This window comes from Camelus dromedarius, chromosome 14, assembly GCF_036321535.1.
Source record: "Camelus dromedarius isolate mCamDro1 chromosome 14, mCamDro1.pat, whole genome shotgun sequence".
Lineage (NCBI taxonomy): Eukaryota > Metazoa > Chordata > Mammalia > Artiodactyla > Camelidae > Camelus > Camelus dromedarius.
In genome coordinates, this window is record NC_087449.1 from 52169609 (window position 1) to 52312434 (window position 142826).

The window sequence follows — 142826 nt, forward strand, 5'->3', positions numbered from 1 at the left end:
GTGCTCTAAGTGAACTGGAGCAAGTTATTTAACAGCTCTGGGCCTCTGCTTCATGTGTAAAGTCAGGTAACAGCAGTATCCATCTCAGTGAGATGTGGGAAAGGTTCAGAGCAGGCGCATGTGCTCCGTCTGCTTCATTGCAGGGCACCCATCCACCCTTCCAGCTGCGCAGTGTGCGGGTCAGCCACCTGCCCCTCTTCCTCCGCAGGGCCTAGCCTTGCTGCAGGGTCTCTGGCTGCAACTAGAAGGGCTTTGAGGGCCCCTGGGGTCCACAGGTAGTTCCAGCTACTCTGGGGCCTCACAGAGGACTCACCTGCTTGCACATTGCACACCACAGACAATACCAAACACAGTCCACCGCCTCATCCCTCCCCCTCAGCTCTCACTTCCAGCGAAACCCCCCATAGACTCAGACATCAGTCCCCCTCCAGCCATCCGGATCTACTGCTTGTTACCCGGCCTGCCTTGCTCTCTCTCTTCTCCAAGCCTCTGCACCCGCAGTTTCTCCTGCCAGGTTCACCCTCCCCTGGCTTCTCCATGCAGCACTTAATCCTGGCAGGGATGATGCCCGTTTTCTCCGGGGCTGAGGGAGGAAATGCCCGCACCTCCTTCTGCCTTCCGCCTAGTTAAGGAAATTTCTTGATTGGATGTTTTCTTTTTCAAAAGTAGTAAATGCCTGTAAGGAACCAAAGGACTATATAGAAGTTTATATAAAGAAAGAGAATCACTCTCCCCTGGTCCCACTCCCCAGAAATAACTATGCTTAACAGGATGCGTCAGACCTTTTTCTATGAATTCACCTACAACATACACACCTACACACATTTAGCTTTTTTAAAATACAAAGTGAGAACATGCCTTACATATTGTTCTGCAACTTCGCCCGTTTTGTTATAGATCAGATTTGCCCTATGACTTGTCCCGATGGTGATAATTTATTTGCCTGCATCCTATCCATGTCCAAGTGGGTTATTTCCACTTTGGTTATTATAAACAGCATCATGATAAAAGAGCTTGTCCACAGATCCTTAAACACCTGTGAGAAAGTGTGGGGAGGAGAGATTCCTAGAGCTGGAATTGCAGTCTCAGTGTCCATCTCATGGACCCATCCTGCCTGGCAAACTCAGCCTCCATTTTCCCCAACACCCCCTCGACCTCAGCCTTCCCCACCCCCACAAGCACTGGACTTGGCACAAAGGAAGCCCTCAGGGAGGGCTTGATGAATGAATAAATGAGTGAATGAATGAATGAGACTTTCCTCCCTTTCCCTATTATTAGAGGCTCCTCTCCAGCTCAGACCTCACCCCTCACATCTGGACCAAGGCTACTACCTCCTCACTGGCCTCCCAGCCTCCACACCTGCCCTGCATGTTCTGCCCATGGCCCATGTTAGCAGATGTTTTCTAGGCACTCCTAGTGGCTCCTCAACAGACCTGAGGGTAGGCATGAAGTCACCTTGCAAGGGGTGCTTCTCCTTGGTGAGGGGAATGGATTGGGGCAAAATCTCTGTGGTTCTGGGCATATAAGTGCCAGAGAGAACACAAGTCATATCCTGTCTCCGGGCTTCAGTTTCTCCTTGTTCATTTGTTCATTTAACTAACATTTATTGAGCATCTGCTTTGTACCTGCCTCTAATCTGGGGCCAATAATAACAACCGTGAGCGGGGCTGTGTAAGGATGGGAGGTGATATTCAAACCGCACCCAGCAGGAGCCGTGGGGTGCAGTAGGTGCCCAACAGATGGTAGCGGTGGTCATCCCTGCTGCAGGTGACAAGGATTAAGGAACGATTCCTAGTGGAAATGGCATTAGCATTGGACCTTCACGGACAGGCGGAGCTTCGTAGGGAGAGGAGGAGGATTACAGGTGGAAGGTACTGAATAAGCTAAGGTTCAAAGGTGGAAAAATTCATGTGAATCCAGAGGTCTGGAGAGATAGCTGTGGAGCCCTGGTGGCCAGGATCAGAAGTTGGACTCCACTGTGGTTAGACCAGGCAGGGATATGTCCGTTCTCTCCAGGGCTGAGGGAGAAAATGCCCCCATCTCCTGCTGGTTCTAGCCTGCATGGGGTGTCCCTGGGGAGGCAAATTGGGAGGAAGTATTGCTTCATGGCCCCCCACCAGCCTGACCCCCATATAAACTGGCACCCTCCCTAAGGGGCCCCAGCAAGATGGGACCAGTGTGACCCTCACTCTCCCTTTTGTTCCTCTTGTTGGAGACCCTGCCTGTCTGAGGACCCAGGACCACTCCAGCTGCCCAGGAAGGGGCCTAGGATGCCCTCCCCACTAACCGACCCTCATTCCCTCCCTGGGTATCCTTCTCTCACCCAGGCTCACTAGCTTCAAGGAGCGGGGTGGGGTTTGATAATCTGAGTTCTGCACAAAAATGTATGCAAATAGATGCAAATGGTGAAAACCCTTGTCAGCTCTGGAGGCAAGTGTCCTGCCAGCTAGGATCTGGGAGAGGGAATGAGAAATGCAGCGGGGTCTGTGGGAGACATGCGTACTCCCCCCATGCCCACCCAGCCCATGTCTCCCTGCAGAACCCAGGGAACTGGAAGGCAGCCAGGTTGTCTTCCTGCTAAGTTACCTGGTGCCCTAGGAAGTTCTGGGGAATAGAGAGCTCCAGGTCCTCAAGGTGAGAAAAGCCAGCGGGTGGGGCAGGAACTTGGGGTAAACTGGGGAGGGTGGGGATGCAGCAATCACAGTCTGTGCTGAGAGGCCATGACGAAGGGGCAAGGAACCTACTGTGTGTCAGGCTCCAGGCTGGACACTCAGCATCCTAGGATTGACCCTGTGAGGTAAGTGGTACCATCCCCATTTTGCTGAGAGAGAAACTGAAGCTCAGAGAGGAGTCATTTGCCCTTATTCACAGAGCCAGTAAAGGGTGCAGCTGAGATTTGACTTCTGGCTCCAAATCCCTCATTGTTTTTTTGGCTCCAGACATGGGATGGGACTTAAGGCATCTCTGCCTCTGGGATTTCGGGGCAATCAGGACCACTGGGCAAGATGGGCCCCAAGGGTGAGCCTGGTGACTGTGTGGGACTGGAGTCTCCTCTCCTTTCTTTGCTCGGTCCCTGAACTAGAGAGAGGGATGTCTCTGCTTGGCTGCTGCTCAGGAGTTGGCTATGATTGCAGCGGGGGATGGAAGGCTGGGAGCAGTGGGGAGAATTAGAAGAAGGGCCAGCCGCTCTCCCCTCTGGTGGGTCATGGGTATTCCCTTGGGGGTACTCAGACCTCAGAGCCAGCATTCATCTTTGCCTGGGGCAGGAGACCCAGGGAAACTGCTCCAGTGCCACGAGGGTGAGGCTGCCTTTGGAGGAGCCAGGCACTTGGAATCAGATGGTGCTGGGGTGTTGGTGGACCACCAGGCGTGGCCCAGCCTGCCCCAAAACCCATCCTAAGGGGTCCAGAGGAGTCAAGAGGACTCCTGGGTTCCCACACTTGGCCTACTCCATTACCTGGGGTTTGTGTTGGGGAGTAACTGTAAATTGAGGGCCCCCCTGAGTCCCTCTCCCCTTCCCCAGGCCCCAGGAGCTGCCAGGATTGAGCAGCTGGTACCATCTACCTACCTACCATGTGCCTACCCAAGGATGGGACCATCCCTGTCTTTTGTCACATGGACAGCACAGAGGATGGCTGGCTGGTGAGTGCCAGAGAGAAGGGACTTGCAGGTCAGGCCCAGTGGGCATGCCTTCCCCTTGGCCCCTAGGGGGAGCCAGAGCCTACTGGAGCCAAGGCATTCTTTAACACAATTCACTAACAAATGATTACTGAGCTCCCAGAGGACCTGAAGAAGTTTGGGAAAGCTTCATAGAAGAGATGCCATTTGAAAGGGCTTTGAAGACTATGTAGAAGTTCTCAAGACATATGAGGTGCAGAAGGGCATTCCAGGCAGAGGGAAAGACAAATGCAGGGAGGCCGGAGAGTACAAGAAGGCGTGGGGAGACAGTGTGAATGAGCTGAGAGCAGGTGTGAGTGGTGGGCTGAGGTCTATCGGTGTGGGCCAAGCACTGAATGGCTGACTGAGGAGCATGGAGGGCAATAGGGAGCCATGGGAGAGTTTTGAGCAAGGGAGGGACCAGGTCAGACTTATGTTTTAGAAAGAAGACTCAGGCTGCACCAAGGGAGATGTATTGCAGTGGGGACCAGAATGGAGTTAGGGACACAAGTTAAGAAGGCTGTAGGGATCCGACCAGAACAAGCAGGTGGGCAGTGGCAGCAATGGAAGTAGAGGCTCTTAGACTGAAAGATATTTAGGAAAGAAACTCTACAGGGCCTGGGGACTGCTTGGCCTGAAGAGGAAAGTGGGGTTCAGAGGGAGCATCAGGGTAAGGCCTCTGGAGGTGACCTCTCTGCTCTAATATCTTGGTTTTATCATAAAAAATTAAAGCATGTTATTTTGAATGTGACCCCCCCCCCCAAAAAAAACTGACCATCTCCTAAGGGCAGGGATAATATTTCTACCATTTCAGTCCTCCCAGGGCTTTCGAGGCTGCGGCGTGAAGTTGAATGTCAGTAAGAGTTAATAAGGACATGCAGAGTTCATCAGTATAGTCACAGGCAAGGCTACCTGGACACACACTTTATCAACAAGCTCTCAATCCAAAGAGGGTGCACATGGTGGGTGGATATAGCTCAGTGGTACAGTGCATGCTTAGCATGGACCAGGTCCTAAGTTCAATCCCGAGTACCTTCATTAAAAATTTTTTTTAATTTAAAAAAAAGAGAGAGGGGCACATGTCCACCCACCCCTCACAGCACACCCACTTCTCAGCTGCCACTGCCCCTGCTTCTCCTCATCCCATGCTCAGCCTAGAGAAATGGCTGCTATGCTAGCCTTCTCTGCCTCCCTAGATGTTCCAGAGGTGACAGGATGGTTCCATGGATTTCTTCCACTCTTTGTCCTCCTACAAATCAGGTTTTGGGAGCCAGTATTCTGATTTCTGGCTGGGGAATGAGAGGTTGCACCAGCTTACTCTCCAGAGTAGGTTCTCGATGTCCAGGGAGCCTGATGGGCATCCCTCTGGCATTCTGACTCCCCACCCAGGACCTGAGGATTCTTCCCTGTCTGCCCAAGTACCTGGGAGCTGTGGGTGGAGCTGGAGGACTTTAAAGGCAACTGCACTTTTGCTCACTGTGGGGCCTTCCGTCTCCTCAGGGAGGCAGATCACTACCAGCTGGTTCTGGGCAAGTTCTCAGAGGGCACTGCAGGTGAGTGAGCTAAAGGTGTGGCCCTGAAGTAGAAAAAGAAGGTGAGGGAGGCTGGATCCTTTCCCATTGCTGCCACGGCCTCCAGGAATGACTCAGGGCACTTCCTTCCCCTCTGTGGGCCTCAGTTTCCTCATCTGCAAAACAGCAATCATCAGACAGGGATGTGAAGGAGTGAAGGAGTGAAGAAGCTGGGCTCTGGAGGCCAACAATCCTGAGTTTAAATCCAGCTCTGTCATTTACTAACTCTGTGACTTTGGGCAAGTCCCTCCAGGGTCAAAGCCTCAGTTTCCTCCCCTATAAAACCTGTAAGGAGGCAGGGAGGGAGGTTGTGGGAGCCGTTTGAGATTCTGGTGAGTGTTAACGCTATCTGCTTTGGAAGAGGAACCAGGAAAGACTTTTTTCAGAGAAACACCAACTGTTGAGAGACCTGAAAGAGGGAAGTGGTTATGAGGAGGTGCCCCAGGGGAGCCCCCTTTCCTGCCTAGCCATCTGAGAAGTCCTTCCCAGCTCTTCCTGGCAGCGTTGATCCAACTGCTGATGAGGGAAGAGACAGAGGAGCAAGAGGGAAGCTGGGGATTCTGGGAAGGGACGAGGCAGGGGAAAGAGCCAGTGGTTTTGGAGCCACAGTCCTGAGCCAAAGTCCCAGTACCCCTGTGACTAGTGAGTGAGCTTGAGCAAACATCCTTGCTCCTTGGCTCTGCTGTTTTCTCCTGGGGCCTGAAAATATCCACCTCACAGCTTCTCTGAGGCTCCTGTGAAATCATCTCTTCAAGGGTGCCAGGCATGGTGCTGGCACCTTGGTGCCTCTCATCCCCTTCCTGCCAGGGGACTCCCTGAGCTTCCATGGTGGGAGGCCCTTTACCACCTATGATGCCAGCCAGGATACAAGTAGGAGCAACCGCGAGGTGACTATCCATGGTGCCTGGTGGTGCGGATCCTGCTATCAGTTCAATCTACTGGATGTCCAAAGCCACCGCCCACAACTATGGTATCAACTGGGCCTCAGGCCAAGGAATAGGCCACCCTTACTGCAGGGTTCACATGATGCCTCCCCTAGGGCACCCGGGTAGCCAGCATCCTTATCTCTCCTCTACAGCTTCCGTACCCTTGGCTACCCCTCCCCATTGCTAACCACTGCTAGTCTCCTGTCCACATTTTAAAAATAAAATCATTTTAACCCTTTCCTAGCTTTCAAGCCTCTTTCAGTTACTGGGAGAAACTCAAGAGTGCAGAGCAGGGATACGGGTTTCAGCTTCTTTCAAGGAAGACCTTCCTTCTAGTCAGGAAGATGGGAGAGTCAGCCTCAAATGGTAGTGAGGCTCTAATTACCTCCCCTCACCCACCAAAATAAAATAAATAATACAGTAATAAATAAAATAAAAAAGAGATATTAAAAAATAAAATTTTTTAAAAAGGTAGTGAGGCTTTCGTCTCTAGAGGTGTGCAAGCTGAGGACACCAGAGAAGCATTTAGCGAAGGACTTGGAAGGATTAAAGCATCCACTGACAGTACTCTTGGGCCCTATGGGTCCTACCAGTAGATAGTTTTGTGGTGGGAATTGCACAGCTATCTCACTCTCTTTGTTGCTCCTGCCTGTCCCTTATAAGTTGTCAGTTTTCCAGGCTCTGTTGTAAGTCAAGTTCTCATTCTCTGCTACTTCTTGCCTGTCCCATTAGGGGCTGATGGGAACTCACAGTCAAACCAAGGAAGGTACATTTTTCTTCCATTGGGCAACAAGACAGTGAAACGGCAGTTACTGAACGACTATTTATTAAGCAGTTAGTTAATTTGCCAGAGTCACATTCTAGAAAGTGGCAGAGCAATAAATGGGTAAGAATCTGATCTCTGCAGTCTGACAAGTAGTCCTGGGCTTGCATCCTGCTCTGTTATGCAGCTGAGTGATCTTGGACAAGTTACTCAATCTCTCTAAGTTCCCAGTTCCTGATTTCAGAGTCCACTGAGGTTTACACCAGGCTGCTGCCTCACTAATTCACACTAGGTTAGGGATTCTTGGGGACTGGAGCTGGGAAGCTGCTGTACCCAAGAGCTGGAGTTCCTGGGATTCTCCTTCAGGTAGGTAAAGAAACATCTACATGGGGACTCTTCTCCCGTCCTATGGTCATGTTCTGGGTGGAGGTCAAAGGTCACCAGGGCTCCATAGCCGACTGGATTCTGGGGAAAACAGCCTCCTGGCAAAAGGGTGCAGGGTTCAGATGCAGAGTCCCATGCTCCTTGCAGGCCAAGAAGCAGACTTCTTCCATTCCAATTCCTCCCTGCCTGCACAACAGGGCCCTGGAGAACAGGCACTCTACACCATGTTCTACACACCCTGACGTCTCTGGAGATTCATTTGTTCAACAGAGAGGGCCTGCAATTCGCACTTCTGCTTTAGCCCTGGCCTGGGCACACATCCTATAAGCGCCTGCTGTGAGCAATCCATAATGGTTGCCGTGTACAGGGGCACAGGCTGTTCCGGAAGCAGCCTGCCTCAGAGATTCTGGCGGGAGAGGAGGGAGGGAAGAGGCCGAGTCCCAGGCCGCTAGGGAGCGGTGCTGCCCCAAGGCCGAGGGTGGAGCTTTCCCGGTCGGCCGGGAAAGGGCTGGGCCCGGCCTACATGTGAGGGCAGGAGACAGCAGCGGCCGGCGCTGGTGGGCACAGACGGACGGATTCCCAGGATCCCCCTATGTGACTCCAAGAGGCGGATCCCTGGATGCCCTAGATTCCCGGGACCTTCAATTTCAGATCCTCAGGACCTTGTAAATCGGAGCCTGGATTTCGTCCTGGACACCAAATTCCTGGTACGGGACCTTCGGCTGTACTCCGGATCTCCGGAACTTAAGATCCCGTAGGAGATTACCGATCCCGACCCGATTCCCGATCCTAAGATCCCTGGATCTGTCGCCTCTGGCTCCTGTCCCTCCACGGGTGCCCAAAGCCGGGCGCCCGCGCCAGAGCGCCCCCGCATGGCGGGGCCGTGCCCGCAGTCCGGAGCCCTGGAGCGCGCCGGCAGCTGTTGGCAGGATCCGCTGGCCGAGGCGCTGAGCCGGGGCCGGCCGCTCGCTGCATCCCCCGGCCGGGGCTGCGCGCGAAGCCGGCCGCTCAGCGTGGTCTACGTGCTGACCCGGGAGCCCCAGCCCGGGGTGGAGCCCGAGCCGGGAGCCGAAGCAGAGCCGCTGCCCCTGCGCTGCCTGCGTGAGGCCTGCGCGCAACTACCCGGACCGCGGCCGCGGCCTCAGCTGTGCAGCCTGCCTTTTGGGACCCTAGCGCTGGGAGACACCGCGGCTCTGGATTCCTTCTACAACGCGGGTGAGCATGTTTGGGGGCGGGGCAGGGGCGGGGCTTAGGGGGCTGGGGGGGGCTGGGGAGGGCCCGAAGGGGGCGTGTCTCGGCAACTCCTGGGAGACCCCGAGGTGGGTGCCCGGGCTATGGGACCATAAAGTGAGCTAAAGACGAGGGGCTCGAGGCGCGGCTGTGATAAAAGGGAAGTTTAGGGGATCTGGAGCGCGACCAGGCTTGGGCAGGGATTTAGCGGATCCAGGCCCGGCTCGGGATTCAGGGTTGGAGCTTAAGCTCTCGAGTCGGCACCGTGCCTAGGGAGCGAGGCTAGGACTGGGGAGAGGCTGGGAACGGGACAGGGTGTGGTATCTCAGGAGTGGAGTTTGAAGAACTCAGTCTCAGGATGATATCGCGCGGAGCTCATGAGGGAGGATCCTGGGAGTTGGAACTTGGACTAGGGAATGGCGCCGCACTTGCGGGGCTGTAGTTCAGGGTTCCTAGCACACTGCTTCCGAAGATTAGGCTAAAGAGGCAGAAAGAGAAACAGAGGGACCCAACTGCGCTGGATTCTAAGCGAGGGAGCTTAAGTTATGAGGCTCCCATAGTTCCGAGAGAATGCGTGGAGCTGGGTGGGACCGGAGGCTGAGGCTGATTCGGACGGTCAGGTACTGGGGCCAGAAGGCTGCTATTCCGAGCGGGTCACCCCGCCCTCCCACCAACCCGGATGCCCCGCCCCCGATATTTATTTTTTTCATCCAGGAGCCCAATAAACGTATTTGCATAAAATCTCAGCCCAAAAAATGAAGGCTGACTCGACCTTGAGGACACAAACACACACACACAGTCATAGACTCACAAATCGCATATATGTTGACTCACATAGGCTGTCACAGACACTATCACACAGATACAGACACACACACAGGCACAGCATTGTACACACATGGCATGTGTGTATACACGTGTATACGCACAGCACACTGCTGGTGCCAGCCCCTTTCAAGAGACTTGGGTTGAGCATCCAGAGAAGAGGACATCTGCACAACTCCTGCCTCTTGAATAGCTTGGAACAGGCTGTGGGCTGGTGCACAGCCTCTCCTTCTCCATGTCCAGTGTCCCCAGGCTCTAAACAGTGGGGTGTGAATGGTAGTCAGGTGAGTTCCCCTCCTCTTCTTGCAATACCACAGATGTAATTTCTGTATAAGAGCCAGAGGGACTCTAAAAGGGGAAACTGAGGCCCAGAGCAAAACTGGACCCTGATGGAGTCACATGGGAAGGCAGGCTGAGCCAGGATGGGTCCCCAGGCTCCTTCTCCCCCTGCTGGGCTTCAGGGCTCAGAGCCTCCTGCCGTGTGCCCTCAGATGTGGTGGTGCTGGAGGTGAGCAGCTCCCTGGCACAGCCCTCCCTCTTCTACCACCTGGGCGTGCGAGAGAGCTTCAGCATGACCAACAACGTGCTCCTCTGCTCCCAGGCAGACCTCCCTGACCTGCAGGCCCTGAGGGTAGGTGGCCGGGGGCTGGTAGTGGTGGGCCAAGGGCTGGGGCGGCCTTAACCAGAATACCAGTATCTGAATGTCTGTCCCCTGCAGGAGGACATTTTCCAGAAGAACTCGGTGAGCAGAATCCATCCCTCACTCCAGTGTGTCCTTTGACCTCCATTATGACCTCTGACCTCCACTACATTTCCTGGCCTCGTCTGTCCCCTCTGCCCTCCCTAATGCCCCCTGACATCCATAAGACCCTTTGTTCCCTATTGCTTCCCTTTATGAAGTGTGCCCCTTCCCTGCTATTCCAGTCCCTACTGTTGCTGACCACTGACCCCCTCACTGCCCCTTTCTAACCTAGTACTGATCTCTGACCTCTACTGATGCCTGCCTTCCTCCCACCAGGATTGCATTGGCAGCTACACGCTGATCCCCTATGTGGTTACAGCCACCGGTCGGGTGCTGTGTGGTGATGCAGGCCTCCTGAGGGGCCTGGCTGATGGACTAGTACCAGCTGGGGTGGGCACTGAGGCCCTGCTCACACCCCTGGTGGGCCGGCTTGCCCGCCTGCTGGAGGCCACGCCCACGGACTCTTGGTAATGGGGCCCCATATAAGGTGCACCAGGAGGAGGCTGGTGAGGGTACAGGGGGCTGGGGCTGAGAAACAGGCCCTTCCATTCTCTCTCTCCCTCCCCTGTTATGTGCATTAGTGGCTATTTCCGGGAGACCATTCGGCAGGACATCCGGCTGGCTAGGGAGCGGTTCAGCGGACAGCAGCTGCGGCAGGAGCTGGCTCGCCTGCAGCGGAGACTGGACAGTGTGGAGCTGCTGACCCCCGACATCATCATGAACCTGCTGCTCTCCTACCGTGATGTGCAGGTGTGTGGTGCTCAGAGAGGCTGGCAGTCGGGACAGTGGATTCAGTGTCAGACAAATGGGATTTCAGCTCCTGGCTGTACCACTGGCTCACTGGTGATTCTGAGCAAATAATCTGACATCTCTGAGCCTCGGTTTCCTTGTTTATATTCGGGGATGATCATGTCACTGTCTCCCAGGGTATTTGGGAGATTGGGGCACACAGCATGTTCTCTATGTAAGGTGTGGTTTCTACACTACATACTGGGCCTGAGGGAAGTGTGCAGAGGATGGTGCGTGGGAAAATGGGGTGTCAGGGGTGGGAAGGGGCCCCAGATCAGGATTTTCCTCAGGGTCTTGGGCCAATCGGACTCACCAGAGGCCATCAGGCCACTGTGTGCTCTTCCCTCATGCAGGACTACTCGGCCATCATTGAGCTGGTGGAGACACTGCAGGCCTTGCCCACCTGTGATGTGGCCGAGCAGCACAACGTCTGCTTCCACTACACATTTGCCCTCAACCGGTGGGTGGCAGAGCACGGCGCAGGTCATAGCCACATGCGGACATGGGTCTCTGCTGTGTGAGGTCATTGCCATCTGGGACCACTGCTGTACAGGGAATTTGCTGACCAGGGTCACATTGATGTCAAATGGTCCCTATCTTTCTGTTCCTGCTGCCTAGGGTGGGGTGGGGTAGTGGTACTGCCCTTGGAGGGGTCACAGCTTTCCACTGCTCCTCAGAGTCACTGCAGCTAGGAACCACTTCCATCTGGGGTCACTACCTCTAGGAAGGTCAGTGCTGACCAGAGTCACTGCTCTTCTGGGTTCATGACTGTCAGACCCTTGGAAGGGTCCCTGCTGTTCAGGGTCTGGGGGTTCCTGGACAGAGTAGGGCAGGGCCATCAGGCAGGTCCCCAGCCTATCTTCCCCTTCCCCTAGGAGGAACAGGCCTGGGGACCGTGAGAAGGCACTGGCCGTGCTACTGCCACTGGTACAGTTTGAGGGCTTGGTGGCACCTGACCTGTACTGCATGTGTGGCCGTGTCTACAAGGACATGTTCTTCAGCTCTGGCTTCCAGGATGCTGAGTACCGTGAGCAGGCATATCACTGGTAAGGGGCCCACGTGGGTTGTGCTAACGAGATGAGGGATGGGGCTGTGGGCATCAGTCCAGCCCTGTGTCCCCCAACCCTCACCCCAGGTATCGCAAGGCTTTTGATGTAGAGCCCAGCCTCCACTCGGGCATCAATGCAGCTGTGCTCCTCATTGCTGCCGGCCAGCGCTTTGAGGACTCCAAGGAGCTCAGGCTTATAGGTGAGCCACAATCCTGCACCCCTAACCCCCAACCCACGGGGGCTCAGAGGGGCCTTGGGAGAGGGCAGGGAGAGAGGACATTGGGTTGGAGCTGGGTCTGACCCTATCCATCCCCTTTTGGACCTGTTCTGCCTGAACCCACACCCGGGTCCTCATACCTGTCCAGTCCAGGGCCCTCATGAGCCATTGAGCCCACAACTGAGCCCACACCTCTGTTCCTTACACACTGAATTCCACATACACTTGTTTCCTAACCCTCACCTGTGCTTGAACTCCTACTCCCACCTGAGATCTGGCCATACCTAAGTTTTCACCCATTTCTATGTTCCTGCGCACATGAATTTTGTGGTCTACACCTGGGCTTTGCCCAAACTTGCAACAACATCCACTATGACCCAGGCTCCTCTCTCTCAGGCATGAAGCTGGGCTGTCTGCTGGCCCGAAAAGGCTGTGTGGAGAAGATGCAGTATTACTGGGATGTAGGCTTCTACCTGGGAGCTCAAATCCTCGCCAATGACCTCACCCAGGTGGCACTGGCTGCAGAGCAGCTGTACAAGCTCAATGCCCCGATATGGTAGGTGGCCCCTTCTGCAGTCTTGGCCTGGCCTAGGCTGTCAGCTTCTACACCCATGTCCACTGGCATCTAGCCTGAGCCTGTTCCAGACCAGCACCCATGACACCCAATGCCCACATTCTGGCTGCATCCAAGCCAGTCTACTCTCCCTGGCAGTGCTAGCTGGTGCCTGGGCTGAGCTGAGGATAAAGCTGTGTCTGCAGGTACCTGGTGTCCGTGATGGAAACCTTCCTGCTGTACCAGCACTTCAGACCCACGCTAGAGCCACCTGGAGAAACCCCACACTGTGCACACTTCTGGCTCCACTTCTTGCTACAGTCCTGCCAGCCACTCAAGACCACTTGTCCCCAAGGAGACCAGTGCTTGGTGAGGCCCGTAGGGCATGGGACCTGGGAGAGGGGCAGGCTGCTTCTGACCAACCCCTCTCCTCCATCATCTGCAGGTGCTGGTCCTAGAGATGAACAAGGTGCTTCTGCCAGCCAGGCTGGAGGTTCAGGGTACAAACCCCGTGAACGCAGTGACCCTGAGCCTGCTGGAGCCCAATTCACAGGTGAAGTTGCCGGTGAGTTGCCCCTACTGACATCTATGACCTTTTCTCTTGAACATTTCCCCCATCCCCAGACTCCTCTCCTTGTCCCCAGCACCCCCTCGGACCCCTTTCTTCTCACAGGACGTTCCATCCAGCTGGACCTTCCCAGTTGTCTCCATCAGTGGTGTCAGGTGAGCAGCAAGACCTGGGGAGGTCCGGGCTGGGTGGCATTGCTGGGCAGCCCCGACTTCACTGGGGTTCTTCATCCCTCCCAGCGTCTCCAAGCAGGATGAGCGCTGCTGCTTCCTCTACGCACTTCCCCCGGCCCAGGACGTCCAGCTGTGCTTCCCCAGCGGAGGGCACTGCCAGTGGTGCGCGCAGTCCCTCGGGTCGGGGTGCTCTGAGGGCCGGGATGCCGGGGTATTGAGGGAAAGGAAAGAACATGTTCCCTAGTTGCTCTCGGCTAAGAGTTGCCTCAACCACTAATCTGACCTTCTCCGCCCTCAGGTTCTGTGGCCTGATCCAGGCCTTGGTTACGAATCCGGACTCCACGGCGCCCGCGGAGGAGGCAGAGAGCGTGGGGGAGGTGCTGGAGGTGAGCAAGGGGGGTGCAGCTCCAGGAAGGGAAAGGGCAGAGCGCCCTGCTGAATCCCCTATCTCATCCGCCCCCGCAGTTTGATTATGAGTACACGGAGTCGGGAGAGCGGCTGGTGCTGGGCAAGGGCACGTACGGGGTGGTGTACGCGGGCCGCGATCGGCACACGCGGGTACGCATCGCCATCAAGGAGATCCCGGAGCGGGACAGCAGGTTTGGTGCCCAAGGTCGCGCGGGCGGGGCTCAGGGCTCTCGAGGGACCAGGTGGGCGGGGTCAAATGGGCGGGACCACGAGTTAAGAGTGTCCTGTGCGCGGGACTGTAGGCAAGGGCGACGCGGATGCCCAAGTGCCTCCGGGGTCGACCCGAGTGCAGGGGGTCATAGAAGCGAGAGTTCAAGCCCAGTGGGCCCAGGACAGTGCGCAGAACCGCAGGGACCAGGCGGGCGGGCTACCATCTGGAGAGGCCTGTGGGCTGGGTGATAAGGTGCGGAAGGTCTGGGAGCTTGTGGGCGGGGTAGATCCTGGGGGTTTGGCCTTGTGGGGGGCTGGAGTTGAGAAAGTATCTCTGCCTCCGTCTGACCTGTTCCTCTCCCCACCCCACCCCCAGGTTCTCTCAGCCCCTGCATGAGGAGATCGCTCTGCACAAACGCCTGCGCCACAAGAACATCGTGCGCTATCTGGGCTCAGCCAGTCAGGGCGGCTACCTCAAGATCTTCATGGAGGAAGTGCCTGGAGGTACCTGCCTTGCGTGGGATGGGAATGGAACTGGAGTTGTGGGGCATGGGGGTGGAGCCCCCTTTGGGAGAATGAACCCTAGCTTGTGTGGGTGGTGTAGCCCACAATTAGCTGACACCTGGAGGTTGGGTAATGGCGTCTAGGCCATAGCATTAGTATGCCTGGGCCTTGAGCAGAGAGCCGTCGGCTGGAGTAGGTGGGTGCCAACAATGACCTTGAACTACATCTGCCCAGGCAGTTTGTCCTCCTTGCTGCGTTCAGTGTGGGGACCCCTGCAGGACAACGAAAGCACTATCAGTTTCTACACCCGCCAGATCCTGCAGGGACTCAGCTACCTGCACGACAACCGTATTGTGCATAGAGACATCAAGGTCAGCCTGTAGCTGGCCCACTCTAGCTTGCTGGGGTGGGGGAGGACAGGAGGGGGAGGGAGAGATACAGCCCCAGACAGAGGCTGGCAGTTTAGACTAAGTGGGCAGACTCTTTGCAAAGGGTGGGAAATTCATCAGGGAGGTTCCCTAGAGAAGGGGAGATGTTTAGATCCGAAGCCAGCTCCCAGAGGGGCAGTAGTGGGATGGCAGGGGGAGGAGACTGTTAGAGGCAGTGTCAGGCTGGGGTTCCCAGGAGATGAGATCTCAGGATAGGGTCCAGGAGCCCAGTTTGATGTCCGCTGATCACAATGTCCACTCTCCTCAGGGGGACAATGTGCTGATCAACACCTTCAGTGGGCTGCTCAAGATTTCTGACTTTGGCACCTCCAAGCGGCTAGCAGGCATCACACCCTGCACTGAGACCTTCACAGGTAACAGGGTGTAGGGTGGTGAGTGGGGTTGCTGACATGGGACAGAGAACTCTTGGGGTGCTCCAGGGAGTGGTGTTTCTCCTGGGCATGGAGTTAGAGTCCTAATGAGGAGGGTGGTGTGGAATCCAGGGCAGGTGATTGAGCCAGGGGTGAGGTGATAGACTCCAGAACTGCAGCTTAGATAGCTGATGATGTTGAGTTTAGTGCCTGAAATGGAGCCCAGAAGTGTTGATGTGAGTCAGAGTTCAGAGTGGTTGATGCAGCCCAGGACAGATGGCGGCACCTACTCTGGGTGATGGAGCCCAGGAATGAGATGGAGCCTAAAATGAATGAGGAAACTCAGGATAGATGCTTAATGACCAGGGGTGGTAGCAGAAACTGTTTTGGATGATAGAGTTCAGGGTGGGAGCAGGTGACTGGAGGATGAGAGAGGCCCTGCCACTCCAACAGTGACAAAGCCTAGATGAGCATTATTGCTACTGCTCCTGTCCTAGGGACCCTACAGTATATGGCCCCAGAAATCATTGATCAGGGCCCACGAGGGTATGGGAAGGCGGCGGACATCTGGTCACTGGGCTGCACTGTAATCGAGATGGCCACAGGTCGCCCACCATTCCATGAGCTAGGGAGCCCACAGGCTGCCATGTTTCAGGTGAGAACCCTTAGGACCTGGCTCATGAGGTGGAGTGGGGACAGTCTGGGCCCTGAACACCTCTAAACTTGTCCCTTGTTTCCCCTCCCTGCCCCCCTCCCAGGTGGGCATGTACAAGGTGCATCCACCAATGCCCAGTTCTCTGTCAGCCGAGGCTCAAGCCTTCCTCCTCCAAACTTTTGAGCCAGACCCCCGCCTCCGAGCCAGTGCTCAAGCTCTGCTGGGGGACCCCTTCCTGCAGCCTGGGAAGCGGAGCCGCAGCCCCAGCTCCCCGCGACATGCTCTAAGGCCCTCAGGTACAAAGTGGGTGGAGGGAGTGAGCACACTGGGGTGAGGGCAGGGGAGCTGTAGTGGTGAAAATACTACATGAAGGCCCAGGCTGACAGCCTTCTCCCTCCCTCAGATGCCCCTTCAGCCAGCCCCACTCCTTCAGCTGACTCAGCCTCTCAGTCCCAGACGTTCCCTCGCCCTCAAGCACCCTCTCAGCATCCTCCCAGTCCCCCCAAGCGCTGCCTCAGTTATGGGGACACCAGCCACCTCCGGTGAGCACCCAGGGGCTCGGGCTGGGTTCATTTCATCTGGTTTTGTCTCGGTGTACTCCCTCCAGGGGACCTGGGCACTTTGACTACATGCAAGGATGACGTTTGGTGCCCCCCTCCCAAATGCTCTTCCTTGTATTTATCATGCTCTCTCAACACTGGGTTATTCTCTCTTATCCTTGTGAGGTGGGCATCAAAATAAAAGCCAGGATTCAAACTCGGGGGGTGGAGATGGCTGGACAGGGTTGCTGCCTGCCCTCCATCGTCTGCTCTTTACTGCACTCAGGGTGCCCGAGGAGTCTGCGGTCGAGGAGCCCGCGTCCCCTGAGGAGAGTTCAGGAGTGAGCCTTCTGAACCAAGAGAGCAAGCGCCGGGCCATGCTGGCCACGGTGCTGGAGCAGGAGCTGCCGGCGCTGGCGGAGAATCTGAGTCTGGAGCAGGAACAGGTGGGCGGCTCGCCCCAGCGCCCCCTGCTGGTCAAGCACCGACAGGACTCCTGCCGATGGCCTCCAGCCCACCTTTCCAACAGCATCTCTCTTGGCTCAGGTGGGTATATCTGCTGATGACCCTTCTCTTCCTTCTCAGGGTCCCCGTCTGGAGAGGAATTATGTGGAACAGCTACTGCGCTGCCTCGGGGCACACATCCACACTCCCAACCGCCGGCAGCTGGCCCAGGAGCTGCGGGCGCTGCAAGAGCAGCTTCAAGCCCAGGGCTTTGGGCCTGAGCTTCTGCAAGGACCACTCTTCGCCTTCCCGGATGCGGTGAGGGCGTTTTCTCACAGTTAGGGCTACTCAATAAGAGGTAGTGAACTCCCAGTGCTTGAGAATATGTAAGGACTTGATGTTGCATGATTCCATGTCTTCCCTATGAAGATAGAGCCATCGGAAAAGGGACATCTGCCCGGCCCTAACTTCCCAGCCCCTCTTTCCACTCCGGGTCTGCCCACCCCACTTGCCTCCGACAGAAGCCCTACCTCTATTTGAAGCTCAGCAGCCTCAGCTGCATTCTTTCTCCCACTCCAGGTGAAGCAGATCCTCCGCAGGCGCCAGATTCGCCCACACTGGATGTTCGTGCTGGACTCCCTGCTCAGTCGGGCTGTACGGACAGCCCTGGCTGTGCTGGCCCCAGGTAGGTGGAGGAGTGGAGCCTGCCTGCCTGCCCGAGAGCTAGGCTGTGTTCCTTGGGGGATGGTGAACACAAATAGGGGTGGACAGTGGGAGCCTAGCTTGACTCAGTGCCAAGGGAGGTGGGGTTGGCATGTGACCAAATGGATATCTCCTAAACTGATACTGCCTGGCCCATGCCCAGAGCCCCACGCCCTCTGCCAATGTCTGGGGGTCCTAAATGGGTGTTCTCGCCCTGCCTGAGCTCACCCCACTTGGATTGGCAGAGGCGGAGAAGGAGGCAGTCCCACTGAGGTCCGAGGAGTGCAGTAAAGAAGAGGAGTCCCAGCCGAAGCAGCAAGAGACCCCAGACCAGCAGAGCCCTGGGGAACCCAAGCAGGACACCCCACCTCTGATGGTGCAGCTGGGCCTCTTGCGAGCAGAGACCGATAGGTACAGCTCCTGGGACTCACCCACAGCCTCTGAATGAGCTTCACTCCTTCTCCCCCTGCATTCTACTGCCTTCCGCCTTCCAACAGGCTTCGAGATGTCCTGGCTGAGAAGGAACGGAAGTGCCAGGCCCTGGTGCAACAAGCCCTACAGCGGGTCAGTGGGGAGGCCAGGACCTGTGCTCTGACCTCAGAGCCCCCAGGTGAGTGGGACCTGGCTGGAGAATGCTAATGGTGGGTTGAGGCAGCTTCTGACAAAGGCACCCTGGGGTTCACCACCTGACTTCTCCTTGACAGCTGCTCTCACAGTGGACCAGGGCCTGGTACAGTGGCTACAAGAACTGAAGGTGGATTCAGGCACCATCCAGATGGTGAGGGGGAGAATGCTGGCTATACCTGACCCCCACCAACCAAGACTTCATCTCTGCCCATCTTTGAGCTGTTCTCACTTTCTCCCCTCTGACACAGAGCATCTCAGTACTGAATAAGCACTTACTATACCCCAGCCATTGTACAGATGAGAAAACTGAGGCCCAGAAAGGAGTGTGATCTGCCTTAGCATGTTGGTAGTAGAACAGAGCTAGTTCCTGAGTCTCTGGACCCATCTTTCTCTGATTTTACCTCTCCCTGTTTCTATGTACACAACCAGCTACTGAACCACAGCTTCACCCTCCATGCGCTACTGACCTGTGCCACTAGAGATGACCTCATCTACACACGCATCAGGTATGTCTTAGGCCCTCCAGGGATAACCTACACATATGGTCTCATGCTGGCCAGATCCTGACACCTTCCCCTACCCCTAGTTACAGGCCTGCCTGGGTTCCTCTCTGGAAACTACAGGGATACCAGGGTCCCTTGGGGATAGAGGGGTCATTAGGCAGACAGTGGGTACCAGAGAGAGCCCAGGGCCTTCTTCTGGCTGAGTCACATTGAGCCTGGTACCCCTCAGGGGAGGGATGGTATGCCGCATCTGGAGAGCCATCTTGGCACAGCGAGCAAGATCCACGCCAGTTCCCCCTAGCCCCTAGGAGGCTGAATGAGGACATCAGAGACAAGAGGCCAGACCCAAGGATGGATGAATGGAGAAAACACAAGAGGTTTCTGATATACCTGCCCCAGGACCCAGGGGCAACTGGAAGAGGCCAGGTGGGTGGGAGGCTGGGTAGTGCCCAGGCCTAACCTTAGTCGGAAGAACCAACAACAGAGACACCCCAAGCTCACTGAGTACCACCAGGCAAGACTATGAAACAGAACACTTTGGTACCCCTGGACCTTGGCAATTTCTGAAGTATGGGGAGGGGTCTTGGAATTAGTTCCTTAGGGTCTTTATGTCTGAGTCTAAAATTCCTTCATCTGGCACCCTTCACTTCCCTGGCTCTTTCCTGCCCCCAAGCAGACATCAGCCCCTTGTTTCTTAGAACAGAATTTATTGACTTTAGCCACGGGCAGGCTCTGAGATGGGGGTCCAGAAAGAGGGGTGTTGTAGGGCTTGTAGGGCAGCTATGTCCTGGGGGCCAGGTTGGTTCTGAGGGGCAGAAGGCCGTCCACCCACTCACATGGCCGCTCCAGGAGGGTCTCCCATAGCTGCTTCTCCTCAGATGTGGAGTCCATCCAGGGCACCTGGAGCCCATAGCTGCTGCCTAGATGTGGGCAGGCAGGGGTGGAAGGCAAGGTCACTCTGGCCACCCCCGGTCCCAGGGAACACCTGCCTGGTCCAGATTGTGCACTATCACCCCCAGTTCTCAGTGGACACCAAAGATTAGGAAAGGGCAGAGAAGTGCCCAAGGCCAAGAGTTAAGCCCCTGCCTCCTAGTGTCATCTTCCCCCAGGGATCTGCCCCACTCACCGGTGCCCAGGCTGAGGCGTATGCCCCCCAGCTGGTGACTGGCCAGGGCCCCATGGTCCCAGAGGGAGAGCTCAGCACAGGCCTGGCGCAGGTCAGCAGGCCCGAAGCCATCGTAAACCATGGTGTGATTGAATACAGGGCTGAGGTTGCGTCGCACAACCCTTGTCCGCTGGCGGCTGGCCCGGCTGTCATCAGGCAGCACTGAGCTGTGGGGCAGGTGGGCTGGCATCAAGTGGCCACCCTCTCACACTCCCCAGAACCAACCAGTAACCAACCAACCAATGAGTCCTACCCATAGGCCCTCACAATGTCCATGTCCTCTGGCTCCTGTCTGAGAACTGGCCTCAAACCCTTGCTACCCTGGGACATTTGTACCAGCCTCCTCTTAGATCTCCTGCCTTTGAAAGTTACAGCTCCTATTCACAGGGCCCCAGAGTGAAGTCTCTGAAATGCAATTCTGCTATTCCTTAGCTTAATAACTTCGTGGCCCCCCAGAAGTAGTTTTCAAACTTCTTAAAGCCTTGGAGCCCCTTCTGTAAGACAAAATATTGCTCAGAAATACAAAACCTAAAAGAAAAACAATGTCTCTGGTTGAATCAGGGCTGGGGACTCAGAATCTCATCAGCCTACCTCCATTTAACTCTGAGGGTGGGGCCGCACCTGAAGGCACCCCTTGAGTTCCCTGGAAGCTTACTTTGAAAACTACGGGGTGGGGGGTATAATTCAGCGGTAGAGTGTGTGGTACGCATGAGGTCCTGGGTTCAATCCCCAGTACCTCCAACAAAATAAATAAGTAAATAAATAAACCTATTTACCTCCCCCCCCCAAAACAAAAACAAACAAACAACAAAGAAAACCACTGAACTGCAAGTTTAGCGCCAAGCCCCACAGCCTGGCCTTCCAGGTCTTCCATTGAAGGGCCCCTGAGACCTCCCAGGTCTCAGCCTCAGCTCTCCAACAACTCCTCTAGGTGCCAGTCACTGAAATGCAGCTCTACAAAGTCGTCCTCAACTCTCCTGACTCAAGGCCTTTGCTCAGGCTGTCCCCAGACAAAGCTCAGGCTGTCCTCAGATTGCAGAATCAAAGTGGGTGACTAGAAGGAATCTGTTGGAGGCAGTGAGCTCCACTTTAGGAGAAAGGCAGGCAAAGGGGAGGTCCCGATGCTCCTCACCATTGGATGTAAGTATCCAGGGATCCTGAGCGCAGAGGCACGAGGTCCTGAGCTTCCTTCACCCAGAAGTGCAGCTCCCCAGTCGGGGGTAGTCCTGCGCCTGCGGAGAGGCTCGGCTGAGGTCCAGCCCCACGGACAGAGTTCCCCCTACCCTTGTGGGACAGGGATTCCCTGCCTCCCAGGGCCGGTTCAGCTTGGCTTCTCGCGGATGGTCACTCACCCTCGGAACCGGCGGGGACGTACTTGAGAGACAGAGAAAGCAACCCGCGGCTGGGAAGGTAGTCGGGAGAGGGCGAGACCTGCGGGAGGCGGGCTCGTCAAGGGGGCGAGGACAGGGTCCTAGGGAAAGGGGCCATAGAGGGAGGAGTCTCCAAACACCCACCGGCCCTGCTTATCCCCGCGGGGGTCTGTCGGGGCAGTTCCCGAGAGAACCGCCTGGGGAATCTGAGCACCCCGACAGAACCTGCCGTCCGGGCCCAGAGCTTCCCATGGGGCCGTAAGGTTTCGAGGCTGAAGGAGGCTTTGCAGAAGACAGGCTGAGAGGGAAAGCCCAGTGTAGTAAAGTCAGTTTTGTGCCGCGGGTACCCCCATGCGGGTCAGCTGCTCACCCGGGGCCGCAGGGGGAGCCAGGTGGGCTCGGAGTCCCAGTCCCACGTGTCCAGAGGCACTTCGACTTCGCCCAGGAAAATGTTGCGACCCAGGCTTTCGCGGTGCCACACCGACAGATTCAGCACGCGGTCCTGGAGCTCGGCCTGCGGGACAGAGTACTGGGGACAGGAGGGGCGCCTTAATGGAGCAGCGTCGATGGCCCTGGCTTCCAGTGCTGCGGGAGTGTTAGCTGGGGCTTCTCCTACCACACTCCTCTCAGGAAGGGATCCTGGGGAGCCCCAGAGGACATTAATGAGGTCTGGACTAGCGCCATGCCCATCTCTAGACTGATAACGCTGGAGAGCACGTTTATGCTAGGGCCTCCCTGCCGTTCCGTCCGCAGAAGGCAATGAAGATATCATGCTGTCCCTGCCACCCGTCCCCCTGCAGGAAGAGGTGCCCGGTTCATTAATGGGGGCCCTCTCGGTCGTCGCAGCCTCACCCGGAGAGTCTCGTTGAAGACCGGATTCAGGTTCCGTTTCTTCACCGATGTTTTGCGCTTGCTCTGCTTGTCCGGGAGGAGGTAGCTTTTGACATAGCTGGGGCGGGGGAGGTGAGGATTGGAGGTAAAGGAGGCCCTTCCAGCGCCTACTCCCCTGTCGCGGGGCTTCCCCAGCCACAGGCCGGAACACAGCTTCACGTGCCAGGCTTTGTGCAGCACTTTATAGGGAGTTATCTCACCCAACCCCCATGCCGCCCAAGAACGTCATTCCCATTTTGAAGATGAGGAAACTGAGGAGGAAAAGCAGTGAGGCTGGGCAGTGAGGGCCGCTCCCTCACGCCCCCGCCTCGCCCGGGTTGGGAACTCACGGGTCCAACCGGCGGCGACGGGCGGTTGCCAGGCCCTGGCACTGGATCACGTGCACGCGCAGCTCGGCGGCTCCCGCCTCGTAGCGCAGCGCAAAGTGCACGGAACCGCGCACCTGCACCGCGCCTGCCTCCGCCTCCCCGGACAGGCTCATTTGGCTGCCGCTCAGCTGCGGGCGGAGGGTGGAGAGGTCAGGGTGGGCTGCGGTGGCTCACGTCGGGGCTGGGGGCGGGGTAGCGCGGAGGGTTCAGATGGGGCGGGCATGGAGGGGTATAACTAGGAAGCTTGCCTGGGGCCTGGAGTGTCTGGTCCGGGAAAAGGGAGGGGGTGATGCAGGGGCTACGGGTCGGGATATGCGGAGGGAGGCATCCCCCACCTCATCTCAGGCCCTCTCCCTCACTCCCTCACCGTGGAGGAGTTGAGGCTGGACATGGAGGAGCTGCTGCTGAGCATGCGGTCGAGTGAAGGGTCGAGCCCCGGGGCCTCCTCCCCATTCTCCTGGATCTCGGACGTCGCCTGGGTCTGGGAAGACGGGGAGTGACGGCGGCGCCCCTTTCCCCCCCACCCCTCCCGCGACCGCTCTCAGTCTCGGAAGGCTCGGCGCCTTGGGTAGCGGCACTCCCCGCCCGAAATCCGGTCCGGGTCTTGAGAGCAGCTGCCGGCCGCTCCCGCCTACCTGGGCTGGCGGGGGCTGCGGCTCCACCTCTCCTCGCGACAGCCGCTCCGGCTCCGGGTCCGCCTCCTCCGCGGCGTGGACGAGAGCGCCCCTTGGGCCAGGGGCTGGGTGGGGCATAAACTGCTCAGCGAGCCCCTTACCCTGCCCGCCCCTGAGCAAATTTTCAGGGACTGGTTTATACCCCCACTCAGGCCCCAGTGCAGCTCTGGGGTTGCCCATGGAAACCACACCTACCCATCCCCAATGCGGGTCGGGGGAGGGGGAGGAGGAAGGTGAACATGGGTGGTTGGGGTCACTAAGAGCCACCTCTGATCACTGAAACCTCTTTATGCCAACACACACATTCCCGCTCACCTTCCTGGGCCTGGGGCTGCTCTTCATCTTCTGAAGCCTTTAGGGGGACATATGGTGAGGGGAAATCAGGTCCCTAAAAGAAACAGAGGGTAGAAGTAACAGTAGGGGCTAGTGGTAAAGGGGTCAAAGGTTATGGAGTCAGAGGTCAGAGGCTCCAGCTGGCTACTCCAGTTTCAGATTTTGCACAGCCCTCAGGGCAGGACTGGCAACCAGCTGCAGAACCAGTCTGGCCTGTACTTCACACCCCTTCACGCTTCAGGGCCTGCCCTGCCTGACTCCCAAGGTCCCACTGGTGGGGGACAGTAGCATCTGAGTCTTGGACCTCTGCCAGCTCAGTCCCCACTCTGCCCCTAATAGCTGGATTCAGAGTTTCCCTTTAAGGCTGGGTCCACACCCCCATTTGACAGGAGAATGATAGAGGCCCAGGCCAGGGTGTCCTGCTTCTCAGGCTGAGCTCTTTCCCCAGCATATCCCACCTTCACTCCAGGGACACTGTAGGTTCACTTATTAGCCTATTCGGTCACTTATTACTCACCTCAGCCTCACTGAGCTTCTCTTGGGTGGCCTCATCTCTGGGGAGACTGGGAGGAGGGAGAGGTGGTTGTCAGGGATGGGCCCCAGATGACTGGTAGGCACCCTCCACTCCCTGCCACTCCTCCTCACCTGGGCTCCAGTGCCTCTTCAGCCTCTTTCTCAGCAGCCTCAGCCTCGCCATTGCTGCCCTGAGCCTGGCCTCCTGCACCAGGTGAGAAGTTCTGTGAACCCCTGTTCTCAGGATGCCTGGCCCTTGGAGAGGCCCACTCACCTCCCATATCCCATGGAGGGGTGATGCCCACCCAAGAGTCACACAGTACCAGGGGCAGCTGGAACTGAAACCAGAGTCCCTCTCTCCCTGTCCACATACATCTAGTGCCCTGGGCTGTGCAAGGCCTGCCCCACTCTGGGGATCTCCTCTCACCCCTGGAGCCTTTCTTCCTGCGGATGGAGGCTCGGACAAGGTCAGAACCGAAGTGGACATGGTGGTGCCGCTGGGAGCGTGCTTCCTGGAACCAGTCCCCTGTTAGGGTCTTCAGCTGCCCAGGGTCTGCCAGCGAGGCCCGGAGCTTGCTAGAGGATGGGGAGCGTGTGGCTGTCACCATTCATGCAATCAACATTCTTGCCACCCACTCTGTGCCAGGCCCTGTACCTGGGGCCTGGTATATAACAGCAAATCAAGCTTGATCTCTGTTTTGGAGGAGCTCAGTTTGGTGGGGAGATTGAGTCCAGAATAAATAGGTACAATATAGTGAGGTAGGAGCCATGATAAATGTGAGAGGGCCAGCTTTGCCTGTAGGAATCCAGGAGGACTTCCGAGAAGAAGTACCATTTGAGTTGCTTCTTAAAGACAAATTGGTAAAGAAAATGAGTTATAATTCATTAAATGATTGTGAATAATCCTTCTTAATTCTGTGAGATAGGGCTTCTTAGCCCCATTTTACAGATGAGGAGAGTGGTGCCAAGATTACAAGGTAAGAGGTATCTGTCTGTCCCCAAACACTACTCCTAAGTCCCATGCTCCTCTGCCACTGTGCTCTTCCAGGCAGGAAGAACAGTATAGAAGTGAAGGGTGTGTTCAGGGACTGTGGAGTGCCTGGATGGCTGTAGTGGACACTTTGTGTATGTGTGTTGGCGGGTGGGGATAACTGGTGGAAGATGAGATCAGAGAGGCTGGCAGGCACCAACCAAGGAGGCCTTGTGGACCATGCTTAGGAGCCTGCCCCTGACAGGGGATGCTGAGGAGCCACAAGAGGTCTCAGGAGGAGATATGAAGGACCAGCCTGGAGAGCTCCAGCTGCAGCATGACGGGTGGGCTGGAAAGGGTGGGCCTGGAGGCAGGGAGGCTGGCAGAGGAGCTGGTGCAGCCACCCTGGGAGAGGTGATGAGCTGAGCTGGCCAAGGGTAGAGGGGACCAATGGGCAAATATAAGACCTACCCAAGTATCTGACATGGTGGAAGGGGACATGGTGGGGGGCCACCCAAGCCCCCCAGGGCCTGAGGCCCCTTCCTCCTGGGCTCCCCTGCTCTGCCTCACCTGACTCGTCCCTCCTCCAGCTGGCGCAGGTGGGCATCTCGCTTCAGGACCTCGGCAATGGCCTCCTGTTCCTCCTCTGTCAGGAAGCTGAGGTCCAATAGCCCGTCGGCCTCAGGATCTGACTCACGCTCCATGAAAGGGCCAGCCAGGGCCCAGAGGCCCTCTTGAGATGGGTGGCCCCTCTGGGGCATCAGCTGGGGCAGTGCCCCGGCTGGGCACGTGTGGCTCCCTGGGGGCAGACCAAGGGTCAGGTTAAGCCCTGCGTATGTACAGGGCACAGCCTGGGGCCGACTGCCCTTTTCTGCCCAAATATATGGCCAGGTGGTGGGCAGGGTACAAGCCCAGGAAGACTGAGATCAAGGTGGCATGAGATGCACTTGTGGACACACATATAGTGGCCCATGGACATAGTCAGGGCCACTCGCAAAGACGTGTACAGAGACATACATGCACGCACACTGACATATGTAGATAGTTACCCACAGTGAGATGCATACCGGGTCACACATGCACACTGACACCTGTACAAAGAGGCACATGGATGCACATTCCCCTGTACAGGCCCCTATGCAGTCGAAGGCCCAGACCCATATCCAGACCAAGAGATGGACCTAACATATTCTTAAACCTGCACACAGGCGTGTGTACACAAGGGAGACAAGGACCCACAGGTGGGTTCACCGGTACAAGAATAAGCCTGGGGACAAAGGCACGTCCCTAGGCATATACAAATCACACAGACTTTCGCACACACACACTACCTCTTCAAACTGGATTGTGGTCTCCTTAAAGGTAGGGACAGGGCCTCACCCCCAAAGCCAGAACTTTGCACAAAACAGATCGCTGGTAAAAGTTTGACAAGTTAAATGCAGAAATCCACCTGCACATACAGGAGGAACACACACCTACAAACACGCAGCCAGGTGCACAGGCGCACACGCATATCTGCTCGCCCCCTGCCCTGGGAATCTCCCAACCTGGGTCTTTCCTCCACCCTTCACCTCCACCCTGCCCCATTTGGCCTTCCTGTCTGAGGCAACCTCCTCCCCAGCCCACAGCCCAACTTCCTCCCCAGGAGGTAACCACTGTACCCACTCCCACTGAGGCCTGCAGCCCAGGGATGCCCCTGCTGCCAGCCCGGCCCTCTTGCTCGGAGACCCTGGGCTCCTCTGCTCTGGCCACATGGGTTCCCCACGCCCCGGCTCGGGACCTGGCTGGGGTCCTGGCGGTGGAGGCTGAGTGCTGCCAAGCAGCTCAGGTACTACGGTGACTCCGGAAGGAAAATATCTGTCCAGCCCTGAGGGGCGTGTGGACGTGGCAAGGGGCGCGTGCCTGGGATGTGGGCAGAGCCATGGCCTGAGCCCACTGGGCGGTCTCTCCTCCTCTCCCTCCCCTCCAGTCCCCTCCCACCTGGGGCACCAGGCAGGGCTGAGATGGGAAGAGGACGCTCAGCAGGCAAGTCCTGGCTTGTGGCCACCGCCCATGCTATGCGCTCCCAGCTGAGTCAGTGAGTCAGCTGAGGGAGCCCTCTCCCCGCTGCTGCCCCATCCTCACCCCAGAGGTGGGTGGGTGTCTCTACCAGGTGTCGTGTGTAGCGCTGTGTGAATGCCTGTGTGCCTGAAGTTAACAGTATTTCCTGAACATCTACTGTGTGCTGGTCCTGGGTGTAGCGGACGCACTGTTTGGGGCTCTTCTGTGGTATAGTGGGGAAGCCCATGTGGCTGTCCCTGTGTTACCTCGTGCCACTGTGAGTCTCAGTTCGGCAGGCATGTCTGCATCCTGTGGGATCTATGTACCTGTATACTTTGTGGGTGTGGATGTTGTATCACTGCATGTGTGTCTGTGTCATGTCACAGTGTGGTGCTGCATGGGTGACTGTTGGCCATGTGGTATGTTCAATGACTTGCTGTGTGGCAGCACTGTGTGGTGTGTGCGCATGTGTGTATCTCCTACACTGTCTGTTGTGTGACTGGGCTGTGTGTTGTGGTGTATGCTCTGGTGTCTCGGGGGCCACCAGGTCTTTATGTGTGACTATGGAGGTGGAGGTCCGCAGAACTGATCCTGTCCTTGTCCTGTAGGTCAACTTGGGCTGCGCTTTGGGGATCTGAGCCCAGGGTCCCCAGCAACACCCCTCTCCCTGCAGTACCCTCTCGTTCCAGGGGCAGAATCCAGTATCTGGTCCCCCCTACTCTGCTTCAACATGATGGGACAGACCCATTGGTTAGTATAAGGGTCTGTCCATCTATCTGGCTGTTCCAGCACTGGACATGCTCCACCTCCCCCACCCCAAAGTCCTAGAGGGTGCTCAGGATACCAGGTGGCTGTCCCTGCCCCTCAGGACACTCGCAGGGGACCCCCAGCCCTAAGGTGTATTACCTGTAGGGGTCCAGTATGGAGGGGACACCTTCGTAGGGTAACCCCGGCTCCCCTGGCAGCTGAGTTTCAGGGACCAGGAGAAGAGCAGTGAGGGATGAAGGCTGACTCAACCGGCAGCCCAGCAGACCTGCTGCCCCACTGAGGAGGAGGAAACACCTTCTCACAGGGCCTGATGCAAAACCGGGCCTGGACTCCTGGCTCCCCAGAGACGTGGCCCAGCCTGTGCTTTCAGCAAACCCAGAGCAGAACTGGCGGGCGGGAGATGACTGGGGCTTGGCCCCAGCTCCCCTGCAGACTTGCTCCGTGACTCCAGTAACCAGAGCTGGCAGCAGTCCCTCAGAGTTTCGGCTGCCCCATCTGCAGAGTAAGTAGCAGCCCCAACCGGCCCACTGAGGAGCTGACAGGAACTTACTTTGAAAGCAAAGTTAGAGAGCTTTCTAAGAACCAGGGTAGTGGAAGGATTGAAGGCTGTCTTCAGATACCCTGAGTAGTTCCTGCTCTACCACTGTGTGACCTTAAGCAGGTCTCTTAACTATTCTGAGCTGCAATTTCCTCCTATGCAAACTGCGGGCTGCAGAGTGCGAAGAGCCTCTAAGGGAAATGAAAGTGCTTGGCGCAAGCTGGCATATAGTAGGTGCCGGTGTCCCCTTGCCAACAGAGTCCATTTTGACCACCACTGCCCCTCCATATCCACCTATACCTCCCAGGAGGTGCTGGCCACAGCAGAGCTGCTCTGTCCCCTCTGCCACTCTGGGCCCCATCTGTTTGAGGAGGCCTGGACTCTTCCAGGGCCAAAGTGAGGCTCCTACAGTCTCCTCTGACAGACAGGGTTCTGCTCCCAGATTCTGCCCCATCCTGAGAAGGTTGGGCCCAGATTACATTTGCTTCAGGACCATGAGCCTGAGGCCCCATGAAAGCTTCCCCAAGCTTGAAACCCCTTAAGTCAGCTTCATTCCATCCTGCCTCTCCTGTCCAACCTGCTGCCATGGCTTGAAGGTCAGAGGGCATCTCACAGACCTGCAAGAGAGAAGGTGGGCAAGGTGTGGACTCTGAATGAAACCCACTCCTCCTCCCCCTCATTGGAACCGGGTCCTGAATGCTACCAACACTCTGAGCACCTGAGGGTCCCTCCTCCACCCCTAGCCCAAGGTCCAGGCTTCCCCACTTATTTTTTGCAAGTCAGTCTTATTTTCTGAGCCTTTTTCCTCATTTATTAGATGGGGATAATAATCCCTCCTCAGATCCTTCCCTGAAGTTCAATGAGATCCTTGCCGGTCCTTAATAAATACATATATGCATTTGTATATATAATATTCATTAAGTGTCCACCGGGGGAACATGGGAGTGGTTATTGTGATGCCCACTTCCTCCAGCAGGTCTCCCAGAATGGGAGGAGAGTGGCCAACAGCATCCTCACCCCTCCCCATCATTCTTTCCTGGCTCCTCCCAAGGATGCTTCTCTAACCATCCTCCACCACCCGCCCCCACCTCTCGGCTAGCACCCCTGGAAGGCATCAAACTTCACTGTTTATTCTTCTGGCTTCTAAATTCCCATCCTTTTTCTCATCGCCTATCCTTTTATCTGCAACTCTTCTGGAATCCGATGTTTCCACCCTCTCCTGCTGTCTTCTGTACTGGAACTCCGCTTAATCCTCCCCAACTGAAACTTTCTCCTATTTTCAAGTTTCCACTTCTGTGAACAGCCCCCATGTCCTGGCACCACGCTCCTGATGTTTACTGCCAATCACCGGACTGCCCCCTCTTCCCTCTGAGAGCTTCCCCATCTGTCCCCCATCTCTACTGCCCTCCCACTGCCCGGGTTTCAGTCCCTGCCCAGGATCTTCTGCAAGCCTCCTCTTCCCTGTCTCCTGCTCTCCACACTCAGCAACCCCCCTACCCAGCCCTTTACTGCACAGCTGTCAGAGAGCCCTTTCAACACCCTACTTTTAGCTGTCATTCCTCAGCTTTGGAAGGTGCCAGGGGGAACCCTCCGAGCCTTTAACGAATCTGTTCCAAACCAGCCCAGCTTAGACACTCACTGACAGGTGTCTCCTCACCTCCCAAGACAGTCCACCCTCCTTTGGGCTGCCTAACCCACAGAACCCCTATATGGCTTGGACTGGTCTTTGTCTCCTCCATCCTTACAGCTCTGCCTACAGGCTCTGCTTCCTGTCCCTTCAACACCCTAGTCCATCTGTGCTCCCTGCTTCTGGCTGCAGAATGCCTTCCCCACCCGCTGCCACCCCGCCAGGGGTTCAATGCCTCTGCACTGGCCAGTCTCCAGGTTAAGCCCCCATGGTTGAGGCCCCAGATCTGGGTTAAAATTCTGGTTCTGTCACACAGTCCCCTGTGGCCTTGGGTCAATGACAATCTCTGTAAGCCTCACTCACTCTGTCCCTTTGTAAAACAGGGACAGTGGCAGCCATCTCATAGGACTGTCATAAGGAGAGTTTCCTTTTTCTTGCCTCCAGCATCAGTTCTCCCTTTCTGTCGGTCACAGCCCTGTGTGCTCCAGTGGGGGCTCTGGAGCCCAGCTGCTGGGTTTGATCCTGGTTCCGCTCTTCCTACCTCTGTGATCTTGAGCAGATCACATCACTTCTCTGTGCTCTTTTTCTCATCTTAAAGTGGGGATGAGAGCACCTGGCTCATGCACTGTGGTGAGGATAAATGAGACACTTGATCAGCACACAGTAAGCGCTCAGTAACAGCTGGTGATTTGTACGGTACCTGTTTGTGTCCCGTTTCCCCAAGGCTGACTTAAAAGTCTGCTGAGGGGAAGCAGGCAGGCCTTAAAACTTTTCTATCCATTCTGCTGTTTGTCTTCCTCACTGGAACTCACCCACTCCTACCAACTCCCAGGTAGACTCCAATATGCAAATCAGATTTTTGAAAATGGAATTGTTCGGAAGAGGGGAGGGGGCACCTCTGCCTTGCCCTGCAGAAACCCCTGTGTGGAAACCACAGCACTGCAGGGTCTGCGATGAGCTGACAGACACCTGATCAGGGCCGTGAGGGCTGCAGCTAGAACTGTCCTCAGGCCATCCTCAGGGTGAACACAGGGCTCTCAGGACCCAGAGACCAAATCCTTTGCTAGTTTAACTAAAGTGATACCTGGCATAACCTGGCAAGTTTAGTAAAGACTTCAGCAAGGAAGTGGCTTTTAAGTTGGCCTGGAGAAGGAAGGGCATGATTTTGATTTCAACAGGTGGAGAGCAGGTGCTGCTCTGGCTGGTTGGAGAGTGGGATGCACTGAGAGTGAGAGACTGCAGGTCCAGAAGGCCATGGAGAAGCAGAGGCACCACGGAGGATGTCAGTGACCTGATCACCAGGGGTCACACAAGGAACTTGGCTACATGATCAATGGATGTGGTGGGGGCCGGGGCTGGAGCAACTCCCATGGCTTATGCTGAACTGTGTAGCCCTGGTTGAGGGGCCAGGTCCACGGCTCTGGTCTGTCCAGCCCTAAACTCCCAATCCTACTGCCAATTTCCTCCCAACAGGGAATATGGGAGGGGTTTTAGTACTCACCTGCCTCGAGGAGAAAACTCTGGTATGGTGGAGGAGGCGTGGGGAGGCACTCCCAGAGGTCAGGCTCAGAGTAGGATATCCCAAAGGGATGCTGACTTCCTGTAAGCTCCAGGCACTGGCTGAGGACTCAACCATGTCCCTGGTAAGCAGGCCCCTTGCCAGGGGCAGAGGAACCAAGTTCGCCAAGAAGATAGGAGCTGGCCGAAGGGAGCGCATGTCTTCAGTGGAAGCAGGGACCACCGAAGGGAGAAACAAGGACAAGGCACGGTCTGGAGTTAAAACTCTTTATTGTCCTGCCCAGGGAGCCCCGCACAAAGGAATCCTTGGAGTGGGGGTGAGGGGGGCAGCACAGGCCCTTTCCACAACTGGAAGAGAAGGGGGAGCCATGGTAGGTGGGAGGAAACGGCTTCACTTCAGCTCCCCGATGGCTCTCTGATGGCCTCCTGATGTCTCAGACCCAAGGGGTGCCATCACCAGTGCGAGGCCTATACCTGGGGCCAGGGCCAAGTTTCGTTTACATCACTCTGACCTGGGGGTCACTCTGGATACATCACTGTCACTCATCTCTCCAGCCTGGTTGGGGAGCCCAGGCCCTGAACTGCAAGGGGAGATGGGCCCAAGTGCTTGGAGGCCCTGGGAGAGTAGGAAGAGGGGGCAGCATGGGCAGGAGGACTCCAGGAGTGGGGCACAAACTACCCCTAGTGCAACTTCTGGCAAACATCTGAAGGGGGCCCATCAGTGCTACTGGACCATTCTAGAGGCCAGTGATGAAGGCCCCAGGGCAGCTGAGCTCCTGGAGACTTCTTGGTGTACCCTCCCCCACTGTGGGACCAGAGCCCTGGCAGGAGGAGGGGCTTCAAATCCAGCTCTGGCCCCTGTGCTGCCTTGTCCGGTGGGTCCAAACATCCTTCCCTCCCCAACCAGGCATGGGGCTGAGGCAGAGCGAGCCCAGCAGGCAGTGGCAGACACAGCTCTACAGAGGGGAGCTAAGGCTTTTCCAACGGATGAACAAAGGCTGCCTCAAGGGTGGGGGTCACGAGCCCGGGGAGACAGGGATAGGGAGCTTCCGAGCAACCAGTGAGACACAACATGTAAACGCCCTCACCCCATGCTTATCCTCTGCCTTAGTCCGTCCCGCCACCCAGACCCCTGGGTCAAACCAGCAGGCCCATCCCTGCCTTTTGGGGCAAGGAGAAAGAATCTGGAACCAAAAGGGATGGCAGCTGCCTCCTCAGAAGTCTGGTGGGCCCAGGGCCACGGGCAGCCATCACCGGAGGTTAAAGACCAGGCTGACAGTTAGGATGATGCCCAGGAGGAGGACGAAGGGTAGCCAAGTCTTCACAAAGGCGCCGACGCTGATGGAGAGAGAGGGGAGTATGGGAGGGAAGGGCCCAGGACACTGTCCACCCCCAAATCCACTAAGGAAGCTCCTGGAACCACTCCCTCACCCCCAAACTTGGCCAACTGTGGGACTGGGCCAGACCTGAAGCCCATTATGGAGGACCACCACCTATGGCCCTGGGCAGGGGCTGCTGCAGGTCCCTGGGGGAGATGTGACACCTGTCTGGGTGGGTACAGGAGACATGCCCACCTTCTGGGCCTTCCTGACTCCATCCACATCACCCCTGTGTCTGGGGAGAGGTCTCCAGTGAGAAGACCAGGAACTCTTCAGTCTGGGTGGAGAAGCCAGGAGTGCCCTCTGCCCACAGCCCACTGGGATGGGAGGGGTCAGAGAGAGTCAGCACAGCATTGTGGCTGGAGCCAAGGCGTGGGAGTCAGGGCCCTGGGTTCACCCGAGCTCTGCCTCAGTCTCTGTGGGACCACAGTTAAGGTCTTCTCAGGGGACCTCTAAAAAGCCTTTGGGCCAAAAAAGACCCCGAGACTCTCCTTTTCAGAAGCTCTTAATAATGACTGCAGCTAAAGGAAAGCCTGGAGAGGCAGCCAGGTTAGCCCAGGTGTGTGCTGGCTCCCAAGTGGACGGGTCACTCATCCTCTCTGAGCTCCCTTTACCTGTGGGCTGGAACTAAGAACTTTGACCTCACAGGTCGTGAGGCTGTGGCTTCAAATGTCCTCCCATGCCATCACTGGGGCCCACCTGCCCAGAAGCCTGCCTCTGACAAGAGATGCTGGGCAGGGACCTTGTGGGGTGGTCACCCACCCTCTTTTGTGGGTCTACCCGTTCACTTGACCTGAGTGTGGGGCTCTGTACGTTCAGCCTCCCAGATAATGGGAATCATTATCCCCATTTTACCATGGGCAGCTGCAGCTTAGAGAGGCCAAGGCAGCTACCCAAGATCTCAGTGAGCAAGGGACAGAGCTGGGTCTGGGACTCAGGTGGAGCTGGACTTCTGCACAGCTACCTCCTTCCCCACAAGGAACTCAGTTAGTTGTTTGAGATCCTTTGTGGCTCCAACCAGCACCTGCTTTGTCCCTGCTGGCTGAAGGACTCCAGAGATGGCCCTGTTGGGATCCTGGGGTAGGCAGCCCAGGGGAGGGTGGCGGAGGCAGGTGACGGGCCGCTCACCTGACGTACTTCCCATAGAGCAGGCAGAAGAAGCAGAGCGTCACCATGTTCCAGTTGGTGCTGTTGTTGTAGCGCATCAGGTTCAGGGCCAAGGCCACATGCGAGTGGCAGTTGTCACAGCAGAGACTGTGCTGGGGATGCAGGAAGGGCTGGGTCAGGCCAGGCTGTGGGGAGCCTCCCACCCTGGCTCCCGCCCTCGGGAGCAGCCCGCTTACCATGCGGTGCTTGTATTCCTCGGAGGCGTCATGCACAGCTGTGTCCCATGCATTGGGCCCACTGGCGTACACCTGAGCTGGGTCCAGCTTCCAGTACCTGAGGGGAGAGGGGGGTTCTGGGCACTGGCTCAGCTCCACGAATGTTCCCTGATGCCTGCTCTGTGCAGGGCTCTGAGCTGGGTGCTGAGGCTACAGGGGTGAGCCAGGTCCAGGGAAAGAGCCACGCAGAAGACGACTGTAACAGTGTGACATGCCCACTGCCACGTGGATCCTGGAAGGATATGAACCCACTCAGCGGCTTCCTGGGGTGACACCTGAGTCCAGTCTGAAGGAAGAAGGATTAATTAGCCAGGCACAGAATGGGGAGTAAATATTCTAGGCAAAGGAAGAGTTTGAACAGAAGGAGAGGCACAAAACTGTGCAGTGTGTATCAGAAGTTAAGTGACTGGGCCCTGCTGGAGGATTCAGAGGGAGGAAAAGGGGGATGCAGGTGGGGCCATGTCATGGAAGACTTGAGTGTCATCCTGAGGAATGTATCTGTCAGAAAGCATTCTCCCCTTCTCCCCACACGGGAGACTAGGGTGAGTGAGACAACAGCCAGTGGAGCTAAAGCTCATGAACCTCAAGCAGGGTGACACCCCAAAGGGCCTTGGGTCAGGGGGCGGGGATGTCAGAGCGCCCTCTGGCTGCTATGTGGGGAATGAATGGCTTGGTGGAGAAGTCTACAGACTAGACCAGTGAGAAACCACTGTGGCTGAGGCTTGGGCTGCTCAGGGGTTCCTGCCTGGAAAGCGGTGCCCTTTTAACTCTCGCTAAAGAGCAGTCTGGCAACAGACGCTCAGCCCAGAGGCCCTTGGCTCACATTCCACCTGCCTGAGGAAGTCAACAGGGGTCAGGGATTCCCGCTCCATGCTATCTCTGCTATGTGTGACACTGTCTCCTTGGGCCCTACCCTGCTGGGTGCTGCCTTGGGCAACAGAGCACCTGATGCTATTCTGAGCAGACTGATGACTGAGGCACTGTCACCAGGCCCACGGCTGAGGTGGCTCCCAAGACAGAAAAAATGAAGTCTAAAAACCCCATGCAAACCAGCAATAGCTCCCAGAGGGTCTGAACTGCTTTTACTCTCTCCATCCAGAGCTTTCCAGCAGAGTTCCAAACAATGCCTCCATTACACCTGAAAAGGCGTGTTTGCTCCTTGAGAGGCAGGAGAAAAAGTCAAGGTTTTGGAGTGAGACAGACCTGCACGTGAGTCCCAGCTCTGCCACTTCTTGTGTGATCCTGACCAAGTTCCTTCCTTTTCCTCACCTTTCCAATGGAGCTGAAAACACGACCTTGCAGAGCTGAGGCAAAGCCTAGATGGCCTGTGGGTAAAGGACCCAGCCAGGGAATGGAGCAGGAGGTGTGCAGTACAAGGCCAGACACTCTGACAGACCCTGGCTGTCCCTCCCCACCCCCCATCCTCAGGCTGCTGGCTCCTGCTGTGTCCCAGAAGGCCTGGCCTGCTGCTCCAGGCAGGAGGAACCTGGCTCTAGGGCCAGTCACATGGATGTTCATCACTTACTTGGCAGGCTTCCCAAAGGCCATGTTGTCTTCCTGTTGAGGGATAAGAGCAGAAGTCAGTGGGGAACCTGCATCCAGCCCAAAATACAGTGCTGGGCTGATGGTAGAAGTGTAGTGACTTAGAAGGAAGTATGTTGGGCAATGGGCAGAAGTGAGGCCAGGCCCTGCGCAGGGGCCGGCACAGTATCTGAAGGGCCATCAGCAGCTTTTCTGTGTGAAGAAGGCAGTGCGGCAGGAGCGCACAGATCAATCCACCTGGAGACCAGACTCTGGGTGCAGTAACGACCGGCCCTCTGTGTGGCTCCCAGCTAATTCTCTCACCCTCTCTGGGCCTCATTTTCTCCAAGTTCTCTGGACAACCTCTGATCTTTGCCCACAGGGAGGTAGTCTCCTTCGTGGTGTGAATGAGGACACCCTCTGACCTCCCGCCCCCACAGTGGTGGCCCACATGGGATCTGGCACTCTGAGAGCAGTCAGGGCAGGATCGAGGAGGGCAGCAGGGATGAGGGGAGAGACACAGTGGCTGGGCCTCGAGAGAACTCCTATGAGGAAGGTGTTTTAGCTAAGTCCCAGACCTGCCACATAAGATGTGAGGTACAGGAGTTATGCAGGGACAGATTCTGAGCTCAGAATCTGCTGACAGAGCTGGGCAAAGATGAGTGATCATTAAAGTATGTGACAGTGCAATAATGGATGTCAAATGCCTTTGCGGTGTTAGGATGATCATGACAACTATTAATATAAACAGGTTGGTGCCGCCACCCCATTCATCCCAGCCTCTGATGCAGATGAAGCTGCCGCTGCGAGATAGGCAGGATGCTGCCTGCTCATCTGGAGAAAGTCCACTGACCTTTCTCGAGCACATCCCCCGGGAACAGACCTGAGAACACAGCTGGTTGATTCTAGGAGGCCCACCCCCTCTTCTCCATGGCCACACCCAGGAAACCATGGCTGCCTCCCCTAAGACCCCACCTTGTGACTCCCACCTTCTGAAGGTCCAGAGCTCTGGTTCCTGGATGGTCTGACTCTCCACTCTTGCCTCTAACCCCTACCCATGTCTTGGTACCCCAGGGGTGGGCAAAGGGCTGGGTCAGTTACTTAAGAATCCTTCTGGCCACACTGCCCTCCCAGCCTGTCCTGGAGGCAAGAAAAGGGGAAAATGGGTCAAAAACTGGTGAGGAACAGAGGGCCAGGGCCAGGACTGCATGGTATCTGCATTATTCTGGGTATTGGGGAGACAGGAAGGCTGCCTGCAGGTAAGATAGGCCAGCCTTCCAATTAATACTTGAAACCCTCCAGAAGGGTGCAGAATGGGGACTCACCGACACAAAGTAGGGGCCAGCGAAGTCCCGAATGACTCCTGTGGATGTGCAGATGCCCATGTGGCCGATGATAGGGAAAAACCACCTGAAAGAAAAAAAGACACGGAAGGGTCAGAGCTGGCGGGGTGGGGGGTCTTTCAGCTGGTCAGACAGATGCAGGGGACACTCCATCCAGAGTGAGAGCATATGAATAAATGCTGTGTGAGGAGTGCCCATCAGGGTGGCTGGAGGGGCCAGGGAAGGACAGAGGGGCAAGGGCAAACAAACAGCAGAGTGGGGTACCAGAGCACCCCATGGAATGGTTAAACTCTAAGGACAGTAACACCAAGCGTGGTGATGCCGCAGAGGAAGTGGTGCTCTCCTTCACTGCTGCTGGGACCAAACATTCTTCCCACAACTCTGGAAAACTGGCAATATACCCTCTTCCTCAGCAATTCCACTTCAGAGTACACACCCAACAGAAACGAATGCCTGCATCCACCAAAATCATGGACAAGAACATTCACAGTACCTTTATTCAAAATACCTGGAAACATCATTTGTCAAAACTTGGTGAACTGCACACTTAAAAAGTATGCACTTTATTGTGTGTAAATTATAGCTCAATAAAGTTGATTAAAAAAGTGACTAGAAATAATCCACATACCCAACAATAGTGAAATGAGTAAGTAAACTGCAGTACAGTCATACAATGAAATAGTAGGTAACAATGAAAAAGCATAAACTTCTGCAACACACAATAGATTCTCACAGATGTAAGGCGGAACAAAAGAAACCTTACACAAGAGTGCATGCATATAATTCTGTTTATATGAAGTTCAAGAAAAGGCTAAACACTCATCTATTGAGCTGGAGGGCAAAAGAGGGGTTATTTCTGTGGCAGAACTGACTGGCACGAGGGAGCCCTCTGGATATTGGAAATCTTCTCCCTCTTGACCTGAGTGACATGAGTGTACATATAGGCAAAAATTCATGGAGCTGGATACTTAGATTAGTACACTTTATGGTATATCTTATACCTCAGTAGAAAAATTTAAAAATAATGTGGGGGATGGATTTAAAACAGTATGCGTGTGTGCGTGCGTGTGCATGTGTGTGTGTGTACTGGGGGAGGGGGGAGCTCAGAAGGCCTTTCTGAGGAAATGATGAAGAAACGGTATGTGCAAAGGCACAAATCAGGACAAGAGCATGGTGTGTTCCAGGAACTGAAAGTTCACATTTTTAAAAGCTACGGGCATTTAAAAAAATCCCAAATCTCAGTTGGACCCCACTGTGCAAAACACACAGGAACTCCAGATCTGTCTGCAGTCTGAGAACCATGGCTCTACAGGGCCTACGTGCTGGACAGACTGAACTAGTTTAAGAAGGACTCACAGGGGAAGAAGAAAAAAAGATTCAGAGGGCCAACAGCCAAGTGCTGACCTTAAGGCTGCACCTGCTAGGGAGGGGAAGGCAAAACCTACAGAGATGCGGCCCAAGGAAACGACTATGTGGGGCCAGGGAAGAGTCAGCAAAGACTTCACACAGGAGGTGACTTTTAACCTTGACCTGTGAAAGAATAGGCTGTCAACAGGCAGAAGGCAAAACTCCAAAGCAGCAAAGTGCTGCATGTGACTGGAGAATGGGAGGGGGGCCGGAGCAGAGGGAAGGAGGGTGGGCAGTTCAGAGGCTATTCTGGAATACTGGCAAGAGACGACGGTGACCCTGACTGGAACACTGGCAGTTGGTGGTGAGAAGCAGATGGCTTCGGAAGATCTTTAAAAAGAAGCCTGGGCAGTTTTATGACAGTCAGGATAGACAGAGCTCTTCCACATCTGCGGTCTGAGCACCTGAAAGGGTGGTGAGGCCAGAGTGTTCTTTTAAGAACATGATTCAGATTCCGTCATTCCCCTGCTTAACATTCACTAAGGGCTTCGTATTACACTCAAAATACACTTCAAACTCCTCCCTACAGCTTGGCCCTACTCACCCCTTGAAGTCACCTCACTCTATCTAGCTACACTGCCTACTTCTGGTTTGTCAAACACACCAAATCCTCCCATCTTCATGCTTTTTTTGGCATTTGTCTCCATCCAGGACCCTCTTCTCCTCGAGCTTCGCACAGCTGGCTGCTTCTTATCATTTAGGCCTCAGCTCAACCACTTCAGAGCTCTTCCTTGACAATGCCTCCTAGAGTGGCCACACACCCCAGGAAACCCCGGCCCCATTACTCTGCTTTAACTTCTTCAGAGTATCTACTACTATCTGAAATGATCTTGTTTACTTACATGATTACTGTCTTTCCCCACTAGTATGTAAGCTCCAAGGAAGCTGGGATTTTCCCTTACTTATGAATTAGAGTAGCCCCCAAGACAGTGCCTGGCACACACCTGGAGCTGAGTATTCCTTGACTAAATGAGGACAATGAATGAATGCCCTACATCTAAAAGTGGAGTGAGGCTCTGAAGTCAGACCTGGGATGAGTTTTGACTTTATTTTGGGCAGGTTCTCACTCATTTCCCATCTATGTCAGTGAGAGGTGAACAGGAATGATAATGATCTTGTGAGGGGCTATTGTGAAGACTGAATAGGATATGCTTGCAAAGTGCTTAGCACACAGCCTTGCACTTGGTAGCTGCTCAGTGTTATCAGGAGGTGTTCAATAAATATGTGCTATTTGACTGGCTGGATGGGTGTAGAATAGGTTGCTGAAGACCCGTTGTAGCCACAAGATAGACACTCAGAATAATGGGAAAGTAGCTCCTCCGGCTTCTCAGACCCTAATCTCAAGACCCATCTCCTCCTCCTACCCCTAGTTCCTTTCATCTGGTGGGGGAGAAGTCTGGCTTTGACTGGTACTCCACATAACCACAGCTGCACTGGAAATGAGAATAAAGGCTGGAGACAACGGCAGAGCCTGTGCCTGGGGAAGCCCCAGAGAAGAAACTCCAAGTACCTGTCAGTCTGGAGGCTCCAAAGCTGCTTTGCGGATACTATCTACTCAGACGTAGTATGTTATAGGTCCTTAGTAACTATTTATTGAATGAATGAGTTACTGACCCTGGAGCTCTACCTGGTAAGGTAGACTATCCAGTGGAAAAAGCCCTATGTTGGTTTCTAAGCCTTTGTTCCCTCATCTATAAAATGGGGATGACAGTACCCCCATAAGGACTGAATGAGATATAAGGTTGATATAAGGACTGAATGAGAGTGTATAATATAAAATGTTTAGAACAGAGCCTGGAACAGAGTAAGTATCCAATCTTAGCTCTGTTTGTATTAGTAGCAGTAGATGTTATATGACTTTTCTTGCAGAATTATCAACATCTCTGAGGGGACAAATAGGTAGCTCTCTGGATTCAGTTGCCTCCTCTCTGATCCCCCCTCTGAAATCAGGTGGCACTTTCTTGTGCCACATCTATTGCCAGCTCTGAACTTTAGGTCAGAAATCATTACAATGCACTACAATGGTTAGTTCACCGGTCCCTTCTCCCTCCTTCTGGAGGGCAAGTCCCCTGATGGGAACATAAGTCCTTTGACAGGTACACTGTGGGCTTACTCATCTTATGAACCCACCTGTACATAGATCTGAATAGAAATGGGGTATGAGCTGCTTCTGGCCCAGATGACTGGGAATCACAATGTCTTCACTGGACTTGGCTACCAGCTCTCTGAAGAGCAGAGGACTCCACAAATGTGTTTTTGAGAACAGGGAAAAACCAGAGATCTCTGGATAATAAGACAAGTTTTAGCAAAACCAATACATTCCCTCCTAGTTAATTTCACATTAACATTTTATTTTCTTCATGGTACTAATTACTATCAGTTCTTTTATTAGTTTACTTGTTATTGTCTATCTTCTTCCACCATGACTTAAACTCTGTGAGATCAAGGATCATACCTGCTCTATTCACTACTGTATAATCTTATCACCTAGAACTACTCTAAGCACATAGGAGTCACTCAGCAGGTGTGTTAAAAAGAACACTGAATGAATCAATGAAAACACTAATCTTAAAACTTTTATTTTTAAAGGATTCAGACTTGGATGTTCTTAAACAGATGCATAAGCATTGAAATCAAAACAGCAAGTATTTTAACATAACACAAGAATTTAGGATCAGCAATATATAAGGCCCAAAACCATCCCTTCTCCACTCCCTTGGCGGTTTTTGATAGAGGGAGCAAATCTATCCCATCAGGTGAGAGGGGATAGGAGGTAGTTAAAAGAGAGCAAGTAATAGAGTCAGAAAACTGAGTTTGGAATGCCTTTGCTTATTGTCCTGTGAACCTGATCAAGACATTTAATGGTATAGCTTCATCACCTGAAAACAGAATTCCTACCTTACAAAGTGGCTGTGAAACTCAGAAAATGGGTGTGAAAGACCTTGGCTAACTGTCTAGCACTGTGAGAAGTGGTTATTATCCGCTGTCGAGGCTGAAGCAGGAGGGCAGACCAGCTCCCCTCATCCAGGAGCTCCTTGCTAAAAAGGCGCCAGCAGTACCAGAGCACCTGCGTTCTCTTCTGACAAAGGCTGATGCCATAGAAAGAACCCTGGTCTGGGAGGCAGCCACCCTGAGGCCTAAGCCAGCTTGCAAATGAGACGTGTGTGAGTGATTTCCAACCTCTGGGGGGTCCTTCCACTGACATCTCAGGAGTCGGTGAGGTCCTAGCCAAACTCCCATTCTTGCCTCCAGACCCAGCCGGATGTCTTGCGTGTAAGTGATCAGCAAGCATTTCTTTAATGAATGAATAAACCAGTGAATGAATGAAGACGTCTCTCTCTGACCCGGTTAGGGAACACTATTCTGTACGGCCACAGGTCCTGAGCTTCCCAACCACTGAACCTTTCTCACAGTCTTTTTCCCTGATTAGACCAGGTGTAATGAGGGCGGGGAGCCTGTCCCATCTGTCAGCAGAACTGGCACCGCGCGGGTGGCGGGGTTCTGGTGAACCCCGGACTCGCAAGAAGGGTTCGCTGCGCGTCGGGGCCGGATTCTGGCCCGGGGCCGCCCGAAGATGCCGCGCGGGGCCCGGTTCTCCTGGTCCCGAGTGGACGCCAGAGGAGACTCACGTGAGCACTGGGATGGGCGTCCACACCACGCAGTAGGGGAACCGGCTCCGCTCCACGTCCATGGCGCCGCCGCCTGCGCCGCTAAAATGCTTCTGGTCCGTCTCGGCCGCCGTCGGCGCCTCCACTTCCGCCATCCCGGGCGGGGGTGGCGGCGGTGGCGGCAACAAGAGCGGCGAACTCCCTTCCGCTTCCGCCATGCTGCGCGCGCCCCGTTCAGGCCTGCTGCTTGCTCGGTGGCGTCACTTCCCGGAGGTGGAGTCCGCCTGGCTTGGCCTTCCCCCCGGGAATAGGAGCCGCGTCCCTCTGGGCCGGGCAGGCCTGGGCCCCCTCCTTCGGCACCAGCCAGCCCAGAGTGTTTGCGCCTGCGTTACTAAACTGAAGGGATGCCCTCAGGTGGCGCGCAGTCTAGGGCGGGAGGCTAACCGAGAACTCTATACTGAAGTACGCTGAGGGCTCCTAAGAGGTGTGATACAGTCTCTGTTGAGCGCTTGTTAGGTGCCAAACACTGTTTTAATCCCCATAAGCTGGTTAGACATGCGAATTTAGATATTTCCCCCAATTTACAAGTCAGAAACAGGCTTAAGAGGTAAGCGGCACGACACAAACCCCGGCTGCCTCCCTTATCTTTTTCATTCTATGATCTCTCACGAGGTGATGTTAGCATAAAGGAAAGATGGACTAAAATAATGCGTGGCGTGTGTGTAGAGGCAGGAAAGATTTGCCTGAAGATATCTGAGCTAAGTCTTGATGTTTGCCAGGTGGCTCGGGGATGAGGGTGGAGGGATGAGTGCAGTCGTGCAAAGAAAGGCCTTGCAGAGCACAGTGTGCAGGAGTGTGAATATCACCTTGGCTGGAGTAAATCACAAGCCTTAGATGTGATCCGATCCCTTCATTGTACAAATGGGAAAACAGGCTCAGGGAGGTTAAATAATTATCTGAGGTCACACACTGCCACGTAAAGAAGCTAGGCTCAAATCTTGGATTCTTTGGCTTCTTTACGGGTGCCAAGACAGACAAAATGGAATCTGCTGGGTTGGGAAGGGGTAATGGGAGAACAAAGAAAAAAGGCAGAAGCTACATATCAGGCTAGAGGGAGGCATGGACAAACCCAGTCAGGAAGGTGGGAGCTATACCTTTTGGGGAAGATTTTTCTTCCACTGAATTAACCTCCCTCAATGCTGAGCTATAGAAAGACTACTGTCCTGTTTTTAGCACCTAATATTTTAATGCATTTGGTGGGGCGGTGCAGCATGTCTGTCTCTGTTATGGAAGGTCTAAGATCTTTAATTTCAGTAGCTGGCACTGTTCCTAGTGCAGAGCAGATGCCCACTAGATGTTTGCTGATTTACTGAATGACCGATTGGATGTTTTATAAAGGCTTCACAGATATCACAGCTGAAAATGATTTTAACCCAGAATTCTTTGAGTATGTTTGTCCCTCTCCTGTAACCCATGTGTAGTGTATGATCATTGAAGGGCAACAACCAGCATCTGGCATAAGTATGAAATAGATTAGGTGCGCAGTATATGTTTGTTGAGTGAATAAATTACATTTTGATTCAATCACTATAGCTGTCTCATCTCTTCTGGATCACAGGCTCCATGGAAGGTCTATACCTTAGACATTCCTCTGCTGTCACTGTCAACCCATAATTCTAGCAAAGGGCTGGAGTGTGCCCTTTAAACATTTATTGCATGTATGAATGCATAAACAACCAAAGTCTTTTTTAGGGTCTGCCACAGATTTGGTAGTACTAACACAAGTACACATTTAATCTGGCAATCTTTGCAGGCTTCCCACTGCACTTGAATAAAACACAGATATACCACGGCTTACAAGTCCCTGCATTATACTCTTTTTCTTACTTGTTCACTGTACTACAGCCACCCTGGCCTTTTCTCATTTCCTCTCATGTGCCATGCTGTCATACCCCATGGACTTGGCACACACTCTTCTGCTTGAACCCCTTTCCCCACCATACTGGCTAGCTTTCATTCATCTTTCAAGTCTCAGATTAAATGTCACTTTCTCAGAGAGCTCTTCCTTGCCTCCTTATCTCAATTAGAAAGCCCCCAATCTCCCCTGGAATACCGTTTTTTCCCTTCATAGCACATCTGTGGCTCTGTATTGTTGGACTCCCTCATTAGGCTGGAAACTCCTAGAGAGCAGACACTGTATTTGTCTTGTTCACTTCTGTAAACCCAGTGCTTAGTAGTGTCTAGCACATAGCATCTGCTTAATAAATGTTTGCTAAATTGAATGAATGGCAAACATATAAGCTTGGTATCATATGCTAGCTACAGACAGTCTGAGGGCAGGAACCTAGCTTGTCACCTGCTACCTTGCAGTGCCCCCAAAGTTTTTTTAAGGGGCCCATGGATGTTGGCAGGCACAATGCTCAGGAGTAGGGTCTGACCAGAGAGCTCTAGCCCCCTTCCCTATGGCTTGCATCCTTCTATCCTTGGCCCAGGCAGCTGCAGAAGCAGGGGCATGAGGAGGGCCAGTACCTGGAGGGAGAAACCAGTTCCTTCTGACTCCTCTTGGAGCCTCTCTCCCAGGCTTGTCCCGATCACAGCCATGCACAGGACCCCTCTCACGTGTACATGTCACCTTGGTTCTCTTACCTGATGTAAAAGCCTCCTTGGCCTGTGTCCTTGCTTCCTCTGCTGCTGCCACCCCTGTCACCCACAGACAGATGGGAAATCGCCACCAAAGACTTAACGCTCCCTTCCAGGCTCAGAGGATCCCAGCAGGGTCCTGGAAGAAGCTCCTATGACAGAGAGCTCAGGAAAGGATTCATAGAGCTCATGGCTACCCCTCCCCCAACACACAACCCGACCTAAAATAGGAATGACCATCTGGATCCACTTATAGGACTGGTTGGGGGAGGGAAGGATGGCAGAGCTGTAACCATCAAGCTAGGAAAGCTTGGAGGGTAAGATGCTGCTTTTTGAAGGGTGAACTTGGGGCACGTCCTCTTTTGGTGGGAGGCAGGGCACCCCTTCAATCGGCTGCAGGTGTAAGTCCCCAGGGCTCACATATTCTTTCCACAAGCCTTCACTTCTCATCCTGGCATTCAAGGCTCCCATGGTCCGGCCCCAACCCCCAACCATCTTTTCCACCCTCATCTGTCTCCCTCAGGACTTAATTGGAGTTAACACCTCTGGGCTGTTTGCCCTTCAGAGAATGAGCCCTGCATTTCACACCTCATGTCTTTGCTCGCACTGTTCCTTCAGCAGAGTGCCCTTCCCCTGCTCTCCTACACCACTTTCAAGGTTTCCAGCAAATCCTCCCTCTTTGCTCCCAGAGCACGAAGGCTGTTTCTACCTACTGAATATTCATGTGTACTTGAATTAGCATTAGCTGTTTACATGTCTGTTTCCCCCAAGACCGTGAACTCCTTGAGAAGGGGACTGACTGGATCCACTGGATCCTGTAGTCAGCATGGCCCCTGGCAGATAGGAAGTGCTCAGGGTATGGCACCAGAGCTATTTGTTGACCATAGATGGTCTCCTTAAGGGCTCTGAGGAAGAATCACCTCAATCAATAATCCAGGGAAGCAGGGCTGAGCCTGGGGCAATCACAGCGCAAGTTGGAAGAGCTGCTGGGTGTGACGCAGTGTGTGTGTGTGTGTGTGTGAGTTCAGTGTCCTCTTTCTGCAGCCTTTCTGCTTCTGCTCCATTCATTACCTTCCCGGGCTCCTGGAGACTGCGATTCCGATTCCCCCCATTAAACCCTAAACTGTCTTCCTGGATGGCTCCAAACCTTTCCATGGTGGGGAGGGGACCAATGGGGCTGATACAAAGCAAGAAACCATTTGAGAACAGACCCTCTGACCCCTTTTAGACAGCAGAGTTTACAAAATGACTTCCTTCTCCATTCTATTTTGTAGATCAGCAGACTTACCCAGGATTATAGAAAGCACAGCTAGGACCAGAATCTAAGTGGGCTACACCCAGGAGGGCAGTAAAGCACGATGGTTAAGCATGTGACCTCAGGAGTCAGCCAGCAAGTCCAGGGTTGACCCTTGGCTCTGTCAGTGGTTGTCAGACCTTAGGAAAGTAACTGACCCTGTAGGGGGATCTGTTACCTTGGCCCTAAAATGGGAAATACTTGCAGGATAATTGTAAGGTCTATTTGATAGGCTATAGCTGAATAGCTCCTGGCCCAATATGAACACTCAATGTTGGCTATTACAGCAATTAAAACCACTCTTCCTCACAGCGAAAAAAAAATGTGACAATGAATATACATGTGTTCATGTATAACTGAAAAATTGTGCTCTAAACTGGAAGTTGACACAACATTGTAAAATGACTATAACTCAATAAAAAAATGTTAAAAAAAAAAAAAAACCCCACTCTTCACCATCATAGGACTCTTAACCACTTAAAAAGCACGTTGATGCACCATAATCTATGATTTGGAGCCTCCTTACAATGCAGTGAAGTAGTCAGAGCAGATACTGTGGCGCTTATTTTCTTGATGAGAAAAAAGAGCCCAGAAAGGTTTAGGAACTTTCCCAAAGTCTAAGCGTATATTAGACAGAGCTGGGATTTTGAACCTGGACCCTGGGCAATCTCTGTTGGTGAGCCCTTTTAGGGTCATTAAAGGGTGATAAGGCCAAGACCTGAGATTCTGTAAATCACCAAAAAAAAGGGTGCCAGCTATAGCCTCATTAGGACAGGACCTGTTTTATATATATAAAAAGAAATGGGTCACATGCAGGAGGCAGAACGTGGCCGAACAACAGTGCCTCAGGCCTGCAATCACATCCATCAGAATGCCTTCTTCCTGCCCACCTGCCCACCTGCCCTGCCAGTCCTGGAGCCTGGCCTGCAACCGGGGACTCCACAGCAGAATGTATGGGGAAGGACTCACAATTTCTAGTGAAATCCAATGTTCAGGGACCGTGTACGACCCCTGTATTTGCTATTCCACATTTTCCAGGTAATGTGGGGGGAGGGGCCCAGGACAGAGGGGACTAACCTGTTGTATGCATTTTTCATTAAGCCAGTGCCAGGCAAACAGGAGCTCAAGAAGCATCCTGACATTAAATGATTCTTAAGGACTTGGACTAGCAATCAAAGATTAGGGATCCAGTCCTGGTTTTGCATCTAATTCACTGGGGTCCTTAGGCAGCCCATTCCCTCTTCCTGCCCCTCTTTGGAACTCATTGTCCCTATTTGTACAATGTGGAGATAGGACTAAATCAGTGGTTCTCAGCTGTGGCCCTACATTAGAATGACTCTGGGATGCTTTAAAATAATGGATGGATGTTTGCCCCCTCCCCCATCCCCTCAGACCAGCTGAAACAGAATCTCTGGAGTGGGGCATTAGTAGTTTTTAAAGTAACCTGGGTGGTTTGGATGTGTAGCCAGGACCGAGAACCTCTGAGCTAGGTGATGTCTCATCTCAAGTTCTGCAACCACATTTCAGCATGCTCCTAAGCACAGAGACTGGCAGCAGGCCCCTGGGGCCACACCTACCCACCACAAACACAGGGGTTCCAATTCTAATGTCTGTTTTGCTCTACGTCCACCCTGTGGGCTTATCTGAGCCCCAGGCTCTCTCAGCAGGGCTGGGTCACACCTGCGGAAGCACATTAAAATTGGAGCACCTCAGACCTTTTCACTGTCTATAGTTTTGCCTTTTCCAGTTGGAATATTTGGAATCACAGGCTTTTCTTTCAGATTGGCTTCTTTCACTAAGCAATATGCATTTAAGCTTCCTTCATGTCTTTGTAGCTTGAGATTGCTCATTTCACTGAATAATATTCCATTGTATGGCTGTACCATGGTTTGTTTATCCATTCACCTTTTGAAGGACTTTTTGGTTGCTTCCAGTTTTTGGCAATTATTCATAAAGCTGTAAACATTCGTGTACAGGTTTTTGCATGGACGTAAGTTCAACTCATTTGGGTAAATACTAGGGAGAGCAATTGCTTGATCCCATGATAAAACTATATATATCTTTGTAAGAAACTGCCAAACTGTCTTCCAAATGGAAGAATTCTCACCAGCAATGAATGAGAGTTCCGGAGAGTGGTATCTCCGTTGATTTAATTTGCAATTCCCTAGTAATGTAACGCTGGGCATCTTTTCATGTGCTTATTAGTCACATGAATAGACTCCTTGGTGAGGTGTCTATTCAGATCTTTTGCTCATTTCTTAATTGGGCTGCTTGTTTTCATATTGTTGAGTTGTAAGAGTTTTGTATTTTCTCTCAGTCCTTGGCTTGTCTTTTCCATTCTCTTAACAGTGATTTCATAGAGCGTAAGTTTTTGAAGCCCAACTTACCAATTTTTTCTTTCATGGATTGTGCTTTTGATGTTGTATCTAAAACCTCATTGCTAAACCCAAGGTCACCTAGTTTTCTATGTTAGCTTCTAGAAATTTTATCAGTTTGTTTTTTACATTTAGTTCTATGATCCATTTTAATTTTTGTGACTGGTGTAGAGTCAGTGTTTAGATCCTTTTTTTTTTTGCATGTAGATGTCCAGTTGTTCCAGCACCTGGTACATCGTCCCTTCCTTGCCTGGTCTGGAAACGTCTTGAAGAAGCTTCTGCAGATTTCAATTTTGGAAGAATGACACCAGCCCACAGCACCTGCTTTATAGTATCACCTCTTGTGCTTCCGATAGGATCTCTTCCCTGTCTGTTCTTCTGTACTAACCTGAGTATGCCCTGCTGGCCTCAGCCTGGTTCTTTCCAAATGTGCAAACAGAATAATCACAAAATTTCACTGGTGAAACTACTGTTCCCATAGTACTGAACTACAGTTCCCAAACTGGGCATCAAGGCACCTTAGGGTGCCACAGCAAAGTTAGCACAGTAGGGTATTTTAAATTTGAGGGACACTCAGCATCTGTTGGCTACCGAGAGAACTTCTAGCTCAAGGTGGTTCACAGTTTCATCAATAGATTGCACTACATTCCTTTGATTATGTCATCTTTGAGAGGCTGTGTCTTTAGTGGTTCCTGTGATACAAAGCAAATGAAAGCCCATGTGGAAAAGGAAATGAGGATGGTGGTGTCCAATGTGATTAGAAAGTCTGACAAGTTTTACAGCACCCAACAAGCACTCAGAGTCGATTAGTTATTATAGTTATTTAAGAATGAAATAAAAATAGTTTCTTCTAACTTATATGTATTTTTTTTAAATGACTAACTTGGTAGGACATTAATTCTTAAAGTGATTTGGGCTTAACTAACAAGGTATTTCTTTTGGCTTAGGGGGTCCTTGAGAAAAACTACTGAGACACTAATGGTTCAGTGAGCTGAGAAAGTTTCGGAACCTCTGTTCTAAGAACTCCTCTAATCCAGGGCCCATCAAGAAACTGTAGGTTGTGAAATCAATTTCGTGGGTTATAATCAGCATTTTTCCTCCTTAATAAAATAGAATGGTAAATAGAACACATTGCATGTACCAAGGGTAAATGTTATTGTGTAAGATTCTTACATAATAAACTTAGGAGTATCTTGGGTCTCAATGTAAAATATATTATTTCCTGTTTGGGTTCTGATTTTAAAAGTCTGAAAAACCACTAAGACTCCAATCTCCTTATTTTACAGATGGGAAAACAACCCAGAGAGTGAAAGCTGATTATTGCAAATCACAGCCACCAGGCCTGGCTCTGCCCTTGGCCCTGCTAGGCTGAGTGGCTGCTGTCCACAGGGACCCTCCAAGGGAGGCCTCATTCTACCTGGTAGAGCTGTGGTTACACAAAGTCTCAGAGCCACAGAGGTGAGATACCCTCACTTTGATCCCAAGACCCATTTGCATCCCACAAACGCCACCAGCCACACCTAGAACAAAATGGTTTTAATCAATTGCGTCACCCTCACTCTCCTGGGAGCGGAGCAACAAAAAGGCTCGGCTCCTGCCCCCAGAGGACAGTAAGGCTTATGTGTCTCTCCACACTGCAGGGCCCAGGCTGGGCAGGCAGGGGCAGGAGGCAGGGAAGAGGGTGGGAGGCAGGGAGAGAGGAAATGGCGTGGCTCGAACACAGGAAAGCAAAGGGGCCCCTGCTGGTCCTTGGGCCCCAGGGCCCAGCCCCAGTGCTCCCGCTCTCCCCTCCCGGCTGGAGAAAGGTCTTGGAGAAGAGATGGGGAGCAAGTCCCAGCAGCAGGAGAAGCAGCAGCAGCTGTTTCCTTCACCAATAAATATACTTCATTACCAAGCTAGAAGAGAGGGGTGGATGGGGTGGAGAGGAAGGGGGAGGAGCTGCCACCTGTGTTGCTGGGATTAAAGCAATGACTAGATGGTGCCAGACCCCCCACCACTATCCTCACCACCCCTCATACCCCTCATCTTCTTAAAACTGTGAAAAAGCTTTTAACATGGTCCTCCGGTCTCCAGGGCTTCTCTGAAGCCTGACTGAGAGGAGGCACCTGGCAGAGACAGGGTGGAGGGAGGGAGGGAGGGAGGGAGGGAGGGAGGGAGGCCGCTTCTCTCCAGAGGCTGCAGCTGGAGGGCTGGAGCCAAGTGAGCGCTGAAAGGGGAGGGAGAGGGGAGGAAGGCTGAACCAACTACCGGGAGCAGCCCCTGAGCTGAGAGCCAAGGGGGTAAAGAGGGAGGCTTGGTGAGTGGTGGGGTGACTGCTGCATCCAGTGTAAAGCTCAGGCTGCTGAGGAGGGAGGGGGCTGAGTTAGGACTTTCCCATCTGAGTGGCTCAGGAGACCCACCCCTCCCCCCAGAGCAGCAGGGGACTAGAAAAGCCATCACTTCTTTGGTCTTTGTGGCGGCTCAGCATGTGGGGTGGGAGGGAGGGCAGAGAGGGCCTGGAAGGCCCTAGCAGGGAGTGCCACCTCAGCGAGAGTAGGCCTGGCTGGGAGCTCTGGCAGGAAGGTCACAGTGAGGCCAAAGAGCGCCCACCCCGAGGGAGGAGAGTGGCCCTTCCGAGTGCGAGTGCAGAAGGGCTGGCACAGATGGGTGGGGTATGATGCGGTGCCCCACCCTCTGCCAGGGCCCTTGGGAAAGGCTGAGCCCCTGAGAGCAGGCGCAGGACCCAGAGCCAGTGCCTGGGACGAGGGCAAGGATGCTGTACTGCAAGGAGGCAGTGGCCTGGCCATGCCTGCTCCAGGGCACACATCCTTACTTCTGTTTCCACCCTGACACAGTGGCTCTGGAGGAAGGGAGGGGACCCTATCCTGTTTCAAAACCTTCCCTGAAGACCACGAAGGAGCTAGCTTTGCCCGCCAGGAGCAAACGCAGCAAGTGGTCAAGGCTAGCCCTGACAGCCTGGGAATCCCACTCCTCGTCCTGCTGCCAACTGAAGGGTCGGGCAGTCCTTGAAGACAGCTTCAGCCCTTGCCTCCCCACCTGACACAGGCCAGTGCCCTCCAGGGACAGGGAAGTGGGAGGTGGGGGGCATATGGAGGAGCTTCCCCTCCTGCTCTGCTGCTCAGGGCTGGGGCCAGTCAAGGGCCAATCCGCCCAAAAGTCCGAAAGCCAGCAAGTTGTAGCAACCCCCACCCCAATGCCAAACTAACAAACAAAACAGGGAAAATGAAAAAATGGAGGGAAGGGGAAGACAAACTAAAACAGAACCCCCTGACCTCCTGCCCAGGCGAGGATCCAGCAACAGCAGGGGCTGGGCCAAGGCCGGGAGGCTCTAGCTGGGCCGGCACTGCACCTGGCCCTCGGAGCTGTCCTCGTCGTCCGAGGCCCCGGCGCCCCCACTGCTCAGGCCCGTGATCCGGTAGCCCATGTTGAGCAGCATCACCTCCAGCGGGTCCGCGTTCATGCGCCGCTGGTTGGCCTGGGACGCGCCCTCCATGTCCTCCACAACGCGGCCTGTGAGGTCTTCACTCTGGGCGGGGGGGACGACACCAGGACATACTGGAGGGGAAGGCACACATATTATGGGATATGTGTGCAGAGGCCACACACACAGAGCTGAGCGGTACATGTGGGGGGACACGTACACACCCGGGTGTACCCACATGTGTATAAGGCTGGAGGGGAACACATCCTGGGATGTATGCGGGACCCCCCCACCCCCCAGGACATGTGTGAGGGAGATGACACACCACACGGGTTATACATGCTGGGGAGGCCCACACAGTAATACACACCAGGAGGGGACACAACACCCTGGGATAGATACCTACTGGGGGGAGTACACACACCAGGGTGTACATCGGAGGCCCCACACTGGGAAAATGAGGACATACCACATGGAGACATATATGGGGGACACACTACACAGGGTTACATACATGGGGGCCCGTACATGGACGTAAATGAGGGAGGACTCACACCAGGATATGCTGGGCACACATACTAGACACCTGGGGTAAGGGTATGGACACAACTCCCCCCACCCTACTCTTCTGCTACCACTGCCAACTAGGATTCCTTTATCCTCCTTTTCCTCTCCCGTCAAGGGAGGGTCCTGTAGGGGTCTCCTTAAAATTTATAGAAAATTGCCTCTGGAATTAGATACACCTCTTGACTTCTGTTTGCCAGCTGGGAAGAGGGGGAGGCGGGGTAGAGGCCTGGGGAGGCCTCAGGCTGGTCCACCTGGCTACCCATGGGGGAAGTGGAGGGGACTACACTGTCCTAGGTGTCCCTGTGGGCTGGACACACCACAGGCATCACTTCTTTAATCCTCAAAGCAACCTTCTGAGGTGGTGCTGTCATTCCCGTTCCAATGTACAGATGATAAAACCCTGAGTCAGAGATGGTTAAGTCCCTCAGGCAGTGAGTGAGGGGACCAGGATTCAAACTTAGGCCCACCAGACTCCAAAGCCTACATCCTTCTCATGTGACTGAGGGACTGGCCTCTGCACAGCTTCTGGGGGACACGGCACAGTGGTTTATGAGGGGCAGAGCACCTAGGGAGCCTCTGAGGTACCGTTCTCATGAGGTGGTGTTCGAGCTGGTCCGTTCCCTCCCTGCCCTCCTGCACCCAGTCCGTGGTTAGTTCGCTGTACGTGAGTCTCATCTTTGCAGCTGGCTCAAGGACATGCCCCAGGAGTTGCCCACTTCATTTGGAGCTTTCAGAACTTGCTGACTCCCCACCTCGACACAGCCTTGGGCCCTGGGGTAAGAGCTCACTCATTCTAGCAGCCTCTGGCCTCTACGTAACTCAGGTGACCTCTCCAACCCTCACAGGCTCAGCTGCAGGGACCATCCCTACCCTCCTTCCTGTCTAGCTTCTGCCACCTGTCCACACCCTCACCTCTGGCCGGGGGTTCCACAGCCGCACAACAGGGTCAATGCCGCTGGTGGCCAGGAAGCAGTAGCTGGGGTGTGGCTGCAGGCAGTTGACGATGGACTCGTCCCCCTGGAGCACGCGGACCAGGTTGGTGGTCTCCTTTTCCCAGATGAAGAAGGAGCCATCGTCAGAGCCACTGACGATGTACTGAGCGTTGCTGGCGGGGAGCAAAGGGCAGGGAGGTCAGGTGGGGTACTGCCCTACAGCCTCAAGTAGAGGCTGTGCGGCTCAGGGAAAGGGGGAGCAGGAACGTTTGAAGCCCATCAGCCCTCCGAAATCTGAGGCCTTCCCCTGACTCAGAGCTCCCACGTACATGGCCATTCTCTCCACACTGCAGAGCCCTGTCACTGCTCAAGTGTTCCCTTAACCTCAGTGTCAGGGACTGCTTGGGTCCACCCAACTTACTCTCCCCCAAACTACATTATAAGGTCCTTGGGTACCAGGATCTTGCATCTCTTAGGTCTCTGGGAAAACTCTTGAGAACACTCTTGCCTGAGGCTTTCCTCAGAAGTCCTAGCTTTCCTGGATCCAGACCCCAAAATCCTACAGCACATCTGCCCCTCACACACCATTGACATTTAAAAGGGATCTTGAGGGAGATTCTTGATTCACAGTCATGTACCTAATCTATCCAAAGCAAGCACATCATCTGCAAAGGAGGATTGGGGGCAGTGGTGTCTGAGACATGGGCCATGACCCTCAGTACTGGGGGCACAGTTCTAGGAACATAAGATTGCCAGCCTCTCGGGGCTCTTGCCTCATGCCCCCAGCAGAGGAAGGCTCCAGGAATCCAGATAAAGAAACCAAGCTCCAGCACATGGAGATAAAGGGAGCAGGAGGTGGGGGGTAAGGGTGAGTCCAGGCGCTGCGCTGGATGCTTTCTGGATTACCTCTTAGTCCTTGTTATGGCCCCTTAGTAGGATGGGGTGGTTTCATTTTACAGACGAAGAAACTGAGGCCCACAGAAGTGAAGCCACTTGCCCAAGGGCTGGGGTTTGAGACTCTTTCCTGAAAGCATTATGTCCCCACACCTCCCCTCCCAACCTCCTGCTGCCAACTGGGCTGTGCCCCCCTCCTCTTCAGGGCCTCGGACCTGCCAAAGAAGTTGGCCTCCTTGATATCCGTGGTGGTGTTGCAGTGGCCACAGTAGCGGAACTGGTAGTCGTAGCTTCGCTCCCGCAGCACCATCTCATCCTCTGAGATGGAGTCCTTGCGGCTCGTGCTGCGGAGGCGGACGGGGCCGCCGCCGCCGCCGCCGCTGCCGCCGCCGCCGCCGCCACCGCCGCCGCCACCGCCACCACCACCAGCTCCCTTCTTCTCCTCTGCGGAAAGAGAACAGGAAAGGTGAGAGTCCTGTTCCTCCCTCCCCTCCCCCACCTCCCCTCCATCCCCACTCCACACTGTTTTCAGTCCAAGCAGTAAGAAATGGAGGGCTACCTGCCTCCACCCCTACCCTGGAAAACTGAGAACAACTATGGGGAAGAAGCATCTTTGGATTTGGCCCTTGAGGGTGTTCAAGAGGAGACCTCTGATGCCAGGTAGGCCCTGGCTCAGGTCCCTGAATAATGTCTGGAAGCCCCAAGGAGGCACAGGCCCAACGTCTGTTTCTGTGGAGGTGAGAGGTAGAGAGGGGAGGGTAAAGCACTGCTGAGAAAGCTTTGAGGGGGGGTGATTTTTCTAAAGAGATTCATAGCTCTGAAGGCAGTAAGGTCCAAGCCCCCTTCTCTAGAGGACAAGTTATCATGGATCCCAACTGAGGTACTGACTGGTTAAATGCCTTGGGTAAAATCATACCAGTTTTCTCAGTGCCTTGTTCCTGCCTGCTTCAGGGCCTTGGCACATGCTGGTCCCTATGCCAGGACTCTTTACTGCCCCAGCTACACTTTGTATCTACTTAATTCTTCCTCCTCATCCTCAAGACCTCAGCCTTAATGTCTCTTCCTCAAGAACCTGAGTCTGTCATCGAGCCCTCCCCCAACACCTACACCCTGTCAGGTCCCCAGGGCATTGTTTCTCCTTCATCGCTTGGTTCCTTCCCAAGGCTATAAACTCATGAGTACAGAAATTCCACCTGACTTATTCCCAGCTGTATTCCCAGGACCCAGCACAGTGCCTGGCACTATTTAGACAAATGAATCAATCCATGGTTAGCAAACTGCAAAGGAGAGTGGGAGAATCCATGCCTGTCCCCAGTGAGCTCCCCGCTCACGTTCACAGACCACAGTTACCCAGCTCACTCTCCAATGCTACCCTGGTGAGCCATGCAGGACCTCAAATGCTCTCTATGCAGGTAAGGCAGCAGGTTCCAGAGGCTGTGCTTTGCCCAAGGTCACATGGTTACCAAGTGGCAGAGCTGAACTTGGAAACTGAAGCTCCACATCTGTGCCCAAGGAATTTCTACTGTCCTGTGCTGCTGTCTCTTCTGCACCCATGCAAACAGAAGCAAGCTCACTCCAGCCACTACCCTGAACTTAGACCCCAATGGAGTGGCCAAGGACTGTCTGTGAGCAGGAGAGAATGACCTGCAAGGCACACTGGGTTCAGCTGACTTTTATCCTAAGTTGCGGGCACTATACCAGGTGCCTCAACATGTTACTGCTAATCCTGGTCTCAAAGAGACCAGGTAACTATCTCAAGGTCACATGGTTTCTCAATCAGTATCTCTAACCCCAGAACTACATCCTCTCCAGAACGTCATGCAGCACCTTAAATAGAAAGAGTGACAGCAACCCCCCCTCAGTACCCACTCACCACCATCATTTTTGGAGAAGAGGGCAGCCGTGATGTCACGTCCCAATGCATCACAAGCGCTGCTGTGTGCCTGCTCCGGGAACTTCCCTTTGAAATCATCCAAGCACTCCAGGGCCTCAGCCACGTACTTGAGCTCAAAGAGGCATCGGGCCAGGCGGAAGTGTGCCTTCAGGTGGCATGGATTTAGGGAGATGGCCTTGAGGCAGTCCCTCAGAGCATCGTAGTGGTCACCATCCCTAGAAAAGCAAGGGAACGTGGCTTGGAGGTGGGGCCATGTGGCATGCAGGAGTCTCCACTCAGTCTCCTTCACTTTCAGTGGCCACCCCACCCCACCTTTGAGAGATCTCAGGGCAAAGGTACTGGGGGGGTGGTGAAGAGAATCTTGGATCAGCCCAGGCCTTGCTCCCCAGAAGAAGGGGTTTGTTAAGGAGGCAAGCCAGGAACCTTGAGGTCTTGGGTAGGTAGGAAATGGGAGGTAGGTGGTGGCAAAAACCAGTATCCAGCTGCCCTCTGCTGGACACAGCGTGCAACTGCACATCCGCTCACCCCAGGCACCCGCAGCTCTGCAGCAGAAGGCCTGGCATCTTGCCCGCCTCAGGCTCCCCAAGCCCTCCTTCTCTCTTCCTCCATCCACCTCCTCAGATCCCCCCCCACCCCCGGCTGGCCTTCAAAGCCACGTCTGAGGCAGGGGGCCCTCAAGGACAGTTCTGTGGTCTGGTGAAGCCAGAAGTGCCAGGCTGGGGATTCAGGGTCTGACCAGCAGGCAGCAAGCCCTCAGCCAGACCCCCCTCCGTCCTGGCTGACTGATCCACAGCAGCTGTGGCCTCTACCTCCCGGGGCTGGAGGATGGGGCCTGACAGTCTGGCAGAGTCAGTTCTCTGGAACCTGATGGCTGTGTGTGTGTGTGGGGGGGTTGCTGCACGCCAGGAGCTCCAAATCGTCCACACTCACTTCTCCAAGCCCCCAAAGCAATAGATATGGGGAAGTGGGAATGGTTTTCTTTGGGGAGAGTAGTTGGGGGTTGGAGGCAAAGGAGAAGCCCCTCCTTCTCCCACTGTGGGCCAGAATGTAAGATACAGATTCCCCCAGCTCTGTAGACCAGTTCCCACCTCTCAACTGGAGAGCTGGATGGGTCCCTAGGAGCCACTTCTCCTTTGGGAGCTGGTTTTCTTTTTCTTTTTTTTTTTTTCCTGCTGGGTTGAGGTGGGCCCAGGACCCAGCTGTCCTAAGCAGCACTCCCCAGAGCTGGTGGTCCCTCCATGAAGGCATGGCTCACAATCCTCCTGAGTGGGGCCAGAGAAGGCCCAACATGGGAGATGTCCTCCTAACCCTCCTCCCCTACAGCACTCAGAGGGAGCATCTGGTCCTTGGAGCAGCCATGCTCAGATTAGGACACGCAACTCAGCCATTGTGGGGGCAGGCAGGAGACAGAGTGCTTCAATAGCATGGCCTGCGTCAGAACGAGTGGCTGTGACGAAGGAGCAGGCGCTGTTTGGAAACCCAATTACCGCCTGCAAGGTGCCCCTCAGAGCTCCTGGGGAGAGCCAGACCAGCGACCAGCCAGGAGCCGGAGGCTGACAGCTCCCACTGCATCCAGGAGCAGATGGCAGCCCTGGGGAGACTGGCCTGGGACAGAATGTGACATTCTAGGGGTCACTGGCAGGCAAGTGGGGATGGGGAGGCTCACCCATCCAGACATACTGCCAGATCGATCTCCCTGAAAAGACAGCCCTCAGCACATCCCTCTCCTGCTCAAAACTCTTCAGTAGCTGCCCATCATCCACTGAATTAAGGCCAAAACACCACCGCTCTGCATTCCAAGTCCTTCCCAGGCCAGCCCCAGGCTACCTCACAGACTCATCTCCTGCCAGTCCCTTCCCGAACCCTCTGCTCCAGCCAAATGGATTTGTTGTTCTGCAAACAAGCTCTCCAGTCAGTCCCCCACCCCCATGCCTTTGTTCACACCACTGCATCTCCCTGGGAATGTCCTTCCCCCACAGTCCCCTCCTCTTTTCATCTCCTTGTCTAAGCCTGCCCACACTGAAAGCCCATTTAGACATCACATCTTCCTGATGCTTTCCTGATCCTCAGTTAAAGTGACCTAACTTTCCTTGATGCCCAGAGCACTTCACCTGACCATTAAAGACTTACTGCTTCCTGCCTCTTTGGTGATGAACCATGTCCACATCTTTATCCTCCATCCAAAGGTTGGGCACTCTGGAGCACAGGAACTGAAAGTGACAGACCTTTGTGTCCCTAGGTCCTAGTGCATAGAACATGGCTTGGGAAATCATTAGTCTCCCTTAGCAAGAATGCAGGAGTGAGACAGCTCTCAGCATAGAGCCTGGATGAAGACCACTGCATTCTACCCACTTTCTGGGACAGGGAGGCAAAACATCTCAGGATGGCCCCCAAACTGTCATCTCCTGGATTTGGCTGCCATCTGAGCCCTTGGCAAACTCCTGACGCCTGAGCTAAGGTCTGTGGGGACAGCATCTTCCCAAACCCCCATCCACCATCCTGCTGACTTGGGTGGGTTTCTTAAGCTTCTCTCTCTGGTCTGCCTAGTTGCAGCCAGACGATGGCACACCAGCTGGCCTGTCTGTCTGGGCAGAGCTGACGGATGCCAGACGGAGCAGAAATGGCTGTGGGCCCAGCTCTATCCATCTCCCGTCCTGGCCCTGGCTGGGGTATGGGGTCTGCCTGCCTGCTTGCCTGCTGGTGCTGCAGGCAGAAGGGCTGGGGGCCCTTATGGTCTCCAAAGATAAAGGTTCTTCAGGATATGGACCTACTCCTTTACCACTAGCCACTACAACACAGCAAGACCCACAGCCAGCTTCAGATATCTGGGATCTCATTTGTGCTTGGTCTAAAGGGTCCAAGAGCACAGGAAAGCAAACCCCAGGGTTGAGCTGAAGAATCATTTCAAATAGATACAAACTGAATTCACCAAATGCCTCATTTCCATCTAGCAAGACTCTACTGCTCCTTTAAAGTCCAATTCAGGGCCGAATTCTCTAAGAGTTGGGATTAATCATTCTCTCAATTCCCACTTCCCCAGTGGTCATAGCACTTTATAACAAAGCACCATGTTGATGCCTCTCGTGAACATGTTCCACTTAACTGTGAGCTTTCCTGGTGCTTGAGACTTCCTGACTAACAGGTCAGGCGCCAACCCACCACCAACCTGGAGGTGGGATGGAGAAGCCTGGGCCTAAGAAGCCCTAAGAGGCAGCAGGATGTTACTGCTACTTTCCTGGATGCCTCAGCAACTTGGCTCCATCAGGCCCACTGCCTTCATCCTTCGTCCTGGCCCAGGCCCACTTACCACTTGCGCTTCATGTAGGCAGCAGCTCGGTTCCCGTAGAGCATGGCGTTGTGAGGGGCCCTCTGCACGGCCTTGCTGTAAAGCTGAATGGCCTGGGTCCACTGCTGGCAGGCAAAAGCCTCATTGGCTTGCTGTTTCACGCGCTCCAGGTATGGGGGCAGCTCTACCTGGGGGCTATGGGGGAAGCAGAGCCAAGTCAGGCCAACCAAGGAAAGTCAGAGAAGTCCCTCAGGAAGTCTGTAGCCCTGCCTGAAGGCCACTCAGGTTTTCTTGGACCTTGGGATCTGCACTGTCATCTAGAAGAGGGTTCCATTTGTATCCTTGGCCTGGGTTACTGTGAGAGGGAATGGTCACAATTCCAGATGCTCTGAGCCAGTGAAAAAACCAGACAGGCAGAAATGAAGCTATCCTGGACAGGTTTGGGGAATTCTTAATCAAATTCTTGGGCATGAAAGTAGCTGACACCACTTGCCTCCGTGCTGAGCTTCCACCCAGGTCCCTCCTGTGGATCTCTTTATAGATAATTCTGTTTTTCTCAAGGGCTAGAGGATCTGGGCACATTGAAACCAAAGCCCGCACAGGGCCTGGCAGTGAACAGAGGCCAGAAGATGCTATGGATAGAGAAAATAAAATGGGGGAGGCCCATTTGTGTGGGACCCCTTTAGGAGGGGGCCCAGTGCTAACAGGAGCTAACCCCTGGGTCCTGATCCCAGCTACTGGTATCAAGGGACCAGAGCTTCAGTTGAACATGACTGGAGTCCTACCAAGTAGAAGTGGCATTGGGACCACTAGCCACATTCCAGAAGCCTCTTTGCCCCAGTTCCCTGACTCTGGGGTATGTGCCTGGGAGGGGGTCAGGAGGAAGGTTTACAGGACATGCCCTTCCCTCCAGTCCGTAAGGTGTAACTGGGGCTGGGAGGGTTGGTAAGTCATGCTGGCCTCACCTGACATGTGCCCTACTCTCCGGGAGCCGGAAGCCATTGCTGTGAAGGTGCAGGCCATTGGACACGCCATTGGACACACCATTGGTAGACATCTTGCCATTCTGAACTTCTGGCAGGGCATGGGGAGAAAGGAACAGCAACAACTTAGAAGGAGGTCTCCATTTCCCCTCGGCAGCCCTCCAGCTTCCATCACAGGGTCTGACGGTTCCATTGTGGGGCTATCCTCCCAGGGTAAGATCCACTCCCAGAAAGCAAGTTCTGACAAGCAGGCAAGCAAGGACATAAAGAAAAGCCTGTGCGCCCTCTGCTGGCTGGAGAGGGACACAACTTCAACTTGGCATTACCCTTGGCTGGGGGTGGGGATGGGAATGGGTGGTGAGGAGGTGCCTAAATCAACCGTATGCCTCAGCAAGAAGTCAGTGAGGAGACTGATCCAGGGCGAGAAGGGAAGGGCAACTACTTCAGGTTCTCAAGAGCCGAGCCATGGAAAGAACCTGTTTTTTCAGAGGGAAGTGAGAAGGGCTGTAAAGCAAATCCCCTTGACAGACCTCTCCGACCCAGTGTTACCTTCCTTCTTACTGTACAGTGTTATTTCAGAGAACCTACTCCTTTTGGAGGATCACAGCCACAGCACACGGGAAGGGGCAGGCTTCTCAGCAGAGGCAGCGCGCACTCACGCTCCCCAGCAGAGCTGCCCTCAAGGACACCCGAAGAGAGAACTTACCCCCTGAGGAGTGGCATTTTCTAGGCAAGAGGAATGTGTATGGCCGCTGCTTGTAAGTCAGGTCAAACAAATAGACCTAGGGTGGAGGGGTCAAGAGAAGAATGGACACTGTGAGGCAGGAATGTGGCTGGACCACACCTAGGTGGCTCCAGGAACACAGCTGAGTGTTGAGCAGGGAACCCTCAACCGAGGCAGGAGGGGTTTCTCTTGAGCAAACCTCAGGCAGGAAAGCCATTCCAGTTCCTGGCTGTTAGAGTGGATGGCCTGAAATGTTGTCATTACTTAGAATCATGTGTTTAGGCTGACAAAGCCCTCAGAGGTCTCATTTTACAGCTGGGAAAACTGAAGCCTCAGAGAAGGGAAGCAAGTTGTCCAAAGTAACACTGCTAGTTACTTCCCTTGGTAAATATTATCTATTGTTACTTAACACTTATTGAATTCTTACTTTGCTCCAGGACCTCTGCTAAGTGTTTTGTATGACTTTTCTTATTTCATTCTAAAAACCACCCCACAAAAAGGTACTATTATCATCACCTCCTTTATAGATGAAGAAATGTAGGCTTGGAGTTTCATTGATTTATCCAGGGCCACAAAAGCAACAGTGTGGCACAGCCAGCACCCAAAACCAAGTCTGTCTGGCTCCAAACCACTCTGCTATCTTTACGCCAGGTGATAGCTCAGCAATCTGAAGCCAGAGTCTGATTTCTAACTCAGGTGCTCACCCATTCTCCATCCCATTTCTCTTCTACAAAATCACACTTTGCCTTTTAATGTCATCAACAGTTTCGCTTGCCACGGCTCTCCCATCAGCCTAGGAGGGGTCGTATTTCACATTTGTCTCCCTCATGTTTATGATAATGTTTCTCCCAGAGTAAGTACTCAGTGTTTGTAGAGTAAATGAACTCATGCAAGGCTTACTACATATCCTGACTGAGAGCATGTAAACAGAAGGTTAAGCAACCTCCTATTATCAAAAAATACTTCCCAAACTTGGCTTTAACTACAGCCTGGCTGCATGCTCTCAGCCCCAGGATTTCCTCCTAGGAAAATAGCAGATGAGGAAACCAATGTTCAGAAAAATGAAAAGACTTGTTTAATGTCACAATACACAGCTAGTGAACAGGAGGCCAGCATTTGGAGGTAAGTCTGTCAATTCTAAAGCTTACACTCAAGGTCAGGGCACTGTTCTGGGAATTCCAAGGATGTCATGTCACTTCCACATTTCACTGTAATGTCATTTACAACGAGGCTTCTTGTCTGTCTCATGATGGTGGATGTGGGGTACACAGCCCTGGCTGCTGGGTAATAGGAGCAGGGTCAGGCAGAGCCACCGTGGGCAGCCATCCATACCTGCTCTCCTCCCATGTTGACCAGCAGCTCTGTGCCATTGGGGCTGAAGGTTACATAAGTGGCAACCAGCACTCTCAGACGGTTGTTGTAGTCAGGCAGCTTCACTGGCAGGTGACCTGCAGGGAACAGCCCAGTCATCCTAGTGTGAGGCTCCCAGTCCCTCCCAGAAGGGGCAAGGGAGTTGTGTGAAGCCAGCCACATCAATGATGAAAGCAATCATCGTCAAAGCAGCTTCAAGTGTTGAGTCCTTACTATATGCACTGGGCCAACTGTTTCACATGCATTATCTCATCGAGTCATTACAACCCCATTTTACAGAAAAGAAATGAAGACTCATCATGGGTAAGTAATTTGCCAAAGGTCGCATGATGGCTGGTCAAAGGTCGGCAGGATTAAAGCCCAGGTCTGTCTGACTCTAAGCCCCTTGCTCCTGATCACTGCGCCATGCTGGCTCCTTGCACTGCCCCAGAGAGAGGCAGCACCCAGCCAAGGGTCTGGGGCCAGAGTTGGGCTGAGCCCTACCTGCTACGTAATACTGGGCTGCACCGTCTGGAAGGGGCTTCTGCCGGTCACAGAAGGTATGCACACCTGCTGAAGGGCTCTGCTTCATGCTTTTCCTGGTAGGAAAGCAAATCATATAGGTTATAATGCCTAACACTTCTCCTGGCTAGACCAGACCGCATTCCTTAGAGAAAACCCTAAGTCTCTATCCCTGGAGAGATGTGGGAGGAGGTACCTTTCTTCCTTACCCCAGCACCCCTAAAGGTCCAGCAGCTAGACAGCTGTGGACACATACACTACAGTGCTCTGTTAAGTATGTCCTGCCAACTGTCTTGGTCCTCATGGCCACCCTGTTAGCCTCATTTTACAGATGAGGAGGCTAAGGCTCAAGGTCCATGCTAAGTCATGTCGTGTGTGAGGAGTGACAACAGTGGCCCAAATCCACAAATGGAAGGAAAGCAGGCCAGAAGTCCCTGCACCTGCCCCAGGAGTCCACTGAACACCTAGGCTGGTGGAGCTGCTCAGGTCTGGGACATCTTTTGTTTAAAAAAAAAAAAGAGTAAAGTAAAATCACACGTACAAATAAAGGAATGACATGTACAAGATTATAACTCTGTACATACACTTATAGTAAAAGAACAAGCAGAAAATATTATACATCGTGATTTCTTTCAGGTGATGGATGATGGGTAATTTCTTCAATATACTTTTCGTATCTTAGAAAACAAGCATGGATTAAATTTTTTTTTCAAAAATCACAAAATTTTAAAAACCCGCTTTAAAAAGAAGAGGGCATGATGGTGAGGGGAAGGGGCTGCAGGCTCGCAGGGACTTGCCCACGGGAGGCCACGCTGTTCATACCTGTGGTTATGGATCATGCGAATGTCGTAGAGCCTCACAAAGGGCCCGCTGGCCCCTACTGCCAGGCAGTTGTTGTCCTGGGGGTTGACAGTGAGGCACTTGGCCTCCACCAGCTGGCCACAGTACTCTGTCAGGTCAATCAGCACCTCCGAGTGTTTGCTGTTCTCCCGAAGGTCATACTGGCTGTGAGAGAGGACACAGTTAGGGGATGGGGGGTCGTGTCCATAGGTGGAGGGCAGGGGAGAAGCCAAGGCCTCCTGTGTAAGGGAACTGGGAGGGGCTTTGGACCTGTTTGTAAATACTAAGAATGTCAAAACCACTCCCATTTCTTGAGTGCCCACTGTGTGCCAGGCACCTGTAGTAGGCTTCTCACACATTCTGTTTTATTCTAACATTACTCCTTAAGGTGGATACTATTGTGGCTTTTTTAAAAAACAAATTTCAATATTATTGTTACTGAGTACTATTACTAGTGACTACTAACACTTAGTGAGAAATTGCTTTGTGTCCAGTATTGCCCCTAAGTGTTGTACATGTATTATCTAATTAAATTCTCATACTATCCCTAGGTACCACTAGAACACTGAGGTTCAAAGAAGTTAAATAACTTGCCTGGATGACCCTGCAGACAGTGCAGAGCTGGGAAGACTGCACTTTAACCGCTCTGCTTTGCTCCTTGATTCTAATTCTTAATGCTATTCTTAATCTAGTTTCTTAGGGGAAACAAAAGAAGTATGGAGGTGACAGAAAAGAGAATCTGGTGATCTAAGAGCTACGTAGAAATACCCATTGCCAGGACAAGCACGAGTCCCATCTGGTGGTAAAGGTCATGCCACAATGTCCCGCGGGCCCCAGCACACTCCCACTGCCGGGACACAGGCACATTCAGGCACTGGTGAGGGCATCACCCACATGCTCACCCACCTCTGCAATAATCTCTTCATTGTTCACTTTACCTTTCTAAGCCATTCTCATCAGATTGCTCTTCCTAAAATATTTTGTTACATCACTCTCTTGCTCAAAAAATTACAGAGACTCCTCAACACTTTTAGCATGAGTTTACTTTTAGTTCACGTCTGTCAAACTCCTCAGTCTAGTCTTCAAGACATGATTTCACACACCTCTCCAACTTTGTTCCTCAGTTTTCTAAGTGTGGGTCAGTTACACCTACAGACTCTGTGCCTGTATGTGGCACGTCTACCCCTGCCTTCACACACTCTGCTCAGGCTGGGGGTCCACTCTGCTTTTCCTTGCCAACCCTAATCCTCCAAACCCCCTCTCTGGAAAGGCTCAGCTTCTGCTGGGGCGCCCTCCCTGGCTGCACCTGCTCCAAGTACTAGGCCCCCACTGAACGCCCTGGATGTTTAGCCTCTACCTGCTGCCCAGGCACAGCCCGGTCAGTCAAGGTCAGCAAGTGCAACACAGAGCTGGACCTACCACCAACTAAGTGCTTTCTGTCTTCTAAGTACGAAGCTAAAGTTTTACAGGTACTATCTCAATTTTAATGCTCAGGACAACAAAAGAGATACTATGATAATTCCCATTTTATAGATAAGGAAACTGTGGTCCAGGGGGGTCTACCCGAGTTATAGTTCATGCATAACTTACTTAGATACCCCTCCTCCTTTCTAACAAGGAAGAGGGTGCAAAGTCCCATAGTATCTCAAGGGAGGCAAGTAAGGCAGACTGGGGAGATAAGGAAGTTCTAAGGTCACATCTGAAGAAAGGAGTTAAAGGAGGGCAATGAGACCACTTTAAGATGAAGGGAGGTAGAGGCAGAGGTGTGACAATACAGGCCAATGCAAAGGGGGACAGTAACCATCTCTGGCTGGCTACCCCCCTTCCAGGTATGAGCCCACTGACCAACTGATCAAGGGGGATTTATCAAGTACCTCTATGTGCCAGGCATTGTGCTCAGCTCTAGGGACACAACCAAGGACAAGATAGACACAGACAAGATGGAGAAGACTGGCAAAACTCTGATAGAGTTTACTATTCAGTGAGGGATACAGACAAAAAAGTCAACCAACAAATAAATAAAATGAAAGAACTACAGATGGTGATGAGAGTTATAGAGGATACACTTAGGGTATGGAGACAGAGAATAATGGTGGGGGTCTGCTTTAGGTAGGATGGTCCAAGAAGGTGCATCTGAGGAGGTAACTGTTAAGCTGTTTCCTTAGGGTGACAAAGACTGAGAAAACCGGATAGAAGGAACAGAAGCGTGAAAGCCCAGAGGCAGCAGACTGTGTCTGAGGTGGTGAGAAGGCCAGTGGGCTTGGACGTGGTTCAGGACAGGGTAAGGAGTGGGGAAGGTGAAGAATAGTGTAAGTAAAGGTTCCCAGCTGAATCTGTCCACAGACAACCATCCTGGGCAGACAAATGAGGCTGGAACTCTGCTGGAGGGAAGGAGCCAGGTCTATGGAAAGAACTGGTAGGGCAGACGGGATGGGGGCACAGACACGCAGGGGAGCAGGGGAGGCACAGGCCCCACTCTGTGCCTCAGGCCCTTACCGGATAAGCCCATCCTCAGCGGCGCTCCAGAACGTGTTGGGCCACATGGGTGCCGTGGCGATGCGTTTCACCCGGTTGGTGTGGTCTCCAAACATGTGGATCGTCTCCTTTACTGTCAGGTCGTGGACATGCACCTTGGAGTCAGCTGCCCCTGTGATCAAGATTCGGTCCCCAGCGTGAGGAAGGAACTGCTCAAAAGAGATTGAAGAAGAGGTCAGCAGGTGGTGGGGGCAGGTCATGAAATGTTAGTAGCTTCTTTCCCTCTTCAAACCAGATAAGAAAAGAAGCCCAAGCAAGACAATCCACCAAGGAAACAGGATCTCGAGCATCAGCCCACAGGCCTAAAGGTCAAAATCGGGACATACACCTTTACTTTGCCAGAGTGGTCCTGACCTATGGAACCCTCTTCCTCTGATTCTTCCCAGGTAAGAGCTAAAAGGATAATAATCAGAGCTGTTACCATTTACTAATTATTTACCATGTGCTAGATATCCTGCAGGTAATTTACTGATACTTAGAATAACCCCATTAAGAACTGAAGTTCAGCAGGACTGTGTTCAAACTCAAGTCTGTCTGACTCCCATATGCCTCCCATAAATTATGACTATTTAATAACCTAAGGGTTAAGTAATAAATTAATCTTAAAATGAAAAGGATTTTCACTGTTTTAAGGGAGTGGGTGTTTTAAACTGGTTCAAATATTTCTGGAGAACAATACACCAAAAGGTAACAAAGATAAAAACAATTTCTATCTTTCAACCCAAAACTTTTACTTCTGAGAAATAATTCTAAAAGAAGAAAGGGACCAGTGTAGAAATGCTTCGAGTAGCACTCCTTACAAGGGCAAGGGCTGGAAATGGCTCAAATGTCAGACCTTGGGCAAGGGCTGAGCATCAAGAGAATACAACTTTATGCAGCTATTATACAGAATGAGAACCCAATCATTCTGATGAACTTGAGGACAAAATACTTTAGATCATATATGAAAAGGATAAAATAGCCACAAACACAACTCTGACTCACAGTTATGAAAGTATACAGTTCTTTCACCAAGCGTTGAGGAAGACAAATATTTGGGATGTTAGGTGAGTTCTTCTTTTCTTGAGTTCAAAAGATTGAATTATCTTTTTTTTTTTTTAATTAATTAAAGAGTTCCCTACAACCCACAGCAAGGCCAAATGGTGCTGGAGGGGTAGGGGGCATTATTTTGCATTTAAATAGCTGAAATCCCGCTTTACTTAAAAGTTCATGCAAGAGCAACAATTTACTCTTTCCACATACGCTTCTCTAATGGCTCACCAGGATGAGGGCTAGATTAAACAGACGGAATTTAACAATTTTTAGGGACAATGAGTAGTCTTTAATCCCATCTTGAGACAACAACAAAGATGAACAGGAGAGCCTTTAGGAAGAGTTTGTGGCTGCTGCCATACTTGTCCCACACTCCTGCCACCAGGGGGAGATCGTGGGTTAAACGAACATATCTGTGGTGGTTTATTACCAGGAGAGAGAGGAACCCTTTTCCACACTTTTTTTTTTTTTTTAAATAACAGAAGAGGAGGCTGAGGGTCTATGAATGCAAGTGCCTTATCCAAGGTCTTAATATTAGGGAGTATTGGAAATTTTAGACTCTGAACTCAACCTTTTATGCTCTACAATGCCAAACTGATGGCTTCGGTAGGTCCCTTCCCCAGATCTGACCCCACAGATTTAAACTGGATTAACACTTTTCAGGGGTAGAAAGCAATCGTTCACCACGCAAGAGGTGAATCAGCATTATTCTGTCTCTCAAATCACAGAAATTCATCTTGGATTGGTCCCTGGAGCAGAAGATAAGAATCAGAGCTTGGGAAAGAGGAGGGTTTAGGGAAGTAAGTTGAGATTGACTCTTCAATCTATCTTCTTTGTCAGGTACCTAGTAATTCTTCTTGATAGTAACTAGAAAAATATTTCTTACATTAGTGAGGCTTTCCAAAGGATAGTCTCACTCTCACATATATCCATTACAGAATTTCAGAGCTGGGAACAACACTTAAAAGGCCATTTCCTTCACCCTTAAACCTGGCAAATTAAATTCCTACTGAGGAGACTACCTCAGTGCTAAGACATTTACTACATCCTCAGAAGGCCCACTTTACTTTTTTCAAATAGCTCTGAGCAGTAGACAATTCTTTCTTTCATCAGGTCCACGTTTGCTTCTGTAGACTTATAGTCACTAGTCCTAGGTCTGTTCTGTGGGACCAAAAGTGACAAGTTCATATCACTTCCACATAACTGGGCTTCAGAGGTCTGAAGACACTTGTAAGTCCCCTCCCTCCCTCTCTTCAGCTCAACTCCCCCCCACTAACAAATCAGCAGACTCATTTCCTACGAAAAGTAGAACAGCTAAAAGTACCTGTGTCAGGTGCTTTTTTTAATCAATTATCTCATTGAAATGTAATGTCAACTCTGTGGATTGTTACTTCCTTTTTAAATTAAATTATTTCCTCATTTATTCATGAATGTGGGGAATTTTCTTTAGCTACTTCATTTTCACAGACAGGTAAACAGGCTCAGAGAGGTCAGGTGATTTGCCTAGTTCACACAGCTTCCAAGAGGCAGATAAAGGAGTCAAACACAGGTCTGCCTGCTTTTGAAGTTTATGCTCAGAATCATACCTCCCATCACATAAATACAAAATTCATCTGGAGCTGGCCTCTTGGCTCTAAAAGAGGAAGTAGAGCGTGGAAAAGAGATGGAGTTTGAGGAATCATCAGCAGATGCTCAGATCACAAAGATGTTTGTGACCCCAAGGGGAACATGGGACACACACATGCAAACATGATCGTGCGCACAGCCCGGTGACACCGTTCACTTTCTCTGTGGCTTAAACTGCTCACCTTGACAGAAAAGATATTTGCAGTGTGTCCTGTGTGCATGGAGAGCAGCTTCTTGTGGTGCAGCGGGTCCCACACAATCGTGTGCTGGTCATCAGAACCAGAGGCCAGCAAGCTGCAAGCAGAGCGAGGGAACAGTTCTGACCTCTCCTCAAGTTCCTGGGTCCCCTCTCCCTTCCCTGTGTTGATAAGGACGTAGGCCACACAGAATTTGGAGAACGGCAGATGTCACAGAATGTAAGGTTATCGTGTAAACGCTGATTGATTTTCTTCTATTTTGTCCTGAGAAATTTTCCATTGTTCCTTAAGTGTATTAGCTTATCAAAAACCAAACCAAACAAAACAGGGTTTGGATGGTCATCCAACCTTCCTTCTACCTGGGATTCACTGTTTAACTCTGTACTGATAATGATGAACTAAACTTCAGTATATAGTAGAGAGTAGCAGTCTCTCCTCACTTGGGTCCCCTTTTTTCCTTAGATCTACAAAGAGTTAGGAAAGTGCCCTTCTTCCAGCCTCCCCACACCCTTCTTCAGCGCCCCTCCAGGTGCTGGAGCTCGTACTTACTCTCCTTTCTCATTCCACTCCAGACAGTTGACACATCCTGAGTGACCCTGGGGGAGCAAATGGAGAGAGACAAGGAAAGAGCCAGTTAGAGGTTCTCCTGGAGAACTCAACACCAAGAAGGCGAACTGAACAGGTACAGCAGCCTTTCCATCGTCAATGTTTTCCAGGTGTATGTAAGTGACCAGAAGTGAATTTAACTGCCTGGCACCTTACAATATATAAAGTATGTTCATATTCATGATCTCACGTGGTACTGAACACCCCTGAGCCTTAAAGGGCAGATTTCATTGATCTTACTTTGCAGAAAAGTAAACTTAAGTTCAGATAACAGTAGTGGAAGTGATATCCAAACAAATCACTGCTCCTATCACTAGAGGGGACATGTCAACAGTCCGTTTGAGGGACATCCCCTCGGCCACAGAAAATTTGCTCAGAGGAGCCTCTGACTGAAGGCAGTCAATCATCTAGAAGGCAGATCTTTCATTCATTTGGCACATATTTAATTTAACCAGCACTACTGCATGCCTGTTCAGATGCTGGGGGTACAGCAGTTTACAAAACAAAGTCCTCAATCTTCTGGAGATTACTTCAAGTAGATGGAGCCCAGTGTAGTAAGGGAAATTGGGCCAGAGTCTTGAGCCTGGGGATCTGAACTGAGAAACATGGAGGAGTGAGGCAGTTAACAACAGATGCCTAAGTTGAAAGCATGCACAGAGAGTAATCACAGCAAAGCTACAATTACAAAGAAACAGAATCCATAAAAAGCAGAAGGTATAAAGTGGCAGAAATGAGTCTTACATGGGTGGAGGAGAGAACAAGTCTCTTCCATTTCTACATACTGTTCTTTCTGCTCCCCCACCATCCCTCATTCCTAAAGGCACCTTGATTTTCATTTCATTATCTGCCTGCCCCAGATCAGACCATATGTTTCAGGAAGTGTAAGTCCATGGTCCTTCCCACAGTGATAGGTTCGGGAACTCAGGCCTAAGCCAATCTGACACAGCATTCACTCGGGCACAGGGATTGGCTCAGAAATGAGCCTGTGACCTCAGCCAGATGCAAGGGGGACAGGTGCTGGGAGTGTGTGGAAAAGGAGCTTTCTCATTCTCAGGACAGAGTCTATGAGAGAGATGCCTTTTTTTCTCTGGATGCTGGGTGTCCTCTGTGACTCTTAGAATTGTCACCATGAGGGAAGCCAGCCTGAGAGTGAAATAAACATGAAGAGGAAAGCCCAGCCAAGGGAATCACAGAAAAATGGGGCCAGACTGACCAGAGTAACTGACGCTGATGCCCGTTCCACTCCTGGACTTTCAGTTCAGGAGCCAGTCTATTCATTGTTGTTTAAGGTCACTTGAATTGGGTTGTTACTTGTGGCCCAAAGCATCCTGAGTAACTCATTCTTCAGGTCTCAGTTTACAGGCATTTCCCTCAAGATGCCTTTCCTGTCCTATAAACTTGGGAGGGAGGCACGCCCTTCCTGTGGGCTCGTACTGTCACACTGTATTAGGGCTCTGTGTCGACATGGTTCCTTGCTTCACCAGACTGAGAAAGCGGGCTTTGTGTACTATGTTCATTGTATCCCCAAGGCCAGGTGCAGTGCCTGGCACGTACCTGCTGCATAATGAACAAATCAGTCCAGTGGGACTAGTGGGAAGAATCAAGAGATACAAACAAATCTAATTCCCCGACTCTCTAGTCAGAAGAGGCTTTTCTTTTGCCTTCTCCTTCCCTCTTACCCTATAAAGATTCTCATCTCGGTTGAACCTCATTTCTTTCCAGGTTCTGCACTTAAATACAGTAACTGACACATTCACTCTGTTCAAACTTGCAAGACCACTTGCTGACCTGAGGTCTCTCACTTTCTCACGGCACTTGGTTGAAGCCCCACATATGGCTCTCATCACTTTCTGGATCAGAATCATTTCTGTCCTCACCCTTCTTATTTTCCCACTAGTCTTTAAATTACTTGTGCCCAGAGGTCACATCTTCAGCTTGCAGTTTCCCAGAGTATTGAGGGCCTTGAATGACTGCCACTTACTGAGGGCTTACAAAGAGCTAGGCACAGTACCTAGCGCTTGCAATAGGCAGAACAGATGTCACATCCTGCTCCTCTGGAACCCATGAGTATGCTGTGGTAGGTGGCAAAAGGGACTTTGCCGACGTGATTAAGGTTAAAATCCTTGAAGTGGGGAGAGAATCCTGGATTACCCAGGTAAGCCCAATATAATCACACACGTCCTGAAAACCAGAGAACCTTGCCTGGCTGCAGAGAATAGAGAGATGTAGATTTGAAAGGGACTTGACCTGCTGTTGCTAGTTTTGAAGACGGAAGAAGGGGGTCATAAGCCAAGAAATGCAGCAGTCTCCTCAAACTGGGAAATGCAAGGAAATGGACTCACTCTACAGCCTCCAGAAGGAACACAGCCCTGTCAAGACTTTAGCCTGGTGAGACCCATGTCAGACTTCTGATCTACAGAACTGTAAGATTATAAATTTGTGTTGTTTTAAGCCACTAAGTTTGTGGTAACTTGTTGTGGCAGCAATAGGAAACTAATACAGCATTCTGCGTCCATTATGTTGTTTAAGAAACAGGTATCATTACTCATTTCACGAATAAGAAAAACAGTGCTTGGAGAGGTTATGTAATCTGTTGCTATATTGTGATATAGCACATTTTTATATTTATATATAAGAAATATATATTTAGTCTTCATCCTCATTTCTGGCACAGAGCTCCTAAAACCCTTGGAATTTTCTAAGTAATAAGAGTGGTAAAGGTGTCGTGATACTCATAACAAACTTCTTTCAACTACATCTGAGTTTATGTTAATGAGATGATTTCTAGAAAGTACCTAAGGATGGAGGCTGGTGGCTGGGCAACCAAACATGGTTGGAAGGTTAGAACTTTCAGTCCCACTTCTCTGACCTCCAGGGAAGGCTGAACCAATCACCAATGTACAATAACTTAATCACCCATGTTGATGTAATAGAAAACCCCAAAGCACACGGTTTGGACAGCTTCTGGGTTGGTAGACATGTGGAAATTTGGGGAGACTGGCACGCTTGGAAAGGGCACAGAAGATCTGCACCCCTTCCCACGTACTTTGCCCTATGCATTTCTTCCATCTGGCTGTTCCTGAGTTATATCGTTCTATAATAAATTGGCAATTTAGTAAGTAAAAAATGTTTCTTTGAGTTCTGTGAGCCACTTTAGTAAATTAATCGAACCCAAGAAGAAGGTGGTTGGAACCCCTAATCTATAGCCGATTGATCAGAATCACAGGTGACAACTTGGATTTGCAATTGGCATCTTAAGGAGGGGTGGGGAGCAGCAGGCTAGTCTTACAGGACCGACCCTTAAAGTGTGAGATTGGATGCTATCTTTAGGAAGATAGTATCAGAACTGAGTTAAATTGTAGGGAACCCAGCTGGTGTTGGAGAGTTGCTTGGTGGTGTAAAAGAAAAAATACCCACATAACTGGACACACCTAATGTGGCACAGGTAGCAGTGGTGCCAGGAGGTGGGGTTTTAACTCAAGAGCTCAGGCTCTCAAGAGCTGTCTGAAAACTGCATGAATGTTTCTACAATTACCCTATCTGTCCTCAAATCAGTAGCCCATCCAGTAGACAAATATAATACTTATGATACATTTTTACATAGTAAAAAATAGCTCAAGAGGCAGGTAAGTTGGAAAAGTATAGACAGAAGACTCAAACCTGATTCTACAAAAATACAAAGTAACTACCGAGAAAAAATATTAATAAAGGGCTTTATAAGTTACAATATGTGTTTGAACAGCTACTTTACAAGCCACAGAGTGTTGAAGAGGATTTATTTTGGCCTTGATAAATAAGGCTGGCTTAGATATAGGTACATGATCTGTAAGTACGTTGAAGAATACGATGGAACAAAATATGCCTATGACATAGAATTAAACAGTGGGTTTCAAAAAGAAGGGGAGAAAACCTCAAAATTTAAAGGAATTTAGAGGAGGGACTGTTTACAGATGGCTCCCAGAGAGAAGCAGACTTCCATGTGCCTCCCTGGAACCCTGGAAATGTTTCTACTTAAGGTGGGCCTTGCACACCAGGGACCTGGAGGAAACTGAAAGTGCACAGAGAATGAACCTGCAATAAAAGCTCCAAATCTCACTTAAGTTCCCAGTTACATCTAACTTCTAGTTCCTGCTTAACTTCATTGAATATTGATTATAATTTCTATTTACTATAAGACCCTATAATTTGCTAGGTAGCATGGTGTATGGGAGGAAAAGGAGGCAGGGAGAAGCATTTTATCACTGACTCTGCTTAGAACTGTAGGTTCATAATGATGATAAAAAGCAAAAGGACTTTTAGTTGGTTTTATTACTGCTTTTAAATTCTTTACAGACTTTGCATCCCCTTACAAGCCTGCACTGCTGCCCCCACCTTGATATGCCACTGCTAGGTAGAATATTAGATAATAATATACGTGATCTCATTGTCACTCCCTTTTTACAGGTAAGACCAAGTCTCAGATATTAAATAACTTATCCAGGGTCACACAAATTGTAAACACCAGACCCCAGATGGGAACCCAGATCTCTATGACTCCAAAGTATTTCTTTAATTGTGCTGGACTACCTCAAATGCCACTCTTATTAAAAAGAGACTTCACTGCTCCCATCACCTTAGAGAACTGTTTATCAGTTGCATATAAAGTTAAGCTTACATCTGTCTAGCAATTCCATTCCTTTAGGTATTTACTCAAGGGAAATGAAAACATTTGCCCACATAAAAACTGGCAGAAGAATATCCATAGATGCCTTATTTTTAAAAGCCCTAAACTTGGAAATAACCAAATGGTCATCCACAGGAGAATGGATACACAAAATGCAGTGACCTCTGTATACATACAGGGTGATACTACTCAGAAATGAAAAGGAACTAACCAGGGACACACGCAATCGCATGGATGAAAAAGCATATGCTAAGCAAAAGAAACCAAATACAAAAAATATATATATACTATATAATTCCACTTACATAAAGTACAAGAACAGGCAAAACTAACCTATGGAGACAGAAGCCAAAAAGTGGTTGCTCTGAGGTAGGAGGGATGACTGGAAAGGGCACCATGGGAACTTTTAGGGTAATGACTTTTTCTATCTTGTTGTGGGTGATAGTCACTCAAGTGTCAAAACTCATCTAACTTAATATTTGAGACCTATGTACTTTATTTTTATGTAAATCATACCTCAATAAAGAGAGGGGAAAAAGGTAATAATAATAATAGCAACAGTAGTAGCTAATATATACTAAGCACTATCTCCCCATGTACCACAGGCAATATTGTGCCCTTCATTTATGCTTTGAATTAAACTTTACAACTACCATGTTGTATATTGTAGGTGCTCAATATATGCTTGAACATATGAATGAATTATGAATGACTCCTAGCTCTGCCCTCTGGTGCTTCAGAACATTGAGTTTACTCTAGCATCAAAAGCAGAGGTTGGCACTTTTCCTGTAAAGAGTCAGATAGTAAATATTTTGGGCTCTGCAGACCACACCATCTTTGTTTCAACTACTCAATTCTGCTGTTGAATTACTAAGGCAGCCATAGACAATACATAAATGAATGAGTGTGGCTGTGTTCCAATAAAATTTTATTTATAAAAATAGATGACAATTGATTCAACCCAATCCCTATCAAAATCCCATCTGCCTTCTCTAAAAAAATTCACAAGCTGAACCTAAAGCTTGAATGTAAATTCAAGGGACCCCAAATAGCCAAAATGATCTAGAAGAAGAAAACAAAGTAGAAGACTCGCTTCCCCATTTCAAAACTTACTACAAAGCTACAGTAATCAAAACAGTGTGGTACTGATATAAAGGACAGGCATTTAGATCAATGGAATAGAGCTGAGAGGTCACAAATCAATCTTGACATTTATGTGATTAACTGGTTTCTGTCAAGAGTGCCAAGACAATTCAATGGGGAAAAGAATAGTCTTTTCAACAAATGGTGCTGAAATAACTAGATATCCATGTGCAAAAGAATGAAACTGGGCCCCTGCATGACACCAATATAAAAATTAACCTAAAATGAATCAAAGACATACATATAAAATCTAAAACTGTGAAACTCTTAGATGAAAACATAGGTGTAAATCTTTGAGACCTTGTATTAGACAGTGGTTTCTTAACTATAACACCAAAAACATAAATGACAAAAGAAAAAAACGAATTTGGACTTCATTAAAATTAAAAATGTTGTGTCAAAGGCACTATTAAGAAAGTGAAAAAACTGATACTACTATATACAAACTAGAAAAAAACCAAGGTCTTACTGTTTAGCATAGGGAACTATATTCAATATCTTATAATAACCTATGATGGTAAAAGAATATTAAAAAATTTATATGTATAACTGAATCACTATGCTATACACCAGAAACTAACATAACATTGTAAATCAACTATACTTCAATTAAAAAAAAAAAAGAAAGTGAAAAAATCAATAGAGGAGAAAAAATCAATGGGAGAAAAAAATTTCAAATCACATATCTGATAAGGGTCTATATTTCTTTGTATATCCTATCCTGGCTCTATACAACTCAACAATAGATAAATAAATTAATTAAATAATGGACAAAGGATCTGAACAGACATTTCTCCAAAGAAGATACACAAATGGCCAATAACCCCATGAAAAGAAGCTCATCATTAGTCACTACGGAAATGCAAATCAAAACCACAGTGAAATACTACTTCATACCCACTAGGATGACTATAATAAAAAAAGACAGATAATAACTATTGGTGAAGGTATGGATAAATTGGAACCCTCATACATTTCTGGTGGGAATGTAAAATGGTGGGGCTACTTTGAAAAATAGTTTGGCAGTTCCTCAAAAAATTAAACCTAGAGTTGCCATATGACACAGCAGTTCCACTCTTAGGTACATGCCTAAGAGAACTGAAAATATATGTCCATACAAAAACTTGAACACAAATGTTCACGGCAGCATTATTCATAATAACCAAAAAGTGTAAACAACTGAAATGTCCACCAACTGATGAGTGGATAAACAAAATGTGGTATATCCATATAATGGAATGTCATTTGGCCCTAAAAAGGAATGAAGTATGATTCATGCTACAGTATAGAAGAATCATGCTAAGTGAATACACAAAGCTAAGTCAGATACATAAAGCTACATATTGTATGATCCTATTTATATGAGATGTCCAGAATAGGAAAATCCATAGAGACAGAAAGTAGATTAGTGGCTGCCAGGGGTGGTATCAGGGGTAGGGGATGGGGAGTAACTGCTCATATGGGTAAAGGGTTTCTATTTTGGGGTTATGAAAATGTCTGGAATTAGATAATGGTGATGGCTGCACAACTTTGTGAATATATTTTTTAAAAACCCACTTACATAAAATAAAAAATAAACTTAAAAAACCAAATCGACAAAGAGGTGGCAGGTTGGATTTGGCCTGCAGGTCCTAATTTGCTGATCCCTGATCTAAAGGACAGTCATTGAAATCTCTCAGAAAATCAGATCTCTGCTCGATCTTTTCCTTTGAGGGTGACTATTTAATTAATTTGTTATCTAATTTACTTCTCTAAACTGATATTGTTAAAAAAAAAAAACAACTCTGACAAATCTTTGTTAGAATCAGGTTACCTATGAAACTGTCCTGGTCTACCATACCAACTGTATTCAAAAAGAAAACCAATGTAGTTTGACCTGACTTGTTTCCAATGTACTTATGCTCAAAGTATACAAGAAACAAAATAGAAACAAAAAAAAAAGCAATAAAGCCAGATTATGAAGGTAAGATACATAATGTTTGCAACTTGTTTAAGGAAAATATTAAGAAAACTAATAAGGCAAGAGAATAAATCCACCAAGCCAAGAACTATTTTTTGTTAAGTCCCTTAAAAAAGTGGACACGTGGTTGAGGTGGAAAGCATATGAACTCTGAAGCCAGACAGGCCTGATGTAAGTCTTATTAATCTTATTTCTACCACTTATGTGACCTTGGAAGTGCTCAGTTTTACTCTCCTTATTTGTAAAGTAAGGTTACTTTTCTCTTCCTCTACCTCTCAATGTTAATGCCTGACACTGTGCCAAGAAATCCCACAAGTTAGAGAAATAGGATGGATCAAAATGTGATCAGAACTTTAAGGTGGACTTAGAAGATCCTGGTGATGTTGAAAGCAAGTACCCCACTGCCCCCAAAGGACTGCAGGCCACAAACTGAAATCCCAGGATATTTGGCTTCTGTCTGGTTATGACAATAAAACTCACTGAGACAAGATGAACTAGCAGATATAACTAAAGGGAGACTAGGAACCTGCAGCTAAGATGTCCAAGGGATACAGAGAAATGGTTTGGTCTATATCCCCACCTTAGAATTTATCCTAATTAACATTAAACTTAAATCCTCTAATCTCAACCTCCTTTCTGGCTCTCTTACTCAGTTGCTGCCACTATAACACTTTGTTCTTTCTTAACATTTTCTATTTTGAAACAATTTCAAATGTATTAAAAAAGGCACAATAGTACAAAAATACCCATATATATACCTTTCCCCTAAATAACTGTCAACATTGCCACATTGCTTGCTTTCTCTCCCTCTCCTCGCTCTTTACGCATGCACGCACGCACGCACGTGTGCACACACACACACACACACACTTTTTCCTGAACAATTTGAGAGTAAATTGCAGACTTCAGGAACCTTTACATACTTAACTACTTCATGTATTTCAAAGAACAAGGTCATTCTTTTATTTAGCCAGAGCACATTTATCAAAATCAGGAAATCTGACACTGATATGATACTACCTTTCAATATATACTCCATATTCACATTTCACCAACTGCCCCAATAATATCCCTTTGATTTTGCTGACCCAGGATCCAATCCAGGATCCCACACTGCATTTAGTTGTCATTTTCTTTTTAGTCTCCTTTAATCTGGAAGAGTGCTTCAACCCTTCTTCATTTTTTTGTGACACTGACATTTCTGAAGAATATGTCAGCTGCTCTGGAAAAATGTCTCTCGGTTTGGATTCTTCAGATTACTCCCTCATGATTAGTTTTAGGTAACACATTTCGACAGAAATGCCACCTAAGTGATTTTGTGTCCTCCTCGGTGCACACTGTCAGCTGGCATCTGATGTTAAGGTGGTATCGATCAGGTTTCTCTACTCTAATGTTACTATTTTCCTCTCTGCTATCTGTGACTTTTACATTGTGCAAGTATACTGTCCTCCATCAAATTTCTACCCAGTGGTTTCAATCACTCATTGATTATACTTGCCTGAGTCAATTACTGGTATGACGTGGGATGATAAAATGGTGACTTTTCCAACTTTATCATTTCTTCATTTAGTGGTTGGCAGTCTACTAGAATGAAGTGCTTTTTGCTCTCTCTCTCCTCCTCCCCTTCTTTTTTCCTTCCTCTCTCTTATCAGTGCAAACTCAGACATTCAAATTGTCATGAATTTGGCCAGAAGCATGCCCTTCAAGCTTGCTTCTGTGTCCTTATGATATGTCCCTATCATTTTTATTTCTTTATTTTCTGTTGATCTTCTGCCACAAGGTACTGTAGGCTCATCTTGTATACTCGCTCTCCCAGACCTGAATTGGTTATTCCTCCAAGGACCCCTGGTTCTTTCTACTGGAGAATGGCATTTAGAAACCAGTAACTCATAGCTAATTGGGTATCATTCCTTCTGGACTCTTTGAGAAGACAGAGCTGGAAATAATATGTAAGAATATATTAAAATATATGTATTTTTTAAAACATGAGCTCATACTGATACTGCTAATGCCAATCCAATACCTGAGTCCTTCTTTGCCTTTCCCTGTTACACATTTGAATTTTCCTTCTCCCAGTGAAAAGGGAACAACATTGATATATCTATTATATCAATATTAAGTTATATTTATATTAACATTGATATATTTATACCAGCAACACGGACATATTTACTCATTTGCTCAATTCTACAATACACACAAAATAGTTACAGAATTACTGCAGCAATACTAGTACAAATGACAAATCTACTAACTAGAGTTCAGTCAAGATTTCTTTAGTTTATTTCGTCTTTTAAAATACATAAATTCAAAGAATATATATATCCAATTATGAGTCAGTTGGCATCCCCATCCCCATCGTTGCTGATTTAATTTTACTTTTTGAATGTGCAAAACCTCAATGTGGTTATAAAAGTAAAAACTCTACAAAAAGATCCAGAAGAGTTATTCCCTTTTCTCTACCCCTCCATTCTATGCCTTCTATCCCTCAGAAGTGACCAACTTCATTAGCCTTTGCTAATCCATTCTATGCTTGTGTTTGCAAGGATATGTAGGTACATATATAAATTCTTACTCTCTGTCACATAAAAATTGGCAAATAAAATAGCCCTTAAATATATGGAAAAGATATTCAATTTCATTCATAACACAAAGGTAACAAACTATATTGAGATACCATTTTTCATCTGTTAGAATAGTAAAAAATTCAAAAGCTTAACCACACAGTCTGTTGGTGAGTTATGGAGAAACAGGCACTCTTATGCATTGTTACCAGGAAGGCAAAATGGTGCAATTTCCTTGGAGGGAAATTTGGCAATATCTAACAAAACCACAGATACATTTACTCTTTGGCCAGCACTCCCACTTCTAGGTTTTTACCCTAAAGATACATCTCTAGCAATACTAAAATACATATGCATATGCATATGCATAAGGTTATTCATTATAGTACTATAATTACAAACTATTAGAAAGAACTCTTAAGAGTCTATACATGGGAAATTAATTGAATAAATCTTCGTTCATCTACATAATAGAGTACTATGCAGCTGTGAAAAAGAACTCTCATTAACTGATTTGAGTGATTCCAAGATATATTAAGAGAAAAAAGAGAATATATTTAATTCCTCAATGATTCTTTATCCTCAACAAGTCCTCCAAGTTCAGACAGTCTATTTTCTCCTTACATGCTACCTCATGCCTTCACTTCCTTCCCTAACCCCCTAATAATCCATGATTCATTATTAGAATCATTCTCTTGCAATATTCATCTGACAAAACCCCAACCACAGATGATCTTCTAGCTTTCCTGTATCATCAGCTTTCTCCTTCTCTACTGACTCTTTCTCCTTGGGATTAAACATGCTCAAGTTTCTCTAATCGAAAAAATCCTCCCTTGATGCAAATCCACATCCAGCTATGGCCTTCCATTTCTCTTCTCCTTCATAGCCACACTGAAAGAATAGTCCATACTCAATATTTTCACTTCATCACTTCCCAATAATTCTTCAACCCAATTCTATCTATAACACAAAAATGGCCCTTGACAAGGTTATTATTGTGACTTCCTTGCCGTAAGTCAATGGGAGACTTCACAGTCCTCATTTTACTTGGTCCCTGGTAGTATTTGATAATGCTGACCAATTCTTTCTCAACGAAACTTTCCTATTCTGGGTTCTGTGGCATCATCCTCTCTGTTTTCCTTTCTACTCTTCTAGTTGCTCTTTCTTGATACCCATTGCATACTCTTCTTTGTCTACCTGGCTCTTATATTGGTCTTTTTTTATGGCTCTATCCTAGGCTTTCTTCCTACTCTACACACTCCTCAAAGGCAATCACAACTCATTTTCATTGTTTCAATCTATATGCTGCTTACTGCTCCCAAATCAACATCTCCAGTGGGTACCCCTATCTTAAACTTAGACCTAAATATTCCAACTACTTATCTAGAAAGCTCCAGAACATCCATAACCAAGCTTTTCATCTTTTCCCTCTAACTTATTCCTTCTCCAGTGCACCCTAACTCAGTGAATGGCACTATCATTTACTCAGCCAACCAGAAACTTGACTTTCATCTTTGACTCCTCTCTCTTCATAACTTTCCACATTCAATCACCAAAAATTTTGTTAATTCTATCTCTTAAAGGCCTTTCAAATTCACTGACTTCTAGCAGTATCTAAATACATAAAACAAATACTAACACACATAAAGGAAGAAATTGATGGGAATACAATAGTAGCAGAGACTTTAACACCCCACTAACATCAATGGACAGATCTTCCAGACAGAAAAGAAACAAGGTAACAGAGATCCTAAATGACAAAATAGAACAGTTAGACTTAATTGATATTTTTAGGACATTATATCAAAAAAAAAAAAAAAAAAAAAAACAAAAAACAAAAAAACAACCCAAAAAACAAACCCGGAATATACATTGTTTTCAAGTGCACATGGAACATTCTGTAGGATAGACCACATACTAGGGCACAAAACAAGCCTCCACAAATTTAGGAGGATACAAATTATTTCACACATATTTTTCTGACCACAACAGTATGAAACTAGAAATCAACCACAGAAAGACAAATGAGAAAAAAACAATTGCATGGAGACTAAACAACATGCTGCTAAAAAACCAATGAGTCAATGATGAAATCAAAGAAGAAATTAAAAAACACCTTAAGACAAATGACACAATAACACAAAATCTGTGGGATGCAGCAAAAGCAGTCCTAAGACAGAAGTTCACAGTGATATAGGACATCCTCAAAAAACAAGAAAAATCTCAAATAAACAACCTAAACATACCACTTAAAAGAATTAGAAAAAGAAGAACAAACAAAAGTCAGCAGAAGGAAAAAATAATAAAGATCATAGAGGAAATAAATAAAATAGAGATTTTAAAACAATAGAAAAAAATCAGTAAAACCAAGAGCCGGTTGTTTTGAAAGAGTAGACAAAATCAACAAACTTCTGGCCAGGCTCACCAAGAAGAAAAGGGAGGACCCTAATAAACAAAATGAGAAATGAAACAGGATAAATAACAACCGATACCACTGATACACAAAGAATCATTAAGAGAATAGTATAAACAATCATATACCAACAAACTGGACAACCCAGAAAAATTGGACAAGTTTCTAGAAGCATACAGTCCACCAAAATCATATCAAGAAGAAATAGATAATTTGAACTGACTGATCACTAGAACTGAAATGAAATCTGTAAGAAAAAAAAACTCCCTGCAAACAAAAGTCCAGGACTGGATGGCTTCACTGGGGAATTCTACCAAACATACAAAGAATTGATACCAATCCTTCTCAAACTCTTCCAAAAGACTGAAGAGAAGGAAACACTCCCAAAGTCATTCTACAAAGCCACCATCACCCTGTTCCCCAAACCAGACAAAGCCACTATCAAAAAAGAAAATTACAGACTAATATCATTGATGAACATAGATGCAAAAATTCTCAGCAAAATATTAGCAAACTGAATCCAATAACACATAAAAAAGATTATACATCATGATCAAGTTGGCTTCATTCCAGGATCACAAGGATGGTTCAAAATCTGCAAATCAATGTGATACACCACATCAACAAAAGAAAAGACAAAAACCACATGATCATCTCAATAGATGCAGAAAAAGCATTTGATAAAATTCAACATCCATTCATGATAAAAACTCTTACCAAAGTGGGTATAGAGGGAACACATCTCAACATAATAAAAGCCATTTATGACAGACTTACAGTCAACATAATACTCAATGATGAAAAGCTGAAAGCCTTCTGCTAAAATCTGGAACAAGACAAGAATGCCTACTCTTACCACTTCTGTTCAAAATAGTATTGGAAGTCTTAGCCACAGCAATCAGACAAGAAAGGAAATATAAGGGATCCAAATTGGAAGAGGTAAAATTGTCACTATATGCAGATGACATGATGCTAAAGACTCCACACAAAAACTACTAGAACTGATAAATGAATTCAGCAAGGTAGTAGGACATGAGATTAACTTACAGAAGTCTGTTGCATTTCTTTACACTAATAATGAAATATCAGAAAAGAAAAGTTAAAAAAAATCCCTTTAAAAGTTGCGTCCAAAAAAATACTTAGGAATAAACCTGATCAAGGAGGTAAAAGACTTATTCACTGAGAACTATAAAACACTGACAAAGGAAATTAAAGATGATTTAAAGAAATAGACATCCATACTCTTGGATTTGAAGAATTAATATTGTTAAGATGGCCATACTACCCAAAGCAATCCACAGATTCAATGCGATCCCTGTCAAATTACCAAGGACATTTTCCACAAAATCAGAAAAAATAGTCCTAAAATTTATATGGAATCACAAAAGACCCAAAATTGCCAAAGCAATACTTAGGAAAAAGAATGAAGCTGGAGGCATAACCCTCCCACATTTCAGACAATACTACAAAGCTACAGTAATCAAAACAGCACGGTACTGGCACAAAAACAGATATAGGGGTCAATGGAACAGAATAGAGAGCCCAGAAATAAACCCACATACCTATGGTCCATTAATCTTCAACAAAAGAGGCAAGAATACACAATGGAGAAAAGATAGTCTCTTTGGCAAGTGGTGTTGGGAAAGCTGGACAGCCACATGTAAATCAATGAAGTTAGAACACTCCTCACACCATACACAAAAATAAACTCAAAATGGCTTAAAGACTTAAACATAAGACAGGACACCATAAATCTCTTAGAAGAGAACATAGGCAAAACACTCTCTGACATAAATCATAGCAATGTTATCTTAGGTAAGTCTCTCCAGTCAATATAAATAAAAGCAAAAATAAACAAATGGGACCTCATCAAATGTATAAGCTTTTTCACAGCAAAGGGAACTATAAACAAAACAAAAAGACAACTTACAGACTGGGAGAAAAGTACTTGCAAATGATGCAACTAACAAGGGCTTAATTTCCAGAATATACAGGCAGCTCATACAACTCAATAACAACAAAAAAGCTCAATCAAAAATTGGGCAGAAGACCTAAATAGACATTTCTCCAAAGACATACACATGGCCAATAGCCACATGAAAAGATGCTCAATATCACTAATTATCAGAGAAATGCAAATCAAAGCTATAATGACATATCACCTCACACTGGTCAGAATGGCCATCATTAAAAAGTCCACAAATGATAAATGCTGGAGAGGCTGCGGAGAAAAGGGAACTCGCCTACACTGTTGGTGGGAATGTAATTGGTGCAGCCACTATGGAAAGAAGTATGGAGATTCCTTAAAAAACTAAAAATAGACTTACCATATGATCCAGCAATCCCACTCCTGGGCATGTATCCAGAGGGAGCTTTAATTCAAAAAGATACATGCACCCCAATGTTTATAGCAGCACTATTTACAATAGTCAAGACATGGAAACAACCTAAATGTCCATCGACAGATGACTGGATAAAGAAGATGTGGTATATTTATGCAATGGAATGTTACTCAGCCATAAAGAAGAATGAAATAATGCCATTAGCAACAACATGGATGGATCTAGAGATTATCATACTAAGTGAAGTAAATCAGACAGAGAAAGGCAAGTATCATATGATATAACTTATATGTGGAATTTTAAAAAATGATACAAATGAATTTATTTACAAAACAGAAAGAGACTCACAGACATAGAAAACAATGGATGGTTACTAAAGGGGAAAGAGGGGGGAGGGATAAATAAGGAATTTGGGATTAGTGGATACAAACTACTATATGTAAAATGGATTAACAACAGGGTCCTAATGTATAATATGAGGAACTATATTCAATATTTTGTAATAACCTATAATGAAAAATATATGAAAAAAATATATGAATAACTGAATCACTATGCTGTCCACCAGAAACTAGCACAACACTATAAGTCAACTATACTTCAATTTAAAAAAAATTCAAAACAACAAAAACATTCACTGACTTCTCTCCATCCAGATTACCATTATCTAGGTTCAGGTAACACATCACCTCTCCCTGAATCATTGCCACTGCCTCTTAAGTGGTCTGGCTATCCCCAGTTCAAACCCTCTGCAATCTTCACTTTGAAGCCAAGATTAATTTTTTTTAAAAAAAAAAAAACCTTAACCCTGATCATATGCTCCCATGGTAAACACCACTCAGTGGCTCTCCACTGCCCTTAGAGTAAAATTGACAGTCTTCAACATAGCTTACAATATCCATCATTATGAACATCCCAAGCACATTCACCTCAGCAACCTCATCTGCCATCATTCTTCCACGAGTATTCCGTGACCATCTCATCTGTTTTCTTGAACTGAGTACCTGCTACTCTCTCTTGCATCACTCATATGCTGTTCCCCCAACCTAGAACCTTTTCTCTCCCTATCTCCCCCAAATCTAACTAGTTCCTCTCATCTATCTTTCAGGTATAGTCTAGAATACATTACTATTAAGAGCCAAGTTGAGATCTCTCAGGCCCATCATGTTTTACTCATTTGTGAAATTTCTTAGAATAATGATGACACATCAGGGAGAAGAGGTTGAGGCTGGGGAAAGAATAAACGTTTTTTTAGCACTATGTTTATTAGAATGAAGAAGTGTGATTAAGAGTATAAACTGGTACAAACTCCATGAAAGGCAGTTTTGTTACTATTTATCAAAATCACAGATGCATATATCATACCCTTTGACCTATATTAATTCTACTTGTAGGTATTTATTCTGTAACTATTCACCCACATACGCCAAATTATGTTGCAAGGAGTAACACTGTACCTTCAAAAGATTGTAAGTAACCCACATATCCATCAACAGGGATAGTTTAAATAAATTATGGTACATTCACACAACAGAATACTCTGAAGCCATGAAAGAATTAGACATTAGAAATATCTTTATGTACTGATATGGTAAAATCATGAAAGTATATTTTAAATTCAAAAAGTAAGGTACAAAGTAGTAAATATGTTGGGCTAATATTTGTAAAAAAAAAAAAAGGTAAGGATTTTATGCATAAAATTTCTCTGGATGAAACTGAATACATTAGTTGATTTCAGGTAAGTGAATTTGGTGGCTGGGAAAAAAAGTGAAAAGTAGACAATCTTTTAAACTTTTAAGCTAACTCTAATACAGAAAATTAAAAAAGCCAATCAAACCAACAGGCTTTTTAGTGAGCCTCTACTAAATGGTCACCACTAGGTCCCAAGAGTTCTCTTTAAGTTTCCTTTTGTATTTTTCAAAAGTACACAAAGTAATAAATTAGGAAATCCAGGGGAAAAATTCCCCCAGATAATAAAGAGGAAAACATTATAATCAATAACCACAAAAAGGTAAGAGCGTTTACTGCTGATTTTACCTATTTTATCCCACTCCCAACCCTTATTAAATCACTTCTTCTTAATGCCAAAAATCAGCTGTCGTTAACTGAAACGGGGTCCATGTGTGACAATGGGTGAGAAATAAAACAAGGGAAGAAAATGATTATAAAGCATTTTAAAAAGTTAGATCCCATTAAATCAGCATCTTAGGAACAGCATCTTAGTAAACCTTAAGAGCTTTCTATAAATAACCACAGTAATAGCAGCTAATATTTGAGTGCTATGCACCATGAATTTTATAATATACAGGGTGTTGTGCTAAGTACTTTACGTAAATTAACTTATTTATTCCACCTCTCAAACCTAAGAGACAAACAGGATTATTATACAGATGATGAAATGGGGCCTAGAAGTTAAAGGACTTATCCAAGGTCATATGGCTTATAATGGCATTTTTATTACTATTGTGGGGAGGGGCATGTCAAAAAAAGGTATCCCCTCCAATTTCAAACTAGGAAAAGAGGGAAATAAGAGAGCCTTTTGAAAGTTAGGATTGTAAAAATCAGTACAGTTGAATTTTCTCTCCTCCTTGGCTTCTATGATACCATGTGCTCCTTCCTCTATGTTATTCTGTCTCCTGTGGGTAGAGGAAGAGAAGAAACAGATAATCTCTAAATGCTGAAACACCTTGGTTCTTGGTCTTGAACACTCTCTCTCTTCCTACTTTCTTTCTCATTGATACTATCTAGTCATCTAGTTTCATGGCCCTATGGATCATTGGTTTGCAAACCTTTTAGCCTCCAGACCCCTTTACACTATTAAAAATTATTGAGGATCCCAAAGAGCTTTTGTTTATATGGGTTATCTATCAATATTCACCATATTAGAAGTTAAAACTGAAATATTAATCTCATTTAAAATTAAGATTATTAATTATAATTTTAATTTAATGAAATTAAAGTGATTAATTTCATTAAAAAATAACAATAAAATATGGTTAACACATTTTAAATAAAAAGTAACTATTTCCCAAGACAAATGAATTTAATGAGAAGAGTGGCATTGCTCTATACTTTTACAAAACTCTTTAATGTCTATCTTGATGGAAGACAAATGGGTTCTCATATCTACTTTTGTATTCAGTTTGTTGCAATGTTATTTTGGTTGAAGTATAAAAGAAAATGCAGCCTCATAAAGATAAGTAGAACAGGGAGGAGTATTTTAGTGGCCTTTTCAGATAATTGTAGATATCTTTGTTGGATTCTGCACCAAAACTGGACAAATAATGGTTTCTCAATTTTAAACAATGTGGAATCTGAAACCGTATCAGTCAGCTCTTGGTATCCTGCTACATTAAAATACATTAGTCAATTTGCATTATGCCTGGGTCTTTTACACATATATGACTTAGTTCTGAAAACAGTGACTCATTGAATTGGATCATCATCAAACATTAACATTTATTACATAATATTGTTGACATCTGTTAATATTACCACAGATTGCATCCAAGTCTTTTAAGAAGTATCAAGAAACTGAGAAGCTATCAAGCTCACGATGGCAGATACAAGTTTTCCTATATATTTTTTTTTCTTTAAAGTTCAAATTTTATCCTTGGCAACAAATACTGTCAGTTATTTTTCCTGAAGTGACAGCTTACTTCATTCATTTTTAAGAAAATGTCTGCCAAATACCCATGTCTGAATAACCACAGTTTTCTCTGCTAGCCATTCTTTCAGATGGTTCCATGACAAAAAATAACTAGTTGAGCTTGCAACTCAAACAACTGCACACGTACTTTTCCTCAAGACCATCATAGTTCAGTATGCAGCAATAGTAATTTTATGGATTCTTCCCATCCCATGGTACAGAATACTAAAAAGATGTGTATTTTTAAGATGTGTATTTAAAATTAATAACTTTTCCTTTTTTTTTAAACTGAAGTATAGTCAGTTACAATGTGGCAATTTCTAGTGTACAGCATAATGTTTCAGTCATACATATATTTGTATGTATATACATGTATTTGTTTTCATATTCTTTTTCATTATGTTACTACAAGATATTGAATATAGTTCCCTCTGCTATATGGAAGAAATTCTTTTTAATCTATTTTATATACAGTAGTTAATATTTGCAAATCCTGAACTCCTGATTTACCCATTCCCACTCTCGTTTCTCCTGGTAACCATAAATTTGTTTGCTATGTCTGAGTCTGTTTCTGTCTTGCAGGTAAGTTCATCAGTGTCTTCTTTTTTTTTAGATTCCACATATGAGTGATATCATGTGGTTCTTTTCTTTCTCCTTCTGGCTTACTTCACTTAGAATGATGACCTCCAGGTCTATCCATGTTGCTGCAAATGGCATTATTTTATTATTTTTTATGGCTGAGTAGTATTCCATTGTATGAATATACCACAGCTTCTTTATCCAGTCCTCTGCCAATGGACATTTAGGTTGTTTCCATGTCTCAGCTATTGTATCTAGTGCTGCTATGAACAATGGGGTGCATGTATCTTTTTGAATTAGAGTTCCCTCCAGATATACACTCAGTAGTTGGATTGCTGGGTCATATGGTAAGTCTAATTTTAGTTCTTTTTCAGGAATCTCCAAGTTGTTTTCCATAATAGCTGATTAATAACTATTCTGCTTCACATCAAGGACACTGTTTCCCTTTTTTTGCAAATAATGTCTTAGTATTACTATGAAAGTAGCTTTGACTTCATGGATTCCCTTGAAAAGGTTGTGGGGATCCCTAGGGATCTGTAGACCACACTCTGAAAACTGCTACTATAGACCATTACAATGACTTTCTAGTTTTAATCCCAGTCTATGCTTCTTTCCTTGTCTCAGACCCACTGGATCCTGTAACAGTGAAAGAAATGTCTTGGTGCTTATTAAAGGACAAGCTCTCTACTTAAACTCTGAATCCTATCCCCTCCAGCCTTTCCTAGCACTTTGCTCCTTCAGTCATTCTGTTCTTCTCCTATATCAGCAATCCCTCTCTCTCTCATCAACACACAAACAAGCTCTAGTATTTCTTCCCATTCTTAAGAATCCCTCCCTTGATCCCATAGGCCCCTCCAGTTACTGCCCCATTTCTCTCCTTTCCTTTGTAAACAAAGTCTTTCAAGAGCTGTCTATATAGTTCAATAAAGCTGGAAAATAAAAACAAAACAAAATGACTTTGAAGGATGGAAGCATCATAAATAAAAAAGATGTCATTCTTCCCCCAGTCTCCTGAAATGACTCCCCACTGGTTAAAGCCAACAAGAAGACAGAAGACAAGAGAGACTACTGATACATCTGTGAAAGTCAGCTGCCCAGGTAATGAGCTGAAGAAAAGGTGAAGAGCACATTAGTAGAGCAAGAGAAGGTATCTTTTATAGTTTACCCTTTTTACTGCTTATATCCTATCTTTCCTTTCATCTAGGGGGAAAGTTTGCAATCACTAAATAACTAAATAAAATAAATTCCCATCACCCTCTTTGAAAAATATAAAATAAAAGAGAGACTTGTCTACTTCCTGTTGCTGCTGCTTCACCTCCAATTCACTCTTCCTCCCTCCTCAAGCCCTCCCTCCAATTTTTGTGTCTATTCTCACCACTTCAACAAAACTGCTCCAGTCAAGACCACAGCCACTGCTTTGTCCTCACTTACTCAAACTCTCAGAAGCTCTGAGTAGAACTGACCACTCCTTCTTTCTTGAAATACTCTCATTACCTGACCTTGACACTTTCCTGGTTGTTTACTTCACTGACTCTCTTTCTTGGTTAAGTTTTTATCTCCTTAGCTTATAATCAATTTCTGAAAACTAGAGTGTCTCCAGAGCCAAATCTTGGACCCTCTTCTCCAAGGCTCCATGGATGCTTCTCTCTACAGTCCAGAGCTCTCCCCCGATTAGTACTGTCAACTGCCTACCTGACATCTCCACAAAGCTATTCAACCCAGGCTTCCAAACTTAACAGATTCAACCCCTGATTCTCTAATAAACCATATAAATTTCTCCCAGTCTTCTTTCCAGCTGCTCTAACTTCTCTAAGTCTCACAAGTAGCAAAGCTGGGATTTAAACTGTCCTTTTTTTTTTTTTAACATCTAAACCTGTGGGCATTCCTTCATACTATGCACTGCTACTATAGGTCCTTCCCAAGGTGGCCTTTAGCCAAGTGCAAACTCAAACAATTCCTTTACCTTAACATATTTTTATACTTGAGTTCCAAACTTTGGAAACAATAGGTAGGATTCTGTTTTGTGTTCACAGAAGTTTCCACGTCTATTGTGAACAAAGTTATCACACCAGGAAGAGATGATGGAGACAATGTGGGCTGGGTGGAGGCACAGCTAAAAGGAGAAGCCCAGCCAGCTAGCAGTAACTGTCTACTCAGCATCCACCAGGGCAGCGTTTTTCAGCCTCGGCATTATTGGCACTTGGCTCTGCACAATTCTTTGTTGCACATTCTTTGTTGTATTGTGATTGTAGGATGTTTAGCAGCATCCCTACCCTCTATCCTACTCTAGTTCTAGTTTTCACAACGAAAATTGTTTCTGGACATTGCCAAATGTCCCACTGGAGGTAAAACATTCTATGCCCCACCCTCAACTGCACTAGAGGGATGGACTTCGAGTTATGTTCCAAAGGAAATATGAGTAAAGGGTAAATAATACACTATATCAAAAAATTATGTTTTCAAAGAATTTCTAGAGATATGGGAAAACAATCATTTTATAAAAGTATAAAAGGGTTTACCAAACTGTAAATGGTATGAGCCCCATTCTGGAGGGGAAAAAAAAATTACATTAAGCATGAAAAAAAAAAAACTCGAATACTTAAGACTCATAATTGTTATTTATTGAACTAGCTTACTATGATCTAGGCACTGTATGAAGCACTTCACAAAATCATCTCATTTAATCCTCACAACAATTCTCAGCTATTGCTCCATTTTACAGATGAAGAAACTAGGGTAACTTGCACAAGGCTATATAGCTGTAGAGAAGATAGGTCTTGAAACCAAATTTATCCAGCTCCAATGCCCACCTCTTAACTACTATTCTGTTTCATAATACAAAAAAGTAGTATACCAAACGTTAACAATGCTTATCTCCAGAGAGTAGAATTAACAGTGATGTTGTTTTCTTTATATTTTTCTATTCCATACTATGAAATTTACTACTTCTATAATCAGAAAAAAATTTTAAGTGAAAGTTGTGAAGACTACTTGGTAACATGGAGAAAAGAATTATTACAGAAGAGATACAAAACTCAATGTAAAGTATGATTACAATTATGTAGAAATATGCAAGAAATAAAAGGAAGTATACAAAATGCTAATAGTAAGTATATTAGGGAGGTGGGACTAAGTAGTAATTTTTACCTATTTTTTCCATATTACTATTAATGTAGTTTTATTTGATAATGGATAAAAGTTTATAATTAAAAGAAAGCAATAAAAATCATCTCTAATTTTATTACCTCAAATAACACTCTTAGTATTCAACAAATTGCTTTCTAGTTTTTTTCTAAGATCAATACAATCACTTGCAAACCGAATGTGAAGGAACCAAAGAAAATTCTTATTCAAATTGAAGATGATACTAAGCTGGACAGGACAGCTAAAAGTTGGATTCATAACATGATCATGAGAAAGGAAAGGGATGGAATTAACATTATGGAGTGTCTCTGTGTCAGACACAATGAAAAAGCTGAATTTCTGGACTGAAGGCCTGGCTTTCCATGGACCAAGGTGTTTGGTTTTTCTAAACCTTTCTTTAAAAAATACCTATTCCCTATCTACCTCCACACAGTATTTCTTCGAAGCTAAAATGAGAAAGCGTGTGTGTTTGTGTTTGTGTATGTGTGTATGAAAACACTTTGTAAACTCTAAATTCCTGTACAAAGGTAAGAATCACTATTGTCCAAGCCAACAGTAAAAACAGCGGGTATGCAATTCAAGTCTTTTTCCAAGCACAAAGGAAGCAATATGACTAAAAAATAATTTCTGCGTGACCATGTCGATCACTAACCTTGATTCAGATTTGTCTGCCTAATGAAACTGCTGTAAAGGAGAGGTAACCTTCAGGTACAGCCTACAGAGAAAAACTGTTTATGCCTTGAATAGTACCAAGAGGATTCTCTGCAGGCAGAGAATAGAGAGCCAGCCATCTGCATCTAGGGTACAAATTGGATCTCTTACCTGCAGCTCTGCTTCCAGGCCCAGCCGTCTGATAAAGGGGTCAGTGACATGGTAGCGCCGCTCAAAGCTCAGGGCACCCCGCTCCTGGGGGGCAGAAATAAACTCATAGATTCACTGGTTCAATTCAACGTGGTTTACTATGTGCCTGTTACACATACAGCATACTGTGCTGGGCACCATAGGAGCTAGAAAGGAGAACAAGGAATTGGCCTATAGAAGTTTGTACTCTACTTGGGCAGGGATTAGAAAATAATAGAAGAGAGTATATAATTAAGCACTAAGTTGTGCTTGTTGGGTTACAAAAAAAAAAAGGAAAAATATGAAACAACAAATAGGGAATGCTTCCAATGTTTAGGTCAGAGAGGGTGGGCATCATCATTGGCACACAGTTGTGGGGTATATACAAAGAAAAAAAATAACTCGCTTGGTCCTTCCAACTCTATGATTCTGGGCCTCTAGCAACTGGTCCTTGCTCTGGGGGGCCATCTAGTCTAATGAAATCACAAAAAAAAAAAAAAAACCCACAAATGGACAAAACTCCAAAAGGATTCAGGGATGCAGGGGAAAATGTACAAACACAGACTAACGTGCCTCACATAGAGGCATACACTCAATCCTGCTGGATGGTGACCACAGCTTACGCTGCATGTCACTTAATTTTCAAAGATTTTTGGCACTTAACCTTTACAAAGAACTTACTCATGTTCTTTTGGACTTCATTCTCAAGATCAGCCTGCAGGCAGGTAGACATTATTACTATTTAACAACAGAAAACTGAGGCACCAGGGAAGTAAAATGACTAGTCTTATAGGTAGTTAATTAGGGCAGTGGTGAGATTTTAAGCTCCTGACCCCAGCTTGGGGTTCTTAGTATAGAAGCATATCTTGTCTTGGTGGAATCTCTTCCATTAAACCCCTATGCTCCTTTAACCGAGGGTTTCCCTGACAGAGTCTGGGCTACCTCGCTAAATGAACTTGGCTGCCCAGGCATCCATTCACCTTATGGTATTGGAGTATCTCCTATGTACAAAGTGCAAAGGAGAGGTGCAGGCTTTGGTATAGGAGACCCTCAAAGGAGAGAAGAAAGAACTGAAGCTAAACTGGGAATAAGACTCTCCCAGGTTGTGGTTTATGTACAACTGAGCAGCTGGAACAACATGAAGAAGCTCTATTTACTCCTGCTTCACCCCACCTCCACCACACATGTATGCCTACACACACACACACACACACACATACACACACAGATGTGCATGCACATGCTCCCCTCCCTCACCAGACTCCATCAGTCTCAGCAGCCTAGATATAAGCACTTGTACAGTGGAGTCTCCATGAATTCCATGTTCTTGGGTAAAAGAAGATGGGAGTCAAGAGGCTCCGATTCTAGTCCTGGGTCTGCCACTAATTACTTCTGTGACTTCAGGCAAGTCACCAACTCTAGTCCTCAGTTTCTTTGGCCATAAAATGAATTTGTCGGGAAGAAAGGACCTCATGCTTTGGTTCAGACGTCTGGGCTGCTTACCTTGATCTGCCTACGGATGAGGTCTCTAGTTATGTTGACTTTTGCCATCTTCTCTTAATAGATTCAACAGAAGGAAGCTATAGAAGGATCTTCAGGACACTTGAGCATTCCAACCAAGCCCAGGTCCACAAGACACACATTTAATTACCTGGGGAAAAAAGACCATCAAACCTTGGGAGATGGAATAAGGTAGCTCTGGAGTCCTGATTTCACCCCTAAAACAGCCCACCACCCCAGCCAGTAAACTGGCAATTGCCTGTGATTTATGACATGGTGGGCTGGCCCTGCTCCATAGTGTTGAAGAACCTCTGTAGGGAGTAGGGGGTGAGGAGAAGGGTGGAGAAACAATGACTCACAGCCACAGGAAGTACTGGAACAAACACTGAAGTAGTCATGTGTGCTTCTCCAGAAAATGGGGATGGGGGGGTGGAAATGAGTATGAAGGAAGACGGAAGCATATTCTGAAAGTAAGAAAAACGCATACAGCAAGAAAGATGTCAAGTTTCACTTGCTCAGTAGGCATCTGTGGCAACCAGTCTGAAACTTTTATTATGCTTCAAAAATCCTTGACTCTCAGCTTGGCTCTCCCCAAAACCAAATCAGTATCACAGACAGAACACTCAACCCACTAACAGATTCACAGGATCAAAATGCGTGCAGGAAATGTAATGGTGACCATGTTCAACATAAAGAAATCCCTCTGCAACATCCTGATAGGTAGGCTTTCAGTCTCAGAACCTCTTGAAGCAAACTTTTCCTTTGTTATCAACTCTGACAGCTAGAAAGACCTAGTAATCTCATTTCTGGTAATTTACCATAAGAAAGCACAAAATATGAGAAATAAAAAAGCTCCATACTCAAGCATATTCATCACAGATTTTTATAAGAGCAAAAACATTAAAACCAGCCAAGTTTCCAATGATAGAGAAAAGGCTAAATAATGTACAGCCATATGATATTATGCAGCATTAGAAATGCTACTTATGAAGGAAAAAATGTTTATATCACACCAAATATTTATATAATAACATGATGCTTTTGCAATAAATACTATTATCATAGCTATGTTTAAAAAAGGAAATATAAAAATAATAATTGCTATCTTTGGATAATAGTATGACTGATTTTTTTCTTCCTACTTTTGATGTTTTCACTTTTTTTTCTATAAACACACATTAATTTCACAATCAGAAAAAAAAAAAAACAAACCTAGAGCAAAAAACCCCACCAGGTTTTAAAAGAAAGTTCTGCCTCCTGTTATTTCCACTTTTTGGTCCTGGTTCCACCTCTGAAGCTACACAGGAGGTCTAGTCTTTCTTCTCCATGACGGTCCTTTGTGCTGTGATGATGGCTCTTAGGGCCCACCAGGCCTCTCTGCCAACCCTCTAAAGCCAGCAGGACCTCCTGAGACCACTTCTAGATCTCCTGGTTCTCACTTTAAACCAGTTGGCCTCCTGCAGATTCCGAGCTCATCCTCCTGAAATCAAATCTTCTCCACCTGATCTGTGAACAGACTCCTTCCTTTCCTTTGACATTTAACTACAAAAGAAGGCTTACTCTTATGGTATCCATATTCAATCAGGAGGGGATAGATAATAAATATAATACAAATAAAACAAGAATATATCCAGCAGTGAAAAGTGCTATGATGAAAATAAAACAAGTTGATCTGAGAGTGGTTGATGGGCTACCTTTAGATGTGAGGTCAAAGAAGATACAGAGCATTGTGGAGTTTTTGGCTGCTCCGCATTTGAACTCCTTCCTATATTTTGGCAATTCACCATCTAAGAAGCCTGGTGGGAGGCAGAGCACCCTCTCATTATGAAGTGAGAATGGTGGAGACTAAGATTCTCTTTCTGATGCTCCCCTCCACCTAGAGTGTGTACAAATAGCTCAAGTTATGCCAACGAACACATGAGCCCCAGATATTAATTGGGATCCATTGTCAAAGAATCAAAGGGCCATGGAGAGCTCATGCTGACAAAGGGGTGCTGTAGTTGCCATTAAGGTCCAGTCAGCTGGTGATGGTGGTGTAAGCTGTAAAAGCAGCAGCAGTGACCTCATGGACTGGTTCTGTGAATAATTTTAGCTGTGGGTCCTTGCTGCTATCCAGTTTCCCTTCTTTCAGTCCATTCTTCAAGCCTAGCCTTAAGACTTTCCCTAATATTTTCTGAGATTCCTAATATCCTTTTAAGAATGAGCCAGAGTTGGTTTCTGTTGCTTACAGCTACAAACCCTGCCTGATACAGAGCGGCTCTCTGAGAATTTGACATTTTATCTGAAATGTGAATGACAAGTCACAAAAAACTAGGGGAGATCTTTCTGGAGAGAGAGAACAACCAGTGCTAAAGCTGGTTCAAAAAGCTTTTATTGTAGATGCTATTCGTACCATCATTTTATAGAGTCATAGATAGGAAACAATTTTCACAGTGTCATACAGCTAATAAATGATCTGGAGCATGGACTCAAACCCAGAGTTGTATGTATTTTCTTAACCACTATGTACATATGAATTAATTACTATGGTACGTAATTTCCTAGAGAAATGATAACTATGAGAATCTCCAAAAGAGCCAACTAAATTCTTACTACTCACTCATCAATTTTCTTAAAACACTAACTGGGTTTTTACCAAGCACCATGCACTGTGCTAGACAGGGGGGAATACTGAGATGAAGGACATAGTACTTATACTAAGAAAGCAAAGAATCAAAGGCAAGGGGCTTTAGCTAAGATTGGTGTGTGGCTTGGAAATACTAAAAGGAACAAGAGGGGATAAAAGCAGAGAAACAAGACAAGCAAAAAACCACTACAATTCAGGTAAATGGTAAATGGAAGCTGGCATTTAAAACAGTATCAGACTGGCAGGCAGAGGTTTAAAACCCCAAATGTCAAATTTAATATACCTACTATCTAGTTAGTATTTTGGTGAACATTTCTGTTCCCATCCTGAGAAGAAATGATAACACACTGGCAGATAACTCATTCTGGAGCACAGTCCACCTTCTCCTCTCTTAAGGAAATAGGGATTCAGTGCCTTTCCAAAAACTTTTAGAGGCAGATAATCTCTAAGTAGAGATTGTTTAAAAGGCTCATATCAGGAGAGAAAATATCCTCAAGTATACAAGGGGCATAACTAGTTTCATATTTCAGCCAAAGTCTCTCAAATACAAATAATCAGATCAATAAGTGAAAGTTACTTGAATATGAGATTTAATCTTGGTCAAATTTTAAAAGCATTATTTTAAGGAAGGTTCTGAAATAGTCAATTCTACAGAGTAAAGAACTCATAGATATTAAATGATATGAATGAAAGATTTGGAATTGATGAAAGGAAGTTATATATATATATTAATATATATGATTAAACCCTATAAAAGTCTACATCAAAGGATTTCTATCTCTGGTGCACTATGCAAATTACATAATGTTCAGTTCTGCTAAGAGGCAAAAAGACTGAAATAAGTGACTTCAAGAATCCTTAAGAAAAAATTGTCAATGTCTATTATGCCAGGCACTGTGCTAGACTTTGAAAATACAGCAAAGAATAAGCCAAATAAAGACACTTCTCTTCAAGAGCACACAATATAGTTGCCATTAACTGAATTTCAATGGCACCAAGGCTATTGTAATCAGAGCTCCATAGAGGGACTGAAAAAGGCTAATTTAACCAAATGACCAAAACGAATAACTAGGACAGTAAATTCAGAAGGAACAACATGGAATAATAAATTAAATCTTATTTATACTAATTTATTCATATATCTTAGAAGAAAGCACAAAAATGACAATGGGGGAAACAAAACTAAATATATGACAGTAGAGCCAGAGAGACAACTGGGAACTCACTAATGAAGAATGAGGACTTTAATAGACCGCAAGCAACCTTTAATGTGTCTTCTTCATTCTAAGGATAGTACAGTTAACTGAATAAACCCTCACTTTCACACTTAAAGCTCTAATAACTTTGAGGGCTAATTTGTTTACAGAACACAAAAGCTCAATAAAAACTTTCTCTAGCTAGAATGCAAAGGTTTAAGAATGGTATCTTCTTGTAATTTAGGATATTGCAGGCCAACTCTACTTGATACTCAATGAAAAGCCAGAAGAAGGAAGCCAGTTTCTGGGAGTCAGGAATACAAAAAATATAAAAATACCTAAGGCACAGGGGAAAACATATGACTTAAAGTTACAAAGAAAATATGAGCTGCTCTGCAGATGTTACACCTCCCAAAAGGTATTCTACTCCTGGAGCTCTAAAATGCCGAACACTTAAAACCATCTCTTCCACAAACTTTTAATTTAGGCTTCTGGGAAACTTTCTTCCATGGACATATCTCTGCTATTATAAAGGAAGCTAATAAGAAAATAAAATTCAATTAACAACTCAATTTAGAGGAATTAATCTCACATTTCATAATCCAAAGGGTATCAGTAATATAAAGCCTGAGGTTAACAAGCCCTAGAACAAAGTACACCTGGAGAAGATTACTCATCTGGAACCAAGGATGGAATGGTAATATACAAACAAACATGAGGAACCACCCATTTCAGGTGTGCATAGTCCTTGTTTGGGCTCTGGTTAATGTAGCAGAAAGAGAAGCAGACTTAAAATACTTAGGCACTTGGGCCTGAATTCCTAGTTGTGCAAGTTAACTTATCTTTCTGAATTTCAGTTTCCTCATTTGTAAAATAAGGATGCTAACCTATTTCAATGTGAGGAATAAATGATGAAATATATATGAAAGTATAATATAGTACCTGGATCGCAGTAGGTGCTTAAGAGACATCAGCCAAATGTGAATTCTACTGAGACCTGATAACTCTTGTTTTCTCTATGCTCAGTGGCATGGTGGCAATATTCCTCCCATACTTCCTTCCCTACCAGAGAGACAAAGCTGGCATTGGGGCTTCTAGTGTAGGATGGTGGGGCACAGAAAGCAGGATGTCTTCCTGGCCAAAGGAATATCAGGCGGACAGAGAAAAAAAAAAGAAAGAAAAAGAAAGTAGGATATCTTTATCACCTCTGCTAGCTTTGAAATGTAAGATCAGGAGGAAAAAAGCAACTTTGTTAAAAACAAAAAAAACTCCATACAAAAATTTTACAAGAATGTTTATAGCAACATTATTCATAACAGCTAAAACGTAGAAACAACCCAAATGTCCCATCAGTTGATGAATGTATAAATAAAATGTGGTATATCCATACAATGGAATGTTGTTTGGCCATAAAAAGGGATGAAACGATACACGCTACAACATGGTTGAACCTTGAAGATATTATGCTAAGTGAAAAAAGCCCACATACTGCATAATTCTATCTAAATGAAATGTACAGAACAGGCAAATCTTTAAAAATATAAAGTAGATTTGTGATTTCTTCAGGCTGGAGGGGATGGGAGATAAAAGAGTAACAGTTAAGGATACCTGTTTCTTTTTTTTTTTTTTTTAATTGAAGTGAAACTCACATAACATACAATTAACATATAACTTTAAAGTGTACAATTCAGTGGTATTTAGTACATTCACAATGTTGTGTGGCCACCCCCTCTAGCTAATTTCAAAATATTTCCATCATCCCAGAAGAAAACATCATACCCATTAAGTAGTTAGTCTCTAGTTCCTCTTCTCCCAAATTGGCTATTACCAATTTACTTTATCTATCTATGGATCTACTTATTCTAGATTTTTCATATGCAGTCATCCTACAATATGTGGCTTTTTAACATCTGGCCTCTTTCACACAGTATAATGTTTTGAGGTTCAGCCATGTTGCAGCATGTATCAGTACTTGGTTCCTTTTTATGGCTGAGTACCACTCCATTGCACTGCCATGCCACATTGTGTTTATCCATTCATCTGTTGGCTGTTGCAAATAGTGCTGCTATAAACATTTGTGTACAAGTATCTGTCTGAGTACCTGTTTTCAATTCTTTGGGGTATATACCTAGGAGTGGAATTGCTGGGTCATATGGTAATTTACTTTAAACTTTTTTAAGGAATTGCCAAACTGTTTTCCACAGAAGCTGCACCATTTTAAAATCTCACTGCCAATGTAAAGGGTTCCAATTTTCCCATCCTCACCAACACTTGCTTTAGAAAAATATTATAGCCATCCCCGTGGTATTTCATTGTGGTTCAGGGTTTCTTTTTGAGGTGATGCTCTAAAATTGACTGTGATAATTGCTGCACATATCTGTGAATACACTAAAAACCACTGAATTGTATACTTTAAATAGATGAATTATATGGTATGTGGACTATTTATACAATAAAGTTATATTAAAAAAAAAAACCACACACACACAAAGGAGCTACTGATACAGGCAACATGGATGAAATCTCACGGATTCTGAGCAACAGAACCCAGACATGTAATTGACTGTACTTCAATTAAAAAATTTTAATTTAAAAAAATCAAAAAATAAATTTAAAAAGTACACACTACATGATTCCATTTATATGAAGTTTTAGAGCAGGCAGAACTAGTTTTAAAAAATCAGATGTTTTGCCTGGGGCTGTGGAAACTGACAAGAAAGGACATTTGAGAACTCGACAGAAAAGTTCTATATATCGCAGGGAGTATGATTTCATGGATATTGGGGGTATGGGTTACATGGATATATCCATTTGTTAAAACTGTATAATCAAAATTAGTGCATTTTAATGTATGTAAATTTTACCTAAGAAGTAGAATGGAGGGTGGAATGCAGGGGAGATTCAAATGAAACAAGAATGGTAGAATGTTGGCAGTTACTGAAATAGGATGATGGACACACAGCAATTTATTATACCATTCTATTCTGTTTACTTTCTATATATTTTGAATTCCCTCTAATAAAGTCTAAAAATCCTTCCTGTTATAGAATCATTCAAAACATGGAAGGCTGATTAATGAAATGGAAAACTATTAGTCATATTAGTTTAAAAAAATCAGGTTCAAGACATATATATGGCCATTCCAAGCTTAGGGAAAAAAAGACAAACCAAAAAATGTACATATCTATGATGCTATAACAAGAAGAATACGCACCAAAAATGTTAGCCAGTGGTCATTTCTCTAGTAGGACAAAAGCAATTTTTTTCTTTCTATTCCTGTGTATTTTCCAAGTATTCTACTGAAAACTTATTATTTTGTTATTATTTATAATAATTTAGAAATTGCCATCAGGAACTAGCTTTGGATGGAAAGAAACGTGAGTTTGAATCTGGCTTTTCCACACACAAGTTTGTGTTCTTGCACAAAATTATTTACTTTTAAGCTCCTGGGTTTGTTTTTTCTTTTTACCTGCCATGTTGGTATATGTAATAATATCTATCTCATATGGTTATTGGAAAAAGTGATGAAATAATGCATTGTAAAACACTCAGCACAATATCTGGCATGTGGTAGGCGCTCAAGAAACACTGGCTATTTTTTCTCATCTGTTAAGGGGAGATAATGATAGTACTTACTCAGTGCTGTTGTGAGGATTACATGGGATAACTGGCACACTGTAAATACTTGCTAAGTATGAGTGCCAGTATCGTTTTCAATATGAAAAAAATTGTTTAAGAAAAGCCTCCTCTCAAAAAATTAAACATAGAGTTATCATGTGATCCAGAATTCCACTCTTAGGTATATATCCAGGAGAAAACTTATGTCCACGTGAAAACTTGTACATGAATGCTCACAGCAGCATTGTTTATAATATCCCCAAAGTAGGAACAACCCAAATGTCCATTAATGGATAAATAAAATGTGGTATATTCATATAATAAAATATTATTCAGCCATAAAAAGGAATGAGGTATTGATTCACATTATAACAAGGTTGAAACTTGAAAATATTATGTTAAGTGCAAGAAGCTAGTCACAAAGGGCCACATATTTTATGAATCCATTTATATGAAATGTCAAGAATGGAAAAAGCTATAGAACAGAAAATAGATCAGTAATTGCTGAGGACTGAAGGAGAAGATGGGGTGACTGGTGGTGAGCAGTGATAGCTAAGGGGTATGGGTTTCTTTTGGGGGGAGTGACTAAAATGCTCTGGAATTAGATATTGGTGATGGTTGCACAACTTTATGAATATATCAAAAAGTGCAGAATTGCACACATTAAAAGGGTAGATTTTAGGGTAAGTGAATTATATCTCAATTACAAAGAAGGAAAAACCTCAAAACTCTCCTTTTCTCTACCTTAAAATCACAACTTATGAACAGAGAATTTAGTTCTTACCCTTTCCTTCATCTGTCTCCTACCTTGAACAGAAGTTATTATGTGGCTTCTCTTCCCCAAAAGACCAAAAGCATCCTGAGGGCCAGCTCTTTATCTGATTCATCTATTAATCCTCTTGGATCTTCAAGAAGTGATGTGGACTTAGCAGGTGCCAATAAATACTTGCTGAATGAACAACAGCATGACTACCTTGCATGCATTCAGTGTTTTATACCCATCACAACACTTTTGTTCATGTTTTTCATTTGAACTTTCACAACAACCTTGCGAGGAAGCTAAAAAGTTATTATCATCCCCATTTAACAAGGTAGAACTGCAGCACAGTGCTATGTGGTACTAAGGAACAAGCACTGAACTGGGGTCTAGGGTCCTGTGGTCCTGGCCAAGATCTGCCTCTAATCGGCTGTGTGACTTTGAGTAAGGCATTTCATTCCCTCAGCCTATTTCTCCATCTGTAAAATGAGAGGTAGACTCCGAGAAGAGCTACAAAACCTGTTCCAATGCCACTATCCCACGATTCTAAGGACACACTGCTAGGTAGCAGTAAAGTGGAAATGGAACCCAAGTCATCTGTATTCTCTTTCCCCTGGCCTTGCTGTTGCCCACTGCAGCAAGGTGCCCCCAGCTGAGTGACAACTGACCCCCTTTCAACGTTTTGAATTATGCAAAAGAAGTTTCCTTTCACTCTGTTTGGCGTGGTTTTCCTACTGAAGCAATTCTACAGAAGAGGGAAAAAAATGTACTTCCAATGCATAAAGGTAACTGGAACTAGTATAAAAAAATAAAAACAGTTGGGCTGTGGAGTCAGACAGACCTAAGGTTCAAATCCCAGTTTTGCCACCTACTTTCTTTGTGACAGCATTTCTAAACCTCAGTTTCCTAATCCATAAAACAGGGATGATAAAGCCTACCTTCCCATAGTGATAAAGAATAGAAGGGCCTGACAGTGAGCCTGGTAAATAATATTTATTGCAAATTCTATGTATTTCACAAGTGTTATCTGACAGACTCCTCACAACAGCCCTATGAAAGAGGTACTATTATCATCCTCATTTTACCAACAAAGGATGTGAGGCACAGGGAAGTTAACTTGCCCAAAGTTACAGTTATCAAATGAAGAGTCAAACTAGATAGTTTAACTCCAGGACCCAGGCTGTTGGCCACTAGTCACTATAACTATCTTTAATCAGACCATGTCCATGCAGTCTTGCCCCAAAGAAACTTTGTCCCTTACCACTTCTTAGGGTTAGGCAAAGGAATCAAAATCACTGGGACTCTGCTGGTCTCAAACACAAACTTAAAGAGTGCATTTCAGAGTCATGAACTAAATTGGCACAAGGACAACATCTGGGAGAGGCTGGTAGGACAGGCCCACTAGCAAAGCATGTTTGGAATAGTTCTTTGCTGTCTTTGAGTCTCCTGGCTAAAATGATTCTATATGGGGCTGACTGAAGCTTTCTCTGTGGAAGGCCATCTTAAGAAATGCTTCACTTTGTGGGAGGCCCTGGATTAAAACTCACCTTGATGTCTTCCCTCCCTGTATGAGTTCTGTATTGCCATTTGACCTTTGTGAAAAAAATTTCCCTGATGTTTTCAGAGCTTTGCTTTTCAGTGATCATAGCTAATTTATCTGCCTTCTCCTAAGGCCACAATTAAGATAGTGGAAGGGAACAGAAAGAGAAATGGAAGCGTATTTTGATAATGCCGTTTTTTCTCACTGTATTTAAGAGCATCCACAGTCTTCAATTTTTGCCTTTAACTTGCATCTTTCTGAATCCTGCCATGAGTAAAAGTAACTCTCATAGAGAAGCCTTTTTAAGTTTCACCTCCAACTTTACTCCTTAGCAGAAAGGTCAAAGAAAACTAAGCCAATCAATTTGGAAATGCTTCCTTTCTAATTCAACTGCAGATATGTTACATCCAGATGTCCAACTTGAGGGAACCAGGTAAGCACCCAAACACTCAGGCCCCAACTGACAAAGCTCCCTGACCAGAAATGCCTGACTCCCATTTTGAGAAAGGCTCTCTAAAAGTTCAGGAATAAGCACAATTTTATGCTTTCTGAAAACAGAATCTGGGGGTTATGAAAAAGGACAAAACTTTACCAACATCCTGATCCTAACACTGCCTCCAGAGAGCTTCTGGAGAGCTACCTGGGCAAGGACTGATTCTGCTCTGCCCTCTTCCCCAAGAAAATGGGGTTAATGCCTCCCCAGATGGCTGCAGGAGGATTAAGGGTTATAATTCTTGGCATCCAGCTCTGTCATAGCTCTAGAGTTGTGACCTTGTTCATCCTAAAATAAGACATTAAATATAAAAATGAAAACAGTGATCCCTGAATCTGACTCTATAACAGGGTGAGACTTTTCTTTCTGCAAGGCTTCTGGTATTGTCTCCAATGCTCCAACCTGTTGGCTGAATCCGCCTCTTTATTCAGGCCTCAAGTTTTTAAGGTATTAGTCACTAATGCCACAAAGCCCTTTTAGGAGTCAGCAGCTATTACTAATAGCACAAGGAATGAACCCCAGAACTCCCAGGGTTCCAGTCAGGCTGAATTCACCCTGAAGAAACCAAAGTGGTAGCCCTTTACCTCCAAACCCCGGGCTCCTGAGGGCAATCAAGGAGGTCTAGTGAAAATTGTCTATTACATCATTTAGTCCTCATAAACCCATTGTAAGGTAGTAAGGTAGTAAGTAAGGTAAGCTGTCTTAAGTCTCATTTCACAGATGAGGGAACTACAGCTCAGAGAGGACACGTGATTTACCCTAGGCCACACAGCTAAGATGGTGCAGACATAGGTTCAGCTATCAGCCATACTACTGCTAGCTATGCAACCTCCAGCATATTTTTTGCAACTTTCTGGACCCTCGGTTTCCTCATTTGTAAAGTGGGAAAAATAATACCTACCTCATGGAGGATTTCTGAGGATTAAATGAGATATTTTAGGAAAAGTGTCTAGCAAATGGCAGGCACAAACTAAGTATTCAACAGATATTAGTTTTTTTTACAGATCAAAGTGACAAGAATTTGATATCATTTTCACATAATAACAGAGTTAAAAATACTAAAAAAAAAAAACAAAAAAACAAAACCCACTTAGTCCAATTACCCACATAAGTACAAACTCCTCTACCATATCCTTAAGAAGTGCCAAAGCCTCTGCTTGAATACCTTCCATGATGGGTAACTCACTCCCTCACAAGGCAGCCCATTTTGTTTTCAGAAAGCCCAATTCTCTCCCTTATCAAACCAATGCCTACCCTCTTGGAATTTCCATCCTTTGATCCTAGTGCTGCCTTCCAGAATCACATGGAGAAGTCCAGTTCCCTTTCCAAAGACAGCTCTTCAAATATATGTTCCCCCAGGTCTTAGCGTTGGTCCTTTCAGCTCTTTCTCATGTGTCACAACCCCTGAGGAGACAGACCTGGTTCTGAATTCTGATCCTTTCCCTTACTAGCTGTGTGACCTTAACAAAGTCATTTTACCTCTCTGAACCTGTATCTTCATATATATAATAGGAAAAATGATTTTCATCTTCCAGAGCAGTCATAAGTGTTAAATTAGATAAAGTAAGAACATTACCTACCACAGAGCCTGACATATACCAGGCCTTCAATAAATGTCAGTCACCTTTTAGGATGTATTCCAATTGGTAAATATCCTTCAAAGTAAATTAGCCAGAATTAAATGTAACACCAAGGGATTCGTTTCTGATGGCAACTGTCAGGGCTTGGATTTTTGAAGAGCTTTCTTTTTAGGTAGCTGAGAAGAAAGCACAGCCTACGAGTTATATGGGTTTGGCAGCCCAAACATGTAGTGGAGAATCTGGAAAGGTGAGGACGAAAGAAGAAAGGAAATAGGATGGATCATTAAACCAGTGACCCAAAAGAAAAGGTAAATATCACCACATTACATGTCTATGACTCCCTCTCTGACACCCAGGACTGCACATGTGGGCTACATTCCTTAATTCAGAAAGGAGAGAAGAAAAATAAAAATAATTAAAGAATAATTAAAGTCACAGTTCTGGGTCTTCCCAACAGTTAGCCACTCAAGATCCACAGACATTTAGTAGGGGGCTTCTTCAGTTGAATCCTTCCAGATTCTGAAGTCCAGGTGTGTAGAAATATCCTGAATAGGATGTCCCACGAGTCATGGATACTCTGAGCTCTTTCCAGGTAGAAAACTGCCAGCTGTTTGACAACTCTAAAACTCACCACTGGCAAATCGTCAATGTTAACTCTGTCACCACAATCATTACACATGCTCCCTTTCCTTCAGCAACCTCCAAGGGAAGGAGTCCCAGGTGAAAATATGGATTGTTGTTCAATTATTCTTTAGAGTTGACCCAAAGCACTACTTCTACAAACTGGGATGTGACTTGAACATAAGTGCTCCCAAATAGGTCAAAACAGGTAAGGATAGTAGGACTCCAGAATTAAAGTAGCATGATCACAAACTATAGGAGAAAAAGTTATTTCCCACCTGCCAATGAAATATAACAACCTGTAATGAAGAAATTCATCATTAGTCTCAGACTCGGCCCAAAGGAGCCCTGCTGATTACTCCCTGGTCTGTGATAGAGGAGCTTATCATTACTATACTCAACAACCAAGATTCAATTCAATCCCTTTACAAATACAAGAACTACAAAAAAGAATAAGCCAGACCTCAAACCAGAATTAGCCTTAAGTAGTTCCTTTAACTCAGTGAACAGAGACTGGTCACTCAAGAAGGACTGTAAGGTACAGAAATGCTTAGTGCAGGCCACTGAGCGTACCTGTGCCCTAGGTAGGGGTTTCATAAAGCCTTTGAGTCAAGAGGTGCCCTCACAATAGTCTCCTTCTCAAAACTGTTTCTTTATTAAAAGAGAAACTACACTGCCACTTTACCCTGATCATCTATCCCATCTTTGGGAAGAATGGGGAAGCTACAGCCACCCTGCCAGGCTTCTAAACCCACTAACTTGAGAGGAAGACTTTAAAGTTGCTCCATCACTACCTTAGGAAGTTAAAGAAAGTCACAGAAGAAAAGGGTTTTGGGGGAAATAGTCAAATTAGGTTGTTAGAACATTAGTCATAAGTCCCGATACCTCTTTTCTAGAAGCCCCAAAAGTACACCTGCAGATCAATGCCAGAGGGCACTAAGCAAATTCAACCTGGCTGGCAAGGGGGCGTCTCACTGCAGCTTTCAGCAACGAGAACTGGATCCTGCTGGGTCGCAGTCTCTCTCCTACTTCACACTTCCTATTTACCCTTTGAAGTGGGTACTGAATAGCCAGTTCCCAAGTAAAGGGCCTTTGTACGGGCGCTACAGTCGCCTGGTGGAAACACCTTGGCAGAGTTCAGTCTGGTGCCAGGATGGGCCACTGAAGGCATCTGCGGCTGCCAGAAGCCTGGACTGGACACGGGGATACACACACACACAGAGAGAGAGAGAGAGAGAGAGGGAGAGAGGGAGAGAGGGAGAGAGGGAGAGAGAGAGAGAGAGAGGGAGAGAGAGGGAGAGAGAGAGAGAGAGAGAGAGAAAGAAACACTAAGAGAGCAGGTCAGGTCAACGGTGCCCTCCCGGCACTTCCACCTGCCCCTTCTTCCCAAGATCCGCGCCAGATCAGATGTCAAACAAAAACTCCGCAAAAAAGTCCCATGATGGGACGACTTCCACCTCTCCCTCGGCAGAACCTCCCCGGACTCCCAGAGCCTTCCCGCGACGTCCTGGCCAGCCTTCCGTCCCCACCCCACCCCCGGTCCACTCTGCCCTCCGCCCCGGCGAGGCCTGCCCCCTCTCGGGACACCCCGGAGCCCCCAGGCTGGCAGGCTCAGGCCCCCAGGCCAGCAGGTCTGGGGCCGGCCCAGAGCGGGCGGCCCGTGTGCCAGGGCTGCCGGAGCCGGTCCTCGCCTCGGCGCCTGCGGAGAGCAGGGGGCGGGGGCTACCCGTACCTGTCAGGCCTCTTCCCAGGACCGGCGGCGGCGTCGCAACTTCAGGAGCCCATGTCCGTCCGGGGGGCCCGGCCCCTCTCCCCGGAGTGGGGGCGCGGATCCCGGGGAGGGGGCTGGGGGACCCGGGCAGCTCTAGCCCCTTCCCATGCTCCCCGCCCGGCGCCTGGCCGGGGCCGGACAGCGCCTCCGCCCGCCCCTGCGCACCGCCTCACACCCGCGCTCACACACACTCACACTCCCTCGCGCGCTCTCACACACGCACTCCCCTCCCTCCTCCTCCTCTGTTTATCTCCTCCAGCTGTCTGGGGACCCAGGAGAAGCTTAGCACCGCGCCTGCGCCACGCAGTCTCCGCCCCCGCCCCGCGCCTCACAGCCAGCGGCCACGCTACGGAGACAGCGCCTGGCCGTTTCCAGAATGGCGATCAGGCCCCCCCCCCCCCCAACCCCCGCGCCCGGTCAACGTCTGCTGCTGGCGGCGCCTACTAACCTGCTAGTGGGGAAGCCCCGCACCGCCGCGACCAATCCACTTCGCCACTCGCCAGACCGGCAGCCAGTGGGCAGGCGGAAAAGCCGGGCCAAGCCCTGGGCATCCTGGGAGTCGTAGTTTTTCTCCTTCGGAGAGCTCCTGCAGCGCGGGCTCACCCTGCTCAGTTGCCATTAGTTACCCGGACGCACCTCCCACCCTACATCCACGTAAAATGCTCCCTCACATCGTTTCTGGGACACTCCCCTCACCCATTGCCCCCAGATCCCGACATATTCTCCTAAGAGCCTCCTCAAGACTTCTCAGAGTCTCTTAATTGCGGGACCCTTCAAACTGGAGCCCCAGGGCTCCCCAGAGCCAAGCCTCAGCTTACTCCTTCCTGCTCTGGGAAGCTGCTGAAGTGGCACATTCGTCACTCTTGTCTCCCTGGCCTGAAGGAAAAGGATAAAAGGTATCAGTCTACACCGGGTGGCCTGGAGGGGAGCCAGCCGCACACACACTCTGGAAACCCTCAATTTATTGGGAGAGACAAGGTGCATCCAAGATTGGAGGAGGCTGTTCCTACCTCTGAGAAAGAGAGGTAGTTCCAGCCTTGTGGAGTCCCAAGTCTGATGGAGGAGACACGTCCTCTCTAAGGAAGTTCCCAAGGTCACAAGGGAATCATCATGCCTAACTTCTGAAGGTAGAGACCAGGTCCCACCCATGAGGAGCCTCGAGTCAGAAAAGGAAGACATGGTCATCTTCAGAGAATGGAAACTGGTCACTCACACATAGGGTGCCATCTTTCAGATAATAACAACAATTTGCTTTTGTTGAGCATTTACTATGCCAGCACTGTATTGAGTACAGTTCCTTAGATAGGTACTATTACTGTACATGTTTTGCAGGAGAGGAAGCTGAGGCATAAGAAAGTTAAAAGCAGCTTGCCCAAGGTCACAGAGCTGATAAGGAACTAATCTGAGATTCAAACCTAGATCTGCCTGACTGCAGAGTTTGAGCTTTTGAACATTACCTGTCCCTCCAGTGAGAACCAGGCAGCACCTACCCTCAGGAAGGACTGTATATACATATTTAGCATTTATAGTGTTTGAACCCTGTTTATCACTCCATGGGACCCACTGATTTCAGTTAGTCTCATCATTTTACCAAGGAGAAAAACTATGGCCTAGAACACTCTGGTGACTTGCCTAAAGTCACAAATAGTTAAGGGCCCAAATTGTTCACTCCAGTCCCACTGGTCCATTGAGAGTATCCCAACACATCCTGAGCACACTACACCTGTGTTCAAGCTAGTCCCTCCACTTGCAATCACTCTCCTGCACCCATTTATCTTACTGATCTTCTGTTCCTTCTCAAAAATCCTGCTTAGCTAAACTATGAGTCAGCCAATATCATGCCCCAAACTTGGGTCTGAATCTTAGAGTCAAGTGGGCCTTAATTTGCTTCCCTGCTCTGCATACTCAGCTTTCTGCCCTTCAGCAAGTTCTCTCTCATAGTGCCACACATTTCCTTGTTGTACTATTCTGATCATTACAGTTTTTCTTAGTAATAAAGTTCTTATTCCACTTATTTGTCTCAACTCTGTTCTCTGTGGCAACATAGATTTTGTGCATTAAATGAGGTGATATTTGCCTAAACTGTAAAGACTTGGGTCAACTTGGTAAGAGGTAACAGAAGTGGTAGCCCATGTGATTCCTTTTGCTCTTAAAAAATGTCTATGCTATGATGGCCCCACTAGAAGTTAGCAGATTTATTGAGACTGTTTTCTGTTGCAAGTAATAACCTGACCAGCAATGGCTTTAACACATGAGATTGGGTTTTCTCACATAACAAGAAGTTCTGAGGTAGGTGACTGTTGTAATTAGTTCAGCTGTTTAATGTAATTCATTTCTATTTTTTTCTGCTCCAGCATCCTCCATTTCAGTTTTTCAGTGTAGTAACAAAATGGCTGCAGCAGCACCAAGCATCATATCTATGTTCAAGGCAAGAAGAATAGGGGGAAAGGAAACAGCACTAGCTGTCTTTTACTAAGAAATCAAAAGCTTCTGAAGCTAACATAATAAAAAATAAAAAATAAATTTTTTAAATTAAAAAAAAAAGAAATCAAAAGTTTTTTAGAAGCCCCCAGCAGATTTCTGCTTATATCTCAGTTGCCAGAGTGATGTCTTATAACTGCCTACAAGATAGGTTTGGAAAAGTCCAGAAAGTGATTATTTAGCATTTCCAGCCTCTATATTGCAAGAAATGGCAAAGGAAAAGAGATTAATGAAAGGATTTGGGGATAGACCAGGAGTATCTGCAGTAGAACCTTTCAAGATGATAGTCTGAGGCAGAACTCAGAGTCCAGGAGCCACGCCCAGTTCTATATGGTTAGACTCTCCATGGTGCCAGGGTTCCTGTTATCAGTCAAAACCAGGGTAATGACTTGTGCTAGTCAAACTCACATAAGACATATCAAATAGAATTTCAATGTTTTAATGTATAATGGGGAGTAGTTGTTAACCTTACAGACATTAGAACAAGGTTCCTTCCCCAGGGAGCAGGTTAGTGCATCGAGGCACTGAAAAGCCAAGGCAGTGTGATGGGTTACTTAGCCTTTTTATGCCTGTGTAAATAGAGCATACCATATGCCACCATCTACTTGACAAGAGTTACAAGCAGAAATTAGCAATATCCACGTGGAACACATTAAAAGTAAGGAATTCAAATTTTAAACACCAAGGTGATTATTTTGTAATGTATGAAAATATCTAATCACTAAGTCATACACCTAAAACTATGGTAATGTAAATCAGTTATACTTCAATTAAAAAAAAAGTAAACGTAAATGTAAAAACTAAAAAAAAAATTTTAAACACCAATGAATCAGAGGATTAATGCTACCAAACTTCAAGATTTAGTTAGCAATCCCACTCCTGGGCATATATCTGGAGGAAAATATAATTTGAAAAGACACATGCACCCCCGTGTTCACAGCAGCACTGTCTGCAATAGGTAAGACATGGAAACAACCTAAATGTCCATCGACAGATGACTAGATAAAGAAGTCATGGTATATATATATATATATACATATATATATATATATACACACACACACACATATACACAATGGAATACTACTCAGTCATAAAAAAGAATAAAATAATGCCATTTGCAGCAACATAGATGGATCTGAAGACTGTCATTCTAAGTAAAGTAAGCCAGAAAGAGAAAGAAAAATGCCATATGATACTGCTTGTATGTGGAATCTAAAACACACACACACACACAAAATAAAAAAAAGATTTACTCTAAAACTACAATAATCAAGACAGTGTGGTATTGATGAAAGAAGAGACAAATAGATCAATGGAATAGAATACAGAACCCAGAAATAGGCCCACACAAACATGGTCAACTGATCATTAACAAAGGAACAAAGGTTATTCAATGGAGAAAGGGTAATCTTTTCAACAAATGGTTCTGGAATGACTGGACATCCACATACAGAAAAAAAAAAAAAAAAGAAGAATGTAGACACTGCCATTATATCTTTCACAAAAAGTAGCTTATAATGAATCATAGACTTAAACAACCTGGACTTCATTAAAACTAAAAACATTAAAATAAAAGACACTTAAGAGGACAAAAAAGACAAGCCACTGGCAGGAAAAAGAAAAATTGCAAAACGCATATCAGGTAACGGACTTGTATTCAAAATACACAGAGATCTCTTAAAACTCAACAAACCAATTTAAAAATGGACGAAGTTTAAAAAAAAGGACAAAGATCTGGACATCTCACCAAAGAAGATATATAAGAAGCAAATAAGCATACAAAAAGATGTTCAGCATTAGATGTCATTAGAGAATTTCAACTTAAAACAATAAGATACTACTAAAAACCTATTGAATAGCTAAAATCCAAAAACTAACAATATCAAATGCTGTCAAGAATGTGAAGCAACAGTTAACTCCCATTCATTGCTCATGGGAATGTAAAATAGCATAGCCACTTTGGAAGACAGTCTGGTGGTTCCTTAAAAAGCTAAACTTAGTCTTACTCTGATCCTCTGATTGCCTTCCTAGGTATTTGCACAAATGAGAAAGCTTACATCCACACAAAAACCCACCCACACAAAAACACACACAGATATTTAATGCAATTTTATTCCTAATTGCCAAAAACTGAAAGTAACCAAGATGTCCTTCAAAAGGTTAGTGGATAAACAAGCTGTGGTAAATTCATACAATGGACTATTAATCAGTGATAAAAAGAAACAAGCATCAAACCACAAAAAGACATGGAGGAAACTTAAATGCATATTGCTTAGTAAAGAGAAGCACGTCTGAAAAGGCTACATATTATATTATTCCAACTAAATGGTATGTTAAAAGAGGCAAAACTATAGTGACAATAAAGAAATCAGTGGGATTTGAAGAGGAATCAGAAAGGGAGGAATGAAATAGAATTTTCAGAGAAGTAAAACTATCCTGTATGATACTATAATGGTGAATATATGACATTATGTATTTATCAAAACCTCTATGACTGTGTAACACAAAGAGTGAACATTCTGTAAACTATAGACTTTAGTTACTGTATCAATATTGGCTCAGTTGTAACAAATATACTATGGTAATGCAAATTATTAATAAAAGGGGAATCTGGGAGGATGGAAGTGGGGTATTATGGGCCTCTCTGTACTATATGCTCAATTTTCTATAAACCTAAAATTGCTCTAAAAATAAAATCTATTAATTAAAAAGATGACAATGAGATACTTTGGGGCAAAAGTTTCTTATTCAAATTGCATTTTGATGCTGACAAAGATGGGGAAAGATGGGCAAACTCACATACTGCTAAAATAAAAAGGCAAACTACAAAGAGGGAGAAGATATTTTCAATATACACAAATGAAAAAGGCTCGTGTTCAGAATATATGAAGAATTACTATAAATCAATACGTAAAGGACAGACAAACTTTAAAATAAATGGCAAGATAAAAACAGACAAGACGCTTGAAGAGATGCATACTGAAAGAGAAAACTCACAGGGCTGTTAAACATATGAAAAGTTGTTGAACCTCAGTCATCAGGGAAATGCAAATTAAAATGTCCTGAGATCTCACTAAAAACATTGACATTACCAAGTTTTGGTGAGGGTGTGAAGCAACTGGAATGCTAATTCAGTATTGATAGGAATGTAAAACAGTACAACCACTTTGGAAATTGATTTGACAATATCAAGTAAAGCTAAACATACATGTATATCCTCACTGTAGGTGGATTGTGAACATGTGTTATATGTTGTAAAAATGGATGTTACATGTTATACCAAATGTTATAATAAGTATACCAAGTTATGCACAAGAATATTCATAGCAGCCAACAAAATCATAGCAACTGAAAACTGGAAACAACCCAGATGATCATCAATAGTAGAATAGAGAAATAAATGAAGATATTCACACAGTGGAATGCTATATAGCAAGGAAAAGGAGCAAATCACTGCCATAAACAACAATCTAGATGTATCTCACGAACATAACACTGTAGAAAGAAGCCAGGCACGCAATACAATCCCATTTAAAATATGTTCAGTTTGACATATCTAAAGCTAGCTCATTAAACAGCTATACAATGTGTCACTGAGTAAAGACACTATAATGATGTTTAACCATTCCTATATTGGTAAACATTTAGGGTGCTTCCAATGTCTTTAGCTGTTTTTAAATAATGCTGCAATGGGATTGATAATCATGCAGCTTTCTAAACCAGACAATTTCTTGTGAGAAATATTAAACATTTACGTATTGGATAAGTAAATAGATATATTTCCTGTTTCTAAGAAATATATATTTGATTTCATAATTTCAGCTTATGGTCAAAAGCACAAGCAAAGTCCTGGCAGTAGGACAGAATTTGGCAGACTTGCTCTAATTAAGAGGCTATCCTGGCTATAGCCTAATTTCCCACAGGATAAGTTTGGATAGGGAAGTTGAGGTCTAATGGAGAAAACTGGAAAGCCTGTATGAGGAGTTTAGACTGTATCCCCACAGGCACTGGCGAGTCTTTGAAAATTCTTGATCAGAGGAAATACATTCAGTCATCAGAGATTCACTAAACACCCACACTGCATTAAGCATTGAATTGGGTAGACATCAGGCTTACAAAGGCAAAAGGCATTGTTTTATTCACTCATAATATAGTAAGATCAATGAATGTATCTATGTTCAAAACAATATATTTGGTAAGTTTGTAGAGGTTAATGTGGCATTTGCCAGCAGGAAGGAGAAACCGATTCTGATTTCTTAGGGGAGAGCCAAGGAGGGTTCGAGGTGAGCCTGGTGTTTGACAGACAGAAAAATTAAGGGATGACATGAAACTAGAGACTCTGAGAGCTGATATTGGAGAAGTGGCTACTTCCTAGGTGAGGGACAGGGTGGCTCTGGGACAGGAGAGGGAAGAATTTACTTTTTAGTCTGTATTTTTGAGTACTTTTGAATTTTGCCATGCATTAGTAACTTTCCCAAAGTACTGCAGCAAGGTCTGTGTAAACTGCAACATCTATGCTATTAATCATTGCACTAGCCTACCTTCCAAATAATAATTCCAGACCTTGTCCATGTGGAAGAGAGAAGAGAGGTAGATGAGATTTGGTGGTACTGATTCCGATAGATAAAGAAAACCGAGCTAAGCAGAATCCTTAGTTTGAATCCTGGGTCACTGAAGGAGAGTATTGCCAATGACTAAAAAGGCACCCTGGGAAGGTCTATTGATTTAGTGAGGAAAATAGTGTGTATGTTTTGAAAAGGGTGAGTTAGAAATTGGGCAGAAACATTTAAACAGGGATCAGGGCGGGGGTATAGCTTAGCGGTAGAGCATATGTTCAGGTGTGCAAAGTCCTGGGTTCAATCCAGTGCCTCTGTGAAGGAAGATGGGGGAAAAAGAAAGAAAGAAACATTTAAACAGATATCCTGTAAACCAGTCCCCAAGACCCTTTCAGGTGGTCTGCAAATTCAGAACAATATCCATAATAGTGCATAAAAAAGTTATTCTGTGTATTCCTGGGATTTATACTTTTCTCAGCTTTATTTTCTTATGTGGTAAATATCAATAGATATAACCTACAAAAACTAATGGTATTTGAGGTTCTCAATAATTTTTAAGATTGTAAAGGAGTCCTAGGACAAAAAGTTTGAGATCCTCTGCTAGTCAATGGCTTTTACTTTTTTTTAACAAGGTCTCACAGAGGGAACTCCATTTTTCATCATGACTCAGTATCCACATATATATGCAGATGTATGATTGAATGAGAGCTTCACAAACCAGGACTCCGGTTCACTATTTGGGATGCACTTGGTGTTTTGTATTTAATTTTAAAAATTAAAACACCTCACTAAATTGATTTCATGACCTACTAGTGGATAATGACCAGCAACTTAAAAAATAGTGCTCTTCATTGGAAATATGGAAGGAAGCTGGAGCATTAGGAGAAACCATTCTCAATAGAACATAGTGAACACTTAATATCTGTTGAAGAAGTGAGTGGAGTGAATGTATTGTTCTTCAAGTTTCCAGTTCTCCAACTGTGTAACATTTGCATAGGGCAGAGAGGTTATTGTGAGGATCAAGTATGAAAAATGCAGGTGAAGTCTCTTTATATACTATAAAATACTACAGAGATGAGAGGGTTTGCTTCTATAAAAAGCCAATTGAAATGTTTAAAGATAACTAGTCTTTAAAACCAGAAAATGTAGGTATAAATTCCAACTCCATCATTACTAACTCTGTGACATGTGACATTGGTATTACTGATAACTAATATTTATTGAGTGCCTACTGTATGACTGGTATGGTGCTAAACTGTATTAAATGTTCATTCTCATTTAATTCTTACCATGACTTTATTCTGTGGGCACTGTCTCATATTGCACTCATTTTACATACATGGAAACTTAGGCTTGGCGAGTTCAGATAATTTACAAGATTTCTTAGTTTAGAAGACTTTTTCTTTTTGTTTTCTTGTTTGCTCTTCCAGTACCTAATCCTTTTCTTCTTTCAAGAACACCTGGATTTTCCTTAGAGAACCACCACCCCTCAACACACACACACACACACACACACACACACACACACACACACACACACATATTCGGTCCAAAGTTTTGGAGAAACTCGCTCTACCTCTTGCGGTCAGGGCTGCATTTGTAACTGAACTGGCCAAGCGGGATCCTCCCTATGGGCCACAGTGATTAGTTGAGGTATGGTCATGTGACCCAAGTAGAACGAATCAGAGCTAAAACAAGGGCTTTTCCTACAACAGTGCAAGGAGGTGTCTTTATTCTCTGGACTGGTAGCTGTGTCCAGTTCCCCTAACCCTGGAGTTGCAGTGGCCGCCTTGCTTATACCGGGTGAGAGGTCACCTGAGGATGGGTCAACACAGAGCAGAGTAGGGCTGAGATGAGGAGAGACAGAGAGAAACAAGGGAGAAAGGAGGTAGAGGGAGAGAGAACTAATGATATATTTTGAGCCCCTGGATCCAGCCTGAAGACAAATAGACACCAATGAACTTTTCAGTTACAAGAGCCAATATAGTCCCTTTTATGCTTAAGTAAGTTGATTTAATTTAGTTATTTAATAAATACTTACATAGCACTTAATAAGTGCCAGGAATTATTCTAAGAACTTTATGAATATTAACTAGTTTATTCTCCATGACAATCTTATGAAGAGAAATAATACAATTATTTTGCTTTTAAAATGAGAAAACTGAGGCACAGGGAGGCTAAATAACTTGCCTGGCTCTCTCTTGGGATTTTTTTGCCCCTGGAGCTGGTCAGGATATAATCTGACTCCAGACAGACCCCACGCACTTACTCCTTTACTAGTATTTCTCAAACTCTCCTCATTTACCTTCCATCTTTATCATTATTACCATATTCACAAGCCTTCTATACTATTATTCATTTAAAAGTCTCCGTTAAGTCCATTTTAAATCAATTCACCTCTTAAATTTCTCCCCAACTATAATATCAGAGAAAGCATGCATTTGTTGTGTTAGACATATTTTTCTATGGAAAAAGATGTTAACTATTAACATGTAAAATGTCTATCCATGTGTCAACTAAAATCACTGAGTACCCCTGCCCCTCCTGCATTGCCTTTCACTTGACCTCACTGATGCTTAGTTTCTTCATCTGTAAAATAATAATACATCCCTCATAGGATCATTGCTTGAAACAGATGAGGAAGTAACTGAGGCACTGCCTTGTTGACTGTAAAGCACTAAACAGAATGAAGGCACTATGGCTGTTAAGATGACAAACTCCTCAAGGGCAAGGATGAAGATTTTGGTCTCTTTTTTACAGGTTTGTTTATTTATCTATTTACTTAATGGAGGTACTAGGGATTGAACCCCAGACCTTGTACATGCTAGGCACATACTCTGCCACTGAGCTATACCTTCCATCTGGTTTTTGACCTCTTAAGCCTCATCTTATACTGGTCTCTTTCTCTTGGCTACATGCCAGTCTCTTTTTTCATCCTTAAATGGGCACTGCCTTCTCCCACTGGAAGACTTGTTCAAGCATTCTCTCAACTGAAATACTCTCCCCACTGGAGCAGACTGTGTTTTTCAAAAATGGCCACAGCAATATTTCTTGTCCCACATGCTCTTCCAGAACTTTGCTGTCCCTCATCAAGAGATGGAAGTCTATTTCCCCTTCCCTTGAAATTGAGTGGGATTTATTTGACTGCCTCAACAAATAGAACATAATACTAGTGATGTTGAGTGACTTCTGAAGTTGAGTCATAAAAGATGGTGCTGCTTCTGCCTGGCTCTCTTTCTTAGGATGTTTGTCCCTGGAATCTGGGGAATCCCAAACTGGTTCATGTGGAGGGGAGCCGAGGCCTCTGACCAACAGCCTACATCAACCACCAGATAAGTGAATAATTGAACCTTTAGATGATTCCAAGTCTCAGCCTTTAAGTCTTTCAGCTGAGGCCCCTGATACTGGTGTAGAGAGAGGACATCTTGTCCTGCCTTGTCTGAATTCCTGACGCGGAGAATTTATGATCATAATAAATTCCGGTAAGATTTGGGGGAATTTGACACATACCCACAGTAACTGGAATATCTCCTCTCTTTGCCTGGCTAACTTCTACTGACCCTTCAAGTCTCATCTGAAATGCCTCCCTGAACAAGACTTGGTTAGATCACTGGTCGTAATCTCCCATAGCATCCTCTTTTGTGGCACTTACCACACCTGCCATGATTTTTTTTAACTATTCACTCTGCTATATTGTGAGGCCTGTAAAGGCCAGGACCATGTCTGTCTGCAGAATCTCCAGCAGGTAGCCTGGTAGATACCTGCTCACAGAATGCTCTCCGTAAATGCTTACTGAGTGAATGAATGGATCTTTTGCCCCACAGTGCCTGGCACAAACACTGGACATGCAGCAAAGTTGGACCCACCACTGAGGGTTCAAGATTTAATTTTGGCAAAATTCCTGTGTGGGGTACTCCATTAGAGCCAGAGTGGTCTTGAGTTACTATGTAAATCCTTTACTACTGCCATAAAAAGACACCCCAATATGTATTGTTTAGTAACAAAAGGTAAGTTTCAAGAAATTCCATAGGCTTTCACTTCTACTTCTGATGAAGAAAATGGCAAAGAACATCACCCCCACCTTAACAATGAGAAAAAGGCAGATAATCTACAAGGTTATGTTTTTTCCCCCCAGCCCATCATAGAGCAACCACATCAGCTGAATTCCAAGTCAGTTGAACTTCTCAGAGGTGAGATGGGACACACAGATTTGTGCCTTTGTCAAAGCACAAGAGAAAGAAGTGGCTGCCAGAGAAGCTGATAAGAAGAAATTAGCTAAAATTTTGACAAAATTTTGAAGTCCAAGCGTGGGCTAGCATATAGGTTTGGTATGGACTGAGGCCCAGACACAAGAGGAGTTTGTGTTCCCTTCAGGTTCTTTTCCAAGGGCCTCCAATGGGTGCTGACAAGAAAGACTGGAGGCAGAGCAGGAGACCAGAGAGCCCCATCATGGTAGGGGGTAACTGACTGCTGCTGAAGGATGAACATAAAGTCCCTCACACTTTTCCAGATGTTTCCTTCTTTTAAACAAAGCAAAGGCCTTAAGCCTCCAGGGTAGAGGAAGCCACCTCTCATGCCTGGGTCTCTCCCAGGAAAGATCTGTTGCTTCTAAAGGAGTGGCAGCAAAGCCCATCTGCCTGGAGTGGTGGGTATAAAGAAAATGCTCTCACCCGACGACACAAGCAAGGCCCCGCTGCAGCTGGAGAAGACTAGAAGCAGAAACCCTCTACCTTTCCAGAAAGGGTAGGAAACCAGCTCAGGCCCAGGATCCTACAGCAATACCAAGCTGAGGTCTGCTAACACTGCAGACCAACCAAAACAAAAGGCGGAATTTGGCTGTCACAGGAGAAGGGGCAGGGATGCTGAGAAGGCTCCAGCCGTGGGCCCAGATGCATAAAGACAGACTGGATCAGGACAACAGAGAAACCCACCCTGCTTCTTGCCACCATGACCAGCATAGTAGCAAGTTACAAGCAACAGCAGGCTGCCATGAGGAGGAGGGTGAGAGCAAGGACAAGGACCCCTGCCTGGGTGCAGGGGTGGCTGAAAGCTGAGGGAACAATATACAAAAGCTGGGAAAATCCATTGTCAACAGATTTAACAATGAGAAAAGGTAATGGAAGTTCTTCAGGCAGAAGGCGTATGATACCAGAGGGAACTTGGATCTGCACAAAGAAATGAAGAGTGTTCAAAATGGTAAAAGTACATAGAAAAGACATTTTTCTTATTTTCAATATCTTTCAAAAATAATTGGCTGACTAAAGCAAAAATAGTCAATAATGTATTGTGTGGCATTTATAACACCTTTGAAAGTAAAATGCATGATGATAGTGTAAAAGGTGCTTGGAAGGCACTGAGAGTATACTGTTGTAAGATTCTTACTGTGTTGGTCAACTAATCTTCGACAAAGGAGGCAAGAATATACAATGGAATAAAGACAGTCTCTTCGGCAAATGATGTTGGGAAAACTGGACAGCAGCATGTAAATCAATGAAGCTAGAACACTCCCTTATACCATACACAAAAATAAACTCAAAATGGATCAAAGACTTAAACATAAGACAAGATACAATAAACCTCCCAGAAGAAAATACAGGCAAAACATTATCTGACATACATCTCAAAAATGTTCTCCTAGAAAAATTTACCCAAGCAATAGAAATAAAAGCAAGAATAAACAAATGGGACATAATGAAAATTACAAGCTTCTGCACAGCAAAGGAAACCATAAGTAAAACAAAAAGACAACCTACGGAATGGGAGAAAATTTTTGCAAATGAAACCAACAAAGGCTTGATCTCCAGAATATATAAGCAGCTCACACGACTTAATAAGAAAAAAACAAACAACCCAATCCAAAAATGGGCAGAAGACCTAAACAAGAAATTCTCCAAGGAAGAAATACAAATGATCAATAGGCACATGAAAAAATGTTCAATATCACTAATTATCAGAGAAATGCAAATCAAACTACAATGAGGTATCACCTCACACCAGTCAAAATGGTCGTCATTCAAAAATCCACAAATGACAAATGCTGGAGAGACTGTGGAGAAAAGGGAACCCTCCTACACTGCTGGTGAGAATTCAGGTTGGTGCAGCCACTGTGGAAAACAGTATGGAGATTCCTCAAAAGACTAGGAATAGACTTATTGTATGACCCAGGAATCCCACTCCTGGGCATATATCCAGAAGGAACCCTACTTCAAAAAGACACCTGTATCCCAGTGTTCATAACAGCACTATTTACAATAGCCAAGACATGGAAACAGCCTAAATGTCCATCGACAGATGACTGGATAAAGAAGATGTGGTATATTTATACAATAGAATACTATTCAGCCATAAAACCTGACAACATAACGCCATTTGCAGAAACATGGATGCTCCTAGAGAATGTCATTCTAAGTGAAGTAAGTCAGAAGGAGAAAGAAAAATACAATATGAGATCACTCATATGTGGAATCTAAAACAAAGCAAAACAAAACAAAACATAAATACAAATCAGAAACAGACTCATAGACATAGAATACAAACTTGTGGTTGCCAAGGGGGTGGGGGGTGGGAAGGGACAGACTGGGATTTCAAAATGTAGAATAGATAAACAAGATTATAATGTATTGCACAGGGAAATATATACAAGATATTATAGTAGCTCATGGAGAAAAAAATGTGACAATGAATATAAATATGTTCATGTATAACTGAAAAATTGTGCTCTTCACTGGAATTTGACACAACATTGTAAAATGATTATAACCCAATAAAAAATGTCAAAAAAAATGATTCTTACTGTGTAAGAGAAATGGTAGAATATTATTTGAAGGTAGATTGTGATGAATTGAATATGTATATTATAAATCTTGGGGTAATCTCTAAAAATTTTAAAGAGGTATAACTAATAAACCAATAATGGAGATAAAATGGAATCATTAAAAAAAAACTGATATATAAGGCAGGAAAAGAGAAAAATAGGACAAAAAACAGATGAGACACAGAAAACAAGTGGTAAGACATTAAATCAAACCATACGAAAAATTACGTTTAAAAAAGTGACACCTAAACAGCCCAATAGAAAGGCAGAAGTTGTCATATTAGATTCAGAAAGCAAGATCCAACTGTGTTCTGTCTACTGTAAAACCATTTTAAATATAAAGATCTAGGTAGTTAAAAGTTTTTTTTTTAAGTTAAAGGAAAGAAAACAATATTGTTTTCTACTATTTCCAATGCTAATCAAAAGAAACTGAAATATTTATACTAATATTAGATAAATAGACTTCAAAACAAGTAGTATTAACAGGGATAAAGAGAGACAGTACATAATCATAAAGGGGTTAATTTATCAAGAAGACACAACAATCTTAAATATGTATGTCCTGACAATAGTGCTTCAAAATGCATGACATAATAACTGATAGAACAAAAAGGAGAAACAGACAAATCCACAATTATAGCTGCAGACTTCAACATTCCTCTCTGAGTAATCATTAGAACAACACTATCAAACAACTTGACCTAACTGGCATTTATAGAACATTTCAATTTTTCACTCACCAATAGCAAAATGTACGTTCAGTTCAAATGCTCATGGAACATGGGGCCATAAGATAAATAACACACTTCTAAATAACCCATGGATCAAAGAGGATGTCACAAAAGAAACTAGAAAAGATTCTGAATTGAATGATAATGAAAACATTGTAGCAAAATCTGTAGAACACAGCTTAAAGTAATGCTTAGGGGAAAATTTATAGCATCAAATTTAGAAAAGAAGAAAGGTTCTAAATAAATAACCTAACTTTCCACCTTAAGAAACTGGAAAAGAAGAGCAAATTAAATCCTAAAAAGAAAAGGAATAGGTATCAATGAAATTGAAAGTAAATGGATAAAGAAAATCAGTGAAACCTAAATTGGTTCTTTGAAAAGACCAGTAAAATTGATGAGCTTATAGACAGACTGATAAGGGCAAAAAAGAGAAAAGACACTACCAAAATCAGGAATGAAAAAGGGGGCTTAGCTACATAGCTTACAAATATTTTATTTAAAAAAGAGAATGTTATGAATAATTTAATGCCACTAAATTTGCTTACTTAGATAAGATGGACAGATCCTTGAATGACACAAACTACCAAAATTCACCTGAGAATAGTCTATTAAAGAAATTGTTTTTAAAACCTTCCAACAACAAAAAAACCCTCTCCAGAACTAGATGGCTTCACTGAAAAATTTTACCTTGCTTTTAAGGAAGACATAACATAAATTTTAACAAACTTTTCCTGAAAAATAGAAAATGAGAAATCACTTCCCAACTCATTTTATGAGACCAGCATTATCCTAATACTAAAAACGATAGATATTACAAGAAGAGAAATCACAGACCAATATTTTTCATGAACATAGTTGCGAGAAACGTTAAAATATACATTAACAATAAAATCTAGCAACATATGAAAGGATACACATCATAACCAAATGAGATTTATCCTAGGAATACAAAGTTCATTCAACACTTGAAAGCCAATCAATGTAATTCACCATATCAACAGACTAAGGAAAACCATACAATCATCTTAATTGGTGCAGCAGAAGCATCTGTCTAAATTCAATGTCCATTAACAATAATGACAATGATAATAATGACAATTCTTAGCAAACTAGGAATAGAAGGAGATTTATTTAACCAACAGTGGGCATTAAAAAAAAAAAACCCCCACAGCTAATATCATATACTTAATAGTGAAACACTGACTGCTTTCCCTCTATAAGCAGAAATATCACAAGGATGTCTGCTCTTACCACTTCTATTCAATCTTATATTGGAGGTCTTAACTAGTGCAATAAAGCAAGAAAAAGAAATGCAAGGCATGTAGATTGGAAAGGAAAAAATACAACTGTCTTTATTCATAGCTGACATAATAGTCTACTAGAAAATCACTAAAAACCTATTAAAAAGCTTCTAGAACTATTAAATGAGTTTAATAAGGTTGCAAGGTATAAAGTCAATATCTAAAAAATCAATTGTATTTCTAATATACTAGTAATAGAATCACTGGAGATTGAAAATGTTTAAAGTATTATTTGAAATAGCATAAACAAATGGGCAATACTTAAAGGCAAATCTAACAAACTATGTGAAATACTTATATGCAGAAAGTTAAAAAACGATCATGAGAGAAACAAAAGAAGAGATAATAACTAGAGATTTATATACCATGTTAATGGATCAGAAGACTTGTTAAGATGTCAATTCTCCCTAAACTGATCAGTACATTCACTGCAATTCCAACTAAAATCTCAGCAGGATTTTAAAATAGAATATGATAAGCTGATTCTAGAATTTATATTGAAAGGCAAAGGAACCAGAATAGCTTGAAAAAGAACAAAGATGAAGGAGTTACATTACCTGGTTTTAAGACTTACTTTACAGCTACAGCAATAAAGATGGTATGGTATAGGTAAACAGATAGTTATTAAAATCAATATAAGAGAACAGAGAATCTAGAAATAGACCCAAATACATATGGTCAATTGATTTTCAACCAAGTTACAGAGGCAATTCAATGGAAACAGGATAGTCTTTCCAACAAATGGTGCTGGAACAATTGAATGTCCATTTTCAAAAATATGAATCCCTGATCTATACCTTATACCAGATATAAGAATTAACTCAAAATGGATCATAAACTTAAATGTAATTCCTGAAACTATAAACTTCCAGGAGAAAATTGATGAGAAAAGCTTTATGACCCTGAGTTGGGCAAAGATTTCTTAGATATGACAACAAAAGCGTGATCTATAATTAAAAACACTGATAAATTGGACTTCATTAAAATTAAGGACCTCTGTTCTTCACAAGATAGTATGAAAGACTGGACAGAGAAGTAACAGATGGAGAAAATATTTGCTATTCACATATATGATAAAGGACTTGTATTTAGAATATGTAAAGAAGATATGTAAATAACCCTCGGCACTCAAATTGGTATTCCTATTCCTATTTGCCATACAGTGTTCTAGATGCTGGGGGTATAGAAGTGAAGGAGACTGATGCTCCATGGGGGCGACTGAGACAAAGATTTGAAATGAAAAGTAATGTAGCAGGAACAGCACAAGGCTAGGGGAAGTGTGAGGAATGCCAGAGGCCCAGAAGAGCCTTCCTAACCTAGTTTTGAGAACCAGGAAGAAAGGGCTACCCAGGAGTGAGGTTTGAACCCAGATCTCCCAGGAAGATCCACAATATAAACACATTATTTTAATTGACTCACACATACCAACTTTGTCCTGCACAAAATTCTCCAAATCTCTGCTACTTAAAATGTGCTCTGGGACCAGCAACATTGGTATCACCAAAGAACTTGTTAGAAATGCAAGTTCATAGGCTCCACCTCAGACCTACTGAGTCAGAAACTGCATTTTAACTAGATATGTATACATATTCAAGTTTAAGACACAGGTTTCTGAGGTACCTTGATTGCAGGAGCTATGGTTTTTGGACTCAGTACTTTAGGCCCATTAGAATGTCATCTCCATTAAGGGAGGATTTTTATCCATCTTATTCTTTTCTGTATCCTTCAGTGCTGGCATGTGGTTAAAAACTCAGGCTGAGACCCGGGAAACCTTATGCATTTAATCCTACATCTGCCAATGCTCTCACAGAGGATCCGTAGGATGCTAAAGCTTAGAACCTTAAATACCAGCCAGTGCTGTCTATTAAAATTATCTGCAATAATGAAAATTCTGTATATCTGTGCTGTCCAATATGACAGCCACTGTCCACAACTGTCTATTGAACACTTGAAATATGGCTAGTGTGACTGATAACCAAATTTTAAATTTTAGTCAGTTTTAATTAATTTTAATTTAAATAGCCACATATAGCTAGTAGGTGCCATATTGGCATCATGGATCTAGACTAATCTTTCTATGCACAGGAAGACTGAGGCTCAGAAGAACATCAGTGACTTGAGTAGGAGCACACCATGATAAAATAGGCATCTAGATGTGATTTGATGAGCGTTAAAGATGAAGCGCACTGAACTTAGAAACAGACAAACTTGGGTCTCTGGTACTGGCTCAGCCACAAAACTGGGCAATTTGGATAACTTCTCTGGGCCTCAAATGTCTTCTGTAAAATGAAGTATTTACCGTTTGCTTGCTCTAAAATACCTTCTAATTACTCATGTTGAAAGGTTCTAATTGTGTGTTTTTTTGTGCCCTCCTCACACAGTGCCACCTAGTGGTGCACTGTGAACTCTGCATTTCCTCCTCCTGGATCAAATTCTTAGACAAGGAGGATGGAAAGAAACCCTTGTGAGTTGATCTCTCCCTCACTGTGAGTAATTTGGCCATCAGATCCCACTCCTATCTACTCTCTTCATGTAGACATGGGCAGCTGTTCAGTGCTGATACAGCTATATGTCCCAGGGCTTTTCCTGATGGCTTCTCACCCCCTGCACCCACAGGACCAAGGCTTTGTGACTGCTCTTGGTGGAGCCATACCTAACTTACGTGTCAAAAGTCTCCTGTCCCTATGCCTGGCCTATGACATGGCAGCCACCTGCTCTGACAAGCCTCCAGTTTGATTTTGTTTTCTCTTTCTCTGGATAGAGCTCAGCTGATGGCCAAGGGAAGAGCCAGTAGGTAGAAAGGCATGAGCCTCCTAACATCAAGCTGGGGACAGTTCCAGAAAGACTCTCAAGGCCCTGCCTCCATGGTCAAAACAGCTCTGTGACCTTGGATAAGTTATTTAATTTTTCTGAGCCTTGGTTTGCATAGTGGAAATAAAAAAATAAAACTATCATTCGGTTAGTTCTGAGCAATAATATGTACTTAGTGCATAATAGGTGATCAATAAAGTGAGTAGTTGGTTACAATCACAGTAATAAAATACACCTTCTAGTTGCTCAGCACTGATCTCTGAACTCTAGGGGATGCAGAAGAGCTGTGAGAGATGCGATCGCAGTTGGCTTCTGCCCTGGTTGTAAACAGCAGGCTACCACAGAGGAGCAAGAGCAGATAATTGGAGGCAGGGTATAATTAAGTGCAAAATGGTGGGTCACGGCCTGTGAGTGCTGCAGCAGCACAGTGCCAAGAAAGATAATAATCATCCTCATGTCTACATAACACTTCAGTGTTTACACTGTTTTTGAACATCTATAATTTTACTTACAACAACCATGAGGTGGACATTACTGTTACCTCCATCTTACAGAGGGAACTGAATCTCTCAGGAGCAAAGTGACACACTAGGAAGTGGCAAAGGTGGGACCTGAGCTAGGGGCATCCTAACTCAGAGGCAGCCTTCTTCTTCCTCTCCAGAAGACGAGGATTTTTTGTTGATGTTATTAAGTGAGCAACTTTATTAAAATAGTTTCTATACTAAGAACTCAGAGTCATCTCTATGGAACCAATTTCATTGAAATTTGCTTTGAAGGGCGGATAAGTGAAGCAAGTTCTCACATATTCTTGAGAATTAAAAAAAATACACAAAAACAAAGAGGGGAAAGAGGGATATATTGTAAACTAACTTGGCTATAGATTTTCAGCTTTGAGTTTTTCTAACACAAAATCACTTTTCTCTTCCATCCAGAAAGATATGTTTTTCTTTCCTGTTTTTCCCTTCCCAGTTGGGCTGCAAAGAGCTGATCTCTTCCCCGACCTTGGGATGGGACTGCCCACAGGGGAGAAATCCCAGGGTCTGGGCCACTGTCTGCACACCTGCAGGTTTGACAGTCGGCTTTGTTTTGCAGGGAACTGATGGCACCCCTGGCAACCAAAGCAAAACCAGTGGTTGGAGGGGCCTCAATTGTGGTTGAGCCCAGGTGACTTCTTTTAAACTCCACGGGGATGATGATGACAACTTTGGGGTGCCGTGGAAGCCAGAGTCTGAATTTAATTTTCCTAAGTCTTCTTTTTGACATCGAAGTCCCGAAGTTTTATCCGGAGATGATCCAGTATGTGAAGGCGCTTGCGTCCGCTGAGGCAATTTTTGGCAATACTTTTGATGAAGCTTGTCAAATTTTTCTTTAATATCGTTGTAACAACCCCTTGCAGAGCCTGGAGGTTGTATCCTTGGTACTGAAGTGGCTTTACTGAGTGATACTGACTTCCTCAATCCTCCCAGATCATTTTCTTGACAAATACAGCAGAGGTCTGCTCTGAGCCAGCGGCCCAGGCTATGTGTGGGGTCGGTCTTCGAAAGGGAGGGGATGGAATCTGTCTCTGGCAAGCAGCTACCCGCTTTGATAGATCTTTTGCCAAAGTTTTCGAAAGCCTTGCTTAGCCTCTTAGCTTTTGCTCTGAAGAGAGGGCTACTCGGCCTGTGAGCTTCTAAGCCCCAGGGGCTACAACAGCTTGCTGGACCCCCTTTGTACACATCCACAGCTGAGGAGTGGGAGGGCTGTCAGACACAGCTACTTCCTGGGACTTTAGCAATATTCCTGGTGAAGTTTGTCAAATTTGATTTCCATCTCCCTATAATGATTCCCTCCTTCGCCCTCAGTATGCTGGGCCTGGAATCTATTTTACAGGTGAAATTAACCACTTTTAATGTCATAAACCTATTTTCCTGATCAAGATGATAACACTGCACTGGAGCCTAAGTCAGTGAAGAATGCTTCTGGGGCATTCTCTCAAGCTCCTCTCCTTTCCTTCCCTAGATCATTTTCAAGCCCATGTTTCTAAAGACTTCAACTGGTTTTGCTCTCTCCCACCTCTGCCACCTCTCAGCTGCACAACCTTGAGCAGCTTCTCTGCACCTAGTTTTCTCACCTATAAAATGAGTATATTAATAGAATTGCTGTGAGGACCAAATGAATTTATGCAGAGTGCCTAGCATAGGACAGATTGCTCAATAGTGTTAGCCTTTTGTTTTCTTTTGTCCATGGAGGGATAAAAGATGCAGGATGGAGAAAACTGGCTTAATTAAGGTGTGGAAATTCTAGCATTGAACTCTCACTGCTACAACTGCTGTCAGGAAAAGTGTGTAGTTGTCCCTCGGTATCCGTGCGGGATTGGTTCCAGGACCTCCTGCTGATACCAAAATCCGCAGAAGCTCAAGTCCCTCATATAAAAAGGCATAGTATTTGCATATAACCTACCTGCACTCTCCTGTATACTTTAAATCATCTCTAGTTTATTTATAATACCTAATACAATGCAAATGCCATGTAAATAACTATAAATACAATCTAAATGGTTGCCAGTGCTCAACAAATTTAAATTTTGATTTTTGGAATCTTCTTTTTCTGAATATTTTTGATCTGCAGTTGGTTAAATCCACGGATATGGAGGGCAGACTGTACACAGATACTTCTTCTCTCCCCTTTTCTTCCCCCTAGCTGCTGACCTGGACATACTTGTTCCTCCAAGTAGGCCAACTAAGAAAGATGGACAAAGGACAATTTTCCTGGTGACACGATATCTTGGTTTCAGTCTCAAAGCTCCTTCTGCCCCTGAGCTCCCTTCCCCCACCGAGGGACTGGTTTCATATCACTACCAGAGGAGACAGAAGAGAGAGCAGAGAAGGTGTGGTGGAAATGACTCCACCTAGAGCTTGTGGGATTTTACAAAGGGCTCCGCCCTGCCCTCCCTGCCCAGGGGTCTCTGGGCTGGGTAGGTTGAAAGGTGGCTCTGCCCCTTACCAGGTGTGGCATGTGGAGATTCTAAATGATGAACCTTTAAAGACCGCTAAACCAGGATAGGGTTGGGGTGGGAGGGTAGGCAGTGGAGGATCATCTCTGTGCAAGGGACTTAGATTCATGCCACAGCTTGGCGTCTGAAGGCCAAGAATAAAGAGCACATGGAAGGAAGGGGCATTGGGTAGGGGAGGGTAGAAAGGGGCCAGAGGAAGCTAAACTGTGTGGCCTTGGCTGAGTCACTATGTAATCAGCCACACCCTTGCTTAATAGCTTTCAATGGTTCCTCACTGCCATGGGATAAAGTCCCAAAGTCTTAACGCTGACCCAACCTATAGTTTCAGTTGGGTCTGCAGCTCCACCCACCCCCTATCCCCGCGCTCCCTGCAATGCAGCCTCTGCTTCCAGTAAGCAAGACTTTTCTTTTTTCTGGTGCCTTTCTCCCCTGGATTTCATATAAGATATACATACACATATATCATGTATATATGTGATATATTTTTTTAATTAAGCTTTTTCTTTAGAATAGTTTTAGATTTACAGAAAAGATGCAAAAATAATCAAGAGGCTTCCCACACACTCCTCTTCCAGTTTCCCCTAATGCTAATGCCTTTTATGACCAAGGTGCATTTGTCAAAACTGAGGAATCAACATTAATACACACATTATCATTAGCAAAACCCGAGACTTTAATCAGATTTCACCAATGTCCTTTTTCTGTTCCAGGATCCCCTCCAGGATACTACACTGCATTTGAGACAGGAGGGAAGGGGGCAGGGCACAGCCATTCAAGGAATGACAGCAGTTTAACACCAAAATGGTGGAAGATTCAACTCTCAGTTGGCCTTGAGGATTAAGTTGGCAGGAGGTTTGACTTCTAGCAGACCTTGAGCTTCATTATATGCTCGTTTTAACAGCATGATAGATAATATGACTGCAGGCACCATGATAGTCCCAGGGCTAACTGCAAAAGACCAAATGGGTGGTGGCCCAATTCCTGAGAATCCCAGCCCCTTCCCCAGGGTAGTTGGAATGGTCCCACCTGTAGGTGTGTGAAGCTACTGATCCCATAAAAACTGGCAACACCACGCCTAGTGGCCCTTTTTCTTCCTACTCCCTTCTCCATGGAGATGGCCCACACTCTGTCTATGGAGTGTGTACCTACTTTTACTTTAACCTGAGCACCCAATTTCACACCTTTTTCCTTGCCTTTCTCTTGCCTTACACTCTATGCAGTATGTATCTCTCTAAATAAATGTACCTTTACTCAACTGTGGCTCACACTTGAATTCTTTCCTGCACGAAGCCAAGGACCCACACCTGGTGGGGCATGTCCCAGGGGCTCCACCAAGACCTGGGACATGGCCCTCCTCACGCCCCACATCCATTTTCCTGCATCACATTTAGTCCTCATGCCTCCTTAGTCTCCTCTGGTCTGTGACCTTGAAAGTCTTGAGGAACACAGGTCAGGTATTTTCCAGGAGGGCCCTCAATTTGGACTTATTTGATGCTTTCCTCATAACTAGCCTGAGGTTATGCATTTTGGAGAAGAATAGCATGGAAAGGAAGTGCTTTTCTCATCACACCCTGTCAGGGGTCACATGTTATCCACATGACTTCTTACTGGTGATGTTAACCTCCATCACTTGGTGATATTTGCCAGGTTTCGCCACTGTAAAGTTAGTCTACCCACTCCCACTCCTTACTCCCCACCCTTGTTTTCCATACTCTACTCTTTAGCAAGTCACTAATCCAGCTGACATTCAAGGGCTAGGGAGTGGGATTAAGCTCCACCTCCTGGAAGGGGAAGAAGATATATAAATTACTTGGATTAAATAAGATGAATTTTAAAAATTGTCTCTTCTCCCCTATTTATTTATTTAGTCAATCATTTATTTTTTTTTTTATCAGTATAGACTCACACTTTGTACTTTGGCTTATAATCCAACACTATGTTATTTCTTTGGTTGTTCAAGTTTTCCCATCTTTGGACATTGGGAGTTCTTTCAGATTGACTCCCAAGCCTTTGCCATGCCCCACCTTTTTGTTTTTTGAACACTTCCTTACTTTCTGGCACTGCAGGGTGCTCTGAGCTCATCTTGTCTTTTCTCTGTCCCATCTCTAACATCATCTATTTCTCCAAAGATCCCTGGTTTCTTCTATCAGAGAATAGTTTTTAGAAGCCAAAATCTGGATGCTGGATCATTGCTCGTTGCTACTGGGGAGTAGACCTATGTTTTTAAATTGTGAAATATATACAGAAGAGTACATCAAACATGTAAGTACAGTTTAAAGGATAATTATAAGCTGAACATAATCAAATCTGTTTTTAGCATTAATTATGTCCATTCCTGTGTATCTTCCTCCTGAAACCTTCCCCTGAACTGCAAGGTCAGGACGGGATGCCCCTCACAGGAACAACCGTAACACCTAGTGCTTATTTCTGTCCTGATTCTGTATTAATATGTGTTCCTGATAAACAAGTTGAAGATACAGATGTTTAAAGAAGAAGCCAAGCCAGCATTATTCTACCATCTAAGGAAAAACTTTATAACTACCAAGAGCTGTCAAAGGACATAATGGGTTCCCTCTAGATCTGTGTTTCATTATTAGCCACATAGGGCCATTGAGCACATGAAATGTAGCTAGTCCGAATTGAGATGATTTAGTACAAAAAAAATGCAAAATTTCTCAATAACTGTTTTTTATATTGATTACGTGTTAAGATAGTATTTTAGATATGTTAAATAAAACATTATTGAAATTAATTTTATACATGTGACAAAACTTATACACTTAAAATTGGTTAATTTTACTGCATGTAAATTAATAATGGGGCTTTAACAATTCTGAGAAGACAAAAAAACTTTAATTTCACCCATTTCTCTTCACTTGTTTTTTTTTCTTTAGTAGTTATCAGAAGAATTTAAATTATGTATGTGACTTACATTGTATTTTCATGGTGGCGACTAGATGTTTTTGAGCACTGAGTGGATTTTGGTGGAGTGGTGGTGGTAACAGTGGAGGTTGGATTAGGTGATTCTTAAGATTTTAGCCTTGAGATTTTACATTTCTATGGCTCTGCCTTTTCTCCCATTCTTTACATATGTCTACACTCTTCTCACTCCATAAACATGCCCTGTGGCTTCTTGTCTCTGAGCCTCTGTTCATTCAGTGTTCTCCATCTGGAATGTCCTCTCCACTATCTCTTCTGTCAAAATCCTTCCCAACCTGAAAAGCAACTGGCATGACACCTCATCCGTGAAGCCTTTCCTGCCCGCCCGCCCCCCCTCCCCCAAGCTGGACATAAACTCCCTAAACACTTACAGCACTACTCTAAGTACACTTCGTCCTTTGGCAATTTGCTGACTTCTTCTCCCCTACCAAATGGGAAGTGCCTTGAGGGCAAGGGTTTGTGGCACAGATACTTCCAAGAACTGACATCCAGATCTTCAGACTCTATTTGTGTTCTTTCCTAAGACCCATCTTCTGGAGAAGATGCTGTGAGGTCCAGGTCTGTCTTCTCCTTTCCCACTTCCCCTGCTCACACTCTACAAAAGTCTCTCAGCCCAGAATTTTACCTACAGCATTACCTGGGTGGGCAGACACCCCCAGGGCACCAACCAAAGGTGAAGAACTCTAATGACTAGTTAATAAGGCATTTTGCAAGTGGGGCAGTTGCCAGTTCTTTACTTTCAATAGAGTTAAAGGAGGTTCTGATTTTGTTGTCATTGAAAATAACTTTTGATGACAGGTCATTATGTAATTTTTTGGCGTGTAACTCCAAAAGAATTCAAATAATTAGGTGACATTGTTGTAACAAAACTCCCTCCATTTTTATCTACTTATTTGTTTGAACATGGCTCCTCAGAGATTCTATTTATAAAAATTATAAATAGATATAAAATTGATGCTGAACCCAGCTTCACTCAGCAATAAGTAACATTTACCCATAAATACATGAAAAAAATTGAAAAAATCTATTTCAGTAGGAGATGCATTTCCAATATTATTTTACTCTTTGTTTAATAATCATTTTTCAAAAGACAAATGTTGTGTTGCTTTGGTCAATTGTGTACTATATAATAATAATGGTGATACTTTGATCAGAAGAAATTTAAAAACATAGACCCTTAGTATCAAAGGAAATTTTAAATTATTAAAATTTCAAAGTTTCTTAAATTGCAATTTTATATGTAAATTTCTGTTGGAGTATGAATTACATAATCAATAACAGACGTTTCAGTATAAAGTATATTACCCCAGGACAACATTCTGTGAAAGGAAGGAAAATGTAGCCATACATTCAAGGATTAAAAAATAGTGTTGTAGCATTTCTGCCTGTTAAAGTAGAGCTTGTTCTGCTATTTTCTTGAGTGCTAGCACGTATCAAATCATGATGGTACTTACATTCAGTGGATGGAACAGTTTTACTTAAAATATTTTCAGTGTGCTAGCAAGCATATCCTTTGCAGTGGTTTACACTTAAGATGAACATTTTAGTTGTCAATTTAAAAACATGCCCGATAACCTGCATGTGGACCAGCAGATCTATTCTCTGCTCTGCTCCTCCCTTCCTCTCCCCTGATTGGCTGGCTTGGATGGAGAACATCAATGACTCTGTGCTTTCTAGCTTTGGCTTGGGTTTGGTCAATGGGAAGTCCTGCCAGGAGACAGGAGGGAGGGAAGAAAGTGAGGTTAAGGTCTTTGTTCCCCTTGTCCCCACCCCTGGAAGCCTAGTCAGTCTGGCCCTGGTCCTGGGCAGAAAGTTAGTGATCCTCTTAAGGCAGAGAAATTGCCGCTTTAGCCTTAGGTGGTAACAGCCTGGCTGCTGACCTTCCCAGCTTCGTGCCTAATTCCTTGTGATTTCCCTACACCTTGACTACACCTTCTAAATTAGCCCTTTGGTATATATGACCTTCATGAATTGTCTTACTTTGAGTGCACTGTTTGTTTCATGTTGAAATCCTCACAAATACAGAATTTGAAAAAATTCTTTCAGTGGGGCACAAGAGCAAAAAGTCTGAAGACCGCTGTTTCCGATTATAGCCTCATTCAGTCATTCAATAAACATCGCATCATGCCCAGTGTTTGATACCAAAGATAAATTAAATGGCCACCTCATATCCATTAGGATGGCTACTATCAAAAACACAGAAAACAACAAATGTTGGCAAGGATGTGGAGAAACTGAGACCCCTGTGCACTGTTGGTGGGAATGTAAAATGATGCAGAAGATGTGGGAAGTAGTATGGAAGTTCCTCAAAAAATTAAACATAGAATTACCATGTGACCCAGCAACTCCACTTCTAGTATACACCCCCCAAAATTGAAAGTTGGGTCTCAAAGAGATATTTGTATACCCATGTTCACAAAAGCATTATTCACAATAGCTAAAATATGGAAGCAACTCAGGTGTCTATTAACTGATGAATGGATTATCAAAGTGTAGCATATTCGTACAGTGAAATATTATTTAGCCTTAAAAAATAAAATTCTGACACATGCTGCAACATGAATGAACCCTTAAGATAGTATGCTAAGTGAAATAAGTCAGTTGCAAAAGAACAAATGTTTCCACTTACATAAGGTGCTTTAAAGACAAAAAGTAGAATAGGGGTTGCCAGGGGCTGGGAGGAAGGGAGAAGGGTCAGCTATTGTTTAATAAATATAGAGTTTCAGATTTACAAGATGAAAAGAGTTACTGGATGGATGGTGGTGATGGCTGCACAACACTGTAAATCTTTTTTCTTAAAAAAATTTTTTTTCTTTTTCTATTCTTTTTGTGTGAGTGTTTTTAATACCACTGAACTATATGCACTTAAAAATGGGGAGGGTATAGATCAGTGGTAGAGTCTGAGTTTAGCATGCACAAGGTCCTGGGTTCAATCCCCAGCACCTCCACTAAAAAAGTAATAATAATGAATGAATGAATAAACCTAATTACCTCCCCTCCTCTCCAAAAACAAAACAAAACAAGATGGTAAATGTTATATATATATTTTAACACAATTTTAAAAAAAGAAAAGAAAGATGAATTACATGGGGTCCCGCTCCTCAAGTAATAATCCAGTGGGAAAGAAGACACACAATGAAGCAAAGAGCAAGACAACAATGTGATATGTACTTTAATAAAGATGTAGACAAGTTGTGGGAGCACTGTGGAGAGAGCAGCCAACTCTCTACCTGGGGGAATTGGGAGGGGCTTCCTACAGAAAGTTTCATTTGGTTCACGGCACTGAAGATAAGTAGGAGCTTGCTTGGCAGTGAAAAGGAGGAAGGGCATTTGAGGCAAAGGAGCAACGTGAATCAAGTCAGGAGAGCTGATGGTTGTTAGGGAGTTGCTGAGTCATGGCTGGGTATTCAAAAGGTAGTTCAGAAAGCACCAAGAATAAAGGAAACCATTTGTAAATATGATTAAGTTAAAATTAAAAACTTATAAATGGCAAAAGACACCATAAACAAAACTGAAATACTAAATGACTCCCTGGGAGAAGATAATTGCAATTTACATATAAATAACACCTAGAAATTGGTAAGAACTAAAGCCAAGCAAACAAGTTGAAACACAGGCAAGGGACGAAGAGGCAATTCTCATAAGACGAACTCCCAACTGCAGAGGGAAACACAAATTAAAATGATTAGATACCACGTACAAAGAATATGGAAAGGGTAAAAACAATAACTTCGTAGTGGAGAAACGTGGAAACATCACCTCCACTGAGTGATTCAAGGTAATAACATCACCAGTAAGAAGTCATGTGGGTAACATGTGACCCCTGACAAGATATGATGAGAAAGGCACTTCATCTCTCCTCCAAAACCCGTAACTTCGGTCTAGCCATGAGGAAAGCATCAGATAAGTCTAAATTGAGGGACATTCTGCAAAAATATCTGACTGGTGTTCCTTAAGACTTTCAAGGTCATAGGAACAAGGAAAGACTGAGAAGCTGTTACAGACCAGAGGAGACTAACAAGGCTTGAGGACTAAATGCAGTTTAGTATCCTGGAGGGGATCCTGGAACAGAAAAAGGACATTGGTGAAATCTGAATAAATTCTGGACTTTGATTAATAGCAATAAGACAATATTGGCTTCTCAATTTTGACAAATCTGTCATGGTAATGACAAATGCTAACATTAGGGGAAATTGAGTAAGGGGTGTATGGGAACTCTCTTGACTATCTTTGTCACTTTTCTGTAGATCTAAAGATATTCCAAAGTAAAAAGTTTATTTTAAAAAATGATAAGATGCTATTTTCTACCCATGTAATTAATAAAGAATAAAAAATCTGACTCAAACAAGTGTTGAGGAGGATATGGGAAAAATGGTTCTCTCATGCTTGCAGGTAGAAGGGCCAAAGGTACTTTAGGAAAACAATTTAGTCTAGGAAAGCAGAGAATGTTCAAACCCTACAATCCAGAAATTTCTAATAAAATAAAAAATAAATAAGTAAAAATAAAAATTTAGAAATTCCTGAATATCCATATATAGAGAGAGAAATTCTCACACATGTACACCAAGAGATATTTATAAGAGCATTTGATACAAATTGTCCACAATAACATAAAATTGGAACAACCTGAATATCTATCAATTAGGGAACAGATATAATGATTGAGATATATTAGTATGATGGAATATTTACCATATAGCAGCTAAAAGGAAAGAATGAGGTCTGTATATATCAGTATGGCTAGATGTTAAAAATGTAATATTGAGTGAAAAAGTAAAGATGAAGAATATATATATATGATGCCATTGATATAAATTTAAAAGACACCCCAAGATACTGTATATTGTTTATGCGTACACATACCCTGATTCATTTATCTAATAGATCTTTCCTGAATACATTATTATGTGCCAAATGCTAGTCTCACTTCTGAGGATACAGCAGTGAAAAACAATAGCTAACAACTATATAGGACTTACTAGGAGCCAAGCATTTCTGTAATAATAGCAGTAATTATAAGAATAGCATGGAATACTACTCAGCCATAAAAATGCCATTTGCAGCAACATGGATGGACCTAGAGATCATCATTCTAAGTGAAGTAAGCCAGAAAGAGAAAGAAAAATATCGTATGATATGACTTAGATGTGGAATCTAAAAAAAAGAAAAAAAGAGGACACTGATGGACTCATTTACAAAACAGAAACAGACATAGTAAACAATCTTATGGTTACCAGAGGAAAGGGGGTGGTGGGAAGGGATAAATCTGGGAGTTTGAGATTTGCAAATGTTAGCCACTATATATAAAAATAGATTTAAAAATTTCTTCTGTATAGCACAGGGAACTATATTCAATATCTTGTAATAACTTTTAATGAAAAAGAATATGAAAATGAACATATGTATGTATATGCATGACTGGGACATTGTGCTGTACACCAGAAATTGGCACATTATAACTGAGTTTATTTCAATTAAAGAAAATAACAGTAGCAAATACTTAAGTAGCATTTACTATATAGAGATATGATTCTAAGCACTTTACATGCATTGACTCATTTAATTCTCATAGTCACCTTATGACTCAACTTACAGATGAAGACACTGAGGTGCAGTGAAGTTAAGTAACTTGCCTAGGGTCACATAGTGAGACAGTGGTAGAGATAGCAATCAAATCCAGGCAGCCTGGCTCCGAGACTGTCCTACTAGCCATTATGGTCTCTGCCTTGAATCCCTGCTGTCATGGAGCTTACATTCTAATGAGGACAAGATAGGCCATATAAATGTGTAGTATGTCAGACAGTGAAAGAGCTGTGGAGAAAAATAAGAGAAGGAAAGAGGGAACATTGGGTCAGGGTATTTATTACCTTTTAAAATTAAAAAAATTTTTAAGTATAGTTGATTTTCAATGTTTCATGTGTACAGCAAAGTGATTCAGTTATATATACTGTATATATATTCTTTTTTAGATTATTTTCCATTATAGATTATTACAAGATACTGAATATAGTTCCCTGTGCTATACAGAAGGTCCTTGTTGTTTATCTATTTTATATGTAATAGTGTGTATCTATTAACCCTATATCCCTAATTTATCTCTCCCTCCCTTTCCCCTTTTGTAACCATAAGTTTGTTTTCTATGTCTGGGAGTCTATCTCTGCTTTGTAAATAAGTTCCTTTGTATCATTTTTTTAGATTCCACATATAAGTGATATCACATGACATTTGTCTTTCTCTGTGTGACTTGCTTCACTTAGTATGAAAATCTCTAGATCTATCCATATTGCTGCAAATGGCATTATTTCATTCTTTTTATGGCTGAGTAGTATTCCATTATATACATCTTCTTTATCTGTTTATCTGTCGATGGACATTTAGATTGCTTCCATGTCTTGGCTATTGTAAATAGTGCTGCTATGAACATTGGATGCATGTATCCTTTCAAATTAGAGAGAGGATGTAGGGGTCAGAAAAGGCCTCATTGAGAGATAACGTCTGAGCAAAGATCCCAAGGAAATGAACGAGGAAACCATGCAGGTATCTGGGGTAACTGCATTCCAGAGAGAGGAAACTGCATGGTCAAAAGCTCAGAGGAAGCAGTAAACCTGGAGTGTTTGAAAAATAAATAGCAAGGAAGCCAAGGTGGCTGAAGCAGAGGGAATAAGAGGAAATAAGGCAAAGAGAGATGAGGCCAGAGAGATGTGGGGGCTAAATTAGGTGGGGCCTTATAAGTCATACAGACCTTGAAGGGATCTGAGCAGGGGGTGATAATATCTGATGCAGGCTTTAAAGTGATCCTTCCAGCTATTTTGTTGAGACAAGACTGCTCAGAAGCTATTATAATAATCTGGACAAGAAATGGTGATGGCTTGGAGGTGGTAAGAAGCAGTTGGATTCTGGAATGTATCTTGAAGATCAAATGGCTGTGTTTGCTGAGGGTTGATATGACAGAGAGAGTGGAGTCAAGGATGACTCAGGTTTTCGGCCTGTGTAAGTGGAAAAACGGAGGGACTGTTTCCTGGATGGGGAAGCCAGTGGGACAAGCAGGTCTGGGGAGGGTGTGGGGAGGCCTGGAGTTCTGTTTTGGACATGCTGAGTTTGAGATCTCTGTTGGACAACCAGGTGGACACGTTGAGTGTTCAGTTGGACGTAGTAGTCTGGAGTTTCGAGCAGAGTAAATAAAAATCTATGTATTATCTGCATATAGATGTTATTTGAAACCACAAGAAAGGGCGTGATCACCAGAGAAATGAATACAGACATATAGCAGTGAAAAGGTGAGAACTGAACCCGGGGGCCCCAGCATTCAGAGTTTGCTGCTGAGGAGGAGGAAGAGGATAAGGGGAAGGATTCAGCAACAGGAGACTGAGAAAGAACTGCCTGTGAAGTGGGAGGAAAGCCAGGAGAGAGAGCCAGCTAACTGAAGAAAGTGTTTCAAGAAGGATCAAGTGATCAAAGATGTTGAAGGCTGTTGATAGGTAAAGATGAGGACCGAGAAATGACCATTTGATTGAGCAACATGGAAGTGTAGGGTGGCAGAATGTGCCATCCCCAAAGATACCACTTTGGCATAAGAATTATGTTGAGCTAAAGGCAACTGGGAAGAAGCAAATACAAGAAAGTGCTCTCTGCTCTTCTCTAATTTGCATAAAAGCAGGACACAATGTTTATAATGTTTTATAAACGCCTACCCAGATGTTTATAAACATCTACCCGGAAGGACAAAGTTAATCACAGAGACAACTTTAGACCCGTATCAGCCTGGAGTCCCCACTGGAGGAATCTATATAACAAACTTTACTAACTAACCTTTATCTACCATCATTACCCATATATTTGCCATCCCTCAATTTGCCTCCCCTAGAGTTGGGTCCTTTTCCTTTGTCTTGTCAGTTCTCTAAAAGTTTATTTTTCCTTTGCTGAGATGCTAAGTAAACCTGAGTTCTGACTAAACCTTTGAGTCACTCATCTCTGGGTCTACAATGCACATGTTTATGAACTTCTGTTTGTTTCTCTCTTGATAATCTGTCTTTGGTCAGTCTAATATAGCAGGCCCCAGCTGGAGAAACTAAGGTGAGTAGAGGGTGAAAGTTTTCCTCCCCTAAGGAGGTCATTAGTGACACTGACAAGAGCAGTTTAGGTACAGCATATGAGGGTGAAAATCTAATTGAACCAGATTTGAAAGATTGGGAGATAAATGGTGCTGGCAGTACAGTCAGCTCTCTCAAGTTTTTGGCAGTAGCTGGAAGCAAGTGTAGGGTGAAGAGATGTGTGTTAAAGTGTCAAAATAATGTACTACATTCATGATAGAAGTTGCTGTCATTGACAGAGGTTGATGTACATTCCATTCATGATAAGAGTTGATGTTAATGAAGGTTCAAAGAGACTTTAAAATTTGATAAAACAGGCCAGGTATCTATAAGAAAAAAATAAAAGCATCAAATACAAAAAAAATTTAAAGCAAATATAACAAACTGTAACAGCTGATAATTCAGAAAGGTAAAAATTCTGGTGTTTGTTATATTAACTTAATACTTTAAATTTTTCTTATAATTAGGGGGAAAAAAGTTTGTAGGCCTGAATGTGTGAAGTGCTGTGTCAGGAATGGGGCATGCAGCTGTCTAAACAGGGGGTGACCATGGCTCAGAAAGTTCTCCCTGAAAGCTGTGTGTAGGGCAGACTGGAGGTGGGAACAATAAAAAATTTACTTTAATAGTCCAGGCCAGAGCCTTCCAAAGTGTAGACAGGACCACCTGCATCAAAATCTCCCAAGTACACTTAATAAAATTCAAACCCTGGGCCCTTCCTCTCCAGCCTACTAAGTCCTAATGTCTCTGTTAGGGCCAAGCAAGTCTGAATCTGACAACGTGGGGTGGTAGCAAGTTCAGGGGAAGGTGGGGGGTGGGAGGCTATGTTTAGTACCTGTGGAGATGGAGGTGCCCACAGGACTTCCAGCCTGTGAATGGACACAAGAGTTTCAAGTTCACTGCTGGGTGTTTATCAGATTTATCATAGAGTCTCCCACTGCAGAGGAAGCACAGACACTTGCACATAGTGGGTATTAAATGAATGAATTATTGACTGAATCATGATTTTAGCTTAAAAGCCATTCACTGAATCCCAAATTCTACCTCCTTACCAGTTCTCTCCTTTTGCCTAGGGCGTGCATGCGTTTTCATGGTGATTATCAGCTCCAAAAGGTGAGAAAAGCCTGGACTTCAGAG

General features: G+C 45.7%; 5 protein-coding genes across 10 annotated transcripts; 2 read left to right on the top strand and 3 right to left on the bottom strand.

Annotated features, from left to right (window-relative positions):
- Positions 1–3005: 3005 nt before the first annotated feature.
- On the top strand, positions 3006–8059 carry FCN3 (ficolin 3). The gene is given in 7 exon segments (XM_010993778.3): positions 3006–3027; positions 3524–3642; positions 4854–4987; positions 5077–5210; positions 6036–6162; positions 6164–6276; positions 7953–8059. Coding segments are annotated over 7 exon segments (756 nt in total).
- MAP3K6 (mitogen-activated protein kinase kinase kinase 6) lies at positions 7168–19540 on the top strand. Of its 4 annotated transcripts, none has more exons than XM_064493883.1 (30): positions 7168–7283; positions 7499–8516; positions 9848–9987; positions 10075–10098; positions 10375–10565; positions 10680–10848; positions 11214–11347; positions 11763–11933; positions 12023–12135; positions 12550–12709; positions 12913–13075; positions 13152–13271; positions 13380–13429; positions 13514–13609; positions 13746–13833; positions 13913–14046; positions 14442–14569; positions 14804–14940; positions 15266–15371; positions 15866–16023; positions 16127–16319; positions 16427–16565; positions 16849–17008; positions 17148–17324; positions 17586–17691; positions 17954–18119; positions 18206–18318; positions 18413–18486; positions 18765–18841; positions 19068–19540. In XM_064493883.1, exons 2-30 carry the CDS (start codon positions 8174–8176, stop codon positions 19144–19146), a joined length of 3909 nt encoding a protein of 1302 aa, XP_064349953.1. In that variant the 5' UTR covers positions 7168–7283; positions 7499–8173; the 3' UTR covers positions 19147–19540. The 4 variants fall into 4 exon arrangements, with proteins under 4 accessions (XP_064349953.1, XP_031320324.2, XP_064349955.1 ...); XM_031464464.2 differs by having other exon boundaries at positions 11241–11347; XM_064493885.1 differs by having other exon boundaries at positions 7204–7283; positions 7953–8516.
- Positions 19526–28482, bottom strand: SYTL1 (synaptotagmin like 1). 2 transcript variants are annotated; one of them, XM_031464465.2, is made up of 15 exons: positions 28069–28482; positions 25693–25921; positions 24580–24728; positions 24285–24357; positions 24157–24202; positions 23622–23694; positions 23268–23371; positions 23000–23113; positions 22594–22760; positions 22226–22322; positions 21744–21902; positions 21356–21434; positions 21136–21235; positions 19965–20170; positions 19526–19758 (listed from the first exon to the last, which is right to left on the bottom strand). In XM_031464465.2, the coding sequence occupies exons 2-15, from the start codon at positions 25881–25883 to the stop codon at positions 19619–19621; spliced, it is 1698 nt and encodes a 565-aa protein (XP_031320325.1). In that variant the 5' UTR covers positions 25884–25921; positions 28069–28482; the 3' UTR covers positions 19526–19618. The 2 variants fall into 2 exon arrangements, with proteins under 2 accessions (XP_031320325.1, XP_031320326.1); XM_031464466.2 differs by lacking the exon at positions 28069–28482 and adding an exon at positions 26903–26925.
- Positions 28483–31866: 3384 nt separating this feature from the next.
- Positions 31867–42486, bottom strand: TMEM222 (transmembrane protein 222). The gene is made up of 6 exons (XM_010993756.3): positions 42275–42486; positions 37221–37305; positions 35900–35931; positions 34336–34432; positions 34121–34251; positions 31867–32951 (listed from the first exon to the last, which is right to left on the bottom strand). The coding sequence occupies exons 1-6, from the start codon at positions 42469–42471 to the stop codon at positions 32864–32866; spliced, it is 630 nt and encodes a 209-aa protein (XP_010992058.2). The 5' UTR covers positions 42472–42486; the 3' UTR covers positions 31867–32863.
- A 7597-nt stretch (positions 42487–50083) lies between these two features.
- On the bottom strand, positions 50084–109297 carry WDTC1 (WD and tetratricopeptide repeats 1). 2 transcript variants are annotated; one of them, XM_064493887.1, is made up of 16 exons: positions 108932–109297; positions 94772–94919; positions 93251–93334; positions 69915–69961; positions 69351–69462; positions 66472–66659; positions 63958–64140; positions 63118–63212; positions 62596–62711; positions 61246–61321; positions 60522–60627; positions 59578–59751; positions 56250–56485; positions 54592–54820; positions 53463–53655; positions 50084–52088 (listed from the first exon to the last, which is right to left on the bottom strand). In XM_064493887.1, the coding sequence occupies exons 2-16, from the start codon at positions 94817–94819 to the stop codon at positions 51891–51893; spliced, it is 2085 nt and encodes a 694-aa protein (XP_064349957.1). In that variant the 5' UTR covers positions 94820–94919; positions 108932–109297; the 3' UTR covers positions 50084–51890. The 2 variants fall into 2 exon arrangements, with proteins under 2 accessions (XP_064349957.1, XP_064349956.1); XM_064493886.1 differs by having other exon boundaries at positions 60522–60630; positions 108932–109296.
- Between the last annotated feature and the right edge of the window lie 33529 nt (positions 109298–142826).

Excerpts from the sequence above, each read along its gene's own strand:
- MAP3K6 (XM_064493883.1), top strand. The coding sequence starts at position 8,174 with ATGGCGGGGCCGTGCCCGCAGTCCGGAGCCCTGGAGCGCGCCGGCAGC. Across the intron at positions 10,566-10,679 it reads GCCACGCCCACGGACTCTTG|TGGCTATTTCCGGGAGACCA; the intron begins GTAATGGGGCCC and ends TATGTGCATTAG. Across the intron at positions 16,024-16,126 it reads CACAGGCTGCCATGTTTCAG|GTGGGCATGTACAAGGTGCA; the intron begins GTGAGAACCCTT and ends CCCCCCTCCCAG.
- TMEM222 (XM_010993756.3), bottom strand. The coding sequence starts at position 42,471 with ATGGCGGAAGCGGAAGGGAGTTCGCCGCTCTTGTTGCCGCCACCGCCG. Across the intron at positions 34,252-34,335 it reads AGGAATACAAGCACCGCATG|CACAGTCTCTGCTGTGACAA; the intron begins GTAAGCGGGCTG and ends CTGCATCCCCAG. Across the intron at positions 32,952-34,120 it reads CTCTATGGGAAGTACGTCAG|CGTCGGCGCCTTTGTGAAGA; the intron begins GTGAGCGGCCCG and ends TCTCTCCATCAG.
- WDTC1 (XM_064493886.1), bottom strand. The coding sequence starts at position 94,819 with ATGGCAAAAGTCAACATAACTAGAGACCTCATCCGTAGGCAGATCAAG. Across the intron at positions 62,712-63,117 it reads AGCCCAGTATTACGTAGCAG|GTCACCTGCCAGTGAAGCTG; the intron begins GTAGGGCTCAGC and ends TGTTCCCTGCAG. Across the intron at positions 56,486-59,577 it reads GCCTACATGAAGCGCAAGTG|GGATGGTGACCACTACGATG; the intron begins GTAAGTGGGCCT and ends TTGCTTTTCTAG.
- SYTL1 (XM_031464465.2), bottom strand. The coding sequence starts at position 25,883 with ATGCCCCAGAGGGGCCACCCATCTCAAGAGGGCCTCTGGGCCCTGGCT. Across the intron at positions 22,323-22,593 it reads CGTCGCCGCCGGTTGGACCC|CTATGTCAAAAGCTACCTCC; the intron begins GTGAGTTCCCAA and ends CCCCCGCCCCAG. Across the intron at positions 21,236-21,355 it reads CGTCCCCGCCGGTTCCGAGG|GCGCAGGACTACCCCCGACT; the intron begins GTGAGTGACCAT and ends GCCTCTCCGCAG.